Source organism: Pseudophryne corroboree, chromosome 11 (genome assembly GCF_028390025.1).
Source record: "Pseudophryne corroboree isolate aPseCor3 chromosome 11, aPseCor3.hap2, whole genome shotgun sequence".
Taxonomy (NCBI): domain Eukaryota; kingdom Metazoa; phylum Chordata; class Amphibia; order Anura; family Myobatrachidae; genus Pseudophryne; species Pseudophryne corroboree.
In genome coordinates this window covers 320,523,037-320,667,215 of record NC_086454.1, presented here as the reverse complement: position 1 = coordinate 320,667,215, position 144,179 = coordinate 320,523,037, and the positions used below count along the sequence as shown (strand labels likewise).

Genomic DNA, 144,179 nt, shown 5'->3' with positions numbered 1-144,179 from the left:
ACCGAGAATACGGTCGCATCTCAGATGACTCCCAACCTGAATTGGGCCCAATATACCATCATTTCCTTTGAAATATTTGCATGACTGCAGTCCTCCGCTGATGTGTAGACAATTATTGTGGTGGGCAGTATAAACAGACACAGCAAATTGTTATTGCACTACGCCTAAGTGGCTCCTAGTTATACAATACGATACAGTATATTTGACAAAGGTCAGACATATAAAACCTATACTTGTCTAGTATTTATATGATTGTGTTGTGGTTTATGCATGTGTTGTGGACCCATGTGTCATCCACATAGGGACTCCAAATATCAACAGCCCAACAGCAGGGCCGTAACTAGGGGGAGGCTAAGGGGGCATGTGCCCCGGGTGCAGGATTTGAGGGGGCGTCAAGGAGTTACAGAGGAGCAGGGGTTTTTTGGGGTTTTTTTTACCGGCAGTGCTGTGCTGCTCCAGTGAGACAGCAGACAGCTCCCGGGGCAATGTCTCTGACCAACCTGTCTGCCCACAGCTGGCACCGATGCTGTGCGGGTTAGCTCCAATTCCTGGGATCTCTACTATGCCGGCTTTAGGAGATGTAGTATAGTGATGTAGTGCAGTGTATAGGGGAATGTAGTGCGGTGATGAAGTGTTATGATATAGTGCAATGTATGGGAACACACAGAGGAGCTTGTAGTTTATCCACGCTGGCGGGGCATGTGACACATAGGGCAAATGAGGCACATAAGGGAATATTGGGGGTCATTCCGAGTTGTTCGCTCGTTAATTTTTTTCGTATTTTATTTATTTATTTATTTTATAAATTTTTTAGGTATTTTACTCACGGTTTTTTCTTCGGTCTGGTGTTTGTAATGTGATTGACAGGAAGTGGGTGTTTCTGGTAGAGATGAGCGGGTTCGGTTTCTTTGAATCCGAACCCGCACGAACTTCACTTTTTTTTTCACGGGTCCGAGCGACTCGGATCTTCCCGCCTTGCTCGGTTAACCCGAGCGCGCACGAACGTCATCATGACGCTGTCGGATTCTCGCGAGACTCGGATTCTATATAAGGAGCCGCGCGTCGCCGCCATTTTCACACGTGCATTGAGATTGATAGGGAGAGGACGTGGCTGGCGTCCTCTCCATTTAGATTAGATTTAGAAGAGAGAGAGAGAGAGAGAGATTGCTGTGATACTGTAGATTAGAAGAGAGTGCAGACAGAGTTTAGTGACTGACGACCACAGTGACCAGTGACCACCAGAGACAGTGCAGTTGTTTGTTTTATTTAATATATCCGTTCTCTGCCTGAAAAAAACGATACACAGTCACACAGTGACTCAGTCTGTGTGCACTGCTCAGCCCAGTGTGCTGCACATCAATGTATTGTATATAAAGCTTATAATTGTGGGGGAGACTGGGGAGCACTGCAGGTTGTTATAGCAGGAGCCAGGAGTACATGATAAATAATATTATATTAAAATTAAACAGTGCACACTTTTGCTGCAGGAGTGCCACTGCCAGTGTGACTAGTGGTGACCAGTGCCTGACCACCAGTATATTAGTAGTATTGTATACTATCTCTTTATCAACCAGTCTATATTAGCAGCAGACACAGTACAGTGCGGTAGTTCACGGCTGTGGCTACCGCTGTGTCGGCACTCGGCAGGCAGTCCGTCCATCCATAATTGTATTATAATATATACCACCTAACCGTGGTTTTTTTTTCATTCTTTATACCGTCGTCATACTAGTTGTTACGAGTATACTACTATCTCTTTATCAACCAGTGTACAGTGCGGTAGTTCACGGCTGTGGCTACCTCTGTGTCGGCACTCGGCAGGCAGTCCGTCCAACCATAATTGTATTATATACCACCTAACCGTGGTTTTTTTTTCATTCTTTATACCGTCGTCATACTAGTTGTTACGAGTATACTACTATCTCTTTATCAACCAGTGTACAGTGCGGTAGTTCACGGCTGTGGCTACCTCTGTGTCGGCACTCGGCAGGCAGTCCGTCCAACCATAATTGTATTATATACCACCTAACCGTGGTTTTTTTTTCATTCTTTATACCGTCGTCATACTAGTTGTTACGAGTATACTACTATCTCTTTATCAACCAGTGTACAGTGCGGTAGTTCACGGCTGTGGCTACCTCTGTGTCGGCACTCGGCAGGCAGTCCGTCCAACCATAATTGTATTATAATATATACCACCTAACCGTGGGTTTTTTTTCATTCTTTATACCGTCGTCATACTAGTTGTTACGAGTATACTACTATCTCTTTATCAACCAGTGTACAGTGCGGTAGTTCACGGCTGTGGCTACCTCTGTGTCGGCACTCGGCAGGCAGTCCGTCCATCCATAATTGTATTATAATATATACCACCTAACCGTGGTTTTTTTTTCATTCTTTATACCGTCGTCATACTAGTTGTTACGAGTATACTACTATCTCTTTATCAACCAGTGTACAGTGCGGTAGTTCACGGCTGTGGCTACCTCTGTGTCGGCACTCGGCAGGCAGTCCGTCCAACCATAATTGTATTATAATATATACCACCTAACCGTGGTTTTTTTTTCATTCTTTATACCGTCGTCATACTAGTTGTTACGAGTATACTACTATCTCTTTATCAACCAGTGTACAGTGCGGTAGTTCACGGCTGTGGCTACCTCTGTGTCGGCACTCGGCAGGCAGTCCGTCCATCCATAATTGTATTATATACCACCTAACCGTGGTTTTTTTATACCACCTAACCGTGGCAGTCCGTCCATAATTGTATACTAGTATCCAATCCATCCATCTCCATTGTTTACCTGAGGTGCCTTTTAGTTCTGCCTATAAAATATGGAGAACAAAAAAGTTGAGGTTCCAAAATTAGGGAAAGATCAAGATCCACTTCCACCTCGTGCTGAAGCTGCTGCCACTAGTCATGGCCGAGACGATGAAATGCCAGCAACGTCGTCTGCCAAGGCCGATGCCCAATGTCATAGTACAGAGCATGTCAAATCCAAAACACCAAATATCAGAAAAAAAAGGACTCCAAAACCTAAAATAAAATTGTCGGAGGAGAAGCGTAAACTTGCCAATATGCCATTTACCACACGGAGTGGCAAGGAACGGCTGAGGCCCTGGCCTATGTTCATGGCTAGTGGTTCAGCTTCACATGAGGATGGAAGCACTCAGCCTCTCGCTAGAAAACTGAAAAGACTCAAGCTGGCAAAAGCACCGCAAAGAACTGTGCGTTCTTTGAAATCCCAAATCCACAAGGAGAGTCCAATTGTGTCGTTTGCGATGCCTGACCTTCCCAACACTGGACGTGAAGAGCATGCGCCTTCCACTATTTGCATGCCCCCTGCAAGTGCTGGAAGGAGCACCCGCAGTCCAGTTCCTGATAGTCAGATTGAAGATGTCAGTGTTGAAGTACACCAGGATGAGGAGGATATGGGTGTTGCTGGCGCTGGGGAGGAAATTGACCAGGAGGATTCTGATGGTGAGGTGGTTTGTTTAAGTCAGGCACCCGGGGAGACACCTGTTGTCCGTGGGAGGAATATGGCCGTTGACATGCCAGGTGAAAATACCAAAAAAATCAGCTCTTCGGTGTGGAGGTATTTCACCAGAAATGCGGACAACAGGTGTCAAGCCGTGTGTTCCCTTTGTCAAGCTGTAATAAGTAGGGGTAAGGACGTTAACCACCTCGGAACATCCTCCCTTATACGTCACCTGCAGCGCATTCATAATAAGTCAGTGACAAGTTCAAAAACTTTGGGTGACAGCGGAAACAGTCCACTGACCAGTAAATCCCTTCCTCTTGTAACCAAGCTCACGCAAACCACCCCACCAACTCCCTCAGTGTCAATTTCCTCCTTCCCCAGGAATGCCAATAGTCCTGCAGGCCATGTCACTGGCAAGTCTGACGAGTCCTCTCCTGCCTGGGATTCCTCCGATGCATCCTTGCGTGTAACGCCTACTGCTGCTGGCGCTGCTGTTGTTGCCGCTGGGAGTCGATGGTCATCCCAGAGGGGAAGTCGTAAGCCCACTTGTACTACTTCCAGTAAGCAATTGACTGTTCAACAGTCCTTTGCGAGGAAGATGAAATATCACAGCAGTCATCCTACTGCAAAGCGGATAACTGAGTCCTTGACAACTATGTTGGTGTTAGACGTGCGTCCGGTATCCGCCGTTAGTTCACAGGGAACTAGACAATTTATTGAGGCAGTGTGCCCCCGTTACCAAATACCATCTAGGTTCCACTTCTCTAGGCAGGCGATACCGAGAATGTACACGGACGTCAGAAAAAGACTCACCAGTGTCCTAAAAAATGCAGTTGTACCCAATGTCCACTTAACCACGGACATGTGGACAAGTGGAGCAGGGCAGGGTCAGGACTATATGACTGTGACAGCCCACTGGGTAGATGTATGGACTCCCGCCGCAAGAACAGCAGCGGCGGCACCAGTAGCAGCATCTCGCAAACGCCAACTCTTTCCTAGGCAGGCTACGCTTTGTATCACCGCTTTCCAGAATACGCACACAGCTGAAAACCTCTTACGGCAACTGAGGAAGATCATCGCGGAATGGCTTACCCCAATTGGACTCTCCTGTGGATTTGTGGCATCGGACAACGCCAGCAATATTGTGTGTGCATTAAATATGGGCAAATTCCAGCACGTCCCATGTTTTGCACATACCTTGAATTTGGTGGTGCAGAATTTTTTTAAAAACGACAGGGGCGTGCAAGAGATGCTGTCGGTGGCCAGAAAAATTGCGGGACACTTTCGGCGTACAGGCACCACGTACAGAAGACTGGAGCACCACCAAAAACTACTGAACCTGCCCTGCCATCATCTGAAGCAAGAAGTGGTAACGAGGTGGAATTCAACCCTCTATATGCTTCAGAGGTTGGAGGAGCAGCAAAAGGCCATTCAAGCCTATACAATTGAGCACGATATAGGAGATGGAATGCACCTGTCTCAAGTGCAGTGGAGAATGATTTCAACGTTGTGCAAGGTTCTGATGCCCTTTGAACTTGCCACACGTGAAGTCAGTTCAGACACTGCCAGCCTGAGTCAGGTCATTCCCCTCATCAGGCTTTTGCAGAAGAAGCTGGAGGCATTGAAGAAGGAGCTAACACGGAGCGATTCCGCTAGGCATGTGGGACTTGTGGATGCAGCCCTTAATTCGCTTAACAAGGATTCACGGGTGGTCAATCTGTTGAAATCAGAGCACTACATTTTGGCCACCGTGCTCGATCCTAGATTTAAAGCCTACCTTGGATCTCTCTTTCCGGCAGACACAGGTCTGCTGGGGTTGAAAGACCTGCTGGTGACAAAATTGTCAAGTCAAGCGGAACGCGACCTGTCAACATCTCCTCCTTCACATTCTCCCGCAACTGGGGGTGCGAGGAAAAGGCTCAGAATTCCGAGCCCACCCGCTGGCGGTGATGCAGGGCAGTCTGGAGCGACTGCTGATGCTGACATCTGGTCCGGACTGAAGGACCTGACAACGATTACGGACATGTCGTCTACTGTCACTGCATATGATTCTCTCAACATTGATAGAATGGTGGAGGATTATATGAGTGACCGCATCCAAGTAGGCACGTCACACAGTCCGTACTTATACTGGCAGGAAAAAGAGGCAATTTGGAGGCCCTTGCACAAACTGGCTTTATTCTACCTAAGTTGCCCTCCCACAAGTGTGTACTCCGAAAGAGTGTTTAGTGCCGCCGCTCACCTTGTCAGCAATCGGCGTACGAGGTTACATCCAGAAAATGTGGAGAAGATGATGTTCATTAAAATGAATTATAATCAATTCCTCCGCGGAGACATTGACCAGCAGCAATTGCCTCCACAAAGTACACAGGGAGCTGAGATGGTGGATTCCAGTGGGGACGAATTGATAATCTGTGAGGAGGGGGATGTACACGGTGATATATCGGAGGGTGAAGATGAGGTGGACATCTTGCCTCTGTAGAGCCAGTTTGTGCAAGGAGAGATTAATTGCTTCTTTTTTGGGGGGGGTCCAAACCAACCCGTCATATCAGTCACAGTCGTGTGGCAGACCCTGTCACTGAAATGATGGGTTGGTTAAAGTGTGCATGTCCTGTTTTGTTTATACAACATAAGGGTGGGTGGGAGGGCCCAAGGATAATTCCATCTTGCACCTCTTTTTTCTTTTCTTTTTCTTTGCATCATGTGCTGATTGGGGAGGGTTTTTTGGAAGGGACATCCTGCGTGACACTGCAGTGCCACTCCTAGATGGGCCCGGTGTTTGTGTCGGCCACTAGGGTCGCTAATCTTACTCACACAGCTACCTCATTGCGCCTCTTTTTTTCTTTGCGTCATGTGCTGTTTGGGGAGGGTTTTTTGGAAGGGACATCCTGCGTGACACTGCAGTGCCACTCCTAGATGTGCCCGGTGTTTGTGTCGGCCACTAGGGTCGCTAATCTTACTCACACAGCTACCTCATTGCGCCTCTTTTTTTCTTTGCGTCATGTGCTGTTTGGGGAGGGTTTTTTGGAAGGGACATCCTGCGTGACACTGCAGTGCCACTCCTAGATGTGCCCGGTGTTTGTGTCGGCCACTAGGGTCGCTAATCTTACTCACACAGTCAGCTACCTCATTGCGCCTCTTTTTTTCTTTGCGTCATGTGCTGTTTGGGGAGGGTTTTTTGGAAGGGCCATCCTGCGTGACACTGCAGTGCCACTCCTAGATGGGCCCGGTGTTTGTGTCGGCCACTAGGGTCGCTAATCTTACTCACACAGCTACCTCATTGCGCCTCTTTTTTTCTTTGCGTCATGTGCTGTTTGGGGAGGGTTTTTTGGAAGGGACATCCTGCGTGACACTGCAGTGCCACTCCTAGATGGGCCCGGTGTTTGTGTCGGCCACTAGGGTCGCTTATCTTACTCACACAGCGACCTCGGTGCAAATTTTAGGACTAAAAATAATATTGTGAGGTGTGAGGTATTCAGAATAGACTGAAAATGAGTGTAAATTATGGTTTTTGAGGTTAATAATACTTTGGGATCAAAATGACCCCCAAATTCTATGATTTAAGCTGTTTTTTAGTGTTTTTGGAAAAAAACACCCGAATCCAAAACACACCCGAATCCGACAAAAATAATTCGGTGAGGTTTTGCCAAAACGCGTTCGAACCCAAAACACGGCTGCGGAACCGAACCCAAAACCAAAACACAAAACCCGAAAAATTTCAGGCGCTCATCTCTAGTTTCTGGGCGGAAACAGGCCGTTTTATGGGTGTGTGCGAAAAAACGCTACCGTTTCTGGGAAAAACGCGGGAGTGGCTGAAGAAACGGAGGAGTGTCTGGGCAAACGCTGGGTGTGTTTGTGACGTCAAACCAGGAACGACAAGCACTGAACTGATCGCAGATGCCGAGTAAGTGTGGAGCTACTCAGAAACTGCTAAGAGGTGTGTGGTCGCAATTTTAAAAATCTTTCGTTCGCAATTTTAAGAAGCTAAGATTCACTCCCAGTAGGCGGCGGCTTAGCGTGTGTAAAGCTGCTAAAAGCAGCTTGCGAGCGAACAACTCGGAATGAGGGCCATTGTCCAATAGTATTCCCTTTTTTCAAAATTTCTGATAATCTGATTCTTTAAAAACTTACAAGGTTTTTATTTTATTTATTTAATTATTTATTTATTTATTTATTCTTTCTTTCTGTTTCTTTTTTTTTTTGGGGGGGGGGGGGAGGGGGGATTACTACCTTTCCCCGGGTGGCGTAAATCCTAGTTTCGGCCCTGCCAACAGTGATTTGGGTCATGCAGCCCTTTGCACAGCACTGAGCATATACCCACACCGCCAAAATCCCCACCAACTATTAGGCAACAAATAGTTGGAAAACCACTAGTCAGAAATCAGAAGTGGCTGTTTATTTTGTAACAGACAAAAAAGATTCACACGCTGAGTCTTGAGGCTGAGACTCTTGAGGAAGCAGATGTTTGGTGAATTCATTATTTAATTCATCATTTTTATCTTCACAAACAGAAATGCAAAATACAAAGTTCATATCAGTACGCTGAGGAATGAATGGCAGTCCATTAAATTTAGTATAGTACACAAATCAGAGGCAGACAAATACAGTCTACAAGTTCCAGCACTGCAGGCTGGGATCTATACTACCACAACCACTGGAGAGCCTCTGAGAGTCTAAGGGGTAAATTTACTAAGGTGGGAGTTTTTTTTTAGAACTGGTGATGTTGCTCATAGCAACCAATCAGATTAAACTTAACATTTATCTTGCTGCTTCTAGAAGATAAGAGATAGAATCTGATTGGTTGCTGTGGGCAACTGCACCAGTTCTAAAAAAAACTCCCATCTTAGGAAATGTACCCCTAAGACAGGTACACATGTGTATTGTAATATTATGCAGCATGCCTGGAGCTTTGTACTACTTTATTGGTAAACTACATACAATGCAGCATAGACCTTCATTAATGTTTCTAAAAACACTGAAGAAAGTAGTGGCCTCAATGTGTATTAAGTACTTAAGCTGGGTATATACTAGAGCAATGTCGGCATGAAATGCCATTTCGTAACAACATTTTGCCTACATCGCTCAGCGTGTATGCATGATTGCACGCTCCCGCGGCCGCTAGCGATGGACGCTTGGTTCTATGGGAGTCATTCCGAGTTAATCGCACGTAGCAACTTTTTGCTGATCGTGCGATCAACTAGACGCTGCCTATGAGGAGTGTATTTTAGCATAGCAGGGCTGCGATCGCTTGTGCAGCCTTGCTATGCTAAAAATGTTATGTGTAAAACAAGACTAGCCCTGCAGTTACTTACCCTGTGCGATGAATCCAGCGACGAAGGTCCGGAACTGATGTCGGACATCAGCCCTTCAAACGCCTGGACACGCCTGCGTTTGGATCTCCACGGCCGGAAAACGGTGAGTTTACACCCCAGAACGCCTTCCTCCTGTCAATCTTCTTCAACGACGCACCTGCACAATGCGGCCGGCACGCATGCGCAGTTTCAACCCATTTGCACCGCTGCGATGAACTTCAGCGTCCGAACGGGTCGGAATGACCCCCTATGTGCTGCACATAAAATCAAGCGTTGTCGTTAGCATCCTGTATTATGCTAATGGAGGACAGAACATGTTTGCTCCGACCTTCATTAGCATCGCCCCAGTGTGTACACACAATCTAGGGCGTCGGAACAATTTCTCGTCGCTCTAGTGTGTACCCCACCTTTAGGGTGGGCCGTGGTTGATGACATTGTAATATTTATTGCTATTGTTTAACTCCGTGGAAACCACATAAATCAGAGATTTCAGTTTTTGGTAGTTGTCCTTTAAAATTAGTTTGGAATTGCTTACTGAACACTGCCATATTTTGTACGCAATGCTGAAAGATAGGTCATAATAATATTCATAATAGACAGCAATATACACTAAAGCCGAATTTTTTGTCAATTGCTTCATTTGTTTCTTTAACACTTTTTTTATTTTTTATTTGCTGACTGTTGCATATAATTATATGCCAATCAGCATATCATCCTCCTTCATCTGCACAATGGTGTGCGGTTACTTCTCAGCTAGCTTTTGCTTCATGAATAAACTCAGCAAAAAGTACAGTATCTATTTCAGTGTGTGTCTGGTGAGTTTCTGTTTCCTAGAAATCAGGGTCAGTTAGCAAGATTCGAAAGGCCTTTGGCAGTGGTTTCCAAACTTTTTTGAATCACGGCGCCCTAGAATATCAGAATTGTTTTCATGGCACCCCTAGGCCAAAAATTTCTTATTGAGAAATTTAGAAAGAAATATTACATTAAGTAGATCGCGTCTATATGTCATCCTTAGGGTCAGTTGTGTGGTGAGGGACATGCTTTGCTTCTGTTTGGCCACATATTTTATGACTGGCAGCCACCAGCACTGGTTTTGCCTATTATATTGACCATGAATAATTTGAATTGGTCCTGGACCACCAACCCAGGGCCCCCCTGCAAGTGTCCCGAGGCACCCCAGGGAGCCACGGCACACAGTTTGGGAACCTCTGGCCTATGGGATAATGCATACTTGCCTACATTGTATTTCTCCTCTCGGAAGAAGCCCGGGGGGGCGGGGCCGGACTGTGACATCACCAAGCCCCACCCCACATCAGAAAATGCCGCAATTCGCTGGTCCGCGGGAAGGGGGTGGGGCTAAAATGATGCGATTTGCGTCATTTTAACCCCGTCCCCAGCCGACGGTCCCGCGGATACGGGAGATTATCTCTCCATCCTGCTCGCATCACTAGGGTGCGAGCAGGATGCGGGAGACCTGCCCACTCTTCCGAGGGTGCGGGGGGCTACCCCAAAAAACGGGAGCCTCCCGCAGCTTCCGGGAGAGTAGGCAAGTACGTGATAATGTAATGTCTAATGGTGCCCATACACTTGTCAGATATCCGGTACAATCCTTCGATTTCGACCGCATCGGTGCAATAAATCGCAGGATTGTATGCACATTGAATGTGTCCCCCAATGCGATGCGCGGGCACCAGGGGTTAAAGTGAGCCGGAACGGGATGGAACTGCGTTCCGTCAGTTCCACTTGCAGACGGAACGCAGTTCCGCCTCTTCCGGCTCACCTAACCCGATGTGTGCCCGGCGATGCAGGGAGATGCCGGGCGCCCGCTGAGATTGTGTTACCAGCAGGCGCCGGCTCTCTCTCCACATCTCACTACTGAGCTCCTGCTTCCGGCTCCCGGCTCTGTCAGTGTGCGCTATGGGAGACGTTTTTCCCATAGTGCCAAGAAGCGGACGCCAGAAAGGACTGCATCAGTCGGACGCGGGAGCGGGGCTTGGTGAGTGAGTATTGTGTTTTGTTTTTTTCCTTAGTTTGAGTGTATCAGCAGCGCACCTACTGGGGGCAAAATACAAGGGGGAATTACTACTGGGGGTGAACTACAAGGGGGCATTACTACTGGGGGCAAACTACAAGGGGGCATTACTACTGGGGGCATTACTACTTGGGGCAAACTACAAGCGAGCATTATATCTGGGGGGCATTACTACTGGGGGGGGCATTACTACTGGGGGCTAACTACAAGGGGGCTAACTACTGGGGGGCATTACTAGTAGGGCATTACTACAGGGGGGCTATGCTACAGGGGGCTAACTACATGGGGGGTAAACTACAGGTGTTAAACTACTGGGGGCATTACTACTGGGATGCTAAACTACATGGGGCAAACTACAGGGAGGCTAAACTACTGGGGGTATAACTGCAGGGGCTATAACTACAGGGGCTAAACTACAGGGGGCATTACCACTGGGGGCTAAACTACATGGGGGCTAAACTACTGGGGGCATAACTGCAGGGGCTATAACTACAGGGGCTAAACTACAGGGGGCATTACCACTGGGGGCTAAACTACATGGGGGCTAAACTACTGGGGGCATAACTGCAGGGGCTATAACTACAAGGGCTAAACTACTGGGGGCTAAACTACATGGGGCAAACTACATGAGGGCTAAACTACTGGGGGCAGTACCACTGGGGGGGCTAAACTAAAGGGGGGGTAAACTACCGGGGTCATAACCGCAGGAGCATTACCACTGGGGGCTAAACTACTAAGCGGATATGTGCACGCACGGCAGAACAAGTGCACGCGCAGTGGGCATGTGTGTGCAGTTTGTACGTGATGTGTGTTCTGCAATATTTTTCGACTTTGACAGTCCACCCTTTGGCAGTCACCAATAACTGCCACTATCTAATCACTATCTAATCACTAAACAGAAAAATATCGATACAATATCTACAGACGATTGGATGGTCGGAGGAGAGTTGTAGGCGGAAAATGTATGACCTAGTGGGATAGTAAAAAGCATGTATGTATGAATCCATGTCTGAGGGGCATGTATCATCGTGCCGTATATGTTTTAGATAAGCTTCGAGGTATTGCGAAGTATACATTAAATCCTTCTTATCCCATATTAAGGGTCTGTAAGTGGGCCGACAAACACTACCGAGCTCTTTTCGGCTTCTTGTTCCAACAAATGGGGTGCACATTTAGTTGATGATACATGGAGGGGGTACATATGTGAGTGCTAATATATGTGGATATCACCTATCGACTATGTGTGTCATTAACTGAAGGTTGTAGAGATGTAGATAAGACACATATCTAAAATACATTCACATAACATTTACATAAACATTCTTGGGTAGGGCTGATGTCTTTTCCGGATGGGTGTATCTGGGCAGAGGGGGAGACAAAGGAAAAACGGGTGAAAGAAACAGGTAATGGAATTAATTTGCAATCCTTATCATAACACTGTCTCTATGGATGGGTCGTAAATTAAATCTGCTGCTATGACAATGCCCTCGCTCCTTAAACTCATCAAATTTGTGCCGTGCTTGCGCCGCATCAGAATTCAAACACACCTAAATATCAAGCCAATAATTATGACGACTCCCAGGATACGAAGGAGAAACTTCCCTACACTCATAATAACATTTTGAGCTCACTCTCCTAATCCTGAGAACCAATTTCGTGGGTTCAACCATGAGACCCAGCCGGTCAGCTCATTACCCACAGCGGTCAGGGTAAGGTTGTGTCTCCTCCGGAACTCCCACTTCAACTGCAAGATATCGGCCATCTTTTGATCGATTATCTCCGTGGGGTCGTCAGTGCTGTTCGTGATATATGTACAGCACTTCACACCATATTGAGTTGCCAAAGTGACACAGTAACCACCCGTCACGGCTGTGATATAATTAAGGACCATCCTGTGCTGGATCAGTTCCGTCTTGTAAGCTTGTAACTCCCTTCCCGTATACCTGAAGGTGTCGTCATACATCTCAGTGATATTATCTATCAAGTTCGCTAGCGCATGGATATACCTATAATTTATAATTCCTCTGGCAGTACGGGTGATGTCTAATGCAAGAAGGAATTGAATCCCGGTGGATTCGTGGATCAAATCAGAGGCTACGTGCTCTGTCCTCTCTATGAGGTGTCTCTTGACGATGTGTTCATAGTGAGTATGAGTATAAGGAGCCTGATCACTGCGGTGAACGTCTTTCATCTTATCATGGGTTATGGTCATGACCTCTGGCAACACACTTCCAACATAACACACTCACTCTGAGTTCGGGGCAAGCCACTTATACGCCTTCCTCCCACATATGAAATAGGCATCATCGGGGAGAACATAGGGGACAGAATATGACATTACCATATTACAAACTTTCCAAGTGAAAAACCCAATCCCTAGTTCTCCCATCTGCTCAGTACAAGTATCAGGCTGGATGATATGAGCACAGTACCCTGGTGATACTTCTCCAACCCACATGGTCTTGCTTCCTCGAGTATACCTATACCGGAAATACCTTCCACTGTTGGCTATTTGGCGTACAAGTTCAGAGTCTATGGGTATCCTATCAGCTCTGTGCGAAAAGGCCATTGTCTGGTTATTCCACGTCACTTCCCAATTTCCCGGTTTTCGGTAAATGGAAATATTGAAACATAACAAGGATCTATCTACATGATACTGGTGGAGCTTCAAACTAGGGGGCCTAGAAATATTGAATTTCTTGTCCACCGGTCTCCCACCCCGTAATTCGAGTACCTCATCTATTGCTAAAGGGTACGGTACTAATCCTGACTTGCTCTGACCTTGAGGTACTTGTGAGCACACCTAGCATTCTGTCTGGTTTAAGACCTTACCCACTAGTGAGTGGTAATCACTCAATGGATGACGGTCCATGTCGATATTAAGGCTGGACTGACATCTCTGGATGCACCCATCCTCGACTATGTTCTCACAATTCCTACAAATGCAATTTTCCTCAGACAATAACCCTTCACAGTGCCTCCAAGCTCCCTGACTACCAGAGCGCTTTCTGATACTCGCCTTTGCTCTAGTGATGTGTTGCTCTTGAGATTCTACAAATCCATCCTCGCCATCAGAACCATTTCTCGACCTCTCTGGGACCCTCACCGAAACAGACTGTCCTGGTCAACAACAGGATTAACAGGAAAACCCGGAACGCAGTCTCTTGGGGTAAGTCCATCTTGTTAAGGGAAGAGAAGGGAAACAAGAAGGGGGAGAAAGAGAAGGAGAGAAGGAGGGTAGTGGGGGATGGAGAAAAGAAAAAAAAACTGGTGCGACAACCGCCTCTGGTCTTGTTGTTCTCCGCGCTCCGGTGCCGTCTCAACAGTACTGCCTCTCAACCTTCCCGGAACAGACACTCCAGTGATACGATGTTCTCTACACTCTGCTCTTTGTCACGGGTTCCCTCCGGGTCAGCGACCTTCTTACAGTGGGACGAGTGGACCCAAGTCTCTCTTTCGGCAACCTTTAATGCTGTCGTGCTGGTTAGCAAGACTTGGTACGGTCCTTCCCACCTGTCAATGAGGCAACCTGAGCGTAGAAAATTTTGAATCATTACATAATCCCCAGGTTCAATGTCATGACAATTACTGTTCGGTAGGTCAGGGATCACCAGCTTTAAATTTCTATTTTGATTCCTCAGCTGCTGGCTCATCCTAACCAAATATTTTACAGTCACTTCGTTATTGCATTTCAGATCATCCTGGGGGTCTATCATTACATGAGGTTGTCAGCCAAAAAGAATCTCAAAGGGTGATAGGTTAAGGGGGGACCTGGGAGTGGTTCTGGTGCTGTACAATACAAGTGGCAAAGCTTCTGGCCACAGCAATCCAGTCTCAGCCATCACTTTGCTCAGCTTGTTCTTAATAGTGCTGTTCACTCTCTCCACCTTCGCACTCGTCTGTGGTCGGTACGGAGTATGCAGCTTGCTATTAATTCCCATCAGTTTGCACATTACCTGAAAGACTTCACCTGTAAAATGGGTACCCCTATCGCTTTCAATTATTCTAGGGATACCATATCTACACACAAATTCCTGCACAATTTTCTTTGCAGTGAACATAGCAGTATTTGTGGCAGCAGGGAACGCTTCTACCCAATTGGAAAATACATCAATACAGACTAACACATATTTTAAATTCCTACAGGGTGGTAACTGTATGAAATAAATTTGTATTACCTGAAAAGGGCCGTCTGTCGGAGGGATATGGGATGGTTCTGTTGGTATTGACTTTCCAATATTCTTCCTCAAGCAAGACATGTCATTGCTCTCTTACCCGCATGAGAAGAGAATTCTGGCGCACACCAGTAGGCTCTCACCAGCTTACACATACCCTCTTTACCCAGATGAGTCAGACCGTGTGCCCCTCAGCTAAACTTGGAAGATATGCTCTGGGGGCCACTGGCTTACCGTGTCCACCTGTCCAGAGTCCTGAGGACTCCTGGCCATACCCCTTTGACCTCCAGACCGCCTTTTCCTGGAGAGAACACAAATTTTGCATTTCAATTAAATTTTGTGTGTTGATTGTGTTGAATGTGATAAAGCTAATTATTTATCTTATTACATTCACTATAAAATGGGTAAGAGACTCAGTACGCAATTGGCGTATGGGGTACCGTAAGGGTACGCACTTAGCGTAGCAGACGCTTAGCCGTGGTCGATACGCACATGCGACACGCTCGCTCACAACTTAACGCGTGGTGTCGAGCACGCTATAGGCGGCCGACTACCGTAATGCTACGCTACTAGCGTAGCGTACGCTCGTGACCACGAGGAGAACACGAGCGGCGCAGACGCTCACGGGATGACACTCAGTAAACCTTGTATGCAACACAGTGAAAGATTGAGTTTGTACTGTAAACCTTGGTTTTGTAATGTGAGCAAAATGCAATGCTAATTAACCTCTATTGTATGAAAGCCTCTTGAGCGATTGAGACACTCTGAATACTCTCAGCAATGTAATAAACACACAATACCTTGCTAAGGTTCCAACACCTTTACTAACAATATCTAGCTATGTAAAAGGAATAAAACAGTTAACAGTTCATACACTACAGGCTAACATCAATATCTAAGCAGGCTAACTACACATAAATATACAATATCGTCACAATCTTATACAATAACAGAGAGAGAGAATATGGCAAATACAAACAGAGATTTAGAATGGTCACAGAGAATAACTTACACACACTGGGAACGATCGCTGCGCTGCTCTAGTACCAGCTCCGGGTTAGTCAAGATGAAAACCGTTTGTGGAGAGAAGACTGAGCTGGCCAGGCTGGCTGTCCTTATATACACTGCGTACAGTATACTACAAAGGGACCTACAATCTCATTGTTCATTGGACACAGGAATGTCTCCTCGCATCATAACAAAAGGTCATAGGTTAGTTTGAACAGGTGGGCTGTGACTATATCAAACTGCTCAGGTGGGAGGGAATCTGAGAATTCCCGCCGCATGGATAATGAACCGCAAATATAGTAAATGTCCAGAAACTACTAATAGACATAACTATACGCAGGAGCGATTAATCTTTACCTAACCAGCACCGGATTGTTTCTAATAAAATGTTCTTTAGTTAGGTACCAAACACCACTGCTCAAACCCTGTCTGACCCTTCATATCATGCAAAGAGGAATTTCTCTGTCCAGCGACCAGTTACATTAAACAAACTTACAGTCATTATTAAGGGGAACATTATCTATAAAACATACTATTTGGTTTTATTATTTAACGTTTGAGTCGCCCGCTAGACGCACACAAACTCTACCGTAAATGCACATACCACGCGCTCGAGCGCATGGCCGAGGAGGCGCCATCACGCAGCTGCGAGTATCCGCACGCACGGGAGAGAATGTGCACGTGCAGCGGGCAAGCGCATGAGGTGAATATATGGCAACGTGTAGCATGATATTTTTCCGACTTTGACAGTCCACCCTTTGGCAGTCATCAATAACTGCCACTTCCTAAAACAGTTCAAAAAGAAAAATATATGTCATAATGTAAATACAATTTTATGATTGGGTAAAGGGAGGAGAGGAGCAGGTGGGAAAAAGGTATGACCTAGTGAGATAGTAGAAGCATGTGTGTATGAATCCATGTTTGAGGGGTCATGTATTATCCTGCCGAACGTGTTTTAAATCAAGCTTCGAGGTATTGCGAAGTATACATTTGAATTCCTTCTTATCCCGTATTACGGGTCTGTGGATGGGCTGTCAAACTTTACCGAGCTCTTTTCGGCTTTTGGTTGCAACAAATGGGGGAGCACATTTAGTTGATGATACATGAATGGGGGGATATGTGAGTGCTGATATCTGTGTCTATATTCCCTATCGACTATGTGTGTCATTACCTGAAGGTTGTAGAAATGAAGATAAGAAGCCATTATTATAAATGCAGTCGTAAACTATGTGAGTTTAATATGCATTCGCCGATTGAGGTCTTGTCTGAAGTCTTCTCTTGATGTACATGTTGTCTGATGTCTCTCGGTGCTTTTGCTATAAATAACGAGCAAAAGTTGTTCCATTGTCCATAAAGTTACAGTCTCTAAAGTATTGGGCTATCGTAAAAGTTAAAGTCACTAGGGAAATTGGGGGCTTGTAGCATAGTTCATCAATGGTCTGTATAAAAGAGGTTGTCAAATTCTTCTTCCAAGCGGATGTCTTTGTACCTTGGAGGAAAACAAAGGAGAAACGGGTGAAAGAAACGGACCGTGGAATCACATTTTCATCACAACATTGTCTCTATCGTTGGGTCATAAATCAGGTTAGTTGTTGTTAGTACAGTGTCCTCGCTCCTTAGATTCATCACCCTGGTATTACTTTTACTCTTCGTTAAAACCCGAACGCATCTAAATATCAAGCCAACCAATATGACGACTCCCAGAATACACAAAAGAAATTTCCCTACATCCATAATAATACCTTGGGCCCATTCTCCTAAGCCTGAGAACCAATTTCGTGGGTTCAACCATGACACCCAACTGGTCAGCTCATTACCCACAGCAGCGAGTGCGAGATTGTGTTTCCTTCGAAACTCCCACTTTAATTGTAAAATGTCATCCATCTTTTGGTCTATGACCTCGGCTGGGTCCTCCGTGCTGTTTGCAATGTACGTGCAGCACTTTATTCCATATTGAGTTGCTAGGGTAACACAATACCCGCCTGTCACTGCTGTGAGGTAATTGAGAATCATCCTATGCTGAACCAGTTCTGTTTTGTAGGCTTGTAACTCTTTCCCAGTGTACCTGAATGTGTCGTCATACATTTCGGTGATATTGTCTAATAAATTTGCAAGCGCAGATATATATTTATAATTTATCACTCCTCTGGCGGTACGAGTGATATCTAACGCGAGTAGGAATTGAATCCCGGTGGATTCATGGATCAGATCAGAGGCTGAATGCTCTGTCCTCTCTATCAGGTGCCGTTTAACGACGTGCTCGTAATGAGTATAAGGAGCTTGGGCACTGCGGTGAATATCTTTCATTTTGTTATGGGTTACAGTCATTACTTCAGGCAGTACTTTTCCAATATAGCACAATCCCTCTGAGTTTGGGGCAAGCCACTTATACGCCTTCCTCCCGCATATGAAATATGCATCATCGGGGAGAACATATGGGACGGAGTATGACATTATCATGTTACAAATTTTCCATGTGAAATCTCCTAACCCTAATTCTCCCATCTGTTTAGTACACGTATCAGGTTGTACGATATGTGCACAGTATCCTGGTGATACTTCTCCAACTCGCATGGTCCTACCTCCTAGAGTGTACCTATACCGGAAATATTTTCCATGGTCGGCTATCTGGCGTATAAGTTCTGTGTCTATGGGCATTCTGTCGGGTCTGTATGAAAAGGTCATGGTTTGATTACTCCATGACACTTCCCAATTTCCCGGCTTTCGGGGATTGGAAATGTTAAAGCACACTAAGGACCTATCCACATGATATTGGTGGAGCTTCAAACTAGGAGGACTAGAGATATTAAACCTCTTGTCCACCGGCCTCCCACCACTTAGCTCAAGTACCTCTCCTACAGTTAAAGGGAATGGTACTAGTCCTGATTTGCTATGACCTTGAGGTACTTGAGAGCATACCCAACAGTCTGTCTGGTTTAACACTTTACCCACTAAGGAGTGATAGTCACTCAATGGATGCCGGTCCATGTGGACATTAAAACTGGACTGACATTTCTTTATGCAACCATCTTCAACTATATTGTCACAATGCCTACAGATGCAGTTCTCTTCAGCTAACAATCCTTCACAATTTCTTCTATTGTCAATGCTACCAGATCGTTTTCTGATACTCGCCTTTACTCGGAGATTATGTTGCTCTTGGAAATTTACGCCTGCATCCTGGTCATCAGAACCCATTCCCGATCCTTTCTCGACCTCCATGGTACTCTCACCGAAACAGACTGCTCTGGTCAACATCATGGTCAACAGGAAAATCCGGATCACAGTCTCTTGGGGCAAGTCCATCTTAGAGGAGTAAAAGGAGAAAAATAAGAAGGGGGAAAGGAAATAGGAGGGAGGTGGGAACTGGAGAAAATAACAAATGGGAAAAAGAAATCTGGCTCGACAAGTTTCCGGTCTTATTATTCTCAGCGCTCAGGTGTCGTCTCAATCCTCCCTGAACAGACACTCTAGTGATACAACCTCTACCGTCTGTTCTTTATCACGGGACCTCTCTGGGTCAGAGACCTTTTTACAATGAGACGAATGGACCCAAGTCTCTCTCTCGGCAACCTTCAATGCTGTTGTGCTGGTCAATAAGACTTGATATGGTCCTTCCCATCTGTCAATAAGGCAACCTGAGCGTAGAAAATTCCGTATCATTACATAATCCCCAGGTTCAATGTCATGACAATTACTGTCCGGCAGATCAGGAATCACCAACTTTAGATTATCATTCTGATTCCTCAATTGCTTACTCATCTTAACCAAGTACTTTACGGTTACTTCATTGTTACATTTCAAATCATCCTGGGGGTTAATCATAACATGGGGTTGTCGACCAAACAGAATTTCAAAAGGAGACAGATTAAGAGGGGACCTGGGAGTGGTTCTGATGCTGTATAATACGATTGGCAAAGCTTCAGGCCATAACAGTCCTGTTTCAGTCATTACCTTGCTCAATCTATTTTTAATAGTGCTGTTTACTCTTTCCACCTTCGCACTCGCCTGGGGGCGGTACGGAGTGTGCAGCTTACTATTAATTCCCATCAACTTACACATTGTTTGAAAGACTTCACCTGTAAAATGGGTACCCCTATCACTTTCAATGATTCTAGGGATACCATACCTACACACAAATTCCTGCACAATTTTCTTTGCAGTAAATACAGCGGTATTTGTGGCCGCGGGAAATGCTTCAACCCAATTTGAGAACACATCAATACAGACCAATACATATTTTAAATTTCTACAAGGTGGCAATTGTATGAAATCAATTTGTATTACCTGAAAAGGGCCATCTGTCGGAGGGATATGGGATGGCTCTGTCGGTATTGCCTTTCCGATATTCTTCCTCAAGCAGGTGAGACATGTCATCGCTCTTTTACCCGCATGGGAAGAAAATCCTGGGGCGCACCAATAAGCTCTTACCAACTTACACATTCCTTCTTTGCCTAGATGAGTCAGCCCATGTGCCGCTTCCGCTAGACTTGGAAGGTATGCTCGGGGTGCCACTGGCTTACCCTGTCCGTCTGTCCAGAGTCCTGAGGACTCCTGGCCATATCCTTTTGACCTCCAAACTGCCTTTTCTTGTGGTGAACACAAATTTTGCATTACACACAATTTCTGTGTGTTTACAGTATTAAATACCATCAGTCGTGTACTATCTGTTTGTATGGGGTTACTAGCTGCTGATTTAGCAGCTTCGTCTGCTCGGCTGTTACCAAGTGATACCGGGTCTTGGCTATATGTGTGAGCTTTACACTTGATAACAGCCACTCTGTCGGGTTCCTGTATCGCTGTTAGAAGTCTTTTGATGTGGGCTGCATGCGCTACGGGTGTGCCAGCTGCCGTCATGAAATTTCTGAGGCGCCATAGGGCCCCGAAATCATGGACTACTCCGAAGGCGTACCTAGAATCTGTGTAAATATTGGCTGATTTGCCCTTAGCCAGTTCACATGCTCTGGTTAGGGCAACCAGTTCAGCAACTTGTGCTGAGTGTGGTGGGCCTAGCGGTACCGCTTCTATGGTACCTTGGTCATCTACGACTGCGTATCCAGTACACAAGTCTCCCGAGTCCGTCTGTCTGTGACAACTACCGTCAGTGTAGAAAGTAAAATCTACATCTTCCAGTGAGTTGTCACTGATGTCAGGCCTTGCCGTGAAATTTTGGGTCAAATATTCCATACAATCATGCGTGTCATCCCCTGTATTAAATCCTCCTTCACCATCACTCTCATCCTCCACCCTTTGTGCCTGTCCAGGCACACCTGGGAGATACGTTGCAGGATTTAATGCGCTGCATCTCCTTATGGTGATGTTTACGGGGGCCATCAATGCCAATTCCCATCTTGTAAACCGCGCTGATGAGACGTGTCTGGTTTGGGCCGAATTCAGTAAGGCTGACACTGCATGTGGTGTATGAATTGTGAGGTTGTGTCCTAGCACTACATCTTCGCTCTTTGTGACTAGCAATGCTATTGCTGCAACGCTTCGCAAGCATGTGGGGAGGGATCGCGCTACCGTATCTAGCTGAGCGCTATATTAGGCTACCGGCCTGCTGGCATCACCATGCTTCTGGGTTAAGACACCTGCTGCGCAACCAGCACTCTCTGTTCCGTACAGCTCAAAGGGTTTCCCATAGTCAGGCATACCTAATGCCGGTGCCTGCGTTAGGCACTGTTTAAGTCTCTCAAATGCCATCTCAGACTCGTCTGTGTGCGAAATCCGATCAGGTTTGTTTGAGGAGACCATCTCCTGCAAAGGTAGGGCTAGTATGGAAAAACCTGGGATCCAGTTACGCCAATACCCACACATTCCTAAAAATGTTCTAATCTGTTGCTGGGTTTGTGGCAGGGTCATGTCACGAATTGCTTGAATTCTATCAGCGGTAAGGTGTCTCAGTCCTTGTGTTAGACAGTGTCCCAAATACTTCACACGGGTTTGGCATAATTGTAACTTGTCCTTGGAAACCTTGTGTCCTGTGTCTGAAAGATGAAACAGGAGTTGTTTCGTATCTCTCAGGGACGCTTCCAGTGAATATGAACACAGCAGTAAATCATCCACATACTGTATCAATATTGATCCACTCTCTGGTTGGAAAGACTGTAAACAATCATGCAGGGCCTGTGAGAAAATACTTGGACTGTCTATGAAACCTTGTGGTAATCGAGTCCAAGTGTACTGAACTCCTCTGTATGTGAATGCGAATAAGTATTGACTGTCAGGGTGCAGAGGTACCGAGAAGAAAGCGGAGCAGAGGTCAATCACAGTGAAAAATTTGGCAGTGGGAGGGATTTGCATAAGGATGACAGCTGGATTTGGCACTACGGGGAATTGACTCTCAACTATTTTGTTGATCCCTCTTAGATCCTGCACTAATCTGTAACCCCTCCCCCCACTCTTTTTAACAGGGAAGATGGGACTATTGGCAGTGCTGAACGTTCTTACCAGAATGCCCTGTTGTAGCAAGCGCTCTATTACACGGTAAACTCCTAACTCCACCTCTGGCTTCAGAGGGTATTGTGGGATTTTTGGAGCTATCCTACCATCTTTTACTTGCACAACTACTGGGGCTACGTTTGCCATCAATCCAGTGTCTTGTCCATCCTTGGTCCAAAGTGATTCCGGTATCTGGGAAATCATTTCCTCTACCTTGGACGGACACTTATTTACAACAACAGTGTGTGACATTAATCTTGTTGGGGAGTCTAGCATATCCTGCGCTTCCTGAGCGTGGTTTTCGGGTATGTCCAAGAACACACCTTCAGGAGTACAGTATATGACGCATCCCATTTTGCACAGTAAATCTCTCCCTAGGAGATTAGTCGGAGCCGATGCAGCCAGCAGAAAAGAATGCTTGGTATGCAAAGGCCCTATCGTAATCTCTGCAGGTTTGCTTAAAGGGTAGTGCTGTACTACCCCTGTTACTCCCATGGCTGGAATTGTTTTACCAGTGGTTCTCATGCCCACGGTCGAATTTATCACTGACTTGGCCGCCCCCGTATCTACAAGGAAATTTAGAGATTTACCAGCTACATCAATTGTGACCTCGGGTTCACTTCCAAGGCTCGCAATTAATTTCACTGGCTGCAGATTACAGGTGTGGGCCCGCCCCTATGGTGCGTGGTGACCTCCCTGCATTGCGCTGGCAGCTATTACCTGTGAAGGGGGTAAATGGGAACTATCAGTGACTTGCCAGTCTCTTTTTGGGGGATACCTTTTTGTTTCCCCTGCGTGTGGCTCATAACTCCGTCTCTGCGGTCCTTGATCCCAATTTCGTGTGTCATGTCGTTGTCTAGGGGGTTGATATGATTTTGGTGCATTCTTCGATCTACAGTCTCGTGCAAAATGTCCCTCCTTATGACAGTAATAACAAGTTACCACATTTGACTTACCCACAGGGGTCGGAGATTTATACAAAGGTGGCCTTGTGGTCAGGGCCTGTATACTTACGGCCATTAACTTATCACTTTGTGACTCCCTGTGTCTGGTGATATTCCGATCATGATCAATAGCGGCCTCTCTCAAAGTAGCCACCGACAGACCTCGCCAACATGGTTGGGTGGTCTGTACCCTCGTCCTCAATACTTCCTTTAAACCATCCATTAACACAGATACTGCTACTTCTCTATGATTCACATTTGTCTTAATGTCTTCTATGCCTGTATACTTAGCCATATCCTGTAGTGCCCGATGAAAATAATCAGCAGCTGTTTCTCCCTCTTTTTGTTTGATGGAGAAAAATTTGTTCCATTTGACAACAGCTGGAAAATACTCTTTTAACTGTAAATTTATTCTCTTTACATTATCTTGGTTGTACACGTCCGTAAGGGATACCTCTTCATCTAATTTACAGTCAGCTATAAATCTCGCTGAGTCGACATTGGAGGGTAAACATGCCCTCAGCAATATCTGCCAGTCTTTGTTATTGGGCTCCACAGTATTTCCTAGCTCTCTAATGTATTCCTGGCTTGCAACTAGATCTTTCCTAGGATCAGGGAATTCAGACACCATTGATCTTAATTCCATTCGGGAAAAGGGGCAGTGCATGGCGATGTGTCTGACAGGAGTGAGTCCTGAAGTGTCAGTTTTCCCATTTGGCACTGCAATTACCCTAACGGGATTAAGCTCAATAACGTCATTCTGAGTAGATTCTACAACATGTGGTGAAATGGTTTCAGCATAGTGTATGGTGCCGTACTTACCAGTTGATACGACCTCACCTGTCCCTCCACTAGGGGCCTTTGATACTGCTCTTACTGGTTGGGACGTGCCCACTGTTGTTTCTGCTATGGTGGCTGCTAGAGAGAGTGCTGATATTGTTGTTGGCTCATCCTCTTGGTCACAATCCTGGGGAAAGTTTAAAACAGGGTACAGCTTGCACGGGTTAATATTAGCATCAACAATCTTGGTTACATTATTCTTAACATTTATACAGTTACTAAGTGCATGTTTATCATTCACCAGTGTGCCAGTCTCTGTAACCACCTTCTCTCCCGTTATGTATGGTGGTGGTGGCGCGGTGGCTATCAGTTTTCTGATAGGGTTAGATCCAGCCGCTTGAGCCAATCCTCTTTGTATTTCACCTTCCTGTTGCCATAACTGTAAATAATCATAATGTTTGATCCGTCTCTTTGCAGATTTAATGAGACATATCCTTCTCCTTAGATTTTGTAACACCTCGGGACTAAAACTGCCTACCCGTGGGAACTTTTCCACATCATGCACAGTCATTCTTTCCCATTCATCGCACAAAACCTCTGTGTGTGAACCGTATTTCTCACACATGACATACCTTGCCGACCCGATTGGTCGGTTTACTAAGTCAACCCGAACCGAGGTTGATCGCCCCCTACCTGAACAACTGGCCCCCATCTTTGCAGGTGTTGCTTTCACTACCTCTGACCTTCAAATCAGGGTCTTCAGCGAACCCTTACAAAAACCAAGATGTCCGGGGTAGGCCGGCGGCGGAAGTTTACAGAGTACCTCCACTCACTCGCCCACGTCGACCAATACGCCCACACACTGCCCTAGCGCTGGCATACTAGACCTAGGGCCCCTACGACCTGAACCTCTATTTACTGGAACATGTGGGTGTGATCCGAAGAGCACTTAACCCTTCCCAGTAACTATTGGTTGTTAGAGAATTCCCGAGTGACCAGCGAACCTCCCTTAAAATAAAAAAAATTACACAAATCACGTTAGAATGTACAAATAGCGTTTATGACCCCTCTAGCGTACGCAAATGGTACTGGGTCAAGTTACTAACTAATGCACACAATTACGTGCGGTACAATCGTTCTGCACATAAGCAACTAATCTTATGTGCGGAGCGACCAGTGGAATCGAAAATTGTGGCTGCGAATTCCTTCAGCCAGAGCTTAATGGCCTATATGGGTACCGCACCAACCCTTCCTGGTGTTGTGCTCCTTTACTCTTTATCTATAGCGGACTTCTTAGTCTGCTGTACCTAGACCTCCTGGTCTGTCTGGACCTCCTGGTCTGTGCTACAGTAGACCTCCTGGTCTGCTATACTCTAATGCTCTTTTTTTAAATGTTTAACAAGGGATGCCTCCCAAGCCACCGTGCCGTCACTTACACGTATGTACCTCACGAGAACTCGATGATTTCCTGTGGACAACACCAAAATTTTAGAAACTTATATATATGTATACACACTCTTTCACCTCATATACTCTTTACTTTCGTTTCTGCGCAGAAATCCCTTTCATTCAGTATCGCAGGCTAATCCCGAGGAGTTGCAACTAGAGAAGGATCTATTAGCTTAAAATTTTGGACACTGAGATTGGTTTGCGCTATTATCGCGTTTGCCTCCTTATCGCCTAACTAAAACAATACTATCGTGTTATATGTATTATGTGGGCGTACCCAGACGCTCCGTTGCATAATATACGCTCCGTGCGTCAGCCCTTGCGTCGCGTACGCTAGTCCCGCCCTTTGTTAGAGACACATGTACGCAAGCCAGGTATATCCACAGAAATACAATTAACACATTTATATCAATGTAGATGATCTTTAACTGTAATCATTTACTGAACACCACACAGAACTTCCTTGTATCTTAGGCAAGCCGTGTGCGTGTTTTACAAATTATTCCTTAACGTATTAATATTACTTTTAACAACCAATAGCAACAAATCTTTCTCAGCACGTTATCAATTGTGAAATGGCAAACAGGAAGGTGAGGTGTGAAAATACACAAATGAAAAGAAATACAGGTGTGTGCGTGCGTGCGTGTGTGCGTACGCAAAACAGAAATAAACAGTTTTAAAAGACAATAGCGTACTGTTCTTACCTTCCGGTTCCGGATTCCACCAGCACTCCTACAGCGTAGCGAAACAGACGCTTATCTAGCCAGCACTACTGTATCCCGATACGAAGGGATACTGCCTTCCCGCCCTTGCTGACAGATAAAGTCTGTTTTCGCTGGTACGGATATGTGGAGGACGGACAAGCCGCCAATTGATAAAGCTAATTATTTATCTTATTACATTCACTATAAAATGGGTAAGAGACTCAGTACGCAATTGGCGTATGGGGTACCGTAAGGGTACGCACTTAGCGTAGCAGACGCTTAGCCGTGGTCGAGACGCACATGCGACACGCTCGCTCACAACTTAACGCGTGGTGTCGAGCACGCTATAGGCGGCCGACTACCGTAATGCTACGCTACTAGCGTAGCGTACGCTCGTGACCACGAGGAGAACACGAGCGGCGCAGGCGCTCACGGGATGACACTCAGTAAACCTTGTATGCAACACAGTGAAAGATTGAGTTTGTACTGTAAACCTTGGTTTTGTAATGTGAGCAAAATGCAATGCTAATTAACCTCTATTGTATGAAAGCCTCTTGAGCGATTGAGACACTCTGAATACTCTCAGCAATGTAATAAACACACAATACCTTGCTAAGGTTCCAACACCTTTACTAACAATATCTAGCTATGTAAAAGGAATAAAACAGTTAACAGTTCATACACTACAGGCTAACATCAATATCTAAGCAGGCTAACTACACATAAATATACAATATCGTCACAATCTTATACAATAACAGAGAGAGAGAATATGGCAAATACAAACAGAGATTTAGAATGGTCACAGAGAATAACTTACACACGCTGGGGAATGATCGCTGCGCTGCTCTGGTACCAGCTCCGGGTTAGTCAAGATGAAAACCGTTTGTGGAGAGAAGACTGAGCTGGCCAGGCTGGCTGTCCTTATATACACTGCGTACAGTATACTACAAAGGGACCTACAATCTCATTGTTCATTGGACACAGGAATGTCTCCTCGCATCATAACAAAAGGTCATAGGTTAGTTTGAACAGGTGGGCTGTGACTATATCAAACTGCTCAGGTGGGAGGGAATCTGAGAATTCCCGCCGCATGGATAATGAACCGCAAATATAGTAAATGTCCAGAAACTACTAATAGACATAACTATACGCAGGAGCGATTAATCTTTACCTAACCAGCACCGGATTGTTTCTAATAAAATGTTCTTTAGTTAGGTACCAAACACCACTGCTCAAACCCTGTCTGACCCTTCATATCATGCAAAGAGGAATTTCTCTGTCCAGCGACCAGTTACATTAAACAAACTTACAGTCATTATTAAGGGGAACATTATCTATAAAACATACTATTTGGTTTTATTATTTAACGTTTGAGTCGCCCGCTAGACGCACACAAACTCTACCGTAAATGCACATACCACGCGCTCGAGCGCATGGCCGAGGAGGCGCCATCACGCAGCTGCGAGTATCCGCACGCACGGGAGAGAATGTGCACGTGCAGCGGGCAAGCGCATGAGGTGAATATATGGCAACGTGTAGCATGATATTTTTCCGACTTTGACAAATGTCATCAGTGATGTGATGTTCGTTTGTATGGGGGTGCTGGCTGCTGATTTAGCAGCTTCGTCTGCCCGGCTGTTACCAAGTGAGATTGGGTCTTGGTTGTGCACTTGATAACAGCCACTCTGTCTGGTTCTTGTATCGCTGTTAGAAGCCTTTTTATGTGGGATGCATGCGCTACAGGTGTGCCAGCTGCCGTTATGAAATTTCTGAGGCACCATAGGGCCCCGAAATCATGCACTACTCCAAAGGCATACCTAGAATCTGTGTATATATTGGCTGACTTACCCTTGGCCAATTCACACGCTCTGGTTAGGGCGACCAGCTCAGCAACTTGTGCTGAGTGTGGTGGGCCCAGGGGTTCAGCTTCTATGATACCTCTGTCGTCTACAACTGCGTATCCAGTACACAAGTCTCCCGAGTCCGTCTGTCTGTGGCAACTACCATCAGTGTAAAAGGTAAAGTCTACGCCTTCCAGTGGGTTGTCACTGATGTCAGGTCTCGCAGTGAAAGTCTGATTCAGGTATTCCATACAATCATGCGTATCAGTATCTGTACTAAATCCTCCTTCACCATCATTCTCATCCTCCACCCTTTGTGCCTGTCCAGGCACACTTTGCAGATAAGTTGCAGGATTTAGTACGCTGCATCTCTTTATGGTGATGTTTACAGGGGCCATTAGTGCTAATTCCCACTTTGTAAACCGTGCCGATGAGACATGTCTGGTTTGGGCGGAGTTCAGTAAGGCTGATACTGCATGAGGTGTATGGATGGTCAGGTTGTGTCCTAACACTACGTCCTCGCTTTTACTCACTAGCAAAGCCATTGCTGCAACACTTCGCAAGCATGTGGGGAGAGACCGTGCTACGGTGTCCAACTGTGCACTGTAGTAAGCTACCGGCCTGCTGGCATCACCATGTCTCTGAGTTAAGACACCTGTCGCGCACCCTGCACTTTCTGTACCATATAATTCAAAAGGCTTCCCATAATCTGGCATACCTAATGCAGGTGCCTGTGATAGGCACTGTTTGAGTCTCTCAAAGGACAATTCGGACTCCTCTGTGTGCGAGATCCGATCTGGTTTGTTCGAGGAGACCATTTCTTGCAAAGGTAAAGCCAGTATGGAGAATCCTGGGATCCAGTTTCGGCAGTACCCACACATTCCAAGGAATGTGCGGATCTGTTGCTGGGTTTGTGGCAGGGTCATGTCGAGAATCGCCTGTATTCTATCAGTGGTGAGATGTAAAAGTCCTTGAGTCAAGCAATATCCCAAATATTTTACCCTGGTCTGGCACAGCTGCAACTTATCCTTTGAAACCTTGTGTCCCGTATTAGAAAGGTGAAACAGGAGCTGTTTCGTGTCTTTCAAGGACGATTCGAGTGAATCAGAACACAGCAATAAGTCATCGACATACTGTATTAATACTGACCCGCTCTCAGGTTGAAAGGATTGTAAACAGTCATGCAAAGCCTGGGAGAAAATACTTGGGCTGTCAATGAAACCTTGGGGGAGACGAGTCCAGGTGTACTGTACTCCCCTGTATGTAAATGCAAAGAGGTATTGGCTGTCAGGATGCAGAGGGACAGAAAAGAAGGTAGAACAGAGGCCAATGACAGTTAAAAATTTAGCAGTAAGGGGAATTTGCATGAGGATGACAGCTGGATTGGGCACTACGGGGAATTGGCTCTCAACTATCTTGTTTATCCCCCTTAGATCCTGCACTAGCCTGTAACCCCTCCCCCCACTCTTTTTCACAGGGAAGATGGGACTATTGGCAGTGCTGGACGTCCTGACTAGTATGCCCTGTTGTAGCAACTGCTCTATGACGGGGTACACTCCTAATTCTACCTCTGGCTTCAGAGGATACTGAGGGATTTTTGGAGCTATCCTACCGTCTTTTACTTGCACTACTACCGGAGCTACATTCGCCATCAATCCAGTGTCTTGTCCATCATTGGTCCAAAGGGAACCCGGTATTTGTGAGATAATTTCCTCTACCTTTGATAGACACTTGTCTATAACAGCAGAATGCGACATTAGCCTTTGAGGGGTGTCTAATATATCTTGCACTTCCTGAACGTGATTCTTAGGTATATCCAAGAATACACCCTCAGGAGTACGGTATATGACACACCGCATTTTACACAATAAATCTCTTCCAATCAGGTTAGTGGGAGCCGCTACAGCGAGCAAAAAAGAATGCTTGGTTTGCAAGGGCCCTATCGTAATCTCTGCAGGTCTACTCAAAGCGTAGTGTTGCACTATTCCTGTTACTCCCATTGCCGAAATTGTTTTACCCATGGTTTTCATACCTACAGTTGAATTTAACACTGACCTGGCCGCCCCTGTGTCTACAAGAAAAGGTAATGGTACACCAGCTACATCAACCTTGACCTCAGGTTCACTACCAAGGCTAGCAATCAACTTCACTGGCTGCAGACTACAGGTGTGGCCCAACCCCTATTGTGTGGCGAGACCCTCCCGCAGCGCGTTGTCAGCTACGATATGTAGGGGAGGTAGCTGAGAATTTCCGGAGGTCTGCCCATCTCTCCTTGGGGGGTACCTCCTTGTTTCCCCTGCATGTGGCTCGTAACTTCTCCTATGTGGTCCCTGATCCCAATTATGTGAGTAGTAGTGTGGTTCGTATTCTCTGTCTAGGGTTCTATCTTGGTTATGCGCTCTACCAATCCTACAGTCTTTGCAAAATGCCCTTCCTTCCTACAAATGTAGCATGTTCTAGGTCTGTCCCAAACAACAGGGGTCCGGGTTTTCGGCTGATGGGGTTTTGCCGTTAGGGCCTGTATACTTACCGTCATCAGTTTTTCCCCCTGTGACTCCCTGTGTTTAATGATGTTCCTATCATGCTCGACAGCGGACTCTCTCAATGCAGCCACTGAGATACCTCTCCAGTTTGGTAGAGAGGTCTGTACCCTTGTTCTGAGTGCCTCCTTCAACCCGTCCATTAATACTGAAACAGCTACCTCCCTATGATGTACATTGTCTCTAATGTCCTCGATCCCAGTGTATCTAGTCATTTCCTGCAGTGCTCGATGGAAATATTCGGATGCCGTTTCACCTTCCTTTTGTCTTATGGAAAAGATTTTATTCCATTTGACAACAGTAGGGAAATATATTCCTAATTGCAGATTGATTTGTCGTACCTTCTCCTGAGTGTACTCATCAGTGATAGGTACTTCTTCGTCTAAATTGCAATCAGTTATGAACTTCGCGGGGTCAATATTGGAGGGTAAACATACCCGTAGCACTGTTCGCCAGTCTTTGTTTGTAGGTTCGGTGGCGTTACATAACTCTTTAATGAACCTCTGGCATGCGACTAGATCCCATCTGGGATCGGGAAATTCTGACATAATTGACCTCAATTCTGTCCGGGACCAGGGACAATGCATGGCAATGTTCCTGATGGGAGTGACTCCCTGAGCGTCAGTCTTCCCATTGGGTACTGCAACCACCCTGACAGGATTTAATTCAATTACATCATTCTGGTTTGATTCTACAATGTGGGGTGCTATGGTTTCTGCATAATGTACGGTACCGTACTTACCTGTGGACACGACCTCACTTATCCTTCCGCTAGGGGGCCTGACTACTGCTCTTGTTGGTTGGGCCGTGCCCACCTGAGTGTCTTGTATGGTGGCTGCTAGAGAGAGTGCCGATATCGTGCTGGGCTCATCTTCTTGTTCGCAGTCCTGGGGAAAATGTAAAATGGGGTACAACAGGCAAGGGTTAGGGTTAGTACATTTTGCAATTACACTCTTATTCTGTACCAATGTATCATTGCCTGTAGCCATTTTCTCCCCAACAATATATGGTGGTGGTGCCGTCGCCATTGTTTTCCCGCTAGGTTTGGAACCTGCTGCGCAAGCTAATTCCTTTTGCATATCCCCCTCCTGTTGCCATAAATTTAAACAGTCTGTATGTTTAATCCTTTGTTTCTTGGATTTTATCAGACATATCCTTAACCTTAAGTTCTGTAATACCTCTGGTTCAAAGCTGCCCAATCTAGGGAATGGTACCCTATCATTGTTGGTCATACATATCCACTCATTGCATAAACCTTCTGTGTGTGAACCATATTTTTCACACATGATAAACCTTGCTGAGCCTTTTGGCCACAATTCTGCCTCAACCCTGTCTAAACGTCTCTTACTTGAGCAACTGGCTCCCATATTTGTGGGTCTCTTCTAATACCTTTAAAAAATTCCCACAAACACCAAGATACTCAATATAAGTAGACGGTGAAAGTATACCTGAGCGCCTTCCACTCGCTCGCGCCCACGCTGGCCAATACAACGATACACTGTTGATAGCGGATCGCAATGTACCCAACTTAGGGCTCCTATCAGACTTTACACCGTAATTTCTTTTGGTGGAAGTTCTGTTTGGAATATTTTCCTGAGAGAGGCAGTGAAAATTTCCTTTTCGGTATCTTCCAACTGGAATTGTTTGTAGGGTAAAAAACAGAAAAATTAGATAACTATCCTTCACCCTTTCCAGTGAAGCCCACCAGGGAGATTTCCCGAAGTTATCAAAGAAAAACTCCTTTGTCTATACAATCACATCTGCGTATGCTCTTCCACAGCAAATGTGACACAATAATATCACGTTGCGCTATGCAGAACAAACGGACATGTGATTCAATAGCACAGCCTATAGATACTAGTAATCTATATGCCCTACGATTGTTGTAGACCACCTAGTAGACCACCTAGAGTTGTATGGGATACCACTCAGTCCACCAAGACCACCTAGCCCACTTTTTTAATAACGCAGGGTTAGCGAACCCTACGCCACCGGGTCTCTACTAACCCAGTGTGTACACCTAGACCACCTAGCAGTCCACCTAGTCCACCTTTCTTGGGTTCAGTTTCCACTCACTCCTGCACTCGCTCACTCAAATACACTTTATTTTTCTGTACAGAAAATTATCATTCAGACAAGCAGCTTTACTCCCAGAGGCAATACAGTAAATAAGGGTTTTATACTAAACTTTTGGAAACTGGGCAATCTTGTGTTATTGTAGCGTGGCTACTATCCCACCTTTAAACTATACGAACTATCGTGTGGTTTTATTATGCGCACACAACGCTACGCAAGCTTGCGTAATTACGCAACCGTGCGTACCTTTATGCCACGTGTGCGGCCTTGCGCTACGTGCACGTTTTGTGTATGCTGTCCTCACGTTCCGTACCACGTGTACCAATGTGCGGACGCAATAAAACAACTCACACAATTTCTATAAATGTGAGCAATATTAACTATAATCGCTCACTTAACACGCCACACAGTTTCTTTTCTGTATAAACCTTTATAACTAGGCCAGACTGCGTTTGTGTTTTAAACTTACTTCCTTAATATTTATATTATGAATTTAGTAATCTGAATGTTATGGCAACAATGTGGGAGAGTATGCACAGAGTATGGGTGTACGCTTTTGTTGTGTACGCATTTGGCGCCAAAAAATAAACTCACAGATTTTAAATAGCTTTTTTCCTGCTTACCTTACGAGTTCTTACCAGCATCCCTACAAACCATACAGAGCAGACACTATCTAATCAGCAATTAAGTAGGGTTTTCAGTGTATCCACCGACCAAGAAAAGGATACGTAGGATCCTTGTCCACCCTTATGTTGATAGATTATGTCTGCTTGTGACCTGTTAAGCAGTAAAAATGTGGAAAATCGGACGATGCCCCCAATTGATAATGCTGATTATCTTTACAGGAATAAAAGCTATACCTTAAACACACCGTAAATACACTTTAAACCTTTAGCCGCTGTGGCCGCTATACTTAATTCACACTCTACGCACCTTTTACGCTATTAGCGTACAGAGTCCTGTACAGTGTACGGACTTTGCGTACACACGCCGCGCTGACGGTACAAAGTACTCACAGCGCGCACACACCCAGAGATACACTTTAAACCTTCTACAGCAATTCAATGCAATAATAATAATACACTTTAAACCTTAGCAGGGCAATGAGGACATAACACCAATTGTGATTTTACCGCTGGGTTCCGACACCACAGTGGATTATTTCTGAAAGGGGGTTTACAATGCAAATTATACACTACAATACAAGACAATATATAACAGAATAATGGCTACAGGTCAATGTACATACGTGAGTATATTCGCGTGCGCTTCCCGGTCCGGTCCTCCGTCATCAAATAGATAACGTTGTGAGTCTTGTGACTGGCCAGGCTGCAGCAGGCTTTATTTATACAAGTCTTCCAAAAGCAATACAATGGATACTGTAATCCCTTTTTCCATTGGACACAGGAATGCACTTTTACAGTACAGGAGAGGTCATAGGTTGATTTGAAAAGGTAGGCGACGTCTTTCTCAACTGCTCTTGTGGGTGGTCTCCTCTGGATTCCCGCCGCATACATAATATACAGTGAATACAGTTTATATCTATATTCTGCTTCTGCACATAACTATCCGCAGGAACATGTGATCTTCCGCAGACCAACACCGGAATGTTACCCTTAAAATACCCTACAGCTGGATACCAAATATCACCTTATAACCTTAGTCTGTCCCCTCTTATCCTGTAAAGGTGAATCCCTTTGTTCTGCAACCATTTAAACAGCTATAACTTTCTGATGTGGTGCAAGGAGACTATGTGTACATTGTGCACTATTTGGATTAAATATGTAATGTGTTTTGATGGCTCTCCATGCGTACACAAATTCTGCCGTAAATACCCATACCACGCGCCGATGCGCAGGACCGCGGGAGCGACCATGCACAAATTGCGGATATGTGCACGCACGGCAGAACAAGTGCACGCGCAGTGGGCATGTGTGTGTAGTTTGTACGTGATGTGTGTTCTGCAATATTTTTCGACTTTGACAATATATAAGAGAGAGTGAGGGTAATTCTGAGTTAATCACAGCAGGAACTTTGTTAGCAGTTGGGCAAAACCATGTGCACTGCAGGGGGGGCAGATGTAACATGTGCAGAGAGAGTTAGATTTGGGTGGGTTATTTTGTTTCTGTGCAGGGTAAATACTGGCTGCTTTATCTTTACACTGCAATTTATTGAACACACCCCACCCATATCTAACTCTCTCTGCACATGTTATATCTGCCTCCCCTGCAGTGCACATGGTTTTGCCCAACTGCTAACAAAATTGCTGCTGCAATCAACTCGGAATGACCACCTGTATGAGAGGTATTGTGATTCAGTGTGTATGAGAGTGTGAGTCAGAATGTGAGATAGGGAATGTAGGTGTGTGTGTGTGTGTGTGTGTGTGTGTGTGTGTGTGTGTGTGTGTGTGTGTGTGTGTGTGTGTGTGTGTGTGTGTGAGAGGGAGTGCGAGTGGGTGGGTATGATAGTGTGAGTCAGTGTGTATGAGAGTGTGAGTCAATATGTGAGATAGGGAATGTAAGTGTGTGTGTGTGTGTATGAGAGGGAGTGTATGTGTGTATGTATAAGAGAAAGCATGAGAGGGAGTGTGAGTGGGTGGGTATGAGAGTGTGAGTCAGTGTGTATGACAGTGTGAGTCAGTATGTGATATAGGGAATGTAAGTGTGTGTGTATATAAGAGAGAGTATGAGAGGGACTGTGTGTATATATAAGATAGAGTATGAGAGGGACTGTGTGTATATATAAGATAGAGTATGAGAGGGAGTGTGTGAATATATGAGAGAGTATGAGAGGGAGTGTGTGTATATATGAGAGAGTATGAGAGGGAGTGTGAGTGGGTGGGTATGAGAGTGTGAGTCAGTGTGTATGACAGTGTAAGTCAGTATGTGATATAGGAAATGTAAGTGTGTGTGTATATAAGAGAGAGTATGAGAGGGACTGTGTGTATATATAAGATAGACTATGAGAGGGAGTGTGTGAATATATGAGAGAGTATGAGAGGGAGTGTGTGAATATATGAGAGAGTATGAGAGGGAGTGTGTGTATATATGAGAGGGAGTGTGAGTGGGTGGGTATGAGAGCGTGAGAGTGTAATTTGTTTTTATTCAACTTAAATTAATTATTTTATGTCATTGTAATGATAAGCAAACACTCAGTGTATGTACTATACAATCTCCAGTCACAGTGTTTCAATGCTGGGGGGCACAGAGTTCTGTAGGTGCGAGGAGTATGGGTCATTAGGTCGACAAGACTTAGGTCAACAGTCATTGGGTCGACATGCATCAGGGCGACAGGGTCACTAGGTCGACATGTACTAGGTCTGCAGGTAAAAAGGTCAACATGAGGTTTTTTACTTTTTTTGGGTGTCGTTTTCTTCATGAAGTGACGGGGAACCCCAATTAGTGCACCGTGTCCCTTCGTATGGCTCGCCAGGCTAGGTGCCTCGCTCTGCTACCGCTGCGCTCGGCACAGGTTACTACTCCCAATCGTAGTCCACGTGGATCGTAAAGTATGAAAAAGTGAAAAAAAAATTGAAAAACTCATGTCAATCTTTTCCATGTGACCTAATGCATGTCGACCAATAGTGGTCGACCTAATAACTGTGGACCTAAGTCTTGTCGACCTAATGACCGTATCCCGGTGCGAGGACCAGTAAGTGGTGCCAAGTAAAGTATGACAATGCTGGCTGACAAAAGTAGGTGTCACAAAGCACCTTGTAATGGGCTTTATCACCAGCCTGAAACAATGGGGGTCATTCCGAGTTGTTCGCTCGCTAGCAGATTTTAGCTGCATTGCACACGCTAGGCCGCCGCCCTCTGGGCGTGTGTCTTAGCTTAGCAGAATTGCGAATGAAAGATTAGCAGAATTGCTACTAAATAATTCTTTGCAGTTTCTGAGTAGCTCGAGACTTACTCCTAGATTGTGATCAGCTCAGCCCATTTCGTTCCTGGTTTGACGTCACAAACACGCCCTGCGTACGGCCAGCCACTCCCCCGTTTCTACAGCCACTCCCGCGTTTTATGCTGGCACGCCTGTGTTTTTCCGCACACTCCCAGAAAACGGTCAGTTTCCGCCCATTAATACCCACTTCCTGTCAATCACACTCAGATCACTTCAACGATGAAAATTCTTCGTTCGGACATGAGTAAATCTACTAAGTTTTGTGCTAAAATACTTAGCGCATGCGCACTGCGTACAATGCGCATGCGCATTTTTGCCTTAATCGCTCCGTTGCGAAAATCGGCAACGAGCGATCAACTCGGAATGACCCCCAATGTCTTACTGCACTTTCCCTTATCATAGATTTTTTTACCTTTTATACTGGTTTTATGGCCCAGAAGTGACGTGTAGTAGCAGGAAAACAGAGGTATGAAGAGCAATGTACCACTATGCAAGAGGTGTTGAACCTCCCATGACATCTGCTAAATGGAATTAGCAGATTAGAAAGAGGTGGGCATTTTCCTAAAACTGGACAGCCTCCTTCTGGATTACCAGATGTTTTACCATTGTTGGCTAGTGTCTGTGTCACATTCTGTAGCTGTGTTGTAGATATATCAGAGTAGTCTGTGACCCGCTTACAGGTCAGAGAATGGTTTAGGGTATCTTGCAGATGCTGTGCCAGCCAGCAGGGAACCATGGGGTTACCTCAGGGCCTGTTATTACTGCTTGGAGAGAAACCGCTTCAAAGCAATTCTTTTATAATCCATATTTCAGAGGACTGTTGTACATTTTCGTCATCAATGCAATGAGCTACTTCAAAGTTCTTACCTCTAACTACTAGAGATGAGCAGGTACAGTTATCTGAGAACCGAATCCTACTGAACATCACGTCCCGAGCCCGGATCTGAGTCCGACTCGGGACTTCCCGCCAGACTCGGAAACCAGAACGAGGCAAAACGTCATCATCCCTCTGTCGGATTCTCGCGGGTTTTGGATTCCATATAAGGAGCCGCGCATCGCCACCATTTTCACTCCAGTCCTGGAGAGTGTAGCGAGAGGACGTGTCTCCTCAGTGTCTGTGCGGGAAAGTGGTGTGGCGCGAGGGGTGGCGACCTGCTCTTATGTGTCATCCCAGTGCTGTGTTGTGCTGCATCAGTGGTGGTGTCCTGTGCTGCCATGGGTGGTCATTCCGAGTTGATCGCTCGCTAGCAGTTTTTAGCAGCCGTGCAAACGCTATGCCGCCGCCCACTGGGAGTGTATTTTAGCTTAGCAGAAGTGCGAACGAAAGGATCGCAGAGCGCCTACAAAATATTTTTGTGCAGTTTCAGAGTAGCTCAATACCTACTCAGCGCTTGCGATCACTTCAGACTATTCAGTTCCTGTTTTGACGTCACGAACACGCCCTGCGTTCACCCAGCCACGCCTGCATTTTTCCTGGCACGCCTGCGTTTTTTCGACCACTCCCTGAAAACGGTAAGTTGACACCCAGAAACGCCCTCTTCCTGTCAATCACTCTGCGGCCAGCAGTGCGACTGAAATGCTTCGCTAGACCTTGTGTGAAACTACATAGTTCTTTGTAATAGTACAATGCGCGTGCGCATTGCGCTGCATACGCAGAAGTGCCTTTTTTTGCCTGATCGCTGCGCAGCGAACTAAAGCAGCTAGCGAACAACTCTGAATGACCCCCATAAGTCCAAGGTTGTGTCCTGTGCTGCCATAAGTCCAGTGCTGCTGCTGTATAAGTCCAGTGCAGTGGTGCTGTGTTGTGCTGCATCAGTCCAGTGGTGGTGTCCTGTGCTACCATAAGTCCAGTGAAGGTGTCCTGTGCTGCCATAAGTCCAGTGCTGCTGCCGTATAATGCCAGGGGTACTGCCTTATAAGTCCAGTGGTACTGCCATATAAGTCCAGTCCAGTGGTGCAGCCGTATAAATTCAGGGGTACTGCCGTATAAGTCCAGTGGTACTGCCGTATAAGTCCAGTCCAGTGGTGCAGCCGTATAAGTCCAGTGGTAATGCCGTATAAGTCTAGTCCAGTGGTGCAGCCATATAAATTCAGGTTTACTACCGTATAAGTTCAGGGGTACTGCCGTATAAGTCCAGGGGTACTGCCGTATAAGTCCAGTCCAGTGGTGCAGCCTTATAAGTTCTGGGGTACTGCCATATAAGTCCACCAATATTGTGCGTGTATTACATCTGGGCAAATTCCAGCACGTCCCATGTTTTGCACATACAATTAATTTGGTGGTGCAGAATTTTTTGAAAAATGACAGGGGCATGCAGGAGATGCTCTCGGTGGCCCGAAAAATTGTGGGCCACTTTCGACATTCAGCTACTACGTGACACTCCTAGATAGGCCAGGTGTTTGTGCCGCACACTTTGGTCGCTTAGCAAAGTCATCCAGCTACCTCATTGTACCTCTTTTTCTTCTTTGCATGATGTGCTGTTTGGGGCCTTGTTTTTAAAAGTTCCATCCTGTCTGCTACTGCAGTCCCACTCCTAGATAGGCCAGGTGTTTGTGCCGCACACTTGTGTTGCTTAGCTTAACCATCCAGCTACCTCATTGCACCTCTTTTTCTTCTTTACATGATGTGCTGTTTGGGGCCTACTTTTTTAAATCTGCCATCCTGTCTGATATTGCAGTGCCACTCCTAGATGGGCCAGGTGTTTGTGCCGCCCATTTGTGTCGCTTAGCAAAGTCATCCAGCTACCTCGGTGCAACATTTTGGCCTAAAAACAATATTGTGAGGTGTTCAGAATAGACTGGAAATGAGTGGAAATTAATGTTATTGAGTTTAATAATGCCGCTGGATCAAAATTACCCCCAAATTCTGTGATAAATCATCCAGATCTAAAACCCAAACCCGAAAGGGTGGTTTTGGCAAAACTAGTGATGTGCACCGGAAATTTTTCGGGTTTTGTGTTTTGGTTTTGGATTCGGTTCCGCGGCCGTGTTTTGGATTCGGACGCGTTTTGACAAAACCTCCCAGAAAATTTTTTGTCGGATTCGGGTGTATTTTGGATTCGGGTGTTTTTTTTACAAAAAACCCTCAAAAACAGTTTCAATCATAGAATTTGGGGGTCATTTTGATCCCATAGTGTTATTAACCCCAATAACCATAATTTCCACTCATTTCCAGTCTATTCTGAACACCTCACACCTCACAATATTATTTTTAGTCCCAAAATTTGCACCGAGGTCGCTGGATGACTAAGCTAAGCGACCCAAGTGGCCGACACAAACACCTGGCCCATCTAGGAGTGGCACTGCAGTGTCAGACAGGATGGCACTTTAAAAAATAGTCCCCAAACAGCACATGATGCAAAAAAAAAATGAAAGAAAAAAGAGGTGCAAGATGGAATTGTCCTTGGGCCCTCCCACCCACCCTTATGTTGTATAAACAGGACATGCACACTTTAACAAACCCATCATTTCAGCGACAGGGTCTGCCACACGACTGTGACTGAAATGACTGGTTGGTTTGGGCCCCCACCAAAAAAGAAGCAATCAATCTCTCCTTGCACAAACTGGCTCTACAGAGGCAAGATGTCCACCTCCTCCTCATCGTCCGATTCCATACCCCTTTCACTGTGTACATCCCCCTCCTCACAGATTATTAATTCGTCCCCACTGGAATCCACCATCTCAGGTCCCTGTGTACTTTCTGGAGGCAATTGCTGGTGAATGTCTCCATGGAGTAATTGATTATAATTCATTTTGATGAACATAATCTTCTCCACATTTTCTGGAAGTAACCTCGTACGCCGATTGCTGACAAGGTGAGCGGCTGCACTAAACACTCTTTCGGAGTACACACTGGAGGGGGGGGCAACTTAGGTAAAATAAAGCCAGTTTGTGCAAGGGCCTCCAAATTGCCTCTTTTTCCTGCCAGTATACGTACGGACTGTCGTACGTGCCTACTTGGATGCGGTCACTTATATAATCCTCCACCATTCTTTCAATGGTGACAGAATCATATGCAGTGACAGTAGACGACATGTCAGTAATCGTTGGCAGGTCCTTCAGTCCGGACCAGATGTCAGCACTCGCTCCAGACTGCCCTGCATCACCGCCAGCGGGTGGGCTCGGAATTCTTAGCCTTTTCCTCGCAGCCCCAGTTGCGGGAGAATGTGAAGGAGGAGCTTTTGACGGGTCACGTTCTGCTTGACTTGACAATTTTCTCACCAGCAAGTCTTTGAACCTCTGCCGGAAAGAGAGATACAACGTAGGTTTTAAATCTAGGATCGAGCACAGTGGCCAAAATGTAGTGCTCTGATTTCAACAGATTGACCACCCGTGAATCCTGGTTAAGCGAATTAAGGGCTCCATCCACAAGTCCCACATGCCTAGCGGAATCGCTCTGTTTTAGCTCCTCCTTCAATGTCTCCAGCTTCTTCTGCAAAAGCCTGATGAGGAGAATGACCTGACTCAGGCTGGCAGTGTCTGAACTGACTTCACGTGTGGCAAGTTCAAAGGGTTGCAGAACCTTGCACAACGTTGAAATCATTCTCCACTGCGCTTGAGTCAGGTGCATTCCCCCTCCTTTGCCTATATCGTAGGTAGCTGTATAGGCTTGAATGGCCTTTTGCTGCTCCTCCATCCTCTGAAGCATATAGAGGGTTGAATTCCACCTCGTTACCACCTCTTGCTTCAGATGATGGCGGGGCAGGTTCAGGAGTGTTTGCTGGTGCTCCAGTCTTCGGCACGCAGTGGCTGAATGCCGAAAGTGGCCCGCAATTCTTCGGGCCACCGACAGCATCTCTTGCACACCCCTGTCGTTTTTTAAATAATTCTGCACCACCAAATTCAATGTATGTGCAAAACATGGGACGTGCTGGAATTTGCCCACATGTAATGCACGCACAATATTGGTGGCGTTGTTCGATGTCACAAATCCCCAGGAGAGTCCAATTGGGGTAAGCCATTCTGCGATGATGTTCCTCAGTTTCCGTAAGAGGTTGTCAGCTGTGTGCCTCTTATGGAAAGCAGTGATACAAAGCGTAGCCTGCCTAGGAACGAGTTGGCATTTGCAAGATGCTGCTACTGGTGCCGCCGCTGCTGTTCTTGCTGCGGGAGGCAATACATCTACCCAGTGGGCTGTCACAGTCATATAGTCCTGAGTCTGCCCTGCTCCACTTGTCCACATGTCCGTGGTTAAGTGGACATTGGGTACAACTGCATTTTTTAGGACACTGGTGACTCTTTTTCAGAGGTCTGTGTACATTCTCGGTATCGCCTGCCTAGAGAAGTGGAACCTAGATGGTATTTGGTACCGGGGACACACTAACTCAATAAATTCTCTAATTCCCTGTGAATTAACGGTGGATACCGGACACACGTTTAACACCACCACAGCTGCCAAGGCCTGAGTTATCTGCTTTTCAACAGGATGACTGCTGTGATATTTCATCTTCCTCGCAAAGGACTGTTGGACAGTCAATTGCTTACTGGAAGTAGTACAAGTGGTCTTCCGACTTCCCCTCTGGGATGACGATCGACTCCCAGCAGCAACAACAGCAGCGCCAGCAGCAGTAGGCGTTACACTCAAGGATGCATCGGAGGAATCCCAGGCAGGAGATGACTCGTCAGACTTGCCAGTGACATGGCCTGCAGGACTATTGGCTTTCCTGTCTAAGGAGGAAATTGACACTGAGGGAGTTGGTGGTGTGGTTTGCAGGAGCTTGGTTACAAGAGGAAGGGATTTAGTTGTCAGTGGACTGCTTCCGCTGTCACCCAAAGTTTTTGAACTTGTCAATGACTTCTGATGAATGCGCTCCAGGTGACGTATAAGGGAGGATGTTTCTAGGTGGTTAACGTCCTTACCCCTACTTATTACAGCTTGACAAAGGCAACACACGGCTTGACACCTGTTGTCCGCATTTCTGTTAAAATAATTCTACACCGAAGAGGTGATTTTTTTTGTAATTTGACCAGGCATGTCAACGGCCATATTCGTCCCACGGACAACAGGAGTCTCCCCGGATGCCTGACTTAAACAAACCACCTCACCATCAGAATCCTCCTTGTCAATTTCCTCCTCAGCGCCAGCAACACCCATATCCTTATCCTGGTGTACTTCAACAGTGACATCTTCAATTTGACTATCAGGAACTGGACTGCGGGTGCTCCTTCCAGCACTTGCAGGGGGCGTGCAAATGGTGGAAGGCGCCACCTCTTCCCGTCCAGTGTTCGGAAGGTCAGGCATCGCAACCGACACAATTGGACTCTCCTTGGGAATTTGTGATTTAGAAGAACGCACAGTACTTTGCTGTGCTTTTGCCAGCTTAAGTCTTTTCATTTTTCTAGCGAGAGGATGAGTGCTTCCATCCTCATGTGAATCTGAACCACTAGCCATGAACATAGGACAGGGCCTCAGCCGTTCCTTGCCATTACGTGTCGTAAATGGCATATTGGCAAGTTTACGCTTCTCATCAGACGCTTTTAATTTTGATTTTTGGGTCATTTTACTGAACGTTTGTTTTTTGAATTTTACATGCTCTCTACTATAACATTGGGCATCAGCCTTGGCAAACGACGTTGATGGCATTTCATCGTCTCGGCCATCTTGATCTTTCCCTATTTTACCCTCCACATTTTTGTTCTCCATTTTTTAATGTGTGGAATTATATGCCAGTAATATATATCAATAGCAATGGCCTACTGTACCGTACTGCTATATATATACTGGTGGTCAGCAAAATTCTGCACTGTCCTCCTACTATATATATTGCGCACAACTAAAATGCAGCACAGGTATGGATGGATAGTATACTTGACGACACAGAGGTAGGTAGAGCAGTGGACTACTGTACCAGACTGCTATATATATATATACTGGTGGTCAGCAAAATTCTGCACTGTCCTCCTACTATATATACTGCGCACAACTAAAATGCAGCACAGGTATGGATGGATAGTATACTTGACGACACAGAGGTAGGTAGAGCAGTGGACTACTGTACCGTACTGCTATATATATATATATATATATATACTGGTGGTCAGCAAAATTCTGCACTGTCCCCCTACTATATATACTGCACACAACTAAAATGCAGCACAGGTATGGATGGATAGTATACTTGACGACACAGAGGTAGGTAGAGCAGTGGACTACTGTACCGTACTGCTATATATTATATACTGGTGGTCAGCAAAATTCTGCACTGTCCTCCTACTATATATACTGTGCACAACTAAAATGCACCACAGGATTGGATGGATAGTATACTTGACGACACAGAGGTAGGTAGAGCAGTGGACTACTGTACCGTACTGCTATATAATACTGGTGGTCACTGGTCAGCAAAATTCTGCACTGTCCTACTATATACTACAATGCAGCACAGATATGGAGCGTTTTTCAGGCAGAGAACGTAGATATTTTCAGCACACTGAGCACAGATATTTGCAGCACACTGAGCACAAATATTTGCAGCACACTGAGCACAGATATTTGCAGCACACTGAGCACAGATATTTGCAGCACACTGAGCACAGATATTTGCAGCACACTGAACACAGAAACGGAGAGAACGCTGCACGTCCTCTCGCTATCATCTCCAATGCACAAGTGAAAATGGCGGCGACGCGCGGCTCCTTATATAGAATAGGAATCTCGCGAGAATACGACAGCGGAATGATGACGTTCGGGCGCGCTCGGGTTAACCGAGCAAGGCGGGAAGATCCGAGTCTTCCTCGGAACCGTGTAAAATAGGTGAAGTTCAGGGGGGTTCGGATCTCGAGGAACCGAACCCGCTCATCACTAGGCAAAACCAATCCAGATCCAAAACACGAGCGAGGATCCAGATCTAAAACCAAAACACAAAACACGAAAAAGTGCCCGCCGCACATCTCTAATAATTACCAATAAAGAAGAAAAGAAAAATTACATAACTTCATAAGGAATTTATAATGCAATGATGTCTCATATGTATCTGTGTAAAAAATCTACTCTGTTTATTATGTGCATTATTATATGTCTATGATGTTTCAGAATACTACATGAGTTTTCAGATCTGTTTTTATTTTGTTTATATCAGCCACCAAGAAAGGGTTAGCTTTGTACACTAACGATCATCACAGAGTGTATTATGGGAGGGAGCACACACTACATACAGCACAGTACAGGGAGGGAGCACACACTACATACAGCACAGTACAGGGAGGGGGAGCACACACTACATACAGCACAGTACAGGGAGGGAGCACACACTACATACAGCACAGTACAGGGAGGGAGCACACACTACATACAGCACAGTACAGGGAGGGAGCACACACTACATACAGCACAGTACAGGGAGGGAGCACACACTACATACAGCACAGTACAGGGAGGGAGCACACACTACATACAGCACAGTACAGGGAGGGAGCACACACTGCATACAGCACAGTACAGGGAGGGAGCACACACTACATACAGCACAGTACAGGGAGGGAAGACACACTACACACAGCACAGTACAGGGAGGTAGCACACACTACATACAGCACAGTACAGGGAGGGAGCACACACTACATACAGCACAGTACAGGGAGGGAGCACACACTACATACAGCACAGGGAGGTAGCACACACTACATACAGCACAGTACAGGGAGGGAGCACACACTACATACAGCACAGTACAGGGAGGGAGCACACACTACATACAGCACAGTACAGGGAGGGAACACACACTACATACAGCACAGTACAGGTAGGGAACACACACTACATACAGCACAGTATAGGGAGGGAGCACACACTACATACAGCACAGTACAGGGAGAGGGAGCACACACTACATACAGCACAGTACAGGGAGGGAACACACACTACACACAGCACAGTACAGGGAGGGAACACACACTACATACAGCACAGTACAGGGAGGGAGCACACACTACATACAGCACAGTACAGGGAGGGAGCACACACTATATACAGCACAGTACAGGGAGGGAACACACACTACATACAGCACAGTACAGGGAGGGAGCACACACTACATACAGCACAGTACAGGGAGGGAGCACACACTACATACAGCACAGTACAGGGAGGGAACACACACTACATACAGCACAGTACAGGGAGGGAACACACACTACATACAGCACAGTACAGGGAGGGAACACACACTACATACAGCACAGTACAGGGAGGGAACACACACTACATACAGCACAGTACAGGGAGGGAGCACACACTACATACAGCACAGTACAGGGAGGGAGCACACACTACATACAGCACAGTACAGGGAGGGAACACACACTACATACAGCACAGTACAGGGAGGGAACACACACTACATACAGCACAGTACAGGGAGTGAACACACACTACATACAGCACAGTACAGGGAGGGAACACACACTACATACAGCACAGTACAGGGAGGGAACACACACTACATACAGCACAGTACAGGGAGGGAGCACACACTACATACAGCACAGTACAGGGAGGGAACACACACTACATACAGCACAGTACAGGGAGGGAGCACACATTACATACAGCACAGTACAGGGAGGGAGCACACACTGCATACAGCACAGTACAGGGGACAGGGAGGGAGCACACATTACATACAGCACAGTACAGGGTGGGAGCACACACTACATACAGCACAGTACAGGGAGGGGGAGCACACACTACATACAGCACAGTACAGGGTGGGAGCACACACTACATACAGCACAGTACAGGGAGGCAGCACACACTGCATACAGCACAGTACAGGGAGGGAACACACACTACATACAGCACAGTACAGGGAGGGAACACACACTACATACAGCACAGTACAGGGAGGGGGAGCACACACTACATACAGCACAGTACAGGGAGGGAGCACACACTACATACAGCACAGTACAGGGAGGGGGAGCACACACTACATACAGCACAGTACAGGGAGGGAGCACACACTACATACAGCACAGTACAGGGAGGGGGAGCACACACTACATACAGCACAGTACAGGGAGGGAGCACACACTACATACAGCACAGTACAGGGAGGGAGCACACACTACATACAGCACAGTACAGGGAGGGAACACACACTACATACAGCACAGTACAGGGAGTGAACACACACTACATACAGCACAGTACAGGGAGGGAACACACACTACATACAGCACAGTACAGGGAGGGGGAGCACACACTACATACAGCACAGTACAGGGAGGGAGCACACACTACATACAGCACAGTACAGGGAGGGGGAGCACACACTACATACAGCACAGTACAGGGAGGGAGCACACACTACATACAGCACAGTACAGGGAGGGGGAGCACACACTACATACAGCACAGTACAGGGAGGGAGCACACACTACATACAGCACAGTACAGGGAGGGAGCACACACTACATACAGCACAGTACAGGGAGGGAACACACACTACATACAGCACAGTACAGGGAGGGAACACACACTACGAACAGCACAGTACAGGGAGGGAATACACACTACATACAGCACAGTACAGGGAGGGAGCACACACTACATACAGCACAGTACAGGGAGGGGGAGCACACACTACATACAGCACAGTACAGGGAGGGAGCACACACTACATACAGCACAGTACAGGGAGGGAGCACACACTACATACAGCACAGTACAGGGAGGGGGAGCACACACTTCATACAACACAGTACAGGGAGGGGGAGCACACACTGCATACAGCACAGTAAAGGGAGGGAGCACACACTACATACAGCACAGTACAGGGAGGGGGAGCACACACTACATACAGCACAGTACAGGGAGGGGAAGCACACACTACATACAGCACAGTACAGGGAGGAAGCACACACTACATACAGCACAGTACAGGGAGGGAACACACACTACACACAGCACAGTACAGGGAGGGAGCACACACTACATACAGCACAGTACAGGGAGGGGGAGCACACACTACATACAGCACAGTACAGGGAGGGAGCACACACTACATACAGCACAGTACAGGGAGGGAACACACACTACATACAGCACAGTACAGGGAGGGAACACACACTACATACAGCACAGTACAGGGAGGGAACACACACTACATACAGCACAGTACAGGGAGGGAACACACACTACATACAGCACAGTACAGGGAGGGAACACACACTACATACAGCACAGTACAGGGAGGGAACACACACTACATACAGCACAGTACAGGGAGGGAGCACACACTACATACAGCACAGTACAGGGAGGGAGCACACACTACATACAGCACAGTACAGGGAGGGAGCACACACTACATACAGCACAGTACAGGGAGGGAGCACACACTACATACAGCACAGTACAGGGAGGGAGCACACACTACATACAGCACAGTACAGGGAGGGGGAGCACACACTACATACAGCACAGTACAGGGAGGGAGCACACACTACATACATCACAGTACAGGGAGGGGGAGCACACACTACATACAACACAGTACAGGGAGGGGGAGCACACACTGCATACAGCACAGTATAGGGAGGGAGCACACACTACATACAGCACAGTACAGGGAGGGGGAGCACACACTACATACAGCACAGTACAGGGAGGGGGAGCACACACTACATACAGCACAGTACAGGGAGGAAGCACACACTACATACAGCACAGTACAGGGAGGGGGCGCACACACTACATACAGCACAGTACAGGGAGGGAGCACACACTACATACAGCACAGTACAGGGAGGGGGAGCACACACTACATACAGCACAGTACAGGGAGGGAGCACACACTACATACAGCACAGTACAGGGAGGGAACACACACTACATACAGCACAGTACAGGGAGGGAGCAGGGCCGGTTCGAATGCCCTCGGCGCCCCGGGCAGGGAATGGGGGCGTGGCTTACTACAGGGGGCGTGGCCAGTCACGCCCCCTGTACAGCAGAAGCGCCGCTTAAATGCTGAGCGGTGCGCGATGACGTCATCGCGCACCGCACAGCAAAAGGTCCTCTCCGCGAAGGGAAACTAGACGCGTAGTGTCTAGTTCCTTTCGCGGAGAGGACCTTTGCTGTGCGGTGCGTGATGACGTCATCGCGCACCGCTCAGTAATGGTCCTCTTTGCGAAGGGAAACTAGACGCTACGCGTCTAGTTCCCTTCACGGGACCAGAGCCGCAGGAGCCGGGGGGACACAGCGGGCAGCGGAGGGCACAGCAGTGGCGGATCTTGCCATGGTGCGGCGCCCTCCGGATGGCGCCAGCGCCCTCCGGAAGGCGGCGCCCCGGGCAAAAGTACTGCTTGCCCGTGGCAAGATCCGCTACTGGGAGGGAGCACACATTTCATACAGCACAGTACAGGGAGGGAGCACACACTGCATACAGCACAGTACAGGGAGGGAACACACACTACATACAGCACAGTACAGGGAGGGGGAGCAAACACTACATACAGCACAGTACAGGGAGGGAGCACACACTACATACAGCACAGTACAGGGAGGGGGAGCACACACTACATACAGCACAGTACAGGGAGGGAGCACACACTACATACAGCACAGTACAGGGAGGGGGAGCACACACTACATACAGCACAGTACAGGGAGGGAGCACACACTACATACAGCATAGTACAGGGAGGGGAGCACACACTACATACAGCACAGTACAGGGAGGGAGCACACACTGCATACAGCACAGTACAGAGAGGGAACACACACTACATACAGCACAGTACAGGGAGGGTACACACACTACATACAGCACAGTACAGGGAGGGGGAGCACACACTACATACAGCACAGTACAGGGAGGGAGCACACACTACATACAGCACAGTACAGGGAGGGGGCGCACACACTACATACAGCACAGTACAGGGAGGGAGCACACACTACATACAGCACAGTACAGGGAGGGGGAGCACACACTACATACAGCACAGTACAGGGAGGGAGCACACACTACATACAGCACAGTACAGGGAGGGGGAGCACACACTACATACAGCACAGTACAGGGAGGGAGCACACACTACATACAGCACAGTACAGGGAGGGGGAGCACACACTACATACAGCACAGTACAGGGAGGGAGCACACACTACATACAGCACAGTACAGGGAGGGGGAGCACACACTACATACAGCACAGTACAGGGAGGGAGCACACACTACATACAGCACAGTACAGGGAGGGAGCACACACTACATACAGCACAGTACAGGGAGGGAACACACACTACATACAGCACAGTACAGGGAGGGAACACACACTACGAACAGCACAGTACAGGGAGGGAATACACACTACATACAGCACAGTACAGGGAGGGAGCACACACTACATACAGCACAGTACAGGGAGGGAGCACACACTACATACAGCACAGTACAGGGAGGGAACACACACTACATACAGCACAGTACAGGTAGGGAACACACACTACATACAGCACAGTACAGGGAGGGAGCACACACTACATACAGCACAGTACAGGGAGGGGGAGCACACACTACATACAGCACAGTACAGGGAGGGAGCACACACTACATACAGCACAGTACAGGGAGGGGGAGCACACACTACATACAGCACAGTACAGGGAGGGAGCACACACTACATACAGCATAGTACAGGGAGGGGAGCACACACTACATACAGCACAGTACAGGGAGGGAGCACACACTGCATACAGCACAGTACAGAGAGGGAACACACACTACATACAGCACAGTACAGGGAGGGTACACACACTACATACAGCACAGTACAGGGAGGGGGAGCACACACTACATACAGCACAGTACAGGGAGGGAGCACACACTACATACAGCACAGTACAGGGAGGGGGCGCACACACTACATACAGCACAGTACAGGGAGGGAGCACACACTACATACAGCACAGTACAGGGAGGGGGAGCACACACTACATACAGCACAGTACAGGGAGGGAGCACACACTACATACAGCACAGTACAGGGAGGGGGAGCACACACTACATACAGCACAGTACAGGGAGGGAGCACACACTACATACAGCACAGTACAGGGAGGGGGAGCACACACTACATACAGCACAGTACAGGGAGGGAGCACACACTACATACAGCACAGTACAGGGAGGGGGAGCACACACTACATACAGCACAGTACAGGGAGGGAGCACACACTACATACAGCACAGTACAGGGAGGGAGCACACACTACATACAGCACAGTACAGGGAGGGAACACACACTACATACAGCACAGTACAGGGAGGGAACACACACTACGAACAGCACAGTACAGGGAGGGAATACACACTACATACAGCACAGTACAGGGAGGGAGCACACACTACATACAGCACAGTACAGGGAGGGGGAGCACACACTACATACAGCACAGTACAGGGAGGGAGCACACACTACATACAGCACAGTACAGGGAGGGAGCACACACTACATACAGCACAGTACAGGGAGGGGGAGCACACACTACATACAACACAGTACAGGGAGGGGGAGCACACACTGCATACAGCACAGTAAAGGGAGGGAGCACACACTACATACAGCACAGTACAGGGAGGGGGAGCACACACTACATACAGCACAGTACAGGGAGGGGGAGCACACACTACATACAGCACAGTACAGGGAGGAAGCACACACTACATACAGCACAGTACAGGGAGGGAACACACACTACACACAGCACAGTACAGGGAGGGAGCACACACTACATACAGCACAGTACAGGGAGGGGAGCACACACTACATACAGCACAGTACAGGGAGGGAGCACACACTACATACAGCACAGTACAGGGAGGGAACACACACTACATACAGCACAGTACAGGGAGGGAACACACACTACATACAGCACAGTACAGGGAGGGAACACACACTACATACAGCACAGTACAGGGAGGGAACACACACTACATACAGCACAATACAGGGAGGGAACACACACTACATACAGCACAGTACAGGGAGGGAACACACACTACATACAGCACAGTACAGGGAGGGAGCACACACTACATACAGCACAGTACAGGGAGGGAGCACACACTACATACAGCACAGTACAGGGAGGGAGCACACACTACATACAGCACAGTACAGGGAGGGAGCACACACTACATACAGCACAGTACAGGGAGGGAGCACACACTACATACAGCACAGTACAGGGAGGGGGAGCACACACTACATACAGCACAGTACAGGGAGGGAGCACACACTACATACATCACAGTACAGGGAGGGGGAGCACACACTACATACAACACAGTACAGGGAGGGGGAGCACACACTGCATACAGCACAGTATAGGGAGGGAGCACACACTACATACAGCACAGTACAGGGAGGGGGAGCACACACTACATACAGCACAGTACAGGGAGGGGGAGCACACACTACATACAGCACAGTACAGGGAGGAAGCACACACTACATACAGCACAGTACAGGGAGGGAACACACACTACACACAGCACAGTACAGGGAGGGAGCACACACTACATACAGCACAGTACAGGGAGGGAGCACACACTACATACAGCACAGTACAGGGAGGGAACACACACTACATACAGCACAGTACAGGGAGGGAACACACACTACATACAGCACAGTACAGGGAGGGGAGCACACACTACATACAGCACAGTACAGGGAGGGAACACACACTACATACAGCACAGTACAGGGAGGGAACACACACTACATACAGCACAGTACAGGGAGGGAACACACACTACATACAGCACAGTACAGGGAGGGAACACACACTACATATAGCACAGTACAGGGAGGGAGCACACACTACATACAGCACAGTACAGGGAGGGAGCACACACTACATACAGCACAGTACAGGGAGGGAACACACACTACATACAGCACAGTACAGGGAGGGATTACACACTACATACAGTACAGGGAGGGAACACACACTACATACAGCACAGTACAGGGAGGGAGCACACACTACATACAGCACAGTACAGGGAGGGAGCACACACTACATACAGCACAGTACAGGGAGGGAACACACACTACATACAGCACAGTACAGGGAGGGAGCAGGGCCGGTTCGAATGCCCTCGGCGCCCCGGGCAGGGAATGGGGGCGTGGCTTACTACAGGGGGCGTGGCCAGTCACGCCCCCTGTACAGCAGAAGCGCCGCTTAAATGCTGAGCGGTGCGCGATGACGTCATCGCGCACCGCACAGCAAAAGGTCCTCTCCGCGAAGGGAAACTAGACGCGTAGTGTCTAGTTCCTTTCGCGGAGAGGACCTTTGCTGTGCGGTGCGTGATGACGTCATCGCGCACCGCTCAGTAATGGTCCTCTTTGCGAAGGGAAACTAGACGCTACGCGTCTAGTTCCCTTCACGGGACCAGAGCCGCAGGAGCCGGGGGGACACAGCGGGCAGCGGAGGGCACAGCAGTGGCGGATCTTGCCATGGTGCGGCGCCCTCCGGATGGCGCCAGCGCCCTCCGGAAGGCGGCGCCCCGGGCAAAAGTACTGCTTGCCCGTGGCAAGATCCGCTACTGGGAGGGAGCACACATTTCATACAGCACAGTACAGGGAGGGAGCACACACTGCATACAGCACAGTACAGGGAGGGAACACACACTACATACAGCACAGTACAGGGAGGGGGAGCACACACTACATACAGCACAGTACAGGGAGGGAGCACACACTACATACAGCACAGTACAGGGAGGGGGAGCACACACTACATACAGCACAGTACAGGGAGGGAGCACACACTACATACAGCACAGTACAGGGAGGGGGAGCACACACTACATACAGCACAGTACAGGGAGGGAGCACACACTACATACAGCATAGTACAGGGAGGGGAGCACACACTACATACAGCACAGTACAGGGAGGGAGCACACACTGCATACAGCACAGTACAGAGAGGGAACACACACTACATACAGCACAGTACAGGGAGGGTACACACACTACATACAGCACAGTACAGGGAGGGGGAGCACACACTACATACAGCACAGTACAGGGAGGGAGCACACACTACATACAGCACAGTACAGGGAGGGGGAGCACACACTACATACAGCACAGTACAGGGAGGGAGCACACACTATATACAGCACAGTACAGGGAGGGGGAGCACACACTACATACAGCACAGTACAGGGAGGGAGCACACACTACATACAGCACAGTACAGGGAGGGGGAGCACACACTACATACAGCACAGTACAGGGAGGGAGCACACACTACATACAGCACAGTACAGGGAGGGAACACACACTACATACAGCACAGTACAGGGAGGGAACACACACTACATACAGCACAGTACAGGGAGGGAGCACACACTACATACAGCACAGTACAGGGAGGGAGCACACACTACATACAGCACAGTACAGGGAGGGAACACACACTACATACAGCACAGTACAGGGAGGGAACACACACTACATACAGCACAGTACAGGGAGGGAGCACACACTACATACAGCACAGTACAGGGAGGGAGCACACACTACATACAGCACAGTACAGGGAGGGAACACACACTACATACAGCACAGTACAGGGAGGGAGCACACACTACATACAGCACAGTACAGGGAGGGAGCACACTCTACATACAGCACAGTACAGGGAGGGAGCACACACTACATACAGCACAGTACAGGGAGGGAGCACACACTACATACAGCACAGTACAGGGAGGGAGCACACACTACATACAGCACAGTACAGGGAGGGAACACACACTACATACAGCACAGTACAGGGAGGGAACACACACTACATACAGCACAGTACAGAGAGGGATCACACACACTACATACAGCACAGTACAGGGAGGGAGCACACACTACATACAGCACAGTACAGGGAGGGAGCACACACTACATACAGCACAGTACAGGGAGGGAGCACACACTACATACAGCACAGTACAGGGAGGGGGAGCACACACTACATACAGCACAGTACAGGGAGGGAGCACACACTACATACAGCACAGTACAGGGAGGGAGCACACACTACATACAGCACAGTAGAGGGAGGGAGCACACACTACATACAGCACAGTACAGGGAGGGAGCACACACTACATACAGCACAGTACAGGGAGGGAGCACACACTGCATACAGCACAGTACAGGGAGGGAGCACACACTACATACAGCACAGTACAGGGAGGGAGCACACACTACATACAGCACAGTACAGGGAGGGAACACACACTACATACAGCACAGTACAGGGAGGGGGAGCACACACTACATACAGCACAGTACAGGGTGGGAGCACACACTACATACAGCACAGTACAGGGAGGGGGAGCACACACTACATACAGTACAGGGAGGGGGAGCACACACTACATACAGTACAGTACAGGGAGGGAGCACACACTACATACAGCACAGTATAGGGAGGGGAAGCACACACTACATACAGCACAGTACAGGGAGGGGGAGCACACACTACATACAGCACAGTACAGGGAGGGGGAGCACACACTACATACAGTACAGGGAGGAAGCACACACTACATACAGCACAGTACAGTGAGGGAGCACCAGTGGTGCAAGTGTGTGGGTACGGCGTACCCTTAAGAATTTAGTCGTGGGTACGCCGTACCCACACCGACAGGCCACCGCACCTCGCCCCTCCCTCCCTCCGCTGCTCACCGCCGCTTCCCGACGTTCACCGCCGCTGATGTGAGGGGAGGAGAGCGCAGCCTGCGCCTCTCCTGCCCCTCAGTGTCTTCGTTTAATTCAGCGCCGCCCGTGAGCCAATCAGAGCTCGCGGACCGGCAGCCAAGGCTGCCGGACCACAAGCTTTGATTGGCTCACGGATCGGCGCTGAATTGAACAGCCGCACCCGCCAGACACTGAGGACGCCTCCCCTCACACACAAGACAGCAGCGGTGAGCAGGGGAGCGCATACCTGGCACTGGGGGCATGTATATCTGGCAATGGGGGCATGTATACCTGGCACTGGGGGCATATCTGTCAAAGGGGGTACATGTGTATCTGGCACTGCGGGCATACCTGGCACTGGGGGCATACCTGGCACTGGGGGCATGTATACCTGGCACTGGGGGCATATCTGGCAAAGGGGGGACATGTGTATCTGGCACTGGGAGCATATCTGGCAATGGGGGCATGTATACCTGGCACTGAGGGCATATCTGGCACTGGGGGCATATCTGGCAAAGGGGGGACATGTGTATCTGGCACTGGGGGCAAATCTGGCACTGGGGGCATATCTGGCAAAGGGGGGACATGTGTATCTGGCACTGGGGACATGTGGCACTGCGGGGACATATGTATCTGGCACTGGGGGCATATGTGGCACTGCGGAAATATGTGTATCTGGCACTGGGGAGCATGTATATCTAGCACTGGGGGCATATCTGGCAATGGGGGGCATGTATATCTGGCACTGGGGGCATATCTGACACTGAGGGCATATCTGGCACTGGGGGCATATCTGGCACTGGGGGCATATCTGGCAAAGGGGGGACATGTGTATCTGGCACTGGGGCATATCTGACACTGAGGGCATATCTGGCACTGGGAGGACATGTGTATCTGGCACTGGGGGGACATGTGTATCTGGCACTGGGGGCATTTCTGTATCTGGCACTGGGGGCATATCTGGCACTGGGGGGACATGTGTATCTGGCACTGGGGGCATTTCTGTATCTGGCACTGGGGGCATATCTGGCACTGTGGGTGCATTTCTGTATCTGGCACTGGGGGGCAATGTATATCTGACACAGTGGGGGCATTTTTGTATCTGGCACTGTGGGGCAATGTGTATCTGGCACTGTGAAGCAATGTGTATCTGGCACTCTGGGGGCATTTGTGTATCTGGCACAGTGAAGCAATGTATATCTGGCACTGTGGGGCAATGTATATCTGGCACTGTGGGGCAATGTGTATCTGGCACTGTGAAGCAATGTGTATCTGGCACTGTGAAGCAATGTGTATCTGGCACTGTGAAGCAATGTGTATCTGGCACTCTGGGGGCATTTGTGTATCTGGCACAGTGAAGTAATGTATATCTGGCACTGTGGGGCAATGTATATCTGGCACTGTGGGGCAATGTGTATCTGGCACTGTGAAGCAATGTGTATCTGGCACTCTGGGGGCATTTGTGTATCTGGCACAGTGAAGCAATGTATATCGGCACAGTGGGGCAATGTATATCTGGAACTGTGGGGCAATGTATATCTGGCACTGTGTAGCAATGTGTATCTGGCCAGAGCCGGCCCTAACCAATATGATGCCCTAGGCAAGATTTTGGCTGGTGCCCCCTAGCACCACCGCTGGTTCCGCCTCTGACCTTGTACCCCCTATATTTTAAATAGGAACAGTTTGCACATTTGGCGCACAGCCCAAAAAGGGGTGTGTTTTTGCTGGCAAGGGGCATGGCCACGCAATAACCCCAATTCCAATTACGTCACACAGTACTGCAACTTTAATCACATATGATCATGCAAAAGTGTCCATAATTCATATTACATCCCACAGTAGTATCACTTTACCTTATAAACGTTACTCCTCACAGTAGAGCCCCTTATTCACATTACATCACACTGAATTGCTCCTTATTCACATTACACCACACCCTATTGCTCTTTATTCACATTAGACGATACAGTAGTGCCCTTTCAATACGCAACGCCACATAGTAGAGCACCTTATACGCATAATGCCACACATTAGTAATGCATTTACACACATTCCACACAGTAATGCTCCTTACACATGAGACACCTTATTAATGTCCTTATAAACATAATGCACCTTACACATTATGACAACTTTTATTAATGCCCTTTTACACATAATGTCCCTTACACATATGCCGCACATTATTAATGCCCTTATACACATAATGACACACATAGTGCCCCCTACACATTTGCTGCACATTATTAGTGCCCCTATACACATAATGACACACATACAGTAGTTCCCTGTTACACATATGCCGCACATTATTAATGCCCTTATACACATAATGACACACATAGTGCCCCTTACACATATGTTGCATATTATTAATGCATTTTTACATGACACACATAATGCTCCTTACACATATTCCGAACACTACTGCACAACCAACCCACTCACATGCACACAGCACTCACACTGCCACTAACACTGTGACCTCTGCCTCTGCTTGGATACAGATGTGTCCTCATAAATATTGCCTCAATGCTAACGTCGGGCACCTTTTTTTATGAAAATGCATCTTATTTGCATTGCTATGTGGCTAGGATGCACAAGCAGCTTCTGCTTATTTAAATGATATGCAGCATGCCTATATACTGTGTGCGACTGCGGCTGTATCTGCATACGAAATGCTACACACAGAATATAGGCATGCCGCATATCATTTTAATCAGCAGAAGCTGCTGATGCCCCTAGCCATATCAAATGCCCTAGGCAATTGCCTAGTTTGCCTATACCTATGGCCGGCTCTGTATCTGGCACTGTGGGGCAATGTATATCTGGCACTGTGGGGCAATGTATATCTGGCACTGTGGGGCAATGTATATCTGGCACTGTGGGGCAACTTGTATCTGGCACTAGTGGGGTCATATGTGTATCTGCACCTCCCCCCGTATGTGTATCACGCCCCCATTTTCATTGGCCACGCCCCATGTGGCATTTGACCACACCCATTTTTTACCACGCGCACACAGTACCCGTAAGACATTTTTTCTACTTGCACCACTGGGGAGCACACACTACATACAGCACAGTACACGGAGGGGGAGCACACACTACATACAGTACAGGGAGGAAGCACACACTACATACAGCACAGTACAGGGAGGGAACACACACTACATACAGCACAGTACAGGGAGGGGGAGCACACACTACATACAGTACAGGGAGGAAGCACACACTACATACAGCACAGTACAGGGAGGCAGCACACACTACATACAGCACAGTACACGGAGGAAGCACACACTACATACAGCACAGTACAGGGAGGGAGCACACACTACATACAGCACAGTACAGGGAGGGAGCACACACTACATACAGCACAGTACAGGGAGGGAGCACACACTACATACAGCACAGTACAGGGAGGGAGCACACACTACATACAGCACAGTACACGGAGGAAGCACACACTACATACAGCACAGTACAGGGAGGGAGCACACACTACATACAGCACAGTGCAGGGAGGGAGCACACACTACATACAGCACAGTACACGGAGGAAGCACACTCAAGTAGTGAAGCACAGACACGGGACCAGTGCAGCGGAATCTGTCTCAGTGGCCAATCCGCACCTGATTACATACATAGCCACCACATAATTACATGAATAGCACCACGTTACACGTATAGCACCGCATTACATGTATAGCACCGCACTACACAAATAGCACCACATAACACGAATAGCTCCTAATTACATGTATAGCACCGCACTACACGTATAGCACCGCATTATGGGGTTCATTCCGAGTTGTTCACTAGCTGCTTTCGTTCGCTGCGCAGCGATCAGGCAAAAAAAACCTGCACTTCTGCGCATGCGTATGCGGCGCAATGCGCATGCGTATGCGGCGCAATGCGCACGCACGACGTACTATTACAAAGAACGATGTAGTTTCACACAAGGTCTAGCAAAGCATTTCAGTCGCACTGCTGGCTGCAGAGTGATTGACAGGAAGTGGGCGTTTCTGGGTGTCAACTGACCATTTTCAGGGAGTGTTCGAAAAAACGCAGGCGTGCCAGGAAAAACGCAGGTGTGGCTGGGCGAACGCAGGTCGTGTTCGTGACGTCAAAACAGGAACTGAATAGTCTGAAGTGATCGCAAGCGCTGAGTAGGTCTGGAGCTACTCTGACACTGCACAAAAATATTTTGTAGCCGCTCTGCGATCCCTTCGTTCGCACTTCTGCCAAGCTAAAATACACTCCCAGTGGGAGGCGGCATAGCGTTTGCACGGCTGCTAAAAACTGCTAGCGAGCGAACAACTCGGAATGACCACCTATATGAATAGCACCACATTACATGTATAGCACCTTACTACACAAATAGCACCACATTACATACATAGCCACCACATTACATAAATAGGTCCATCATCATGGTCAGACATTGGTCAGCTACAGGGCTGAAGGACTTTGCATAAGAGATTGTCCCAGGGCTGGCTGTGAGTGCTGCCTGATCAGCTGGCATCCTGAGAATAAGGTACATCCTTCTCCTGTCCAGTCCCCAAACCATACACTGTGACCCTAGCCCTTACACCAAAAAATAAGAATTTACTCACCGGTAATTCTATTTCTCGTAGTCCGTAGTGGATGCTGGGTACTCCGTAAGGACTGTGGGGTATAGATGGGCTCCGCAGGAGACTGGGCACTCTTAAAAGAAAGATTAGGTACTATATCTGGTGTGCACTGGCTCCTCCCTCTATGCCCCTCCTCCAGACCTCAGTTAGGGAAACTGTGCCCGGAAGAGCTGACATTACTAGGAAAGGATTTGGAATCCAGGGTAAGACTCATACCAGCCACACCAATCACACCGTACAACTCGTGATAACTATACCCAGTTAACAGTATGAACAATAACTGAGCCTCTCTCAACAGATGGCTCATACAATAACCCTTTAGTTAAGCAAAAACTATATACATGTTTTGCAGAGAGTCCGCACTTGGGACGGGCTCCCAGCATCCACTACGGACTACGAGAAATAGAATTACCGGTGAGTAAATTCTTATTTTCTCTGACGTCCTAGTGGATGCTGGGTACTCCGTAAGGACCATGGGGATTATACCAAAGCTCCCAAAAGGGCGGGAGAGTGCGGATGACTCTGCAGCACCGAATGAGCAAACTCAAGGTCCTCCTCAGCCAGGGTATCAAACTTGTAGAATTTTGCAAAAGTGTTTGAACCCGACCAAGTAGCAGCTCGGCAAAGATGTAAAGCCGAGACCCCTTGGGCAGCCGCCCAAGAAAAGCCCACCTTCCTCGTGGAATGGGCTTTTACTAATTTAGGATGCGGCAGTCCAGCCGCAGAATGTGCAAGCTGAATCGTGCTACAGATCCAACGAGCAATAGTCTGCTTTGAAGCAGGAGCACCCAGCTTGTTGGGTGCATGCAGGATAAATAGCAAGTCAGTTTCTCTGACTCTAGCCGTCCTGAAAACATAAAGTTTCAGGGCCCGGACTACGTCCAGCAACTTGGAATCCTCCAGGTCCCTAGTAGCCGCAGGCACCACAATAGGTTGGTTCAAATGAAACGATGATACCACCTTAGGGAGAAATTGGGGACGAGTCCTCCATTCTGCCCTTTCCATATGGAAGATCAGATATGGGCTTTTACATGACAAAGCCGCCAATTCTGACACACGCCTAGTCCAAGCTAAGGCCAAAAGCATGACCACTTTCCACGTGAGATATTTTAGCTCCACGGTCTTAAGTGGCTCAAACCAGTGGGATTTTAGGAATCCAACACACGTTAAGATCCCAAGGTGCCACTGGAGGCACAAAAGGGGCTGAATATGCAGCACCCCTGTAACAACGTCCGAACTTCAGGCAGTGAAGCCAGTTCTTTTTGAGAGAAAAAGGGATAGGGCCGAAATCTTGGCCTTTATGGATCCTAATTTTAGGCCCATAGTCACTCCTGACTGTAGGAAGTGCAGGAATTGACCCCCTGGAATTCCTCTGTAGGGCCTTCCCGGCCACACACCAAGCAACCTATTTTCGCCATATACAGTGAAAAAGTCTTGCTGTCACGTCTTTCCTAGCCTTTATCAGCGTAGGAATAACTGCATCCGGAATGCCCTTTTCCGCTAGGATCCGGCGTTCAAGCGCCATGCCGTCCAACGCAGCCGCGGTAAGTCTTGGATCAGACAGGGTCCCTGTTGCAACATGTCCTGACTGAGTGGCAGAGGCCATGGGTCCTCTGAGAGCATTTCTTTCAGTTACGGGTACCGAGTCCTTCTTGGCCAATCCGGAGCAAAGAATATTGTTCACACTCCTCCGTTTATTACAATTCTCAGCCCTTGGGTCTGAGAGGAAGAGGAGGGAATATATAGACCGACTGGAACACCCACAGTGTTACTAGTGCGACCACAGCTATCGCCTGAGAGTCCCTTGACACAGCGTAAAACCTTTTTTATCTTTTTATTGAGGTGGGACGCCATGTAGTCCACCTGAGGCAGTTTCCATCAATTTGCAAAACTGCGTGAAGACTTCCTGATGAAGTCACCACTTTCCCGGGTGGAGGTCGTGTCCACTCCCGGAATGAACACTGCTGACAGTGCGCTTACTTGATTCTCCGCCCAGCGAAGAATTCTGGTGGCTTCTACCCTCGCCACCCTGCTCCTTGTGCCGCCCTGGCGGTTTACATGAGCCCCTGCGGTCTGACTGGATCAGAACCGGTTGGTTCGCGAAGCAGGAACTCCGCTTGACTTAGGGCGTTGTATATGGCCCTTAGTTCCAGGATATTGATGTGAAGGCAAGTCTGTTGGCTTGACCACAAACCTTGGAATTTTCTTCCCTGTGTAACTGCCCCCCACCCTCGGAGGCTTGCATCCGTGGTCACCAGGACCCAGTCCTGAATGCCGAATCTGCGGCCCTCGAGAAGGTGAGCACTCCGCAGCCACCACAGGAGAGACACCCTGGCCCTGGGGGATAGGGTGATTAACCGATGCATCTGAAGATGTGATCCGGACCTTTTACTTGTCCAGTAAGTTCCATTTTCCTTGCATGGAACCAGCCGAAGGGGATGGCCTCGTATGATGCCATCATCCTTCCCAGGACTCGAGTGCAGTGATGCACTGACACCTGTTTTGGTTTTCAATGGATTCCTGACCAGTGTCATGAGCTCCTGAGCTCTCTCTATCGGGAGATAAACCCTCTTCTGGTCTGTGTCTAGGATCATGCCTAGGCGAGGCAGATGAGCTGTAGGAACCAACTGCGACTTCGGAATATATAGAATCCAGTCGTGTTGCCGTTTCACTTCCAGAGAAGGTGATACGCTGTTCAGCAACTGCTCTCTTGATCTCGCTTTTATGAGGAGATCATCCAAGTATGTGATAATAGTGACACCTTGCTTCCGCAGGAGCACCATCATATCCGCCATTACCTTGGTGAAATTGGTAATGACAATCCCGTACCGCAATTCTGAGGTACGCCTGATGAGGTGGATAAATGGGGACACAAAGGTATGCATCCCTTATGTCCCGATTCATTTCAGGCTTGCAATGACCGCTCTTAGCGATTCCATCTTGAACCTGAACCGTTTCAGGTATATGTTCAGGGATTTTAATACAATATGGGTCTAACCGAACCGTCTGGTTTCGGGATTATAACATGGTCGAATAATAACACCCTCTTGTTGAAGGAGGGGACCCTTGACCACCACCTGTTGAAGATACAATTTACGAATTGCAGTTAACACTGGCTCCCTCTCTTGGGGGGAAGCCCGCCGGGTCCTCGGTGAGGGGGCATCTTCTCACAGTCCAGCCTGTATCCCTGCGATACAATTTCTATTGCCCAGGGATCTAACAGGGAGTGAACCCACTTGTGGCTGAACTTACGAAGGCGTGTCCCCACCGGGCCTAGCTCCGCCTGTGGAGCCCCAGCGACATGCGGTGGATTTTTGTAGAGGCCGGGGAGGACTTCTGTTCCTGGGGACTAGCTGTGTTGTACAGCTTCTTTCCTCTGCCCCCGGCTCTGACAAGAAAGGACGCACCTCCGACTTTCTTGTTTCTTTATTCGAAAAGCTGCATTTAATAATGTCGTGCTTTCCTAGGCTGTGCAGGAATATAAGGCAAAATATCAGAATTACCAGCTATAGCTGTGGAGACCAGGCCCGAGAACCTTTCTCCACACAATCCTCAGCCTTCCATATGCCTCTTAAGTCGGCATCATCTGTCCAATGTATATTCTACAGGACACGTCAAGCAGAAATCGACATAGATTTTTTCTCTAGGACCCAGTATACTCATGTCCCTTTGGGCATGCTTCATAATTATATATCTATCACTTAAGACAGCATCTTAAAATATTTATATGCATACTAGGGTCTCAATCTCTGCTGATAAGGTACCTGTCCACGCTGCCACAGCGCTATAAACCCATGCCGACACAATCGCCGGTCTGGGTAGTATACTAGAATGTGCACACTATCTGCAGGATCCCTGAGAATAGCTAGTGCAAACAGGACACCCAAGGGGAAGATTCTCAACACATCCTGGCCCTAGTGGGGAAAGGATACAGCCTGAGAATTCTCTTGTGGGAAGCTGCCGTCTCTTGGCCCTCATTCCGAGTTGATCGCTCGCAAGGCGAATTTAGCAGAGTTGCTCACGCTAAGCCTACGCCTACTGGGAGTGTATCTTAGCTTCTTAAAATTGCGACCGATGTATTCGCAATATTGCGATTACAAACTACTTAGCAGTTTCAGAGTAGCTTCAGACTTACTCGCCATCTGCGATCAGTTCAGTGCTTGTCGTTCCTGGTTTGACGTCATAAACACACCCAGCGTTCGCCCAGACACTCCCCCGTTTCTCAAGCCACTCCTGCGTTTTTTCCGGAAACGGTAGCGTTTTTATCCACACGCCCCTAAAACGCCGTGTTTCCGCCCAGTAACACCCATTTCCTGTCAATCACACTACGATCGCCGGAGCGAAGAAAAAGACGTGAGTAAAAATACTATCTTCATTGTAAAATTACTTGGCGCAGTCGCAGTGCGAATATTGCGCATGCGTACTAAGCGGAATTTCACTGCGATGCGATGAAAATTACCGAGCGAACGACTCGGAATGAGGGCCCTTGTCTGGAGATTCCCGCTCTTTTTCCTCATGAGAGGAGGGAAATTTACCTCAGCATTCTTCCCCTTAACATGTGTACTCACGTGTCAGGGACAGATTGTCACAACTGAGGGCCTGAGCTGACGGAAGGCAGCCTCAGTTGTAGGGGCTGAGATGTACCGGAACCTGGGAGGTTGTATCAGACCCCTGGACATGTAAGTAACATGAAGAGAAACCGCCCGAAGGCGTGACCACGACAACTTGAGTAAAAGTCAATGATATTTATTTATGACAAACTCCATGCATCACAGTAGCAGTAAAAAGTAACATAAAAATCAGCAGAGAAATAATAATACAGTTCCTGGGTACTACAGGGTGGCAGGGGCCACAGAGCTCTGGTGGTATGAGACAGTTCTTATTATCTGCAAGTTGGAAAGTCCTTACCAGGCTCAACTGTAGCAATGAGGAAAGCCCAGGGTCGTACCAGCTGGTGTTCCAGGGAAAGCTGGACTGCTGTAGATAAAATGCTGCTGTGGGTACTGGTTAGAATCAGACAGGTGTTGGCACGGAGTGGATACTGGCTGGAACCAGTTAAATAATAAATAAAGCTTGAGAGCGATGCAATGTAGATGAAATGTAGAATTTGAGAGCGGAGAAATAATAATACCGGTGGAGAGTGGTAAACTGCAGAAAGGACACCGGCCCTTTAAGAGAAGCTGTACACTGCTGGAAGCTGAGCTGGAAGCAGGTGATGTTGTAGCTGGAAACAGGTGAGTCCAGTATGGATCGGAGAGTCAGGCTACACCGCAGATGGAATGCTGGTGCGGGTCTCTATAGCAGAAGTCTGGAGACAGGAGCTGGAACCTGGAAGACATTCACAGAAGAGAGACAAACTGGAACTAGGTTTGACAACCAAAGCACTGACGCCTTCCTTGCTCAGGCACAGCATATTTATACCTGCAGCAAGGAAGGGGTTGTCTAGGCAATTATGCAAATTAATAATACTGACAACGGATTGGTAGGAATGATCAGCTGACAGAATCCAAGATGGCTGCGCCCATGCAGACACTTGGAGGGAAGTTTGGATTGTAATCCATGTGGTCTGGAAAACAGTAATGGCGGCGCCGGCCACCGGAGACAGGAGACGCCAGGCTGACAGATGCACATCCAACCACGCGGACACAGCGGAGGCCGCGGCTGACGTAATCGCCACTCTGAATGCAGAAGCTCAGGGACGGCGGCGGAGGCCGCGGGAGACGCCATGCCAGATGTATAAGGCGTTACTGTGACTGCGTCCAGAGAGACAGGCGAGGATGCGGGAATGTGCACATCAGGATGACAGATGGGATCCGGTCCTGGAGCGCTGAGCCAGCCTTAGGAGGCATCTGATAGGTAAGAAATGGCGTCCAGATACCCGGATCGTGACAGCACCCCCCCCTTTAGGAGTGGCCCCAGGACACTTCTTTGGCTTTTGAGGAAACTTGGAATGGAATCTCCGGACCAAGGCAGGAGCATGGACATCAGAAGCATTGGTCCATGAACGTTCCTCAGGGCCATAACCCTTCCAGTCAATAAGATACTGAAGTTGACCGTAACGGTGACGTGAGTCCAGGATCTTGGCTACTTCATACTCAACGCCTCGTTGAGTTTGGACTTTCGGAGTTGGAGGAAGTGAGGAATGAAACCGATTCAAGATTAGCGGTTTCAACAGGGAAACATGGAATGTCCTGGGTATCTTTAAGAAGGGAGGCAACTGGAGTCTGTAAGCAACAGGATTGATGACTTGATCAATTTTAAAAGGACCGATGTAGCGAGGTGCAAACTTCATACTGGGAACTCTTAACCTCAAATTCTTCGTGGATAACCATACCCGATCACCCACCTTGAGAGCAGGAACTGCTCGACGCTTCTTATCCGCAAACTTCTTGTACCTGAACGATGCCTTGAGCAGAGCTGATCGTACGCTCTTCCAGATATTGGCAAACTGATGCAAGGTGATATCCACTGCGGGAACAGAAGTTGCTGGAAGCGGTTGGAACTCAGGGACTTTAGGGTGGAATCCAAAGTTGGTGAAGAATGGTGTTGAAGAAGATGAAGAATGATACTGGTTGTTATGACAGAACTCGGCCCAGGGAAGTAATTGAACCCAGTCATCTTGAGAGGAGGACACATAGATGCGGAGGAAGGACTCCAAGTCCTGATTCACCCTCTCAGTTTGACCATTGGTCTGAGGATGGTAAGCCGTGGAAAACTTTAGCTTGACTTGGAGGGCTTGACATAAACTTCACCAGAATTTGGCTGTGAATTGAACTCCTCGATCTGAGATAATTTCTTCTGGAAGACCGTGGAGTCGAAAGATCTCTTGTATGAATACTTGAGCCAACTTGGAAGCTGACGGAAGACCGGTGAGAGGAATGAAGTGTGCCATCTTGGTGAACCGGTCAACTACCACCCAGATGGTATTAAACTTGTTGCACATGGGCAAATCTGTAATAAAATCCATCGACAAATGGGTCCATGGACGACGGGGAACAGATAGTGGAACCAGTTGCCCCGCAGGCGACTGGCGGGATACTTTATGTTGAGCACACTTTGGGCAAGATGCAATAAACTCCAAAACGTCCTTTTTCAGAGTTGGCCACCAATAGGACCTAGAGATAAACTCCAGGGTTTTTTGGATACCTGTATGTCCGGCAAAGTGGGAAGCATGGGCCCAATGCATGAGCTTCTTCCTTAGTGTCGGCTTCACAAAACTTTTCCCTGATGGGGGCGTAGAGTCCATCCCTACCGTGGAGAATGCCAACGGATTTATAATAGGATGCTTGTCTGAAGACTCTGACTCATTTTCTTGCTCCCATGAGCGGGAAAGGGCATCGGCCTTGCGATTCTGAGAGCCCGGACAGAACTGGAGTTTAAAGTCGAACCTGGAAAAGAAAAGTGCCCATCTGGCCTGACGAGGGTTGAGACATTGTGCGCCTTTCAGATATAGAAGGTTCTTGTGGTCTGTAAGGATGGTGATTGAATGAGAAGCTCCCTCCAACAGATATCTCCACTCCTCTAGAGCGAGCTTGATGGCTAGCAACTCCTGGTCGCCAATGGCATAGTTGCGCTCAGCTGGGGAGAACTTCCGTGAGAAGAAACTGCAAGGATGTAAATGGCCATCTTTAGCCCTCTGAGATAACACCGCTCCTACTCCAACGGAGGAGGCATCCACCTCTAGGATGAAAGGAGAGTCGATGTCAGGCTGTTTCAGGACAGGCGCAGAGATGAACCTCTGTTTTAAAAGATGAAAAGCTTGCATGGCTTCTTCAGACCACTTGGACGGGTTAGCACCCTTCTTGGTGAAAGCAGTAATAGGCGCCACAATGGTGGAAAAGTCTCGTATAAACTTTCGGTAATAATTGGCGAACCCCAAGAACCTCTGGACCCCTTTGAGGGTTAAGGGTACCGGCCAATTCTGGATTGCTTGTAGTTTCTCAGGTTCCATCTCTAGTCCGGAACCGGACACAATGTACCCTAGAAACGGAATGGACTTGACTTCAAAGACGCATTTCTCTAATTTGCAATAGAGATGATTGACACGGAGACGGGACAGAACCTCCTTTACCCAAAAACGATGTTCCTCTAAATTGTTGGCAAAAATGAGGATATCATCTAGATAGACCACGACATGACGGTATAGAATGTCTCTGAAGATCTCATTGATGAAATGCTGGAAGACAGCTGGAGCATTGCTCAATCCGAAGGGCATGACGAGGTACTCATAATGTCCGTCACGGGTGTTAAATGCGGTCTTCCACTCGTCACCCTCACGGATCCGGATGAGATTGTATGCACCTCTCAAGTCCAGCTTTGTAAAGATGGTAGCTCCGCTAACTCTGTCAAAGAGCTCAGTAATCAGGGGTAAAGGATAGCGGTTCTTGATGGTAATGTCGTTCAAACCTCTGTAGTCGATGCACGGCCGCAGACCACCATCTTTCTTTTTTACAAAAAAGAAGCCTGCGCCGGCTGGAGAAGAAGAAGGTCGAATGAACCCCTTTGCTAGGTTCTCTTTAATGTATTCCTCCATAGAATGCGTCTCGGGCAGAGACAACGGATAAGTTCGGCCTCGAGGTGGAACCTTCCCTGGAACGAGATCAATCGGGCAGTCCCATTCTCTATGAGGAGGAAGGATATCAGCAGAAGCTTTACTGAACACATCCGTGAAATCTTGATATGGAGGAGGTGGAACATCAGACGACCTGGGGGAGGAAGAACAGACAGGCAACACTTTAAACAAACATGTCTCAGCACAGGAGGGACCCCATGCCAGGATTTGCGTAGTCGTCCAATCAATTGTAGGATTGTGAAGACGGAGCCATGGAAGGCCCAGGACCACAGGATGTGTGGCTCTTGGAATCACTAACAGTGAAATAAGTTCGGAATGAAGAACTCCCACTCTCAGACGAACTGGTAGAGTCATTAGAGCAATAACTGTATAAAAAATTTTACTGCCATCCACGGCAGTTAAGGAAAAGGAGGAAGGAAGTCTCTCGGTGGGTAGGGACCACCGTTTAACATAGGCTTCGGTAATAAAGTTCCCAGCTGCTCCGGAATCCAGGAGGGCAATGACGTTTTGATAACGTTGAGCAACTTGAAGCGAGACTGGGAGATTACAATCTTGAGGAGATGGAGAGGAGATCATTACTCCTAGCCGGCCCTCTCCTTGGCGAGCTAGGATTTGGAGTTTTCCCGGATGTTTGGGACAGGCATTAATAGTGTGAGACGGAGCTGCACAATACAGACAGAGAGACTCAGAGAGACGTCTTCGGCGCTCAGCAGGAGTTAAACGGGAACGGCCAATTTGCATGGGCTCATCTTTAGTTGGTGACAGTTGGCGAGGAGGAGGAGCAGAAGATTTTGGAGCAGATGATCTTCCACGCTCAGTTGCTCTCTCTCTGAAACGTAAATCAACTTTCGTGCAGAGTGAGATTAGCTCATCCAACTTAGAGGGCAAGTCTCTGGTAGCTAACTCATCTTTAATACGCTCAGATAAGCCATGCCAGAATGCAGCATACAGGGCCTCGTCGTTCCATGCCAGTTCGGATGCCAGGATCTGGAACTGTATAAGATATTGTCCTACAGTACGTGATCCCTGGCGTAAACGGAGAATCTCAGACTAAGCTGAAGTTACCCGGCCTGGCTCGTCGAAGATGCGCCTGAATGTTGACACGAATGCAGTGTAGGAAGATAGCAGGGTGTCGGACCTCTCCCATAACGGTGATGCCCAATCAAGGGCTGAGCCACTGAGAAGAGAGATAATGTAGGCAATTTTTGTACGGTCACTGGGGAAATTGCCAGGTTGTAGCTCAAACTGAATCTCACACTGGTTGAGAAATCCCCTGCAGAATCTTGGAGATCCGTCAAATTTTGCTGGCGTTGGAAGATGAAGACGTGGAGCAGAAATGGGTAAGGTGGGTGGGGTTATAGTTGGAGTCACTGTGGTTGACGCCCCAGATGCGCCTGATCCACGGAGAGTTGTCTGAATCCCATCCAGCCGAGTAGAGAGATCCTGGAGACAGCGGATGATGTGGCCCTGTGCAGCCTCCTGATGTTCAAGTCGGGCTGCCAGTTCTTGCATCGGCCTGGCCGCTTGATCCTGGTCTCCGGCTGGATTCATTTGGTCAGTGCTTACTGTCACAACTGAGGGCCTGAGCTGACGGAAGGCAGCCTCAGTTGTAGGGGCTGAGATGTACCGGAACCTGGGAGGTTGTATCAGACCCCTGGACATGTAAGTAACATGAAGAGAAACCGCCCGAAGGCGTGACCACGACAACTTGAGTAAAAGTCAATGATATTTATTTATGACAAACTCCATGCATCACAGTAGCAGTAAAAAGTAACATAAAAATCAGCAGAGAAATAATAATACAGTTCCTGGGTACTACAGGGTGGCAGGGGCCACAGAGCTCTGGTGGTATGAGACAGTTCTTATTATCTGCAAGTTGGAAAGTCCTTACCAGGCTCAACTGTAGCAATGAGGAAAGCCCAGGGTCGTACCAGCTGGTGTTCCAGGGAAAGCTGGACTGCTGTAGATAAAATGCTGCTGTGGGTACTGGTTAGAACCAGACAGGTGTTGGCACGGAGTGGATACTGGCTGGAACCAGTTAAATAATAAATAAAGCTTGAGAGCGATGCAATGTAGATGAAATGTAGAATTTGAGAGCGGAGAAATAATAATACCGGTGGAGAGTGGTAAACTGCAGAAAGGACACCGGCCCTTTAAGAGAAGCTGTACACTGCTGGAAGCTGAGCTGGAAGCAGGTGATGTTGTAGCTGGAAACAGGTGAGTCCAGTATGGATCGGAGAGTCAGGCTACACCGCAGATGGAATGCTGGTGCGGGTCTCTATAGCAGAAGTCTGGAGACAGGAGCTGGAACCTGGAAGACATTCACAGAAGAGAGACAAACTGGAACTAGGTTTGACAACCAAAGCACTGACGCCTTCCTTGCTCAGGCACAGCATATTTATACCTGCAGCAAGGAAGGGGTTGGCTAGGCAATTATGCAAATTAATAATACTGACAACGGATTGGTAGGAATGATCAGCTGACAGAATCCAAGATGGCTGCGCCCATGCAGACACTTGGAGGGAAGTTTGGATTGTAATCCATGTGGTCTGGAAAACAGTAATGGCGGCGCCGGCCACCGGAGACAGGAGACGCCAGGCTGACAGATGCACATCCAACCACGCGGACACAGCGGAGGCCGCGGCTGACGTAATCGCCACTCTGAATGCAGAAGCTCAGGGACGGCGGCGGAGGCCGCGGGAGACGCCATGCCAGATGTATAAGGCGTTACTGTGACTGCGTCCAGAGAGACAGGCGAGGATGCGGGAATGTGCACATCAGGATGACAGATGGGATCCGGTCCTGGAGCGCTGAGCCAGCCTTAGGAGGCATCTGATAGGTAAGAAATGGCGTCCAGATACCCGGATCGTGACACAGATGAGTCATCAGTGATATGCAAATCATCTTTTATTCCAATAATCATATATTGAATATCTTTTAGCCCTCTTGGCTGTAACTTTGCATTATCGTAGTCGACAGTGGAGTTAAACTCCGTGTCGATACTTTGTTATTTTGGATAGTGAACATAGAGAGACTCTGAAGGACTCTGTGACATAGGGACAGACCAGGGTGGATTTCCTTTCTGTTCCCTAACCTTTTGTGCAATAATTTTACCTCAGCACTTACACATATCCAAACAGGTATCGGCGTTGTCGACGGAGACACCCTCCCACACACATATCAGCTCTATCACCTCCTTAGAGGAGCCTTTTACCTCAGACATGTCGACACACGCGTACCGACACACCACACACACAGGGGATGCTCTATTTGAAGACAGTTCCCCCACCAGGCCCTTTGGAGAGACAGAGAGAGAGTATGCCAGCACACACCACAGCGCTATATAATACAGGGATGTACACTATACTGAGTGATTTTTCCCCTATAGCAGCTTATATACACAGTTTTGCGCCTAAATTTATGTGCCCCCCCTCTCTTTTTTACCCTTTGTGTACCAGGATACTGCAGGGGAGAGCCTGGGGAGCTTCCTTCCAGCTGAGCTGTGAAGAAAAAATGGCGCCGGTGTGCTGAGGAAGAAGGCCCGGCCCCCTCAGCGGCGGGCTTCTGTCCTTTTATGTACTTTAATGGCGGGGGTTAATTCACATATACAGTTTATCAGACTGTATTATGTGCTTTTCGCCAAGTAAGGTAATCTAATTGCTGCCCAGGGCGCCCCCCCCCAGCGCCCTGCACCCATCAGTGACCGGAGTGTGTGGTGTGCTAAGGGAGCAATGGCGCACAGCTGCAGTGCTGTGCGCTACCTTAATGAAGACCGGAGTCTTCAGCCGCCGATTTTCAACTTCTCTTCGTTCTTCTGGCTCTGCAAGGGGGACGGCGGCGCGGCTCCGGGACCGGACGACCGAGGACTGGGCCTGTGTTCGATCCCTCTGGAGCTAATGGTGTCCAGTAGCCTTAGAAGCCCAAGCTAGCTGCAAGCAGGTAGGTTCGCTTCTCTCCCCTCAGTCCCACGTAGCAGTGAGTCTGTTGCCAGCAGATCTCACTGAAAATAAAAAACCTAACAAATACTTTCTTTTCTAGGAAGCTCAGGAGAGCCCCTAGGGTGCATCCAGCTCTGGCCGGGCACAGATACTAACTGAGGTCTGGAGGAGGGGCATAGAGGGAGGAGCCAGTGCACACCAGATATAGTACCTAATCTTTCTTTTAAGAGTGCCCAGTCTCCTGCGGAGCCCGTCTATACCCCATGGTCCTTACGGAGTACCCAGCATTCACTAGGACGTCAGAGAAATAATGTAATCAAAAATAACCCCTCTGCCGGGTCCCCTTCAGTGCTCAGTCGCCGCTCTGGCCAGTTCAGTGAGAGTTAAGGTGGCGGCGGGTGTAGTGAACCCGGCTCCGACCATCGCTGTGCTGCTGCTCCCGGGCTCGTTGAAGAGACCTTTGTCAGGGGCCAGGCAGAGGATGCTGCTGGGCTGGTTACATTTTTCCAGGTCCCCTGTTGGTAGAACAGCTTCACCACTTTTCACAGCTAGCGGCACCAGGAAGTGCCCGCTAGCCTAACTTCCGGATTGCGTTCCAATGAACCGCAAGTACTGGAAGCAGTGTGAGCCAGCCCAGCCTGAGTGTGAATCGGCCTGGCTGAGGGGGGGATGGGACCGGCCCTTCGGAATCTGTCATGTTGTCCTGGTGGGCCTGCATGCTAGGCTATTTTAGCAGGGCGCCGCACCCTGCCCGATTTTTTAAGGGCAAAATTCGCCCTGCCCTTTCTGCAGCACCCAGCTAAAACAGCCGGCTGCTTCCTGCCCTCCCAGCGTGTAAAGATGCCGTGCGCATGCGCACGGCATCCATTCACGCTACTGGAGAGTGTTTGGGGGAAGCCCAGCACCTCCGTATGTGCTGGGCACGACCCCAACAGTGACGCCGCTGGCCGCCCACGCCCCCTGTAGTAACATCTGTGGGGCCGCACCGCCCACTTCCGTGAGGTTAGATAGCCACGCCCCCTATTTTCATGACCACACCCCCTTTGTGGACGCGCGCGCCGCTCACATATTCCCCCGCAGTCCGGCTCCCTGCCCTCCAAAATTTCTATAAGGAATACTATATACTTGTATACTGCCTGTTCCTTTTCTTCCTTGCTAATAGCTACCTATACATACTGTTGAATAAATTCTTACTATTCACAAGAAAGTTGGGGGTTGGCAATTTAGTACTTGTAGTACTCAAGCTTTACGAATGAAGTCAAAGGTCCACGCATTATTGTAGGTAAATGTAGGAAATGCCAATTGTACAGGATACTGTCTTTGTAAAAATATAAAGGAAGACCCCCTATTTTATTTTAATGTCAACTCATATCAATATTATAACATGGGGTGTGCTACCACACATAGCACATGACAAATAGTAATATACATGCAACACAGAAGAAAAACGATTTGTCTTGGTGTGGTGCACCACACCAAGACAAATCTTTTTTTCTTTTGTGTTCCAAGCATTATTGTATAATTCACAAGTATGCCCTAATATTTTACATTGGTTTTACCTTAATAAATAAAAGAATCTGAAATAAGAATTACAAAATGTCATTTTATTTAAGCAATATTCAAATAAATAAAAAGAAATGAGCCATCATCTGTAACAAATATATATATTTTTGCATCAAATAATAGGGCCACAATGAAAATATATTTATAAAGTAAGGATGCTCTGAATCCAATATAGAATTTTACTGTTGTTGAATTTAAATCCTACTACATACTACAATTTAGCAGGATAAAATATTTGCTTAAATGTTATCTGCTGACATCAAATGCCCATATAGAATTATTTGAAAATTAGGATTTGGTCAGAATCTTGCCAAACATCCATAGGATTCAGACAAGTTCCGAACTGGGGGGGAAATTCCAGGTTGATCGCAGCAGGAATTTTGTTAGCAGTTGGGCAAAACCATGTGCACTGCAGGGGAGGCAGATATAACATGTGCAGAGAGAGTTAGATTTGGGTGTGGTGTGTTCAATCTGCAATCTAATTTGCAGTGTAAAAATAAAGCAGCCAGTATTTACCCTGCACAGAAACAAAATAACCCACCCAAATCTAAGTCTTTCTGCACGTTATATCTGCCCCCCCACCCCCACCCCCAGCAGTGCACATGGTTTTGCCCAACTGCTAAAAAAATTCCTGCTGCGATCAACTTGGAATTACCCCCTGAATCCAAGATTTGGCACATCCTTAGTATAAACAGAAATTGAGATCAAACAATTCACGCTTGCTAGAGAGTCATTTGATTTATGTGATCTACAACACATTTCACTTTGTTTCAGCAATAGTTAAAAGCTCAATATTCCAACCAAGCACTTCATTTATCTGTTAAATACAGCAAATAATGTCTGATGTAGAATCACAGAATCCACCTTCAGTAGTTTAACATCATAGTATAGAAATATCACCCAAAACATACAAAACACATTTATTAGTTACATATGTAATAACTGAGGTGTACACATTTCATGTCATGTCTGAGGGTCAGTTATGAACTGTCAGTGTCTCACAATCAAGAGAAACGGTGAATTCTAAATTTGTGTATTACTGTAAATATGCAAAATAGATTTAGACACAGAACCGTAGGCTACAGGTTTATTGTGCAGATTGCGGTCTGTATTGCGGTGAGAGGGCTTGTGTCTCACAACTGCCCACATTCTGGTAAGATCAAGCTCACTCCAAGGGAGAAGAAAACAAGGCCTGCACAGCTGCAACTGGAGAAACAGATGTCTGGGTTTTCCAGCTCACCCAGAGACAGCAGGAAGTCAGGTGCAGGAAAAGGGTTTAAAAATAACATTTGCCCACAATGCATTGCACTGATGCCTGTTAGAGACCAGTGAGTGGGGCTCAGTTTATAGTGCCAGGGACTGTGGACAGGAGAGTATGGCATGTGTAGCTGCAAGCCACTGCAGCAGAGTGACTTTTCAGCACGGGAAGTGCTAGGAACTTTTATGTTCATCTGTTTGTTTTTCTGTATGTACCTGTGTGACTAGGCCCAAGCCTGTGTATGCTGTGCTACAAGTGTCATGCCAGTAAAGACACTGTGGTTGTAACCAGAGAACCTGCCTGCGAGTCCTTATTTACAGTACCCGTGTTACAGTATGTATTACACACCACACACGTGACTTAGAGATTTATATAGATACCGTTCTCAGTTGGTCTACAGGAACCAGAGCCCCCAGAGAATTGACCAAGGCTGGTGGGTCAGTATCACACTCATGAGATTCAGTCGTCTGCAGCATGCAGAGTCAGCGTTCACTGGCGAGTCCCACCTCACGGTCCAGCAGCAGCCGCTGGTGCACCGTCGCTTGCTTGCAGCATAGGCTGGGCAGTACCAGACAGGAGCCGTCCTGTCCCCTATTGCAGGTGTTTGCAAAGCTCCAGCGACAGAGACCATTAGCTCTGCAGCAACACATGCAGGTGCCCCTTGAGGGCTTGGAGTCTGGAGGCAGGCGTCTCCATTGCCTCTGGTTGTTATGCCCCTGATACAAATGACTAATTTTACTGGCTTGCAAATCTCATCAACTTGTAGTAAATTCATTGCTCTATCTTCCTGATTCCTTTCAGTATTGTTTAGTCACATTTTTAAATTATCAGGCAGTTTCATTTATGTTGTTGCTCTCTGCACGCAAGCACGGTTGTATCCAGGATGCAGCTTTATGTGGTAGTGTTCCAGGGCAACAAAAAAAACAACTCAGCCTGTCAATGTAAATGAAAAAATAATAAAACTGAAACACAGAAAAGGAATTCAGTAAGATAAAACGAATACGTTCCAAAAAAGTTGCAGGAGGGTGCAAGCAAACCAATAAATTCAAACTAATAAGTTTGGGGTAATGAAATTACCTGCTAGAGCGATTAGAGAGAGCTGGAACTTAGGCTATAAGTACTGCCCTGAGAAAAAGTAGCTTTATAAGTCTGTCCTATTTGTGGATAATTAGTGGACGAATGCCTGATAACAGAGGACAATAACTTGTGCTCAGGTACACAGCAACTCATCTCAAGATCTGTGAATGTATAAAAAACAACACACACACAGATTTGTGAATGTAATGTACTATTTTTGATGGACTGAGCTGTAAAAAAAATGGGGCTTTTGCTGCTGGACAAGGTCATTTATAGGGAAAATGCAGCTCGTCAGGATGCTCCGCCTGGGACAATTTAATAAACTGGACAGATAAATGGGATCCTTCAGTCTGTTACCGGATACTTATTACGTACAGGAAATCTATTATACAGTTACAGTCAGAAAGGGGATCTTGGTAAGGGATGCATACGGTTTGTCAACCCTTATGCTTTGGACAGTCAAAAGCATATTAGCTGTGTCGGCATTATAACGTTAAACGTGACAGTAAAGTCATCATGCCAATACGGGTAACATGCATTAAATAACATTACTATGAAGTCGACATTCACCTGTCAATATCACTTTGTTGACATTTCAATTGTTGGCAGCGTAAGTGTTGTCAATTTAACTACATCCCCTTGGTAGCACTCTCCAGATATAACGGGGAAGAAGGAGACTTGAAAAGACCAGAATCAGAAACCTCACAAAATATTTCTCTACAGAAAAATAAAATAATACCCCTTTACCTCCAAAACCCCACTATACAAAGTAGTTTTATAAAGAAACTATAAAAATAAACATTTATTTCTGGAATGTACAAATGATCACGCTTAGTCCGGGTTCAGACGGTGATCTGCGGTGTCTCTCTGTAGAATGCCCGCTGGTGCGTTGTGCAGGGTTCCGGGAGGAGGCGCTGGACTGGGTCCATCTGGGGGTCTGGCAGTAAATGCAGGCTAGCTGTGTTGTAATTCTTCACTGAGTTATCTATTAGTTGTTTCAGGCCAAGCTGTTCAATCTAGAGAGAGTAGAGAGTAGAGTTTGACGTCACGCACAAAATAGATGGGGTAAGGTGTTGGGGGGTTGTGGAAGAACTGGGAATGTTAGGCTCAGACATTACCCTTATCTGTATGCTGCACATTTACACGGGTGGTCTTAAGGTTGCCGACTGTCGCGATCCCGGCGCACAGTATACCGGTGCCGGAATCCCGACAGCCGGCATACCGACAGTTTTTCTCTCTCATGGGGGTCCATGACCTCCCTGGAGGGAGAATAAATAGTGTGGCGCCCGTAGCGCGCCACCGTGCCCGCAAGGGGCTCATTTGCGCTCGCCACGCTGTCGGTATGCCGGCGGTCGGGCTTCCGGCGCCGGTATGCTGGTCGCCGGGAGCCCGGCTGCCGGTATAACATACCACACCCCATTTACACATCTGATGTTTAGGACCTAACGGTGCGAATTACACCTCAATAATGATACATGAAATGTATGTGGAAATAGTAATCTACCCCTTACCATATGCAGACTTCAATAACCACATAAAAGTACAAGGCCGCAGACTGAGTGTCTATACAGGTCACAGAACTCTAAGGCAACTTGGAATATACCTAGATTTTACAATTGGGGGAGATGTTTCCATGTAAAACAAAGCAGTATGCCCATATGCTGTGATTCTGATATCCAGGTGCATTTTACTTCACTGACAGTATTCATCCGTGAAGCAACACAGTCACACAAAGTCATATGATGCCAGTGACATCACTACTAAAAACTTAACAGCAGGGCCGGCTCAAGGTCTTTTTGCGACCCGGGCGGCCATAGGGGGCGTGGCTTCATACAGGGGGCGTGGTCAGTTACGCCCCCTGTACAGTAGTAGCGCCGCTGAGATGATGTGCGGTGCGCGATGACGTCATCGCGCACCGCACAGCAAAGGTCCTCTCCACGAAGGAAAACTAGACGCTCCCTTCGTGGAGAGGACCTTTGCTGTGCGGTGCGCGATGACGACAACGCGCACTGCACATCATTACAGAAAAGGTTATTCTCCACGAAGGGAAACTAGACGCGTAGCGTCTAGTTTCCCTTCACAGTGGGCAGCCGCGTCTAGTTTCCCTTCACAGCGGACAGCGGCAGCGGGGGCACAGCAGCAGCGGATCTTGCCGTGGTGCGGCACCCTCCGGATGGCGCCGGCGCCCTCCGGAAGGCGGCGCCCCGGGCAAAAGTCCTGCTTGCCCGTGGCAAGATCCGCTACTGCTTAACAGTAGTACCTAAAGTAGAAATGCAGCAAAAAAAGGCAAACAAGGTATTAGCATGCAATAAGCTGGGAATTGATGCAAGGGATGAGAGTGTTATATTCCCACCATATAAATCACTAGTGAGGCCACATCTTGAATACTGTGTACAATTATGGGCACCATACTACGAAAAGGATATCCTGGAACTAGGTTCAGAGACAAGCGACCAAATCGATAAAGAGGATGGAGACTCTAAAATACGAGGAAAGGCTTGCCAGGCTAGGCATGTTTACATTGGAAAAAAGGAGATTAAAAGGGGACATGATTAACATTTACAAATATATAAGGGCTCAATACACAAAGCTAGTGGGGGATTTGTTTTTGGTAAGATCATCAAAAAGTACACGGCACGTGGACACCTGCTTAGGTTGGAAGAGAGGAGATTTCGCACAAAGAGACGGAAAGATTTCTTCACAGTAAGGACAATACGTGTATGGAATTCCCTGCCTGAGAGAGTAGTGATGGTGGACTCAGTCACTACTTTTAAAAATGGGCTTGATAAATTCCTAATGGATAAGGATATAGAGGGTTATGGTGGGTAAATCATGTACTATAGTAATAAAAAAAACTGAGTGTTTTAGTTTGCGGCTAAACACTCACCACAGATAAAAATAGTTCTGTGTAGGAGACCACTAACAGGTTGAACTCGATGGCCAAATTGTCCTTTTTCAACCTCAGAAACTATGGCCCTCATTCCGAGTTGTTCGCTCGTTAGTTTTTTTCGCAACGGAGCGATTAGTCGCAAACTGCGCATGCGCAATGTTCGCAGTGCGCCTGCGCCAAGTAAATTTGCAAAAAAGTTTGGTATTTTACTCACGGTTTAACGAAGAAATTTCATCGTTCTGGTGATCGTAGTGTGATTGACAGGAAGTGGGTGTTTCTGGGCGGAAACTGGCCGTTTTATGGGTGTGCGCGAAAAAACGCTGCCGTTTCTGTGAAAAACGCGGGACTGTCTGAAGAAACGGGGGAGTGTCTGGGCGAACGCTGGGGGTGTTTGTGACGTCAAACCAGGAACGAAACTGACTGAACTGATCGCAGTGGCAGAGTAAGTCTCGAGCTACTCAGAAACTGCTAAGAAATTTATATTCGCAATTCTGCTAATCTTTCGTTCGCAATTCTGCAAAGCTAAGATTCACTCCCAGTAAGCAGCTAGCGAGCGAACAACTTGGAATGAGGGCCTATGTCACTAAATATGTTACTATGTTACTCTCCGAATACAGTGACATCCCTACTAACAAACTATAACAATATAATTTTAGCAGCTTTCTTACTTACATGGACACACTATACACACACAGACACACGCACATACATATTACACACACACACACACACACACACACACATACACTTTTAGAACTGTTGTATATATGTACTTGTAAATAGAATTAGTTGCTAAAGCTGAAAAATGGAATTTGTATTTCATCAATATACAGTACATATATAGTATAAGGATATTAGAGATTGGAGACCGTGGAGTATATTTACCAATGTTAATCGATTTGTACTTGATAAAAATCGATCTAAATTGGTGTTGTGGTGAGGGGCTAAAACACACATTAAATGCATATTATTTTTATTGATTTACATGCCAAAGGAGAACAAACGAAGTACAAAAAATAGTCCCAATGGCATGGCCCAGCCAGTGGTAGTTCTAAAGGTGGACAAGCAGGGCCGTCGCTTGGGACTCTGTAGCCTGAGGGGCACAGCCGCAGAACAGCCATTACCGGGACTGTAAATATGACGTGCCAAGTTTTATTTTTTGTGAGAAAGGCACAGCTCTGCGTCTCATGGGCCACGCGCGTTGGTATGGTAACGAGCAAGAACATGCAGTGAGGTAAATGGCTCAGGAGACACTAGCTAGTATCAGAGCCAGATTTACATGCAATACATGAGTCCGAGGGATTATGTGGGCATTATACACAGGTATATACTGCTGTAGATTTGGTGAGGTTTGATCAGAAATTAGCGTAAAAGGTAGGGAGGCGAGGCACTGTTTCACCTGTCATAGACTTTATACTCCAAAGTTCTGATTATAAAAATTATTATAATAATACAATGAAGATATTTTTTATGATTTTTGTATTTTTCACTTACTTTATATAGTCAGAACTCTGGTGTATACTTTAGTATGACAGGAAAGGCTCTGCCTCTCCCCACCACACGCCACTGGTAAAGAGGGATAGAGGAGAGTGTCATAGAGATCCTTCCCAACCTGTAAACAAAGAGCCGCTGCCGTTGGGAGAAGGGTGCCGGGGTAACCTGCTCCGAACTAAAGTCTAGGAGCGTGCAGCCCTAAGTCTGCCCAACCTGAAGGGACAGAGCTGCTACTGCTTAAAGCGCTACAGACCACAGCTTAGGAGTGAGCACCAAAGTGGGACTGCATCCTGAGAAACGGAGAGCCTCACAATTTTAAGTAACCATCTGCCAGCCGGCATACAGTATATAAATTAAGCTGCGCTGCCAGAGTGCGACCTGGACACAGAAGTCAGAGGTTAGATCTCATACCCATTTGTTTTCACTTTTCCTGCACTAGTGCTACTTGGGGTTTCCATTAAGGGCCAGTGCCCTTTCCACACACTTATCGTTGTCTCTTGCCCAAAGGAAACTTTGGCCCTGAGCTCCGCAAAGTCTAGAACCGGCCCTTTGCCCAGCAATAAGTGACACACAGTGATAACAGGATACAGAAACTGAGGTAGATACAGTAAGACTGAATAATGTTATAAACAGATCAAAACATAAATGAATATGCAGGTCATCTAGCGAGAATAGCAAGCACAAGTAGTACAGAAAAGATGCAAAAATATAAGGAGGAGGTAACTGGGAAGTAGGACGGCAGGAGAGTCAGCCAGCCTGAGAGGTGAAGCAAATGGTATTATAACTATAAAGAAACAGTGAAGTCCATGACTCTCTCGGTCCCGGTCTTGGTGGGTGATTGCCAGACAGCAGGTCTTAAAAAAAGGAAAGAGCTAGAGGTTGGACGGTCAGGAGAGCATCAAGTGAAGAGAAGGATAATGTGACTTGTAAGAGGCAGATTCCTTAAATTCAAGCCATCTGAACCAAGTGTCCAGAAAAGTCTCATAGTCATCAGACAAAGTAAGAAATAGGTCATCCATATTCATGTAAAAGTCAGTCTTAAAAAGCTAGTCTGAAATTGTTGGATGAGAAGAAGAATGCCAACATACAGGAATATCTGCTTTGGTGGCATTATTCAGATGTTTCAAAAGAGAACTTTTATTGCTCACAATGGGCAACGAGGATAGGTGGGAAAACCAGAAGGTGGGGTCAGCCGGTACTGCCTCTCAAAAAATTTCAGCTGAGAGCTTAAGCACTGCATCACATTAGGGTCAGAGTACAGGACAATCCCACCAAATGTGTAGCTGAGAACTGAAGAGGAACATCTTCAGCAAATGTTGGAAACACCTATATGCATTTTGCTTAGGACATGTGGGCAACCATAACTACACATAATTGACTTGTACGCTGTCTCTACAACACAGGTACTCAGAGAAGAAACGTGCGCCAATCTAAAGATTTTGACCCAGCTGTCAACTCCATGCTCTCTGCTCAATTCGTACTCCCATGTGCGGGAGAAACTCAGTGAAAGGACATCCGAGGAGAACCTGATATGGTTGAGATATGGCATGCTCAGGTGTACAAAATAAACATTCAAAAGGCGAGAACTCCCTGAAGGAAGACTCCTCAAGATGATTGGTGTATAGAGAGTGTCAGACCTGTAGATAGCGCCATTCTTCCGTGAGGGCAAGTCTAGTAAAGGAGCAGATTTTCCCAGCTCCCATCAGCTGCCTGATTCGAATAAAAATTTTGCAGCTGCCTAGTTTCAAAATGTCCAATTGTCTAGGCCAGAAGGAAAAGAACGGTTCAATAAATAAAAGGAAAGGCACGTTTGAGGCCCTTGACAGCCACAGCCTCCATAGTTAAGTTCAGAAACACCATTTACTAACATTTATAAATGAATATAAAAAATCGTCTGTTAAATCGACCATTGGTAAATATACAGGGATTCGGCGGTCGGGAAATCGGCGGTCATGTGTCCAACACCGGATTCCCGGTACCACTCAGGAGACCGGCGCCGGAACACTGACAGCCGACATCCCGGAGGTATCAGGGATCGGTTTAGGGTTAGGCACTGGGTGGGGGTTTAGTCCTAGTTTAATTGTCGGGATACCTCTGTCGGTCATGTGACCACCTGCATCCCACCCACCGGTATTTCATACTGAACCCAGTATACCCATTATTCAAATCACATCTGATTGTATGTAAAAAAAAGTTGTGCACATAACTATTAATATTATTATTTTTATATAAGTGCTGGATTACTGCACAGTGTGACATTTTTAGTGGATTATTACAGAAGCAGCATTTTAATCACCATAGCGGTTGCCTTGGGCTCCAATGTATAGGGGATGACTAAATCAGTGAATGAGGGACACAATGTCACTACCCCTTTTACACTCGCATGAAAATCCCGGGATTTTGCATGTGAACGCGCATCTTCCCGGGATTTTTCTCAGTGTGAAAGGGTACAGGGACAATTTCCCGGGACGAGCATCCCGGGATTTCAACCCAGGTCTCGACCTGGGTTAAACCCGGGACCGTCCCGGGAAGCTGGGTAGTGTGAAAGGGCCCATCCCGGGATTCACTTCCCGGGACTGTTAAAAGGCCTCGGATTGGAGTTTTCTTGGGCTCAGAAAAGAAGATGTCATCTTTCAGAGCCCAAGGCAATTTCTAATGACATACATATGCATTTGCAGGGATATCCCGGGATCAGTGTAAATGGGGCTGTCCCGGGTCGATCCCAGGTCTTAGTGCAGTGTGAAAGGGGTCAGTCCCGGGAATGCATCCCGGGACGCATCCCGGGAGTGACCCGGCTGTGTGAGTGTAAAAGGGGGACTTGTACTTTGCTTTCAAAACCCCAAACAGTGAGCGACCAGCTGCTGCCCCTACCCGTATGTGATGTCTGGGGAAGCAGCGCTATGATGTCACAGCCAATCGATACACCCCCAGACTAAGGAGCAGAAAATGCCCAGCGGTAACGGCCACAACCAAAATTACGGTTACTGTGTTTCACCGACTCCTTAGCGCCAGTTCAGTTGTGCGCGATGTCCGTGATGGGCTGCTCAGGAACAGCACATTGCTGAAATCACCAGTGCAAGTTTTGACTCGCACCCCATAGTGATAGGCAGGATATCTTGTAATATATTGCCTGCTGTTATAGGCAAATATGGGCGGAGTCAAACATCACGCAGAGCTACACTGGATCCTTGGGGTACATCACGCCATGGTAATAAATAAGCTCTGCTGCAGGCATATAGTTTGCAAGGCATACCCTTGTGGTAAAATACATATGCCCGCATCATGCCCTGCCTATGTGGAAGGTGGGATCTCTTCCCTATCGATACACGGACTAGTGAGCAGCCCCAGGCTGCATGTGGTCAGGTCACCTGACATCTTCTCACCTGCACAATGATCAGCTTTAGGTGCACCGGGGTCCCATCCGGAAACTCTTCTCCGAAGCATAACGTCACTTTGCTGTCTGGGAGTCTCAGCTGGTTGGAGTAACAATGTTGGAATTCTGGAAAGATAATAGAAGAGAATATAAATGCCTGCTTTTACACGCTGCTTCTTGGCCACTGGGTGGTCCAGATCCCCCTATCTTTATGTTGTTGTATTAGATGGGACTGGGGCTTAAACCAGTATGTTACCTATGGCCGCATGGCGTCTTAGGGGTTAATTCAGACCTGTTCGCACGCTAGGGTTTTTTTTGCAGTCCTGCGATCGTATAGTCATCGCCCATAAGGGAGTGTATTTTAGCTGTGCAAGTGTGCGAAGGCATGTGTAGCAGAGCTGTACAAACAGATTCTGTGCTGTCTCTGAGTAGCCCAGGACTTACCCAGCCGCTGCGATCACTTCAGCCTGTCCGGGACCGGAATTGACATCAGGAACCCTCCCTGCAAACGCTTGGACACGCCTGCGTTTTTCCAACCACTCCCACAAAACGGCCAGTTGCCACCCACAAACGGCTTCTTCCTTACAATCTCCTTGCGAACGCCCGTGCAAACGGATCCTTCGCACAAACCCATCGCTGAGCGGCGAGACGCTTTGTACCCGTGCGATGCGCCTGTGCATTGCGTTGCATACGCAGTTTAGACTTGATCGCCCGCTGTACGAAAATGCAGCCTAGCGATCAGGTCTGAATTAGGCCTTTAATCCGACTCTGCTGAGGAGACGCCACTGTGAGGGCACAGTCCAAAATGTCATAACTTTGGCGGCTGGGTAGTGGAGCTGGTTACTTCGAGGCGGCATTTAAATACAGGGGGGCAGATGTATTAACCTGGAGAAGGCATAAGGAAGTGATAAACCAGTGATATGTGCAAGGTGATAACGGCACCAGCCAATCAGCTCCTAATTGTTAATTTACATATTGGAGCTGATTGGCTGGTGCGTTTATCACCTTGCACATATCACTGGTTTATCACTTCCTTATGCCTTCTCCAGGTTAATACATCTGCCCCAGGGTGCTTTCTGTAATTAATGTTATAGCGATAGAATTGAATGTTTTTATCTCTGGGTGACTCATTTTGAATTCCTGTGTCTGCAGTTCCACTGTATGAAATCTGGAAGAGCCAAGTATTACTTTATATTATTATATCTCTTGCTGCATTCACTGTTATGGCCGTTTAGGAAGCAGATATCCAGTGAGCAGGTCACACATGGCAATGTATCAGCAGTGATAATGAGCAGCTGACCCAGTAGTGGAGGGTGCAAGGACTCCAGACAAGGCTTATTGGGGGTCATTCCCAGTTGATCGCTAGCTGCTTTCGGTCGCTGCGCAGCGACCAGGCAAAAAATCGGCACTTCTGCGTATGCGGCGCAATGCGCACGCGCATCGTACTATTACAACGAACAATGTAGTTTCACACAAGGGGGTAAATTTACTAAGATTCGTATTTTCCCGTTTCAGGTCAAAGTTCAATCACGAATGACATCGAAAGTGTAAAACTGCAACTTTTTGAATTTATTACGATGGATTTACTAAGCTGTCGTATTCGGGTTTTTCTTTTCTTCCGATGTCGATGTCATTCGTGTTTTTTTTGTGTTTTTTACGGCAGTGATTAGCAAAACACTGCCGACTTTTTTACAATTAATCTCGGCCGGATCTGTGTGATCCGTGCTGGGGTTCTATTTTTTTTTTTTTTTTATTAAACACTGTAAAATTTTAAAAAAAAATTGCGTGGGGTCCCCCCTCCTAAGCATAACCAGCCTCGGGCTCTTTGAGCCGATCCTGGTTGCCGAAATATGGGAAAAAAATTGACAGGGGTTCCCCCATATTTAAGCAACCAGCATCGGGCTCTGCGCCTGGTCCTGGTTCCAAAAATACGGGGGACAAAAAGAGTAGGGGTCCCCCGTATTTTTAAAACCAGCACCGGGCTCCACTAGCTGGACAGATAATGCCACAGCCGGGGGTCACTTTTATATAGTGCCCTGCGGCCGTGGCATCAAAAATCCAACTAGTCACCCCTGGCCGGGGTACCCTGGGGGAGTGGGGACCCCTTCAATCAAGGGGTCCCCCCCCAGCCACCCAAGGGCCAGGGGTGAAGCCCGAGGCTGTCCCCCCCATCCAATGGGCTGCGGATGGGGGGGCTGATAGCCTTTGTTGTAAAAGAAAAGATATTGTTTTTAGTAGCAGTACTACAAGTCCCAGCAAGCCTCCCCCGCATGCTGGTACTTGGAGAACCACAAGTACCAGCATGCGGCGGAAAAACGGGCCCGCTGGTACCTGTAGTACTACTACTAAAAAAATACCCAAAAAAACACAAGACACACACACCGTGAAAGTATAATTTTATTACATACATACACACATACATACATACTTACCTTATGTTCCCACGCAGGTCGGTCCTCTTCTCCAGTAGAATCCAAGGGGTACCTGTTGAAGAAATTATACTCACGAGATCCAGGGGTCCAGGCTCCTCGGGAAATCCAGGGGTAATCCACGTACTTGAAAAAAATAACAAAACGGTGTCCCGACCACGAACTGAAAGGGGACCCATGTTTGCACATGGGTCACCTTTCCACGAATGCCAGAAACCCACTCTGACTTCTGTCTAAGTGGGTTTCTTCAGCCAATCAGGGAGCGCCACGTTGTAGCACTCTCCTGATCAGCTGTGTGCTCCTGTCCTCACTGACAGGCAGCACACGGCAGTGTTACAATGTAGCGCCTATGCGCTCCATTGTAACCAATGCTGGGAACTTTCTTGCTCAGCGGTGACGTCACTTTAGGTCAACCGCAGGGCAGAAAGTTCCCAGCATTGGTTACAATGTAGCGCATAGGCGCTACATTGTAACACTGCCATGTGCTGCCTGTCAGTGAGGACAGGAGCACACAGCTGATCAGGAGAGTGCTACAACGTGGCGCTCCCTGATTGGCTGAAGAAACCCACTTAGACAGAAGTCAGAGTGGGTTTCTGGCATTCGTGGAAAGGTGACCCATGTGCAAACATGGGTCCCCTTTCAGTTCGTGGTCGGGACACCGTTTTGTTATTTTTTTCAAGTACGTGGCTTACCCCTGGATTTCCCGAGGAGCCTGGACCCCTGGATCTCGTGAGTATAATTTCTTCAACAGGTACCCCTTGGATTCTACTGGAGAAGAGGACCGACCTGCGTGGGAACTTAAGGTAAGTATGTATGTATGTGTGTATGTATGTAATAAAATTATACTTTCACGGTGTGTGTGTCTTGTCTTTTTTTGGGTATTTTTTTAGTAGTAGTACTACAGGTACCAGCGGGCCAGTTATTCCGCCGCATGCTGGTACTTGTGGTTCTCCAAGTACCAGCATGCGGGGGAGGCTTGCTGGGACTTGTAGTACTGCTACTAAAAACAATATCTTTTCTTTTACAACAAAGGCTATCAGCCCCCCCATCCGCAGCCCATTGGATGGGGGGGGACAGCCTCGGGCTTCACCCCTGGCCCTTGGGTGGCTGGGGGGGGGACCCCTTGATTGAAGGGGTCCCCACTCCCCCAGGGTACCCCGGCCAGGAGTGACTAGTTGGATTTTTGATGCCACGGCCGCAGGGCACTATATAAAAGTGACCCCCGGCTGTGGCATTATCTGTCCAGCTAGTGGAGCCCGGTGCTGGTTTTAAAAATACGGGGGACCCCTACTCTTTTTGTCCCCCGTATTTTTGGGACCAGGACCAGGCGCAGAGCCCGATGCTGGTTGCTTAAATATGGGGGAACCCCTGTCATTTTTTCCCCCATATTTTTGCAACCAGGATCGGCTCAAAGAGCCCGAGGCTGGTTATGCTTAGGAGGGGGGACCCCACGCAATTTTTTTTGACAAAATAAGCACTTTCCCACCCCTTCCCACTGATATACATGCACGGATCTCATGGATCCGTGCATGCCTATCTAATCACGGGAAAAAAAATAAGGTCTGTTTTTTTTTAGCACTTTTTTACGAGTTGTAATTTTTCACGGCAGTGTTTGTTTTTTTTTTGCTTTGCACTTCTTAGTAAATGACCGAGATTCATACTTAAACAGCCGCGTTTTGACCGATGGTGTATTCATTCGTAATTTTTTACTTGGACTTGCAAAAAATTACGAATGCCCTCATCTCTGCCGTGATTAGTGTTTAGTAAATTACCGAGATGACACTTTGATGAAAAAACGGCATCTCGGTCAAAATCGGGAGCTTAGTAAATTTCCCCCAAGGTCTAGCAAAGCATTTCAGTCGCACTGGTGGCCGCAGAGTGATTGACATGAAGTGGGCGTTTCTGGGTGTCAACTGACCGTTTTCAGGGAGTGTTCGGAGAAATGCAGACGTGCCTGGAAAAATGCAGGTGTGGCTGGACGAACGCAGGGCGTGTTCGTGACGTCAAAACAGGAACTGAACAGTCTGAAGTGATCGCAAGCGCTGAGTAGGTCTGGAGCTACTCTGAAACTGCACAACATTTTTTTGTAGCCGCTCTGCGATCCTTTCGTTCGCACTTCTGCTAAGCTAAAATACACTCCCAGTGGGAGGCGGCATAGCGTTTGCACGGCTGCTAAAAACTGCTAGCGAGCGAGCAACTCGGAATGACCTCCATAATCATCTGAACTAAGAAAAGTGGATTATTATTGGGCAGCTTGGTAAAGACGCTATCATTCACCCCACTGTGTATGACTAATTAATGCTCATCACACAGTCACAGCGTATGCCTTTTAACTGTGCCCCACTAGTCTGGCCGTGCACATTAATTGTTGATACTACTAACTATCAATTGTGAAACCTGACAGGACGGGGAGAGGCGGGGGGGGGGGGATAATGTTACTTACAGAAACAGTTACTAACTACAGTATATATGTGTAATTTAGGCTATGTGTATTGCATAAATGTACAGCACCCAATATTGCTAGTAGATTCTGTTTAAATGACCAATCTTAAATACAGAACCAGAACCTGGGTAGATTTACCAAAACTTCTAAAACAGACACTTGGTGGTGTTTCCTGTAGCAACCAGATCATATAATTTTCTAGAATGCAATAGAGAAATGATACCAAGAATCTGATGGGCAACATCTCCGCCTGTTTTAGAAGCTTTGGAAAGTCTACCCCAGAGAACCTGAATTCCAGCTGAACGTAGAGATGCCATTTTTGGGGGTCATTACGACCCGATCGCTCGTTGCAGTTTGTCGCAGCGCAATGATCGTGTCGGAACTGCACATGCGCCGGCGCCGCAGTGCACCGGCGCATGGCAGCTGTCGTTGCCTAGCGATCGCTTCTGAGGCAGAGGCGGTCGCTGGGCGGGAGGGGGCGGGACGGCGGCGTTAAGCCGCTGTTTAGGGGAAGCGGTCCGGTCAATGCAGGCGTGGCCGGACCGTTGGGGGGGGGGGGGGGGCGGGCCGCGGTGGCTGCGTGACGTCACACGCAGCCTCTGCGGGCCGGGGAGCAACGAGTAGCTCCCGGCCAGCAAGCTAAAGCTGCGCTGGTCGGGAGCTACTCTTGAAGTGCACTTCTGCGGGGGGGGGGGGGGGGGGGCGGAACTGACATGCGGGGCGGGATAGCCCTGTGCTGGGCGTCCCCCCACATGTCAGTGTGAATGATCGCAGCTGTGCTAAATTTAGCACAGCTGCGATCAACTCGGAATGACCCCCTTTGTGCATGAGCAGAGATACATATGTACGTGTGTGACTCCACATCTGGATTTTAAGTCACATGCATGTTCACAGTGGTGTCAGAAGGCAGGTGTCCCCCTCGGAAGGGGTGACACCGAAGTGCCAGCTCTTCGTCAGTGACAGGAGCCGAGTGCTGCAGTGAGATAATCTCCTGCAGCACTCAGCTCCTGTCACAAATAAGAGCCGGCACACACACAGTCCAGTCTCCCGGGGACAGCCAGCATCTTCGGGGGAAGCTGGACATGCCCCCGGAGCGAAGGAGGAAAAAACAGTGAGGCCACGCCCCCTTTTAAATTAGACCACACCCCTTTTCAGGTGCGCGCCGACCTGAGCAGGGGGGGGGGGTAATAGTACAGAGTGCGCTCCGGGTGTCACCACACCCAGTGACGCCTCTGCATGTTCACATACATGCATCCTTAAATCTAGAGCATGGATGCATGTGGAGCAATCCTCGTCATTGCTATACAGTTATTGTTCACACATGTCCTGTGACAAATTATATTTAATGAAACCTTGAGACCAATGCGTCAAAGAATGGGGGTTTACTGTTACTCCAACTCCAGCCAAATCTGCATCCATCTCCTCACATACTGGGAGCCCCCCCCCAGCAAAGGACAAGGCCGCCCAGCATGTGTCACTTACATGCCAGACAGACACTCATTTCCTCTCTGCTATTGTCTGATTGCTTTAGTTGCAGACGTCAGTGCACATGTCAGGTAATAAAATAAATATATATGTATATACTGTACTAAGGACAATATGTATCAAAACTTGCAGAGAGATAAAGTGGAGAGAGAAAAAGTACCAATCAGCTCATAACTGTAACTTTACAGAGGGGTCTATTCATGAAGCAGTGAAGCAGTGAGCCAGTGGAGAAGTTGCCCATGGCAACCAATCAGTGTTGAGGTAACATTTATAAAATGCATTACATGAAATTATACGTAGCAGCTGATTGGTTGCCATGGGCATCTTCTCAACTGGCTCACATCTCCACACTTCACTGCTTCATGAATAAAAAATGTCAGGAGCTGATTGGTTGGTACTCTATGGGCGGAATTCAATTGTTTCTTTAGCCAAAATATCTTAAATGAGCGCCCGATGTTTCTTTTCAAATGTTTTAGATGCCCCGTCATTATCTCGCCTTATTAGACCGGGTTTAGCCGTGTAAAGCAGCTGAACCCGACTATACTAATGGGCCTAACGCGAAAAGTGGCGTGCGGTCGCCCCAAAAAGGAAACTTTTTGGTCATGTCAGCTCACCACCGGCAGCTTTTTATGTCCAATGGAGCAACAATTAAATTGGGCACCCAGGATTTATAGCTGCTGCGCGAAACAATTGACTTCCACCCTATTTCCTTCAAGCTTTGATAAATAATGATATAACCCTGAGGGGAAGATGTACTAAGCAGTGATAAAAGTAGAGAAGTGAGCCAGTGGAGAAGTTGCCCATGGCAACCAATCAGCTGCTCTGTATACTTTTATAGTGTGCAAATTATAAATGTTATGTCAATGCTGATTGGTTGCCATGGGCAACTTCTCCACTGGCTCACTTCTCCACTTTTATCACTGCATAGTACATTTCCCCCTGAATCTTTAGATTGCAAGCTCTCCTGAGCACGGTTTTCTTCCATATTGTGCTTTTCCTTCCCTCACTTACACCATCATCGCCTCACTGCCCACAATCGCAACAAACCTTTGGGTTCGACCGTCCTGCTGCTGAGTTGGGTCTTATGACTACTGATGCCGCAATGCAGCATTGCCTCTTGCAGTGTAAGTCATGTTTTGTTTTTTTGTGGTGGAAGGGTATGTGCTCCATGTACGCTACAAGGTGCTGCGGACCCCTTGTGGCACCATATAAATAAAGGATAATAAAAATGATCCCTGTTCAATATTCCAGGTAGAAACTGACATAACTATAGATATGATAGGACTCGTACACCAGCATACCTCCCAACTGTCCCGAATTTCGCGGGACAGTCCCGTTTTTTGGGGACTGTCCCGCTGTCCCACCTGCGGGCCGCAGTGTCCCGCTTTGGGGGGGCAGTTGGGAGGCTCTGTCTCTCGTTGCCCTGCTTAGCAGAGCAGCGGTGAATAGACACTGTGCGCATGCGCACAGCGTCTATTCACAGGTGACAGAGGGAGAGGGGGCATGCCAGCAGCTCAGAGAGTGCTGGGCATGCCCCTTCAGTGACGAAAACGGGGTGTGTGGCTCGTGGTACTCCTGTGAAGCCACGCCCCCTTTATTCAAGCCATGCCCCCTTTCAAAAATCGTCCAGATGTCCCTCTTCCCCTGCAGGCAATATTGGGAGGTATGCACCAGTACACCCTCAACTTAATAGAACTTGTATGTTAGTTACGAACTCATTTTCCCCAATGCCATATATATACCTTGTCATGTTCAGCCATCAATTATATGTATTACTGGCAAACATAGAGATGAGTGACAGATAACAGCAACACTTCCTGCAGTACATGTACTGTACTATGTGCACATTCCCTAGAGGCACCAGCTGCCTGAATGTATATTCTCTAGGTGCGACTCTGCATATTAGTACTCAGACCTAACCTATTATTCTGTTTTACCGGGATTCCTCTAGGGCAGCCCGGACAGTTAAAGCAGGTTCCAACTCATATTACCCTCCCTAGTCTATAATAACTCATTTTTTTACCCCTCTATGCTAGCCGATTGCCCCCATCAACACAGTTTAAACAAAGCTTCCATGTATTCTCTTTCTATACTCAAACACTCTCAGACCCGCAAACCAACACTGCCTTATGACTGGGTCTTACAGCCCCGCTAGGCACATTTTGCCATTGTAATCTGGCTGGTGCATTATAGAATATGTGTCACTTCCCCTCATGTATCACTCTTATTCTATTCTACTTCTGAAAAGCTGCTCTTTCAGCAGAGTCAGCTTTTTGGAAGAGTGAGACTTTTCACCTACTGCCCTGGCCAGGGGCACTTCAAGGGAGGAGGAGGCCCATCTGCAGGATCCATCTGGGTCCCCTCCTCTCAGCACCGTAGACTCTGGGCACTCGCGGGCCCTAGCGCTGCCCCATAGTCTAGTGCGCATGCTCAGGTCTCCGGGAAAATGGCGTGGTGGCCCTTTTCCCATAGATTTTCTTACTGTACATGCGCAAAATGCTGGGAAAACGGCTGCTGCGCCATTTTCCTGGTGATTCTTGCAGCGCTGCTGCTGCCGACACAGGACTCCTTAGGGTAAGTATTGAAAAAAATGGGTGCAGCACACTGCACCCATTATAAATACACCACTGGTTCTGGTCTTCCGATACTTTTTCGCAGCCATGCATCCACCATTAACATCAGGTACTGTACATGCACTAGCAGTGCCGGCTGAGCTCTCAGTCACACAGGCCCCAAACCCAGATCCGGCTGTAATTACAAAAATCTGGGCAGTTATCGGGGAGCTTGGTGCAGGGACTGCCAGCTGCCGGGGTCACGGATCGGAGGCTCAGTAGCTCTGCATTGGGGCACATGGAGGCAGAGCGAAGAGCCGGATGCAGGGAGTACACAGCAGGGAGGTATCTAAAAAGATCTCTCCTGCTAAAGCTGCCGTGTAAATGGCGGCTCGTGAACCAGTCGGGGGCTTTATGCCATCTCAGGATGGCGTACAGTAACACAAGCTACAAGAAAGATTGCTTTTTCAGAACTTGATGAATGACTTAATTTCTATGTCCCCATACTAAAATAGGGAGACGGAGGAAAGTATCAGGGAAGAATTGTAACCGGGAGATATCAGTGAGTGATACCTATGCGTTACAGGAATGATGAGCAGGTCTGTATCTTAAAAGTTATAACATGATGAAGAGATCCCTTAGTGAAATCCAGATCATTTCTCTATTCTTGTTTCTTTTCCTTTTTTTTTTTTAAATATTGTTTGTAGTGCATTTATTGCTATTATATATAGCAGTATATAACTTTGTATCTAATAGCGATTATATTTATTACAAATATATTGTTTTGCAAATATTGGGGGTATAAGTAACGCAGTGTGCTGCCAAGAAATACCCAAGGGAAGAATACTGACATATTGGTGGTCATTCCAAGTTGATCGCACGTAGCAACTTTTTTCTGCTTGTGCGATCAACTTGACGCCGCCTATGGGGGAGTGTACTTTAGCATAGCAGGGCTGCGATCGCTTGTGCAGCCCAAAAGTTTCCTGCAAAACAAGACCAGGGTCAGACTTACTTACCCTGTGCGACGGATCCAGCGACGAAGGTCCCGGGATTGACGTCAGGCATCCGCCCTCCAAATGCCTGGACACGCCTGCGTTTGCCTCAACACGCCTGGAAAACGGTGAGTAGACGCCCCAGAATGCCTCCCCGTCGTCAATCTTCTAGCGATCGCCGCTGCGATCACTTTCAGCACTGCTGGCGTCGCTGCCCGGCGACAACCGTCGCCAGGCAATGACGTGCGTGCGCACTGCGGCCGCCGCGCACCCGCAGTCCCGACCTGTTCGCACCACAGCGAAGAACCGCTGCGTGCAAACGGGTCGGAATGACCCCCACTGTCCCCTCAATAATGTTGTTATCAGCACATTATGTTGCATCACCATAGGAATTAAATGCACCATAAACAGGTTCCTACCTCTTATATATTGATTGGTATCGAATATCTTCACGATCTCATCCCTCTCCAGCTTGACAGATCGGTCTTTGTACTGCATGCAGTTGCCACTCCAGAACACTCTTCCTTGGCACAGCCTCTTGATGAAAATCCCCTGTCTGTTGCTGGACAAGAGGACCCCTCTCTCCAGGTGGCCAAACAGTTTCTTAGTGATCTGTCGCTGGCGCTCGCTGGCGATGTACTCAGCTGATGGGAAGCGGATGTTCTCTAAACTCTCTGTCACATGATTCTTCTCTCCGGTAATGGGCTGGTTTACGGAGAGGCGGCACCCTTCTACCCGCGACGTGGTGACTTGGCTGACTGCTTTCCCACTGTAGTAAAACTGAAGGATCATCTGAGAAAACGCTGTGGATGCAGAGGAGATAAATCCCAGTCAGTGATTCTGCGTGTGACAGAACATACAGGTTTTACACCATACTCGCCGCATGTAACGGTTATCTGAGGATCTGGCACTTACTGTAACATAAGGTTCAACTTGTCACTACAGTTATTTGGAACGATGAAAATAATAATAATGGTAATATTTAGATAGCACTTTTCTCCCAGTAGGACTCAAAGGGGTCAATTCAATTATGTGGGAGTTGTCTGCTGTAAGTTGCCATTTTCATGTAAAATTTGCAAAGTTAAGTAATTTTGCAATCCAGTCCCAAACTTGCAACGATGCAGGCAGAGTAAACTCGCAGGTATTGGTTTGCTACCCCCTGAGGGTGTGCAAGGAAGGGAAAATCTTTATTTTACGGTACAAATGTTAAGACTTCCTTTAGAACCCCTTGGACCCCCCACCTACCTACCTACCTACCTAATTAGGCTTTAGCGAGGCTTCAATTAGCTTAATTAGGCCAATAATTACATGTAATTTTTGAGGTTATTTAAAAAAGTAAATGGCCTCAAATTACCCCCAAATCCAACTTTTTTATTAGATTTATATCCCAAATTTAATGAAGGCATTTAAGTCAGGCTCCCAAAAAATTATTTGGATTATTTCTTTAAAAAAAAAATTTACTTTAAAATGACCGCAAATTTCCCCAAATGTACCTTAACTTTTTTTGCATTTTCATTTAATTCCTTTGTAAAAAAAACAAACAAAATGTGGAAGCTTTTTACATTCTTTTTTTCTTTCTTTAAATAAACGCAAAAATCAGCCATTTAACACCTTTTAGAGGCATTCGGTATTTTACCTTTTGACCACTAACATCTATATAATTCTGCTAATAAATTGTCACATTTTGCGGTCCAAGAAAGTCCTCCCACTTTTTCATGTACTTCTTCCACATTGCATATTGTAGAAAATTGTCACACCTTTGCTGTGAGTACCTCGAGTAGGCATTTTTAATTGGATTGGAGAATTCTCGGGTGCACACACTCGTGCGAAGTCTGCCAGTTTCATGAAACAAACTCGCAGACTCGCACCTAAGTGGGCTGATCCCAAAGTGCTTTACATTTCCATTTAAAAAATACAAGATACAAATTAAATATAAACTTTACAGAAAAGAGAGATAAGCATTTTGAGTTGTATTTTCTTTAGGAGTATTAATGAAATAAATCCAAGTTGGGTAAGGGACCTCTTACGTCACCAGGGGGAGGAGCCATGGGCGAACAGGGTACCCGAAATGTACCCTCGCGGGCTCGCTTCGCTCGCCACGGGGTTACTAAAGGTAGTAGTTGGTGGTGTGGATAGTAGAAGAACTATCCCAGTGGCCTAACTCCTCCCCCTGGTGATGTGGCTCCTCCCCCTGACATCATAGGTCCTTTAGGCCTCTTGATTCTAGCATCTACCTAAAGTGGAGGGGTCTCATCCTGTGCAAGGAAGCATGTTCCATAGAGCTGTAACCACAAAGCTTGACCCACCAGTGAATGGAGGGTGATTCTAGGTACTGTTAGTACGCATGGTTACACAGTTACAAAAACTGAGGATTAAAAGTGAATTGTAGAACCTACTGGATAACTGTTTTGGCTGCCTCTGCCGGGACACAAGGGCTGAACCCGCAAATGTCACCTGTCACCAACTTACAAGAAGTAGCTCACAAAAATGTGTTTCCCTTTAATTACTCTTACAAGTTACACATTATGTAAGTGGAATTAATGAAGCTATGTTTCTATTCTGGCCATTAAGTAAAACACAAAACATATCTTTCTCAGAGCCATCTAAACGTATGGGCACACTGGGCATCTGCCCAGCGTCCCACAATTTTAGGGGCCTTTGAGTAGGAGAGGGTGGTGGTCCTGCAGCCAGACAGTGAACGGCTATCAGCATTCTGATTGGTGTATGGCTGGAGCAATCCACCAATCTGTGTGCTGACAGCCATTCACTGTATGAATTGAGACATTGGTGGTCATTCCGAGTTGTTCGCTCGCTAGCTGCTTTTAGCAACATTGCAAACGCTAGGCCGCCGCCCTCTGGGAGTGTATCTTAGCTTAGCAGAATAGCGAACTGAAGATTAGCAGAATTGCTACTAAATAATTCCTTGCAGTTTCTGAGTAGCTCCAGGCCTACTCCTAGATTGCGATCACCTCATTCCGTTTAGTTCCTGGTCTGACGTCACAAACACGCCCTGCGTTCGGCCAGCCACTCCCCCGTTTCTCCAGCCATTCCTGCGTTTTTACCTGGAACGCCTGCGTTTTTAGTACACTCCCTGAAAACGTCCAGTTTCCGCCCAGAAACACCCACTTCCTGTCAATCACACTACGATCACTCAGGCGATGAAAAAACGTTGCTCGAGCTTGTGCAAATCTCCAAAGTTTTGTGTTAAATTACTGAACGCATGCGCGTTCGCATTTTCCACCTAATCGCTCCATTGCGAAAAACGGCAACGAGAGAACAACTCGGAATGACCACCATTATATCAATGAGTAATTGTTACAACTTAGTAACATTCATTCTAGCAGGCTTTTCATTGTATTTTATCTGTTTGATGCTGCTGTGCTATTTATTACTACGGCTCTATCATTATTTGTTATGAAATAAAATAGTTTTAATCTAAACTAATACCATTGTAACTCTTATATCTAATTGCATGGTTAATAATAATTTTATTGTGTGTCTCTAGCGTTGCTGCTATATATTTTTTCTTTTCATATTTACTTTTTAAACCATTAGCAGCTGAGGCATAGATGTTAATACATCTTTTACACAATTTAACTGGTTGGTAATTATACCTTTTTGTTCTGGGCGGCGCCTGGGTATAAGTGTGTTTGATTCACTGAATGAAAGGGGATCCGGTCTGAAGATCGACACTGTCTAGGTCGACAATGTTTAGGTCGACCACTATTGGTCGACAATCACTAGGTCGACATGGTTTCTAGGTCGACATGTTCTAGGTCGACAGGTCAAAAGGTCGACATGACTTTTAAAAAAAACATTCCTTTTTTACATTTTTCATACTTAACAATCCACGTGGACTATGATTGGAACGGTAATCTGTGCCGAGCGAAGCGGTAGCGGAGCGAGGCACCTTGCCCGAAGCATGGCGAGCGAAGCGAGCCATGCAAGGGGACACGGTGCACTAATTGGACTTCCCGGTCACTGTACGGAGAAAATGACACCAAAAAAAAACATGAAAAACTCATGTCGACCTTTTGAACTATCGACCTAGACCATGGCGACCTAGAACCCCTGTCGACTTTCCAACCCTGTCGACCTATAATGGTCGACTCAAACATTGTCGACCTAGAAACTGTCAATGCAATAATCCACACCCGTATGAAAGCATGTAGAGAGGGGCAAGTTATGGTTTGTTTTGTGTATGGGTGTGTAGGTGCCCCAGTGCTGTTAATATGGCCATGGTCTGATCTTTTCACACCAAAACATTATTCCTCAGTATATTTGTCTGCAATAATGGGGAGCTGCCATATAACTTCCTAAGCTGCTGCAATATGAACCACGTCGTCCTTAGTGGCGTGAATGCGATACACACCCATATAATACTCGACTTGCTGGTCTGTCTAAAGACAATCTAAACACAGTACAGCTCGGTCATGAAAGTAACTCTCTCTACATATTTCTTTGTTTTTCACCTTTAAGCCTCACTTACTATGTGGGTATGTTTCCTTCAGCAGCGCTCCATTGATCAGTGACTGATCTGAGGGACCGTTTCTTCCCTCACAGAATAACAGGTGTTTCCTCAGAATGACTTAATGTCATCGGGGCATTCCATACTCACACTGACATTCTCAGGGGCATTATTGTGAACACAGTGGGGTTTTTATTTTTTGTACTTTTAAAATATAGCTTTGTGCCACCTGCGAGCAATGAAACTCCGGTGTCTGGAGATCCCCCTAGTTTGTAGCTAAATTAGCCACCAATTTGGACTTTCTGCGACATAAAGAAAAAGATGTCTTAATACGTTTGGCTATTGTCTCCGTTAAGTAGTAAAAATAAAGCTACCAACTGCAGCGGTCCCAAACTTTTTGGAATCACTGAGCCCTAGAGAATCAGAATTTTTTTCCCAGCACACCTAGTCCAAAAGTTACTTAAGAGAAATTCTGAAAAAAAATATCAAAGTAAGTACATTGTTTTTAGAAGCCATCCTTAGGCTGAGTGGCGAGGAACAGGATTCGCTTCTGAATGCCCAGTGGCGTCAGAAGGCGGGTGCGGGGGGTGACACCAAAGTGCCAGCTCTACTGCAGTGGCAGGAGCCGAATGCTGCAGTGTAATAATCCTCTGCAGCACTCTGCTCCTGTCACAGATAAGGAGCCGGCACTGCACGCTGCACAGTCTCCGGGGGCAGCCAGCATCTCCTGAGAAGGTGGACACGCCCCCGGAGTGAAGGAGAAGAGGAGATCTGTGAGGCCAAGCCCCTTTAAATTATGCCACACACCCTTTTCGGCCGCCCGCGGATCCGGCAGGGTGAGGGGGGGTAGTAATGCAGAGTGCACACCAGGTGTCACCTCTGTGTGTGCTCACATATTAATATGATTGGCAGCTACAAGCACTGGTTTCGCCTATCACATGGACCAATAATAATTGAAATTGGTCCTGGACCACCAATCCAGGGCACCCCTGCATGGCCACACCTCTTTGGGGGGGGTGTTTAGCACATAAGAAGCACGCTCTCACAGGAGCATGACATGCCTCCCAGCTAGGGCAGTAGAAAGCCTGTCTGGGCCCAGGTACTTTTCAGGGGGCGTGGTCTAATCACAGGAGGCGTGGCCATGCACCCTTAGAAAAAAATACAGATTTTTTTTTTATTTTAAACACTTCCCTGGCCGCGCTGCAGCCCAGCATACAGCAGTGAGTGTGCTGGGCTGAAAAGAAAAGCTGCAGCTGCTGCATCCAGGTAAAAGGGGTGGTGGGGGGGGTAGAACTGGGCCCCCACTGGGCCTCTCCATCAGACCTGGGCCCTGGTAATTTGTACCCTCCCCCCCCCCCCCCCCTTCTCTCGGCGCCACTGCCTATCCTCCAACCTCTGCCAGGTAATTTACATAATAATACCATCTGGTGCCCCTAATCCTCTCCCAGCAGGTATCTTCCCCGACCTTTATATTCTGCCTCCACTTCTAGCACTATTAGAGTACATGTTGAGGCTCCGTGTGTCCTTGGCTGGCTGCTTATCATGGTCCACATGACTTCCAGTAATGAGCTGTAATAATAAAGTGCCTTTCACTTTCCTGTCTTATCATCCCACAGCCTCACTTACCAGAAACCTTCTGTCATAAATGCAGATAAGAGAGTTTATACTCCTTCAGCAAATTAATTCTTAAATTAATTCATTGACAGGTTCACCCCTGGGACAGTGTCAGAGATAGTCCAGACTACTGCAAGAGAATAATTAATATCTATACACAGACCGTAATGATATAAGCTCTGTGGTAGCAGGCTCATTGTCCAATGTGGCCACACACATAGGGGTCTATTCATGAAGCAGTGAAAAGTGTGGAGAAGTGAGCCTGTGGAGAAGTTTCCCACGGCAACCAATCAGTGCTTGCGTAACATTTATAAAGTGCCTTCTAAAAAAAATTACGGAGCAGCTGATTGGGCAACTTCTCCACAGGCTCACTTCTCCACACTTTTCACTGATTCATGAATAGACCCCATAGTGATCAGATTGGATGAGATTCAGCGATTTGACTAGTATATGACGGGTGCATATTCCTGCAGTCAGAAGGGGGGGGGGGGGGGGGGGTACATATGTGGGATGTATTCATCCAGTGTGATGATCTGATTGGATAATTATTATAGGGCATCTCTTTCATTTCCATGTCATACATGTGATATTGCAGTGGGTGTGGATGGGGTGAAGGTTACTAGGAGGCGTTATACATTATTGGCTCACAGTCACCTCTATGCTTTGTATTGTATTGCTGTGCTCGTTTGCAGTGCAATAAGTGAAACTATTCCAGAAATTCTCAGTAATCCGAGCCTCTGGCCACACTACTCCAGATCAAATTTACTTAAATATAAGGCTATTACCCAAACTACACCAACCATACATCTTTTGTCTTATATCAAAGTATCTCACAGCTCAACCCATCCACTCCGCACCATACTTGTCGACTTGTTCATTACGGAAGCACTTTGGGGGGTGGGGCTGGGTGTCCATTAGGCCCCACCCCTGTCACAATAAATACTGTGAATCATAGGTCCTCAAGGAAGGAATTTGCATTTAAAAATAAAACACAAGATACAAAATAAGCTTAACAGATCCTAACACACTCACACATCCCACTGGCCCTCAGCCAAGATTGCTCTATGACTGGATAATACAGCACTCCAAGATCCTCTGCAATCTGGCTGGACCATTATGCTATATGTAGCCCTGTGTATCAATGCTTATTCTCCTATAGAGTTTAATACCCCTTTTCCACTAGCTCAAAAAACACGGGTTTTTTGCTAGTGGAAACGACTCCCTCTGCAAAAACCCGGATCAAGTGATTCGGGAATCCTACCCGGGTAGCTTACCGGGTTGAACACGAGTTCAACCCGGTAAGCTGTGCAGTGTAAACGGAAGCCGCGTCGATGCGACACAGCTCCCGTTCACAGTGTATGGAAGGGCGGTGCTGGGAGATCATGTGATCTCCCAGCGCTGCCCCTGCCGCGTCACCAGCAGCGTCCCCAACCCGGCAATATGCCTGGTTGGAGAGTGCAGTGGGAAAGGGGGCTCTGATGTGGGTCGCAGCCGAGTAGCACCCAAGTCAGGCTCCCGGCTGCAACCCACATCACTAGTGGAAAAGGGGTATAAGACTGCAAGCAGGTGCCTCTTACCTCTCTGGGGCAGATGTATTAAGCCTGGAGAAGTGATAAAGCAGTGATATGTGCAAGGTGATAATGCTCAAGCCAATCAGCTCCTAACTGTCAATTTACATATTGGAGCTGATTGGCTGGTGCATTATCACCTAGCACTTATCACTGCTTATCACTTCTCCACGTTTAATACATCTGCCCCGCTGTTTGTTATTACCCAATCTCATCTTATTACTATTATGTTCCCAACTGTAAAACACAACGGAATATGATGGTACTACGTATATAAGTAATGGCAATAATCCCAGCAACACTGGAATGCAGGCCAGGAGTACTAACACTTGAGCAAAAGTTTTGAATTTTAATTTTGGAAAAAAGAAATAATAAAAATTCAGAAAATTCAGAATACTACCAGATTGTACAATAAAGTGAAAAACTTTCACAATAGAAGATCACTGAACCTGTACAAGCGCTATGAAATATTAAAAGGCAGCTCCCCAGTGTTTGAGGAAAAGGAGGGAATATAAGTATTCTTGCAGTAAAGCAATCTACTGCGCTCTATGGGCCTATTTCAGCATGGGTTGTATATGTGCGATACGATAAAACGCACACCTACAACCTTTTCCTCTAGCACGTCCACCCCACATGTCGGGCTCCCCCCATCCCTCCACCCCCCTGCAAACGTGTGAGCACATCGCAAGACAGCCTCCTACACAAGAAGGCAGTCGGCAGGCAGCCATCTTTTCGGTTGTGACGTTGCGCAGCCCCCCCCACCCCACAGACGGTCCGGACACACCTCCGCTGACCGGCCCGCGCCCCCCCCCCCCCCCAGATGGTGCGTCGACACCTACAAAACAGTGCTTCGATGTCCCGTTCCTGCCCCCCCCCCCCCCCCCCAGGACTTAGCTTGCAGTCACGTGTGATCTCAAGCTGAGCCCTCGCGTATGCGCACAGACCGATTTTTGCACTTCAGCGTAGCACGCTGAATTGGGCCCTATATGCAATTGCGGTCGCACCGAGGAATTAATTGCAAAATGAGTGACAGGAAGATAGCATTTGGGGTTGGCAACGGGGAGTGGCCGGCCAAAGGCAGACGTGCCATGGCCGTTCAGACGCCCTTTTCTGGGCGTGCATGATTTAGCAGTTGAATTCTTACTTGCTACTGCAACGCCCTCTGCATCCCCAGAGAGAAGCTCAGCCGGCGCGTCTTCAGCGGCGCTCAGAGTCTACGACATGTTCAGATTTGCCACAATGGTACCGATGTATCAACTGGGCGCTCCAATGCTCGGGTTAGCTTCTGCCCATATTAGCATATAATTGCAATAGCGTACGGCAAAAGATAGCAGCAGCAGCAAAAACAACTGCACCTGGTTCAGGCCCAACGGGTGCACGCGGAGGGAGATGTCAAACAGGACTAAAACAATCTTTCCTCTAAATATTTTTTTATTATTGAATATCTAAAATATGAAGGTGCCTACTATATAAAAGCATAATGTCAGAATATCTGTAAAAGCAAAATGAAGAGAGTTGTACAAAATAATTGGGGACAAATAAATAATTGGGGGGCAGTAATCTTAAATCTGGAGAAGTTGCATAGGAAATAGAGACTATGGGGGTCATTCCGAGTTGATTGCTCGCTAGCTACTTTTAACAGCCGTGCAAACGCATAGTCGCCGCCCACGGGGGAGTGTATTTTCGCTTTGCAAGTGTGCGAACGCGTGTGCAGCCGAGCGGGACGAAAAAGTTTTTTGCAGTTTCTGAGTAGCTCTGGACTTACTCAGCCGCTGCGATCACATCAGCCTGTCTGGTCCCGGAATTGACATCAGACGCCCGCCCTGCAAACGCTTGGACACGCCTGCGTTTTTCCAAACACTCCCAGAAAAGGGTCAGTTGCCACCCACAAACGCCCTCTTCCTGTCAATCTCCTTGCGATCGGCTGTGCGAATGTTTCTTCGTTAAATCCATCGCCCAGCACCGATCCGCTTTGTACCCGTACGACGCGCCTGTGCATTGCGGTGCATACGCATGCGCAGTAGTAACCTGTTCGCTGCGCTGTGAAAAACAGCAGCGAGTGATCAACTCGGAATGACCCCCTATATGATAGTTTAGTCTGTCTTACCGTGCGGAACTTGCTCACTCATGTACGTGGTGTACCCGTCCATTGCGTGCGATCCTGACGGAGAAAAGAAGCCATCAGCACAAAAGTTATGTGTCCTTAATAAGCTCTTCCCCGTCTATACTGTTATTCAGGAATGTTCCTGGCTGGGTCGGGAAGATTCTAAGGAAACTCTGATTTCCACCCTCAGTACTAATAATTGAGTGAAGCGTTTAAACATCGCTGACTCAACGCTGCAGAGTGACTGTTAGGAAAAATCACTCAAAAATGGTAAGACTATAAAAATAAATCAAATTTAAAGCTTAGGGCTGCCAAACACAGCAGCCCTCTGACCGTGGTCCGGACTCCTGCCGCACCAAACAAAAAAATGAGTTGACTGAGTCGGTGGGCGGGATTATATGGATGAGCCCAGTGCATCCTGGGAGGCCACAAAGCTCGTGATCGATTTGGTGCCAATCCGCTGACGCTCCAGCATATCCCAATGTTATCCTGTGGATAACCTGTGGACCCAGCCGGAGAAATTATGCATTTGTAACATGCAAGCCATTGGGCCCTTCCCTTTATCTGTATGAAACACACAAATGGCCCTAACTGCAGTAAAAAGCCTGGAGTGAGGAACTCTTGGCTGAGTGACCAAACTAAAAGTTTACAGTGACACATTGATAGTACCAAGACTGTTCCTAGCGAGCAGAAGTTACATAGCAGGGACGTAACTCCCAAAGGAAACGGAGACGCCTGCCTCCGGGCTCCAAGCCCTGAAGGTGCACCTGCATGTACAGCAGTACCTGTGTGGTTCACAGCGGGATCCAAGTGGTGCGCCGAAGAGGTACTCTGCTCTGTCCCAGGTGCCCTGTGAACACCGGCAATAGGGGGCAGGATGGCTCCTGTCTGGTACTGCTCAGAGTCTGCTGGAGCCCTGCCAGTTCACTGCGAGCTCCGGGCCCTGTAGGTTAGCCCAGAGCGCTATCTATATCATTTTGTAAGTCGTGTGTGTTTATGGGTGGTATTCAGTATACCGGTTGTCGGGATCCCGGCACACAGTATACCGGCGCCGTAATCCCAACAACCGGCATACCGACACCATCTTACTCATAGTGCAATCAGCGGGGCTTACTCTGAGTGCACTCAGTGGGCAGGATGTAATGCCGCCTGAGTTTGTCGGCCATGTGAGATGCTGGCCGAACTCGGACTGTTTTTTGAAGCGAGTTCGGCCAGTATCCCGCCAAGTGGCCAACATTACATCCCGCCCAGTGTGTTATAACTCAGACTGTTTCCTCAGCAGGTGTTACTCAGAGTACACACAGCACCTGTAAGTGTTACTCAGAGTGCAATCAGCATGGGTTACTCAGAGTACACTCAGCACCTGTGTTACTCAGAGAGCAATCAGCATGGGTTACTCAGAGTATACTCAACAACTGTAAATGTTACTCAGAGTGCAATCAGCATGGGTTACTCAGAGTACACTCAGCACCTGTGTTACTCAGAGTGCAATCAGCATGGGTTACTCAGAGTACACTCAGCACCTGTGTTACTCAGAGTGCAATCAGCATGGGTTACTCAGAGTATACTCAACAACTGTAAATGTTACTCAGAGTGCAATCAGCATGGGTTACTCAGAGTATACTCAACAACTGTAAGTGTTACTCAGAGTGCAATCGGTTACTCAGAGTACACTCAGCACCTGTATGTGTTACTCAGAGTGCAGTCACCTGTATTAGGAGGATAGAACCACCAATCTTGCAGAAGAGGCTTCTGACATGCATCCTTTGCTGGGGATGGACTGCGCTTAATTATAGCCAAATAATCTTCTGTAGATGTCTGAAAGGAGAGACCATAGTGGGTAAAAGGAGATAGTGCATCCATTTTGCAGATTAAACTACCCTGTAGTACTACTGTATATATGTCCCTAGCACCTGAGGGCTCATCGGATGAGATCACCCGGGTTCTGTACTTATACAACAGCACCACAGTAATTTGCAGGACTGATTTTATAGCCAAGCCGTAATAACTAACTACTCCCCATGTAAGACATACAGAATAGCATTTAAATCTAAATTGACTTTTTTTTATATTTCATTATAACATGGTTATTGATCAAGGACAGTTTCATTCCTAGATGTCTGCAGAATTTGCTGACAGTATTGTTTCAGTTTTTACAGTCTCGTCCTGCTCACCTCCATTTCCGAGGAACTGCAGTCCCTCTCCGTCATCTCGTTCAGACAGCTGCCCACCAACTTGCCTTCAGACACAAAGCAGCAAATTACTTACACAGAAATGGAACCAGTATATGAGCACTGCTGGGATATAGAGCCTATTACATTCCAGCTGGTATATTATATTATTATTATATGCTGGAATCCCTTAGATGAGATTTAAGCTCCACGACAGTCAGAGACGTACTGCCTCACACTTATAGAGACTGCACTGATCGGTGAGACTACATATACAACAACTGACCCCATCACTTGTATATAGAGCATTTTTTATTTTATAGGGTAACGAGACGCCCGGCTGGGGCAGAATAGGACTACTACTTCTTTATATATAGATTTTTTTACTTTAGGCATGAGAGTATGAGAAGGTGGGGTGTACAGTTCCTACTTTAGGGTGTCTTTGTCACGTACACTATACTGCCCTGCCGCGGTACTCACACTTTTGTTCTTCCTCTGGGACAATCCTGTAGACCTTGTAGGGTTCGGATATATCCAGCTGGGATCTGTCTGTTACCTCCTCAAAGTCCGGGCTCTTGTTTAACGCACAGCGCAGTCTGGTCTTCCATGTCGCCGGCTCCGCTCTGTCGCCTTCTTTGAACTTCCCTTTAAATAGCGCCCAGGCCTATAAGGTCAAAGAAAGCGGGGCCTGTAGATGGGATGCATGGAGGACAAGCAAGTGCTCCGTAGGTACACTATACTGTCTTTGTGACAGACCCCCCCCCCCCCTTCGCAATCTTACTCACAATTAGAAATGACATAGCAGAAGACCTACTGTACCTTTGTATACGTGTGTACAATATTTTATAGGGACACAACCACATAGCATTCATGTACCAACCCTATCTACTTCAGAGTTTAGCAATTAGTAGATGGTAAAGGAGTTTTTTTAGTACATCAGTTAAAGATAATATAGAAACAAAGATTTTGACGTCAGCTAAGAACAGTATATGGCCCATCCAGTCTGCCCCCTAGGGTATTAGGTTTAGGGTATTAGGGATAGTTTACTGGATTGGGTTATGGTATTATAGATAGGGTATTTGGGTCATTTTAGCAGTTTTGGTTAGGGGTTAGGGTATTGGCGTTAATCTGGGACTTGGGGGTTAGGGTTTTAGGGATAGGATTAGGGTTGGTTTATGAGTTTGGGTTAAGGCAGAGGTTCCCAAACTGTGTGCCGTGGCTCCCTGGGGTGCCTCGGGACACTTGCAGGGGTGCCCTGGGTTGGTGGTCCAGGACCAATTCAAATTATTCCTGGTCAATATAATAGGCAAAACCAGTGCTGGTGGCTGCCAGTCATAAAATATGTGGCCAAACAGAAGCAAATCTTGTCCCTCACCACACAACTGACCCTAAGGATGACATATAAACGCAATCTACTTAATGTAATATTTCTTTCGAAATTTCTCAATAAGAAATTTTTGGCCTAGGGGTGCCGTGAAAAAAATTCTGATATTCTAGGGCGCCGTGATTCAAAAAAGTTTGGAAACCACTGGGTTAAAGTGTTTAAATTAAGGTACAAGGATTTGGATAAAAGGGTTATGTGGCCGGGTCCTCAGTCCCGATGCTGGCTCCCCTTACGTGGTGGCACTGAAGAAGTTAACCTCCGTGCTATGGCACCATATCCAAACATACCCAAGTTCAGAGGATCAGGTGTATGGGTCTTAACGGCAGGGAAGGAGACAAGAGAACCTCATAATGATCTAGCGGAGGGGGAAGCATGGTAACAATATAGGAAAGTTCCTTCCCTTTTAATCAGCAGAGTTGGTGAGTACAGATTGTTTCTCAATTGATTGTTTAAACATCAGGGTCAGCACTACAGTGGGGACAGGCAGCACGAGGGTGACATCCGTACTGGATTCAGGTCCGTGTGGAACCCTAACTTTATGTACACACCTGAATGATTTTACTCATAATCCAACAAACGTTAACATTTTTTTTTAGTGATGAAACAATCATGAGAACATCCAATTTCTAGTGTACACACTACTGGTTTATCAGTCTGATCTGAATGATTTAGGTTTCTATGTATTATCTGTCCTGCAGCTCTTCACAAAGTTTAATGAATGTATTTATGGGCAGACAAATCGGACAGATGATTGGAAAGAGCGCACTCTGGGAAATCGAATGATCAGCCTGATTGTTACATAATGTGTACCTAGCTTAACTCAATATGATGCAACTCCTATTAGGCAGCTGTCAGTAAAGGGTCCTACACAGTGGTCGATATATTTGAAAGATATGAACAATGTCGTTCATAAATGAACGATAAATCATTCATATCTTTCAGTGTGGATGCTTTACGATGAACAATGCGCGTGCCCACGATCGTTCATCATTCAATGATCATCGTTTAAACATGCTAGTCCATTTGGACGATATAGATGTCTGTACTCTCATATCGTCCAAATTGGCCTTCGATATCGTCCAGTGTGTAGGCTTTAAATCATTGTCGGGGGGAAAAATCGACCATCGATAATATCAGTGGTTGATAATATTGTCAACATTGCCCAGTGTGTAGGGCCCTTAAGAGGTGGGCAGGTGGGTGGAAACATTTGTTTTCAGGTATTCAGCCACCGTTATCACAAGTAATCTCTGTGCACACTATACTAAGCTTGTCCTTTACGCATCGTTGTTGTGGGTTTTTTATTTTATTTGTGTTACTATCCTGGTATTTAGGGAGCAGTGGTGTAAAAACTATCAGAGTATAAGTCGCACACACAGAAATCCTGCCCCGACACAGACTATTTGAATGTAATGTTTATTTAACCAGCAATAGGGAAGTAGCTGAATTTGTTCCTTGTTAGTACCGTTCACCGTACAAGCACAGTATGCAAACAACACCAGCTAGCTATTCTGCCTTCCCATTCTATTATAACTGATAAACCTAAAATGCGAGTATAATAGAGCTAATAACATTCACAAATATGTACAGAGAATAATAACGCACGTTCAGTCAACCCAGCAAATTTAAATAGAGGGGCAGATAATCTTATCACTCGTTATGAATGATAAATAATGCTTCAGCCAATCAGATCCTAACGGTCATGTGTTTGATAAATGACAGGATTGGCTGGAACACCATTTATCATTCGTAACGAGTGATAAGAATATCTCTTGCTGTTAAATGTGCCCCACAGGTTTTTACTTATCACACTTTCTTACTTGTGTATTACAGGTTGAGTATCCCTTATCCAAAATGCTTGGGACCAGAAGTATTTTGGATATGGGATTTTTCCGTATTTTGGAATAATGGCATACCATAATGAGATATCATGGTGATGGGACCTAAATCTAAGCACAGAATGCATGTATGTTTCATATACACCTTATACACACAGCCTGAAGGTCATTTTAGCCAATATTTTTTATAACTTTGTGCATTAAACAAAGTGTGTATACATTCACACAATTCATTTATGTTTCATATACACCTTATACACACAGCCTAAAGGTAATTTAATACAATATTTTGAATAACTTTGTGTATTAAACAAAGTTTGTGTACATTGAGCCATCAAAAAACAAAGGTTTCACTATCTCAGTCTCACTCAAAAAAGTCCGTATTTCGGAATATTCCGTATTTCGGAATATTTGGATATGGGATACTCAACCTGTATATATATTTGTGAACTACATTAGTAGCTCTTGTACATATATCTAAAATGTATTTAAACTATAGTGGCCATTTAAAACATTTGGAGGAAGTGGTTTATTTATTTTTTGGATTGCTGAGACAACAGTGGCTATAGCCTGTGCCGGGAACAGGTAAGACTGTCAAGCTCTCCATCCATTGTTACATTAAGCAATCATTCATAAGCTGTTTGGATCTAAATAACCTTGGTTACATACTGGGCAAATTACCGTACAACTCAGCAATGACCACAATCTTTCATTTGTCACTTTTAGGCGCTATGAAAGGTTGTGTAAGTACAATATCTGACACTTTGCCAAAGTAATAATAGCTTTACAGCTTAATAGTTTCCTTTTGATTATATATAATGTATGAAATGGCTACAAACGTTGCTATAAAAGCCTATACCTGCAGTATGTGTTTGTCAATCTGACTAGGAGGGTCCTGGTATGAATGGTCGACCATGTTAAAGTCGATATTCATTAGGTCGACCACTATTGGTCGACACAGACATGGTTGACATGGACTAACTGTCGACACGTGAAAATGGTCGACATGGGACAGGTCGACACATGAAAAGGTCAACATGGATTTTTTTTTTACTGTTTGTGGTGTAATTTTTTCCGTAACAGGACCAGGAACCCCAATTAGTGTACCGCGTTCCCTTGCGTGGCTCGCTTCGCTCGCCATGCTGTGGGCAAGGTGCCTCGCTCCGCTACTGCTGCGCTCGGCACAGGTTACCGTTCCCAATCGTAGTCTACGTGGATGGTAAAGCATGAAAAAGTAAAAAAAAAAAATCTATTTTTTTTTAAAAGCAATGTCGACCTTTTCACGTGTCGACATGTCACATGTCAACCATTTCCATGTGTCGACCATTTGTCCATATCGACCATGTTAGTGTCGACCAATAGTGGTCGATCTAATGACTGTTGACTTTAACATGGTCGACCATCCAAACAGATGCCGACTAGGAGGTTGCCGGATCCCTTTAACATCCTTTTTTCCACATTGAAGATACAAAACTGGTCGGTAGGAAAATGTTATTTGCAGAAAAGTTATAGAATAACTCATGCTGTCTCACTACCAGACGTTTGTAGATCAGTGGAGAGGTGTTCCAGTTGTAGTGCCTTTATAACATGCCCAAAGACCTGCAAACAGGACCTGAAAGAAACACTTCATGATCCCTGAGGAAAATGGGTTGTAGAGAAAGCTGGTAAGGAGCCCCTGCATGTACAGCAGCACCTGTGTGGTTCACAGCAGGATCAAGGTGGGACCGCTGCTCTTCCAACAGCTACGCAGCCCTCCCCCTGATGCCGCAAAGTTAATCGGCTCTGTCCCAGGAGCCCTGCTAACATTTGCAATAGGGGAAAGGACAGCTCCTGCCTGGTACCACTCAGCCCGCGCTGCAGCAAGTGATGGTGTACCCGCTGCTGCGGCTGGATTATAAGACGGAACCCACCAATAAGCGCTGATTCTGCATGCTGCAACTTGCCTCCGGGTGACTGGGATGAACTTACGCCTCTGCTGATACATATGGTTTAGGCTAGGCTTACCATCCCATCCCTTTAAACTGGGAAGCTCATGGATATACAGGTTCTGTGGCTGATTAAAACCAGGTGAAATGCAGGCTTGATGTCGGCAGCCACATAACCTGTGTAAGTCATAGGTGTCCCAGTTTAAATGGATAGTATGGTAAGCCTAGTTTAGGCAGCTTTAAGGATCCAGGGAATTTATCAAATGGCAAATGCCTGAATTAGGCAACTTCTGCTGTAGATCACAGAGGGGGATCAGTACTAAATCCCGCTGGACGGGATCCCGGCGGTCGAAATACCGACGCCGGAATCCCAACCACACAATCCCGACAGGGGTGGCGAGCGGAACTCAGCCCCTTGCGGTCTCGTTGCGCTCGCCACGCTCAACACACTAATTTATTCTCCCTCTATGGGTGTCGTGGACACCCACGGAGGGAGAATATGTCGGGATTGTGCCGGTCGGGATTCCGGCGTCGGTATTTCGACCGCCGGGATTCCGGCTGGTGGGATCTTGACCGCATCCCCACAGAGGGTCTGGGGCAACTTACCAAGCTTCACTTCTTCAGCAAATGCTTTTTCAGACGACATAAGTTGTCCAAACCCTATCGGGAAAGCTTTGCCAGGGTGGGGACCTTGTGGCGCCTTATAAATAAATGCTTATAATAATAATAATAATAATAAATAGTCAAAGCTATAATGCTTAATAATAATACAATCCTTCTCAACTGCTGCTTTAGTACAGACAGCTAGCAACAGGTGCCCACTGCCCATATCAGGAACACATACTGATCCTGCCAATCACACTGCCCGAGAGTGTTAGGGGCCCCACAGTGGATATTTAGGGGTCCTGCTTTTGCCAATAACAGTTCTACTGCCAGATGCTCGTTTCTAGCCTAAATGTATCCTATGAAAGTGATCGAAAGATGGATACACGGACAGATAGCCATAAATGTTATTATGACCATTATTGGACGTTATGGAATATTTTGGAAAGATTTTTCACTCCATTCATAAAAAGATATGAAGATGTTTTGAGAACATATTAAATCACAGGGTTGCAATCATTTGGGGAGGCATTATTTAATTAAGCAACTCCAGATATTTGTTTAGTCAAAAGAAAAATCGCATTAAAAGAATTCCATCCGTCGAGCACTACTGCACTTTTACTTACCTTGAATATAGAGGCATCTACTGCCTGGTTGTAGTCCTGTTTCCCAGCGTGTTTCCATGGGATACGAAACAGACTTTTCTCATCATTTTCCCACACAAGTCCGGGGTACAGTGAGCTATCGATTTGCTCGATCAGCCATTGCCGCAGGCGTCTGCCGCCGTTACGGTCACACATCTAGAAAAAGAGAACACTATTACTTATTAGGATTTCATGTAGAATGGGATTCTAATTATTCATGATCATCATAGTTATATATCACTTTTCTCCTAATTTTACTTAAAGTGCTTTATGTTTTCATATATTAAAAAAAAAAAAATAGAAAATAAACTTAAAAAATGCAATCTACAGAAAAGAGAGCTAAATATTTGGGTAATAATTATTTATTTTAGAAACTACAGGGACATTAATGAAGCAAGTGAATAACATGAAAGTCTTGAGTCTGCTTTGAAGGCTCTAGACCAGTGGTTCTCAAACTCGGTCCTCAGGACCCCACACGGTTCACGTTTTCCATGTCACCCAGCAGCTGGACTGTGTATCACCAACTGTCACATTTTAAAAATCTACAGGTGACCTGCAAAACATGAACCGTGTGGGGTCCTGAGGACCGAGTTTGAGAACCTGTGCTCTAGACTGAAGTCTACTCGTACTGTGCAAGGGAGCGAGTTTCAAAGAGTCTGAGCCACAATAGCTAACAGCTCGAGCCCCCAGAAGAAGGGTGGGAGAGTGTAGGCACTGCTAATAGTCCTTCATCTGCGGATGAAAGCTGCTTCAGGTACTTTGGACCCTGTTATATGAATGTAAAGGTGCCTATACACCTAGGTGGTCATTCCGAGTTGATCACTAGCTGCAGTTGTTCGCAGCGCAGCGATCAGGATAAAAAACGGCTGTTCTGCGCATGTGGCGCAATGCGCACGCGCGTCGTACGAGCAAGACGAACGATGTAATTTTGCACAGGGTCTAGCGATGCATTTCATTTGCACTGGTGGCCGCAGTGTGATTGACATGAAGTGGGCGTTTCTGGGTGTCAACTGACCGTTTTCAGGGAGTGTTCGTAAAAATGCAGGCGTGCCAGGAAAAACGCAGGCGTGGCTGGGCGAACGCTGGGCGGGTTTGTGACATCAAAACAGGAACTGAACAGTCTGAAGTGATCGCAAGCGCTGAGTAGGTTTTGAGCTACTCTGAAACTGCACAAAAAAAAACTTTGTAGCCGCTCTGCGATCCTTTCGTCGCACTTCTGCTAAGCTACAATACACTCCCAGTGGGCGGCAGCATAGCGTTTGCACGGCTGCTAAAAACTGCTAGCGAGCGATCAACTTGGAATGACCACCCTAAACCTAAAGATTTATCTTCCAATCTGGCTGGTTGGAACAAAAATCTGGTAATGGATGGGAGCAAATGACAGTTGGCCATTTGAAATGGTCAACTGTCATTTGCTCCCATCCATGTCATTTGCTCCCATCCATTACCAGATTTTCATTCCAAACAGCTAGACTGAAAGATAAATCTTTAGGTGTATGTGCACCTTTAGTCAATAAGCCAATCCTGGAATAGACTCTATCTCACAGGTAGCCAATGATGGGAGTTGAGAATGGGTGTTATGTTTATTAATTACTATTATTATTATTATTATTATTATCATCGTTGCTATTATTATTATTCAGTATTATAAAATAGAGTCATACTTGTCAATTCTCCTGGAATGTCCATGAGATTCCTGAAATAGTGGGTGATCTATGGGATTTCCAAGAGAGTCTGGTACTTTCCCTGAATCAGGGCCAGACAGATAAACAGAACCCAGTAACTCTCATCACCTCCCGCTCATCTCCCAGAGGGGAGCTCTGAATAGTCAGCGACTATGAAAGAAACATCAGTGGATCCTACGTTCTAACCACTCTTCAGGTCACCTTGGTGTAGTAATGTTTTACTTCAACATGTTGGGGTTCATATATGACAACTGCCCCTCTGAATGGACAGTCCCAGGTTTGATAGATTTGTCCTAAGAAATATCCCTATTTATCAACAGTTTCTTTTACTGTGTACCCTGGATGCAGAGTCAATTTGTGTTCTGACAATGTGGGCTTTGAGTCTGATTCAGTGGTGGTCGCCAATCATGTTACTGCTGCATCTTATTTATTATCAGTTATTTATATAGCGCACACGTATTCCGCAGCGCTTTACATTCACATCAGTCCCTGCCCCAATGGAACTTACAGTCTATATTCCCTACCACATGTACAGGCGGGATGCAGTCAGTTTACCTCCAATCAAAATCCCGACGTTCAAAATCCCGACACCAATTGACCGATGGTCAAAATCCCGACAAGGTCAAAATCCCGACATGGACAAAATACCGACATTTAAAATACCTACAAGGTCAAAATACCGACATGTAAAATGCCGACAGGTCAAAATACCGACATGAGTTTTTCATGATTTTTTTCATTGAAACCAACTTGTTCATACTTTACCATCCCAGTGGACCTGGAGGGGGAATATAATAGTGTGCCGAGCGCAGCGAGGCACCGTGCCCGAAGCATGGCGAGCGCAGCGAGCCATGAGAGGGGACGCGGTACACTTTATATGGTGTCCATGTTGACTTATGTCGACATACACACACTAAAAACAACCAAAAACACATGTCGGTATTTTGACCTGTCGGCATTTTATATGTCGGTATTTTGACCTTGTCGGTATTTTAAATGTCGGTATTTTGTCCATGTCGGGATTTTGACCTTGTCGGGATTTTGACCATCGGTCAATTGGTGTCGGGATTTTGATTGGAGGTATTTCATACCGATCCCGTACAGGCGCACACATTCACACTAGGGTTAATTTTGTTAAGGGCCAGTTAAACTACCAGTATATATTTTGGGGGATTGTAGGAGAAAACCGGAGCACCCAGAGGAAACCCACACAAGTACGGGGAGAACACACAAACTCCACACAGTTAGGGCCATGGTGGGAATTGAACCCTTGACTGCAGTGCCGTGAGGCAGTAATGCTAACCATTGCATCATCCGTGCTGTCCATCTTCTAAAGCAGCATATCTGAGACTATATGAAAATGCTGCAGCCGCTGGGATTTGTATTAAGATGCTGGCTTCTCACGTCCACTGCTTGTACAAAGAATGTCCGCCGCAAGTTTGCAGCTTGCTCAGACTTGCAGCAGAAACGGATGCATCACGCCTGTGTTTTAGTAGACAGCCCCCCCCCCATTTCCATCCACATATGGTCACTGTCAGTCAGTCACTCTGCATCCTAAACATTACCCAACTGCCCCAACATCAGCATTGCATCCACCTGTGAATAAGGCTCTTTGTTACCTGTCGTTAAGCAGGTGTAGTAGAATACAGATACGTGACTTTATAGCCGACGGCAGGAAACGTGTGATTGGGAATCTAGTACAGGCTGTATACAGACATCAGTACAACTGACAGGTATAGGTATACCAGTAGCGTCACCAGATAGCAGAGTACTCGGATTCTGAGTTAGATGCAGCCGCACCTGTGCCTGAGTCTTTTGGCGGTTGCCCGTCTGTCACTTTATGCAAATGCCACCAAAAGGCTCTTCCCTGGTGTATAGCCGTGCATCCAAATATGCAAGGACTGAGGCGCTTGAATACCACAGTCGCACCATTGAAACTTGCCGTATGACAGGTGCAGATTCCCCATCTGAATATGGCCTCCTGAGATTACCCATCTCGTGCACGCCTCAACTGCAACTCCGACTCTATGCGCACACTATCTGGACACATGTGCAGCGAGGCTTAGCCGCATGGGCAGGGGATAGAAATCGCTCCACTGCATCTGACTGAGAATCAGGTGCACTTTGTGTTTCCATGCTGGTCCTCTCGCTGAGGTTTTACTACACTCAGTACTATATAAAATGACTCTGAGGGAAAGTTCATGTTACAGCGTCAGAGTGAAATTGACCTTTGAAACAAGAGAAGTCTGACAGCAATATTCTTATTTTCATTTTCAGTGCCGTATAAGAGGGGGATGTTTGTATAGTCCTCCACACCAATTATAAACCACTCCACATCAAAAAAAAAAAAAAAACCATAAGAGCAGGATAGATGGGCCTGTGGGTTATTTTCCACCCATCAACTATTTTGTTTCTTCTGATCTCTTCACAGTCCCTTTGACACGTTGCAGCAAGTTTACCTACTATCGTCACACAAAGCATTTGGACGTTGACACTTTCCATGTTAGACTCAAGAACAGTGATCGCTTTAATAACTCCCATCACTGGAACCAAATATAACAATGTTTCACGGAAAGCCTAAAGTACTTTCTCTCAGGGTCGGACTGGCCCACAGGGGTACAGGGGAAACCACCGGAGGGCCCCACTGCCTGAGGGCCCACTCCTTCCTCTTGGGATCAGGTTCCAGACTGTGCACTTGTATTATACATGATAGATATGTTGCATTACACTGCACTAAACTATTGTGCATTTCAAGTCTCTGTGGAGGCTGGCCACACCCCCTTTGTAGGCTGGTCACACCCCTAAATCACTGCATCCCCCCGGTGGGCCCTTCACACCCCAGTCCGACACTGGTTTCTCCACCTTCTGATAATGCATTTACTTCCATTTCTACTAAACGCCTTGTGCACATCAGGCAGATTGTCCTGGGATATGACACAGCTTCACTTCACTGTGGTATGTGCATTGGACATAACAATCTCTAGGCAGCGGCTATGTGTCGTATCCATGTGCAACGGAAATAAGCAGCTCTGCCCAGATGAGAGTAGAACAGGAAGGAAGCTATGAAAAAAGTAATTATATTTAGCATGACAACATGTAAAAGGCAATAACTGAATGTGCTGTCACGCTGTATAAATAGATTTATAAAGAATAACATGAATATTAACATAACTGGACTCTGCCTTATCAAACTGCACCCATCTCCTTGCTCTGTACATTCAGACATTCTAGGTAGTAGTAATAATAATATATAGCAGAGGGCAGTAGCGGATCTTGCCACGGGCAAGCAGGACTTTTGCCCGGGGCGCCGCCTTCCGGAGGGCGCTGGCGCCATCTGGAGGGCGCCGCACCGTGGCAAGATCCGCCACTGCTGCCCGCTGTGTCCCCCGTCCACTGCCCGCTGCCGTCCCCCTCCTGTGAAGGGAACTAGATGCTATGCGTCTAGTTTCCCTTCGTGGAGAGTAACTTTGCTGAGCGGTGCGCGATGACGTCATCGCGCACCACACAGCAAAGGTCCTCTCCACGAAGGGAACTAGACGCATAGCATCTAGTTTCCCTTCGTGGAGAGGACCTTTTGCTGTGCGGTGCGCGATGACGTCATCGCGCACCGCTCAGCATTCAAGCGGCGCTAGCAATGTACAGGGGGCGTAACTGACCACGCCACCTGTAGTAGGTCACGCCCCTTTTCCTGCCCGGGGCGCAGAGCGCCCTTGAACCGGCCCTGGCAGAGGGCAACCTATAAATGCACTGGGATGTATTTCTATGATATCACTGAGGCTCCTAATGAATTGAGAGGCCCCACTTCCATTAATAGTAACACCACCCCAATACGGGTGCATACACTGGCTGTAAATAACAGGAAAACCTTAGGGTGAGTCCATCACACACTAAAACCAGGAATACCATCACTTCCCAAACTGTATGTTAGAATCTTATTATGGCTCATTATATTTCTCATATGTCAGTGATAGGGAATATCCGATCTGTACAGATGGAATACTTATATATGTATCTATCTCAATATCCCTTTCCTTTCTCTTCAGTCCTGAAACGTCTAGACCAGTGGTTTCCAAACTTTTTTGAATCACGGCACCCTAGAATATCAGAATTTTTTTCACGGAACCCCTAGGCCAAAAATTTCTTATTGAGAAATTTAGAAAGAAATATTACATTAAGTAGATCGCGTTTATATGTCATCCTTAGGGTCAGTTGTGTGGTGAGGGACAAGATTTGCTTCTGTTTGGCCACATACTTTATGACTGGCAGCCACCAGCACTGGTTTTGCCTATTATATTGACCATGAATAATTTGAATTGGTCCTGGACCACCAACCCAGGGCACCCCTGCAAGTGTCCCGAGGCACCCCAGGGAGCCACGGCACACAGTTTGGGAACCTCTGGGCTAGACTATTATATTAATAGAGACTGGTGTGGAATGAGCAGTTATTATATAGCGCCAGCATATTCCATAGAGTTTCGCAATATGTGACAAGCACAGAACAGTAAACCAAGACTATTAACAGTCAGACAAAGCAGTAAGAGGGTGCTGCCCACACACTTTATAGCTGGGATATCCATAATTCTTGCTCATTCCAAGACAACAATACTAAAACTGGTGACATTATCTTCCTGCTAGATAACACGATCCACAGTACTTTGGGTTTTTAGATGAGAGGTATGCATACTGTGGCTCTCCAGTGGAACCAGAAGACCCAGCAGGCTCTGTCTCGACACTTTCATGCCCACTGGTTTAGAATATTGCTTGGGACCGGTCTATTTCCATTCTGTTTCGTGATCATCTAAATACAGATTATCACACATTTGTATCATATCATGAAACTGTTCTTCAGGCTTGGACAACTTGCAGCTCACTAGATTGACCTGCTGGGACTTGTAGTTGTACACCAGTTACTGAGCCATAGACATCCTGCCTCCAATACTGCAAAAATATCACTTTGGTTAAGCTTAGTCAGGTGAAGACCCCAAACAACATTAAGGGAATAAACAGATGCAAAAAGTATAAAAATTGCAGAATGTATCTCAAAGCTGTAGATAGGATTGTGCAACTATCACAGCACAAATGTTTATCACCTTTATGTACATTATAAATCTGTTTCATAATATAACAATCCCCTACCGATAACTACATATATATTCTGTTGGTCCTCAAACTCTTTATTTAAACTAATATATACTAACGAATAGTTATTTATTTTTATTTTTCTCTCCCTGTTAAATGGAAAAGACACAGGGGGTAATTCCAAGTTGATCGCAGCAGGAAATTTTTTAGCAGTTGGGCAAAACCATGTGCACTGCAGGGGAGGCAGATATAACATGTTCAGACAGAGTTAGATTTGGGTGGGTTATTTTATTTCTGTGCAGGGTAAATACTGGCTGCTTGATTTTTACACTGCAAATTAGATTGCAGATTGAACACACCACACCCAAATCTAACTCTCTCTGCACATGTTACATCTGCCTCCCCTGCAGTGCACATGGTTTTGCTGCTAACAAATTTCCTGCTGCGATCAACTTGGAATTACCCCCACAGAACACGTAAGTCTACATATCAATGGATAGATTTATGTAAAGTACAATTCGGGATAAAATTGAGAACATTACAATACTTTCCATGTAGTAATAATATTACACTACAGGAGGATGGAGGAGCAACAGTGACACCTGAACGTTTCTGCCAGAAGCAAAACACCATTTTTTTAATGGAACTATTCTTCAAGCTTAAGCAACCTGTGTCTCACTAGATAGACCTGCTGGGACTTGTAGTTCCACACAAGCTACATACCACCTAACACTGACATAGTCACCCAATAATTAAATGAACCAGCAGCAAGAGCCAGGGTCCATGTGGGTACTGCAGCAGTGATGATATAATCTGTATCTTTCTGTCTGATACATTGTAACAGATACAGTTATAGTTATACAGAGAGTCAGTGATAGATGTACAGAGTTGTACAGTGATTTAGATAGATAGATAGATAGATAGATAGATAGATAGATAGATAGATAGATAGATAGATATCACTGTACATACAGTGATATATACAGATATACAGTGATAGGTGTACAGACACACATAGTGATATATACAGAGATACAGTGATAGATGTACAGAGACTCATAGTGATATATACAGAGATACAGTGATAGATGTACAGAGACACATAGTGATATATACAGAGATACAGTGATAGATGTACAGAGACTCATAGTGATATATACAGATATACAGTAATAGATGTACAGAGACACAGTGATATATACAGAGATACAGTGATAAATGTACAGACACATAGTGATATATACAGAGATACAGTGATAAATGTACAGAGACACATAGTGATATATACAGAGATACATTGATAGATGTACAGAGGCACATAGTGATATATACAGAGATACAGTGATAGATGTACAGAGGCACATAGTGATATATACAGAGCTACAGTGATAAATGTACAGAGGCACATAGTGATATATACAGAGCTACAGTGATAAATGTACAGAGACACATAGTGATATATACAGAGATACATTGATAGATGTACAGAGGCACATAGTGATATATACAGAGATACAGTGATAGATGTACATGGGCACATAGTGATATATACAGAGATACAGTGATAGATGTACAGACACATAGTGATATATACAGAGATACAGTGATAGATGTACAGAGACACATAGTGATATATTCAGAGATACAGTGATAGATGTACAGAGGCACATAGTGATATATACAGAGATACAGTGATAGATGTACAGAGGCACATAGTGATATATTCAGAGATACAGTGATAGATGTACAGAGGCACATAGTGATATATACAGAGCTACAGTGATAGATGTACAGAGGCACATAGTGATATATTCAGAGATACAGTGATAGATGTACAGACACATCACAGTGATATGTACAGAGATGCAGTGATACACTACAGTGATGCAGACACAGTGATACATAGTAACAGTGACACTGTATATACAGGGATAGAGACTCCAGGCTGCCCTGTAGTGAATGTAGTGTAGTGCAATGTGCATTATTACCTCCGTCACTGCTGTCCTCTATCCTGCACGCTGAATGGAGACCTCTGACACCCAACTACCATGTAATACAGTCAGAGCCCGCCCACCCCTTGACTCCCACAACCTAATGGGCGGAGTTACCCGCGGGTGGGCGGGACTACAGCGCAGCTCCTTTCTTTTAAGTGCAGGCTTTTCCGAGAAACGCGGGGCGAACGCGGCCGGGCTGCTCCTCTCCCTCCCACGGTTACCCCGAGCCGGAGCCTAAGTTCCCAGAGAAGGAAACCGTAATATATGTGTTTACAGGAAAGCCAAAGGTGTCCAGTTATCATCAGGTGAAAGCCCTACATCTCCTGTCTGGTGACAGAGGCCGGAATATGGTGTCACAGCACAGCATGGTTTACAGATCATATAATGGACTTTACGCAGCAGCAGCCTATGGTATCATAGCACAGCATAGTTTTACAGTGTGCAGCCTATGGAATCATGGCACAGCATGGTTTTACAGTGCAGCCTATGGTATCATGGCACAGCATGGTTTTACAGTGCAGCCTATGGTATCATGGCACAGCATGGTTTTACAGTGCAGCCTATGGTATCATGGCACAGCATGGTTTTACAGTGCAGCCTATGGTATCATAGCACAGCATGGTCTACAGATCATATAATGGACTTTACACAGCAGCAGCAGCCTATGGTATCATAGTACAGCATGGTTTTACAGTGCAGCCTATGGTATCATAGCACAGCATGGTTTTATAGTGCAGCCTATGGTATCATGGCACAGCGTGGTTTTACAGTGCAGCCTATGGTATCATAGCACAGCATGGTTTTACAGTGCAGTCTATGGTATCATAGCACAGCATGGTTTACAGATCATATAATGGACTTTATGCAGCAGCTTATGGTATAGCACAGCATGGTTTACAGATCATATAATGGACTTTATGCAGCAGCTTATGGTGTCACAGCACAGCATGGTTTACAGATCATATAATGGACTTTACGCAGCAGCAGCCTATGGTATCATAGCACAGCATGGTTTTACAGTGCAGCCTATGGTATCATAGCACAGCATGGTTTTATAGTGCAGCCTATGGTATCATGGCACAGCATGGTTTTATAGTGCAGCCTATGGTATCATGGCACAGCATGGTTTTACAGTGCAGCCTATGGTATCATGACACAGCATGGTTTTACAGTGCAGCCTATGGTATCATAGCACAGCATGGTTTTATAGTGCAGCCTATGGTATCATGGCACAGCATGGTTTTATAGTGCAGCCTATGGTATCATGGCACAGCATGGTTTTACAGTGCAGCCTATGGTATCATGACACAGCATGGTTTTACAGTGCAGCCTATGGTATCAACACAGCATGGTTTTACAGTGCAGTCTATGGTATCAGCACAGCATGGTTTACAGATCATATAATGGACTTTATGCAGCAACTTATGGTATCATAGCACAGCATGGTTTACAGATCATATAATGGACTTTATGCAGCAGCTTATGGTGTCACAGCACAGCATGGTTTACAGATCATATAATGGACTTTACGCAGCAGCAGCCTATGGTATCATAGCACAGCATGGTTTTACAGTGCAGCCTATGCAGTGGTGGGATTCAGCCGGTTCGCACTGGTTCCATAGAACCGATACCTAATATTAGGTACAGTTCTGAGAACCGTTTGCTAATGAGCACTGCCAGGGCTATATTTGCACCGGAAGCCCTCTATCCTAGCCTGAGCTGCCGCCCGCACACCAGCCCGCCAGCACAGACCGGTGACCGCAACAGGGCCGAGCGTCATTGTTTGTGTACCACTGCAGAGTTCCTCTGCGCCCGGCCCTGTCCTGCTGACTCCTCCTCTCCCTGGAGTCCTGACATGCGCAGTAAGCATGTCCAGACGCTGAGAGAGGGTGGACCGGGCGCGGAGGAACTCTGCAGTGCTACACAGACACTAGGCCCTGTTGCGGTCTGTGCGGGGGGGCGGGTGTGCGGATGGCAGCTCAGCTTAAGCAGGGGTGACAGAGGGCTCCACCACTGGTTCCGGAATGCCCGTTCCTATGAGGCACCATTTTCAGGAGCGGAGCGGTCACTCGCCTATCACCACCCACCACCAGCGTGCAGCTGCATCGAGGAATCAAGTGCAGGACCTGTCCTGTGGTAAGGGCGACTGGCTGGGGGTATGTATGTAGTCCCTCTTTTCATCTACTTTTGTGTACCTCTTTTATTGTTCTTATTTGAGTATTAAATACGTGAATTATTAAACTACCTTTAGGTATGTCTTTTGGTATACTTAAAATGGTCATTAGGACATAGAACCGGTTGTTAATTTATTTGAATCCCACCACTGAGCCTATGGTATCATAGCACAGCATGGTCTACAGATCATATAATGGACTTTATGCAGCAGCTTATGGTGTCACAGCACAGCATGGTTTACAGATCATATAATGGACTTTACGCAGCAGCAGCCTATGGTATCAGCACAGCATGGTTTTACAGTGCAGCCTATGGTATCATAGCACAGCATGGTTTTATAGTGCAGCCTATGGTATCATGGCACAGCATGGTTCTATAGTGCAGCCTATGGTATCATGGCACAGCATGGTTCTATAGTGCAGCCTATGGTATCATGGCACAGCATGGTTTTACAGTGCAGCCTATGGTATCATGACACAGCATGGTTTTACAGTGCAGCCTATGGTATCATAGCACAGCATGGTTTTACAGTGCAGTCTATGGTATCAGCACAGCATGGTTTACAGATCATATAATGGACTTTATGCAGCAGCTTATGGTATCATAGCACAGCATGGTTTACAGATCATATAATGGACTTTATGCAGCAGCTTATGGTGTCACAGCACAGCATGGTTTACAGATCATATAATGGACTTTACGCAGCAGCAGCAGCCTATGGTATCATAGCACAGCATGGTTTTACAGTGCAGCCTATGGTATCATGGCACAGCATGGTTTTACAGTGCAGCCTATGGTATCATGGCACAGCATGGTTTTACAGTGCAGCCTATGGTATCATGGCACAGCATGGTTTTACAGTGCAGCCTATGGTATCATGGCACAGCATGGTTTTACAGTGCAGCCTATGGTATCATGGCACAGCATGGTTTTACAGTGCAGCCTATGGTATCATGGCACAGCATGGTTTTACAGTGCAGCCTATGGTATCATAGCACAGCATGGTCTACAGATCATATAATGGACTTTACACAGCAGCAGCAGCCTATGGTATCAGTACAGCATGGTTTTACAGTGCAGCCTATGGTATAGCACAGCATGGTTTTATAGTGCAGCCTATGGTATCATGGCACAGCATGGTTTTACAGTGCAGCCTATGGTATCATGGCACAGCATGGTTTTACAGTGCAGCCTATGGTATCATGATACAGCATGGTTTTACAGTGCAGCCTATGGTATCATAGCACAGCATGGTTTTACAGTGCAGTCTATGGTATCATAGCACAGCATGGTTTACAGATCATATAATGGACTTTATGCAGCAGCTTATGGTATCATAGCACAGCATGGTTTACAGATCATATAATGGACTTTATGCAGCAGCTTATGGTATCATAGCACAGCATGGTTTTACAGTGCAGCCTATGGTATCATAGCACAGCATGGTTTTACAGTGCAGCCTATGGTTTCACATAATTGTTTTTCATAGCAGCCTATATTATTACAGCACAGCATGGTTACTATACTGGGCAGCGTACAGTATCAGAGTAACACATGGTTTTACAGATCATATACAGGACATTAAAAGTAGGCTAAGACATCACAGGACGGGTTGCAGGTATATGACCGCCGCTCACAATACCAGCTCCTAATTCCTGCTCACAATCCCGATGGCCGGTACGCCGACCGACAGGGACTATTCCCACTCGTTGTCCACGACTATGGTGGCCAATCCCGGGATTTAGGGCCAAAAACGTCCGGGATTGGAAGCTTCAATCCCGGGGATTGAGGGATCAGCGTTGAGCGTCCACAGGATGATCAGACGCTGCCCGGCTTCCTTCTTCCGGCTCCCCAGCGCAGCGTGAGAGGTCACGCTGCGCCGTCACACGCCACCAGGAGAGAGCGGAGGATGTTTCCCACCCGCCCATCCCCGGTATATGGTGAGTTATGTGTGCGGGGCGGGGCAAGGGGGTGGCCACATAGCTAAAAGCCAATCCCGGGAATCCTGGGATTGGCCATTTTTCAATCCCGATCCCCCGTGATTGAAAAAATGGCCCAGGATTGGCTTCCGTATCCACGACACCCGTAGAGTGAGAATAGAACATGTGGCGAGCGGGCCAATTAAAAATAAAAGTACTAGTTAAACAGAAATACCTGGAACCGTGTTATTTGCTAAGAATCAGTTCTGCTGCACTAACAAGCCGCTTTATAAAGATACTATATGCTACAACAGCACTGTGAGGAATATATCTTTAAAGGCATTTTAATACCATACATATGCAGCCTCTGTGATTAATCGGTTATATATATGTATGTATGTATGTATGTGTGTGTGTGTGAATATACCAAGTAAAAGGAATATTTTTTATAGAACAAGTCCTGTGTTGTTTATATTGTGGAATGATCAAAGCACCTGATTATAATTAGGAGTATAAGAGTGGTTGTGGGGGGAACCGCAAAGGTTGGAAAAATGTAGTGCATATATGATAATCATCGTCTGAAAAAAACTGATTAATATTAATGAAATTGCTTCATAGTTAGGTAACCATACATCCAGGGACTTGTTATTGTCTGTAAGGTGTATATTGGGTGACCATCAGTGGTGTTTATCATAGCCTTGGGCTATATACTGTCTATTTTAATATATAAATTCGCACTTACTGGCAACATTGGAACTAATTAATAGGATATCATAAAAAATTGTCATGATCTTAGCAGATTTGTATAATATATACCAGTCTGTCTGAAATTGAGTGCTCCCCAACAAGAGTCTACTGTTTTCTGCTCTTTTTGTGTTTACTATAATTAGGAGAATACAAGCGCAGTGGAACATTTTTGAATAAACAAACACTAAAGGTGGGTACACACTGGTCGACTTATTGCGGGTCCGTCGGCCAGTGTGTACGGGCGATATGTCTGTGAACTCCGTCGATATATTGGCGCATCACTGTGTGTGTGCCGGCGACCAGCCGGCCGCCCGCCCGTACACATGCTGCGGCAGCCAGCGGTGATTGACGCCCGCCCGCCCAGTTCATGACGTCAGTCCCCGACAGATCGGGCAATGGCCCTCATTTCGAGTTGTTCGCTCGCTAGCCGCTTTTCGCAGCAGTGCACACGCTAAGCCGCCGCCCTCTGGGAGTGAATCTTAGCTTAGAAGAATTGCGTACGAAGTTTTCGCAATATTGCGAAAAGATTTTTCTGTGCAGTTTCTGAATAGCTCGAGACTTACTCTTCCAGTGCGATCAGTTCAGTGCTTGTCGTTCCTGGTTTGACGTCACAAACACACCCAGCGTTCGCCCAGACACTCCCCCGTTTCTTCAGCCACTCCCGCGTTTTTCCCAGAAACGGCAGCGTTTTTTCAAACACTCCCATAAAACGGCCAGTTTCCGCCCAGAAACACCCACTTCCTGTCAATCACACTCCTATCACCAGAACGAAGAAAAAACCTCGTAATGCCGTGAGTAAAATACCAAACTTCTTAGCAAATTTACTTGGCGCAGTCGCAGTGCGAACATTGTGCATGTGCAATTAGCGGAAAATCGCTGCGATGCGAAGAAAATTACCGAGCGAACAACTCGGAATGAGGGCCAATGTGTACGCACAGCACACTGCCCAATCCGTACATAGATATATCTGCAGATATCTATCAGTGTGTACCCACCTTAACAACAGAAGAACAACATTAATTTCAGCACACATTATTGCGGATAATAATTCTCACGTTCCATCCTAATGCTGACCATACACTAGGACGATATATTGTACGAATACACGATTTGGACGCCTCGTACGATGCATCGTGTGCACATCGTACATTATTTGGCTGCCATTACGATGTGATGCGTGGTCCCGCGGGTCGAACGTCGCATCCTCTGATCATATGTGCAGCCCACATTATTTGTCGCAGTCATATGCACAAAGGTGGTCATTCCGAGTTGATCGCTCGCTAGCAGTTTTTTGCAGCCGTGCAAACGCTATGCCGCCTCCCACTGTTAGTGTATTTTAGCTTAGCAGAAGTGCGAACGAAAGGATCGCAGAGCGGCGGCAAACTTTTTTTGTGCAGTTTTAGAGTAGCTCAATACCTACTCAGCACTTGCGATCACTTCAGACTGTTCAGTTCCTGTTTTGACATCACGAACACGCCCTGCGTTCGGCCAGCCACGCCTGCATTTTTCTTGGCACGCCTGCGTTTTTACGAACACTCCCTGAAAACAGTCAGTTGACACCCAGAAACGCCCTCTTCCTGTCAATCACTCTGCGGCCAGCAGTGCGACTGAAAAGCTTCGGACTACATAATTCATTGCAGTAGTACGACGCGCGTGCGCATTGCGCCGCATATGCATGTGCAGAAGTTCCTTTTTTTGCCTCATCGCTGCAGTGCGAACGAATGCAGCTAGCGATCAACTCGGAATGACCACCAAAGTACCATGTTTTAATGCACATACAATGCATCGTTTGATCTTCGTAATTTTGAGGGATATTTCCCTGGTTTTCTTTTTTTTTAATCGATCGTTTAACGACCCGTTGTTAGCACATCGTGTGTCATAAAACACCAAATCGTGAGGCCAGGACTGCCGAGGAGTTCAAGGGAAATCGTGACACGACTGGTCGTCCTGATGTATGGCCAGCATTAGTAGTTGATCTGTGTCTCAAGCATTTATGCTATAATACTATAATGTGTTATTGATTATTTTCTATGTCCACATCTGTTGTCAGCAGCATTAGGGTGTATAGAACACACTGCCTTATACCCCTTTCACACTGACATAGCTGTGTCGCACCTGGGAATATGTACAAGGGTGCTTCCCAGGTGCGACCCGGCATGAGACCCCTTTCAGACTTGCGGCCCGACCCGGCATATTGCTGGGTTGGTGACGTCGCCGGTGGCGCTTGGAGATCATTATCTCCAAGCTCCGCCTCCTCCTATGCAGAGAACGGGTGCCGGGTCGCCTTGACCCGGCTTACCCGTTCACACTGCACAGCATCCCTGGACGATTCCGGATTCAACCCAGGTCAAGACCTGGGATGAAATGCCGGAATGCTCGTCCCGGGATATTCTTTCAGTACCCTTTCCAACTGAGCAAATTCCCGGATTTATGCGCGTTCATGTGCAGTAACCCGGGAAATATTTGTCAGTATGAAACGGGTATTATTAGTACACTAGTCTGATCTCTGTCTGTTATATCCCGTTATTAATTTCGCTTTCCAGGACTCCCTCACTGGAATGTTACCAGCGTCATTCTCCTAACACCCCTATGATGTCATCACTGTCACAAAACCACAGACAATCAGAAACTTTTTTTTTTTTTTGTGGGTTTTCAATACACTTTCAAAATTTGCAGGTGACTGATATAACTGATTTAATCTCCATCTCATTGTGTTTCCTATTGCTTATTGTTACCGCAGCTTTCTCTTTTCCACTGGTTTCCAGCTTGCTTCAGAATTAAAGGGGGTAATTCAGATCTGATTGCAGCAGCAAATTTATTAGCTAATGGGCAAAACCATGGGGGTCATTCCGAGTTGTTCGCTCGTTATTTTTCTTCGCATCGCAGCGATTTTCCGCTAACTGCGCATGCGCAATGTTCGCACTGCGACTGCGCCAAGTAAATTTGCTATGCAGTTAGGTATTTTACTCACGGCATTACGAGGTTTTTTCTTCGTTCTGGTGATCGTAATGTGATTGACAGGAAGTGGGTGTTTCTGGGCGGAAACAGGCCGTTTTATGGGTGTGTGCGGAAAAACGCTGCAGTTTCTGGGAAAAACGCGGGAGCGGCTGGAGAAACGGAGGAGTGTCTGGGCGAACGCTGGGTGTGTTTGTGACGTCAAACCAGGAACGAAACTGACTGAACTGATCGCAGATGGCGAGTAAGTCTGGAGCTACTCAGAAACTGCTAAGAAGTGTCTATTCGCAATTCTGCTAATCTTTCGTTCGCAATTTTGATAAGCTAAGATTCACTCCCAGTAGGCGGCGGCTTAGCGTGTGCAAAGCTGCTAAAAGCAGCTTGCGAGCGAACAACTCGGAATGACCCCCCATGTGCAGTGCAGGTGTGGCAGATGTAACAGAGGTGCAGAGAGAGTTAGATTTGGGTGGGTTATTTTGTTTCTGTGCAGGGTAAATACTGGCTGCTTTATTTTTGCACTGCAAATTATATTTCAGTTTGAGCACACCACACCCAAATCTAATCTCTCTCTGCACATGTTACATCTGCCCCTCCTGCAGTGCACATGGTTTTGCCCATTAGCTAACAAATATGTCGATCAGATCTGGATTAGGCCCAAAGGGGGTGATTCAGACCTGATCGCACGCTAGCATTTTTTGCAGCGCTGCTATCAGGTCAGAACTGCGCATGTGTATGCACCGCAATGCGCAGGCGTGTTTCACGGGTACAAAGCGGATCGATGCTGTTCGATGGGTTTTACGAAGAATCCATTCGCACAGCCGATCGCAAGGAGATTGACAGGAAGAAGGTGTTTGTGGGAGGCAACTGACCGTTTTCAGGTAGTGGTTGGAAAAATGCAGACGTGTCCAAACGTTTGCAGGGTGGGTGCCTGACGTCAATTCCAGCCCCGGACAGGCTGATGTGATCGCAGCGGCTGAGTAAGTCCTGGGCTACTCAGAAACTGCAAAAGATCTTTTTGTACCGCTCGGCTGCACATGCGTTCGCACACTTGCACAGCTAAAATACACTCCCCTGTAGGCGGCGACTATCTGATCGTAGCGCTGCAAAAAACTTTCTAGCGAGTGATCAGGTCTGAATTAGGCTCAAAGTCATATACAACAACCAGTTCCCGTATGCACCCATAGGGTTAGGTAGATAAATAAATCTGCATGTATTAGGAAAACACAGAACGGCTCTGATATATGTTTCTATTTACATGTAAAGATTGGTCCTTTGCACTAATATTGGACAATGCATTAAATAATGCTCAGATAATTTAATGCTATAGAGACAATGGGGCCTGATTCAGAGATGTATGCAGTGCTGAAGCTGGACATAGTGGAGCCATTGTTTTGCTACTGCGCATGTGTCTAAGCCGCACTGTGCATGCATCCGATTGCGTCCGTACAGGGTTGCAGATCTCAGGTGCACGCAGAGGGAAGTGTATTGTGGGTGTGGTATTGAAAGTCGAAGTCGACAGTAACTAGGTCGACAATGTCTAGGTCGACCACTATTGGTCGACAGTAACTAGGTCGACAGGGTGTCTAGGTCGACCGGGTCTTTAGGTCGACATGTTCTATGTCGACAGATCAAAAGGTCGACATGAGTTTTTAATGTTATTTTGGTGTCGTTTTCTTCGTAGAGTGACCGGGAACCCCAATTAGTGCACCGCGTCCCCTCGCATGGCTCGCTTCACTCGCCATGCTTCGGGCATGGTGCCTTCGCTCCCCTAGGCACAGATTACCGTTCCAATCGTAGTCCACGTGGATATCGTTAATTATGAAAAGGTTAAAAAAAAGAAAAAAAAAATGTGAAAAACTCATGTCGACCTTTTGACCTGTCGACCTAGAACATGTTGACCTAAAGACCCTGTCGACCTAGACACCCTGTCGACCTAGTTACTGTCGACCAATAGTGGTCGACCAAGACATCGTCGACCTAGTTACTGTCGACTTTCAGTCCGGATCCCGTGTATTGTATATGTAGTGGGCATTCCTGGGCAGTGACTGGGAGGCCTTAGCGCATGCACTAAGATAGCCCATCTTATGCGCGTGTTATTAAAGTGTTGCGGTCGTGTCTTCAAAAATGGTTACACAGACGCACCGCTGCTCACACAGGAGGCCATGCATGCGCAGGGAATCTGCCCCTGCTGCCATAATGCTGGTGCAAGTTCCAATGGTGCGACAGATGGTGGCACCTAAGGACACACCGATTGGTATTACAGCGCTGACAGTGGGCATCTCAGTCCTGGCACAGCCGGGCGCAGGGATGGGCACAAGGGAAGGACTTTATATCAGCATTTGTGTAAAGTCACAGACGTCTGACCACCAATAGACGCAGCTTCAGGCACGTCTGCATCTACTTCTACATTAGGCCAAATGTCTATTCTTTATCACTCCATTAAATCTGTTTTAAATTCTGAGAGTTATAGTTATTTATAGTGCAATATATGCCAAGCTGACCAGCTCGCACCAAATTCTTCTCCATCTGTATAATACTGTACTTACTCAAGGAAACAGAAATGCAATTCTAAATTAACAAGGTTATTCATATGGGATCTATTCAATTTGGCGGCTGTCGGGATCCCCTCGTTCAGGACACTGACGCCAGAATCCCGAAAGCCGACAATGGCGCCAGCCGGAATCCCGGCAAAACAGGACTATTCTCCATTCATGGGTGTCCACGACACCCATAGAGTGGGAATAGAACCTGTGGCGAGCACAGAGAGCTTCCGAGCCCGCAAGGGGACTCCTTGCTCTCGCCCCACTGCTGGCATTCTCATACCCTCCAGCTGCACCTTTTTGGCAGGGTACAGTTCCTTTTTTTTATGGTCTGTACTGATTTCTGGCTCTCCAAACTTCCATTGAAAGTATAGGAAAAGGGGCGTCCCCTTTACCTGTGGCCACGCCCCTTTTCCTCATATGTGCCGATTGTCATGTTTAAAATGTTGGAGGGTATGTGTTCTGGCGGGGTGGGATGCCGCTGTTGGGATATGGACAGCCAGCGTCCCGCCCGCTGGTAAACCATACTGATTCCATTTATATTACTCAGATGAACAGTGTGATCTACATTATTGCTAAAGGTCAGTGTGGGTGATAATTCTTGTGCATTTGTGTTCACAACCTTATGACCCCTCGATTATGATTTAAAGGTTGTGGTGAGTACTAATGTGATATCGCCATAAAGTGGGTTCGTACCTGAAGGTCTGTCGTTTTCGTGGTCGGCCGTATCCACTCTTCAACGATGTCGAGGCCAGCGACTATTCTTGTACATCACCTGTAAGGCTGGGACAGAAGGACCAGGAGGACCCGGGAAGGACAACCCAAACACACTATACCCAAGGACCACTACACATGGAGACGGTGACAACCATTTATTGCATTGAAGATATAAGTCACCGCTATAACTCAATTCTCAATAAACGTAGTTGCATAGGTTGAACATCACTACAATATCCTGCTTCTTTCCCTGTCTATAACAGTGGGGGTCATTCCGAGTTGTTCGCTCGCAAGCTGCTTTTAGCAGCTTTGCACACGCTAAGCCGCCGCCTACTGGGAGTGAATCTTAGCTTATCCAAATTGCGAACGAAAGATTCGCAATATTGCGAAAAGACTTCTCTGTGCAGTTTCTGAGTAGCTCGAGACTTACTCTGCCAGTGCGATCAGTTCAGTGCTTGTCGTTCCTGGTTTGACGTCACAAACACACCCAGCGTTCGCCCAGACACTGCTCCGTTTCTCCAGCCACTCCCGCGTTTTTCCCAGAAACGGTAGCGTTTTTTCACACACTCCCATAAAACGGCCAGTTTCCGCCCAGAAACACCCACTTCCTGTCAATCACATTACGATCACCAGAACGAAGAAAAAACCTCGTAATGCCGTGAGTAAAATACCTAACTGCATAGCAAATTTACTTGGCGCAGTCGCACTGCGGACATTGCGCATGCGCATTAGCGACTAATCGCTCCGTTGCGGGAAAAAAATAACGAGCGAACAACTCGGAATGACCCCCAGTGTTCACAGTTTAGATATCTCAAAAGCATAACTACAGCTGGATCAAACAATTGTATACATTACATGTACGAACAATCATTTGGTATGTAATAATAGCTTAGAGCAAGGAATGTCCTGACAGTAATTCTGTTGCACTTCTTAAACTATCCATAGGATGGCGCTACACGCCGGGCACTAATGTTCAGTTCCTGCGCCCAGTGGGCGACTGTGGTCAGTGTCCCTTTAGCAGAGTACTTGCACCCTGACAGAGGACTCCTGGGAAGCCGTCAGTGGACGCAAGCAGGGCCGAAACTAGGGGGGGGCTAGGGGTCACGCGCCCCGGGCGCTGGGCTGTAGGGGGCGCTAATGAGCCCAGTTCTGGTGCAGCGATTTCTTCCACTGGCTCCCCGACAGCAAGTGACCTGCTGTCAGGTGCCAGCAGCACTAGAGGCTCCCAGCGCTTCCTGGATGCGGACCACGAACACATCGCGCGTGTGACGTCATGACGTCGCGCGTGCACAGGACGTCACGCGCGCACACGGCTACAGAGACGATGGAGGTGGAGGCGGGAGTCTGGCAGCCGCACACTGTCAAACCGTACCAGAAAAGAAGGTGCGTACTGGCAGAGCACAGTGGCAGCACTGGGGCTAACAGGCCAAGCCCCTGGCAACAATACATAACAGAGCACTGATAGAGGAGGAGGGGGGAGCCTATTAAATATATAGTATATACACTGTGAGTGACTGACTCCTCAATGTAAATTTTGGGAAACCAGTATCCCAAATTTTTATATATATATATATATATATATATATGTGTGTCTGTATATTATGTATATATAAATATATGTATCCGCACTCAGGGTCTTTTGAAGTGTTACAAGTATAGTATCAGGTGTCACATCAAACAAGCAATGTTCCGGGGCCCGTAGCCTCTCCTTAGCCCCTTTGGGCTACGGCCCCGTAACATTGGCTTATTTGATGTGACACCTGACAATATACACATATGTATATGTATATATACAGTATATATATATATATATATATTGATAAAGCTAAATATTTATCTTATATAAAACCCTTTATGAGGTCTAAGAACAATGTACGCTATTTACGTATGAAGTACCGTAAGGGTACGCTCGTTGCGTAACAATCGCTTAGCCGTGGTCGAGACGCTCAAGCGTCACGTTCGCTCATGGCCAAGAGATCACAGGCAGGCACGCTATTGGCTGCTGACTAACGTAATGGTTCACTATAGCGTAACGGGCGCTGTATCGGGAGCGGGCTGCTCGAGCGATACAGACGCTCACGAGAATACGCTGTTGGTATCGGCACACTTATAGGTGAGCGACTACCGTAATGCTACGCTATCAGCGTAGCGGACGCTCGAGATCACGAGGAGATCACGAGCGGTGCAGACGCTCACAATGTTAAACCTTTATATCTAAACCATAAACAATGTAATATGCTGTAAAACCTTAGTGTAGAGATAGGGTGTAGATGCAACACAGTGTAACCTTATTAACTTGAAAGCTGTTTGAGCGTCACCGACGCTCTGAGAATACTTAACACTATAAGAAATACACAGATACCGTGCTTAGGGTCCAACGCCTAATATATATATTATGAATGTTATACTTGCAAAAGAATTAATACAATACAAGTCATACACTACAATATAACATAGACTACCTAACCAGATAACTACACAGGAAATATAATACAATACTATTACGTTTAAGAGACTACGAGAGAAAGAGGAGAAGAGAGAGAGAGAGAGATATGGCCCATAACCACAAGAAAGACAATATGATTGCGGAGAAAACTTACGCACAAAGGAAACGATCGCATGCGCCTCTGGACATCCAGCTCCCGATTTTCAGCAATGATAACCGTTGAAGAGTGAGTGCTGGATGTGATCGGCTTGTCTATTTATGCCCCACACACAATACAATTCAATGGTCCCTACAATCTCATTGTTCATTGGACACAGGAATTCCTCCTCGCATTATAACAAAAGGTCATAGGTTGATTCATACAGGTGGGCCGTGACTATTTCCAACAGCTCAGGTGGGAGGGAAACTGGGTTTCCCGCCGCATGGATAAGTAAGTGCAAATACAGTAAATGTTCATAAACTTCTTATGTCCATAACTATTCGCACGAGCGATTAATCCGCTTCAAACCAACACCGGAATATTGCTAATTAAAAACTCTTCCGATGGATACTAAACACCACTGTATTACTCCTGTCTGACCCTTCGTATCAAACAAAGGGGGATTTCTCTGTTCATGAACATTCTACATTAACCAAACTTTCAGAATCTATCAAAGGGACCATGATCTACAAAATACATTATATAGTGAAAATATGTAACGATTGAGTCGCACGCTACGAACACATGAACTCTACCGTAAATGCACATACCGCGCGCCCGCGGGTGCCCGCAACAGCGAGTATGCGCACGCACGGGAGAGCGCACGCATGCGCAGCGCAGACCTGTGTGAGGTGCAAATATGGCAGTGTGCATCGTGATATTTTTCTGACTTTTGACAGTCCACCCTTTGGCAGTCAACAATAACTGCCACTTCCTAAAACATTTCAAAAAGAGAAAAATATATGTCAGGGGTTAATACATTTACATGGTTGGGTAGGGGAGGAGAGGAGAAGGTAGGAAAAGGGTATGACCTAGTGAGATAGCAGAAGCATGTGTGTATGAATCCGTGCTTGGGGGTCATGTATCATCGTGCCGTACATGTTTTAAATCAAGCTTCGAGGTATTGCGAAGTATACATTTGAATTCCTTCTTATCCCGTGGTACGGGTCTGTGGATGGGCTGTCAAACTTTACCGAGCTCTTTTCGGATTTTGGTTGCAACAAAATGGGGAGCACATTTTAGTTGATGATACATGAATGGGGGAATATGTGATTGCTGATATTTGTGCCTGTATTCCCTATACTATGTGTGTGCTTTACCTGAAGGTTGTAGAGATGAAGAAAAGACATAATTACGGTAAATGCGGTGGTATTCTATGTCAGGTAAATGAACATTTGTCGGTTGAAGTCTTGTTCGGTGTCTGTTGAATGCAGTCTTCTTTGTGCTTTTGCCCATAAGGTGCGAGCAAAAGCTTTGTCAATGTCCATAGATTTACAAAAGTGTTGGGCTAGCGTAATTTTAAAATTTCTAGGGAAACTGGGGATCTATGGCAAAGTTCATCAAAAATCTGTGTATCAGGTTGTCAAAACTTCTTCTTTAATCCATCCGTTGTCTGTATATCGGCTCATCAAATTCCTCGTCCAAGTGGGTCTTTTTACCTTGGAGAAAAACGGAAACACAGGTGAAAGAAACGGACCGTATAATCGCATTTTCATTACATCATTGTTTCTACCGTCGGGTCATAAATCAAATCCATGGGAATTACAGTTTCCTCACTCCTTAAACTCATCACCCTGGTACTTCGTTTACACTTCGTTAAAGCCTGACCGCATCTAAATATCAAGCCAATCGTTATGATAACACCTAAGATACATAGGAGAAACTTCCCTACATCCATTATGATTCCTTGAGCCCATTCTCCTAAACCGGAGAACCAATTTCGCGGGTTCAACCATGACACCCAACCAGTCAGCTCATTACTCACAGCAGCAAGGGTGAGATTGTGTCTCCTGCGAAATTCCCACTTCAGTTGGAGAATATCGTCCATCTTTTGGTCTATGACCTCGACCGGGTCCTCGGTACTATTTGTAATACATGTGCAACATTTCACGCCGTACTGCGTTGCCAGTGTGACACAATATCCGCCTGTTACTGCCGTGAGATAATTGAGAATCATTCTATGCTGAACTAGTTCTGTTTTATAAGCTTGAAGTTCTCTTCCAGTATACCTAAACGTGTCATCATACATTTCTGTGATATTGTCTAACAAATTTGCGAGTGCAGATATGTATTTATAATTCAACACTCCTCTGGCGGTGCGAGTGATGTCTAACGCGATTAGAAACTGAATCCCGGTGGATTCATGGATCATGTCAGAGGCCGGATGCTCTGTTCTTTCTATCAGGTGCCGTTTAACTACGTGCTCGTAATGGGTGTGAGTATAAGGAGCTTGGGCAACACCGTGTATATCTTTCATTTTGGCATGTGATACAGTCATTACTTCAGGCAGTACTTTTCCAATATAACACAATCCTTCAGAGTTTGGGGCAAGCCACTTATACGCCTTCCTCCCGCATATGAAATATGCATCATCGGGGAGAACATATGGGACGGAGTAGGACATAACCATATTACACATCTTCCATGTGAAATCTCCTAACCCTAATTCTCCCATCTGTCTAGTACACGTATCAGCTTGTACGATATGTGCACAGTATCCTGGTGATACCTCTCCAACTCTCGTAATCCTACTTCCTAGGGTATACCTATATCGGAAAGATTTTCCTCTACTGGCTATGTGGCGTATAAGCTCTGTATCTGTCGGCATTCTATCTGCTCTATATGAAAAGGTCATGGTTTGGTTACTCCATGACACTTCCCAATTTCCCGGCTTTCGGGGATTGGAAATGTTAAAACATATTAGGGATCTATCCACATGATATTGGTGGAGCTTCAAACTAGGAGGACTAGAGATATTAAACCTCCTGTCCACCGGCCTCCCACCACTTAGCTCAAGTACCTCCCCTATCGTTAAAGGAAATGGTACTAGTCCTGATTTGCTATGACCTTGAGGTACTTGAGAGCATACCCAACAATCTGTTTGATTTAACACACTACCCACTAAGGAGTGATAGTCACTCAAGGGATGCCGGTCCATGTGGATATTAAAACTGGATTGGCATTTCTTGATGCACCCATCCTCAACTACGTTGTCACAGAGCCTACAGATACAGTTTTCTTCAGCTAACAATCCTTCACAATTCCTTCTATGGTCAATGCTATCGGATCGTTTTCTGATACTCGCCTTTGCTTGTTGATTATGTTGTTCTCGGAAAACTACGCCTCCATCTCTGTCATCAGAACCCATTCCAGAACCTCTCTCGACCTCCATGGTACTCTCGCCGGAACAGACTGCTCTGGTCAACATCATGGTCAACAGGAAAATCCGGATCACAGTCTCTTGGGGCAAGTCCATCTTATAGGAGGAAACGAAGAAGAATGAGAAGGGGGAAAAATAATTTGAGGGAGGGGGGATGGGAAGTGGAGAAAAACAATAAAAGGGAACAGGGAATCGACAACTGCTTTTGATCTTGTGATTTTCAATGCTCAGGTGCCGCCTCAGTCCTCCTGGAACAGACACTCCAGTGATACAACTTCCTCTACCGTCTGTTCCTTATCACGGGACCTCTCTGGATCAGCAACCTTCTTACAGTGGGACGAATGAACCCAAGTCTCTCTCTCGGCAACCTTCAGTGCTGTAGTGCTAGTCAATAAGACTTGGTATGGTCCTTCCCATCTGTCAATAAGGCAACCTGAGCGTAGAAAATTCCGTATCATTACATAATCCCCAGGTTCAATGTCATGACAATTACTATCTGGTAAATCAGGAATTACTAACTTCAAATTATCATTTTGATTCCTTAGCTGTTTACTCATATTAACCAGGTACTTTACAGTCACTTCATTGTTACACTTCAAATCATCCTGAGGGTTAATCATAACATGCGGTTGTCGACCAAACAAGATTTCAAAGGGAGACAGATTAAGAGGGGACCTGGGAGTGGTTCTGATGCTGTACAGTACAATGGGTAAAGCTTCTGGCCATGTCAATCCTGTTTCTGCCATAACTTTGCTCAGTTTATTTTTAATAGTGCTGTTCACTCTTTCTACCTTCGCACTCGCCTGTGGACGGTATGGAGTGTGCAGCTTGCTATCAATTCCCATCAACTTACACATTCCTTGAAAGACATCACCTGTAAAATGGGTACCCCTATCACTTTCAATTATTCTAGGGATACCATATCTACATACAAATTCCTGCACAATTTTCTTAGCAGTAAACATAGCGGTATTTGTAGCCGCAGGAAATGCTTCGACCCAATTTGAGAACACATCTATACAAACAAGTACATATTTCAAATTTCGACAAGGGGGTAATTGAATGAAGTCAATCTGTATTACCTGGAAAGGGCCGCCTGCAGGTGGGATATGGGATGGTTCTGTTGGTATTGCCTTTCCGATGTTCTTTCTCAAACAGGTAAGGCATGACATTGCTCTCTTACCTGCATGAGATGAAAATCCTGGGGCGCACCAATATGCTCTTACCAATTTGCACATTCCTTCCTTGCCCAGATGAGTCAGCCCGTGAGCTGCCTCAGCTAAACATGGAAGATATGCTCTGGGGGCCACCGGTTTACCTTGTCCATCTGTCCAGAGTCCTGAGGACTCCTGGCCATATCCCTTTGCCTTCCAGACTGCCTTTTCCTGTGTGGAACACAAATTTTGCATCTCACACAACTTCTGTGTGTTGATGGTATTAAATACCATCAGTTGTGTGGTGTCAGTCTGTCTGGGGGTACCAGCTGCTAACTTAGCTGCTTCGTCTGCTCGGCTGTTACCAAGTGATACTGGGTCCTGGCTATATGTGTGTGCTTTACACTTGATAACAGCCACTCTGTCGGGTTCCTGTATCGCTGTTAGAAGCCTTTTGATGTGAGCTGCATGCGCTACCGGTGTACCAGCTGCTGTCATGAAATTTCTGAGGCGCCATAGGGCTCCGAAATCATGGACTACCCCGAATGCGTATCTAGAATCGGTGTAGATATTGGCTGATTTGCCCTTAGCCAATTCACATGCTCTGGTTAGGGCGACCAGTTCAGCAACCTGGGCTGAGTGAGGTGGGCCTAGCGGTTCCGCTTCTATGGTGCCTTGGTCATCTACGACTGCGTATCCGGTACACAAGTCTCCCGAGTCTGACTGTCTGTGACAACTACCGTCTGTGTAGAAAGTTAGATCTACATCTTCCAGTGGATTGTCACTGATGTCAGGCCTTGCGGTAAAATTTTGGGTAAAATATTCTATACAATCATGTGTGTCCTCCTTTGTGTTAAATTCTCCTTCCCCACCACTCTCATCCTCCACCCTTTGTGCCTGTCCAGGCACACCTGGGAGATATGTTGCAGGGTTTAATGCACTGCATCTCCTTATGGTGATGTTTACGGGGGCCATTAGTGCCAATTCCCATTTTGTAAACCGCGCTGATGAGACGTGCCTGGTTTGGGCAGAATTTAGCAAGGCTGACACTGCATGTGGTGTATGAATTGTGAGGTTGTGACCTAGCACTACATCTTCGCTTTTCATTACTAGCAATGCTATCGCAGCAACGCTTCGCAAGCATGTGGGGAGGGATCGCGCTACCGTGTCTAGCTGAGCGCTGTAGTATGCTACTGGCCTGCTGGCATCACCGTGCTTTTGGGTTAAGACGCCTGCCGCGCAACCAGCACTTTCTGTTCCGTACAGCTCAAAGGGTTTCCCATAGTCTGGCATACCTAATGCTGGTGCCTGCGTTAGGCACTGTTTAAGTCTCTCAAATGCCATCTCGGACTCGTCTGTATGCGAAATCCGATCAGGTTTGTTTGAGGAGACCATCTCCTGCAAAGGTAACGCTAGAATGGAAAACCCTGGGATCCAGTTACGGCAATACCCACACATTCCTAAAAATGTTCTGATCTGTTGCTGGGTTTGTGGCAGAGTCATGTCTCTAATTGCTTGAATTCTATCAGCGGTCAGGTGTCTCAGTCCTTGTGTTAGACAGTGTCCCAAATATTTTACCTTAGTTTGGCATAATTGCAACTTGTCTTTGGAAACCTTGTGTCCTGTGTCTGAAAGATGAAACAGGAGCTGTTTCGTATCCTTCAGGGATGCTTCCAATGAATCAGAACACAGTAGTAGATCATCCACGTACTGTATTAATACTGATCCACTCTCTGGTTGGAAAGACTGTAAACAATCATGCAAAGCCTGGGAAAAGATACTTGGACTGTCTATGAAACCTTGTGGTAATCGAGTCCATGTGTATTGGACTCCTCTGTATGTGAATGCAAACAAATATTGACTGTCAGGGTGCAGAGGTACCGAAAAGAAAGCGGAGCAGAGGTCAATAACAGTGAAAAATTTCGCAGTGGGAGGGATTTGCATAAGGATGACAGCTGGATTTGGCACTACGGGGAACTGACTCTCAACTATTTTGTTAATCCCCCTTAGATCCTGCACTAGCCGGTAACCCCTCCCCCCACTCTTTTTAACAGGGAAGATGGGACTATTGGCAGTGCTGGACGTTCTTACCAGAATGCCCTGTTGTAGCAAGCGCTCTATTACGGGATACACTCCTAACACCACCTCTGGCTTCAGAGGGTACTGTGGGATTTTTGGATCTATCCTACTATCTTTTACTTGTACAACTACCGGAGCTACGTTTGCCATTAATCCAGTGTCCTGTCCATCTTTAGTCCAAAGTGACTCTGGTATCTGGGATGTCATTTCCTCTACTTGGGATGGAGTCCTATTTGTCATAATGGTATGTGACATTAATTTTGACGGGGAGTCTAACATGTCTCGCACTTCCTGAGCGTGATTCTCAGGTATGTCCAAGAATACACCTTCAGGAGTGCAATAAATGATGCACCCCATTTTGCACAATAAGTCTCTTCCCAGGAGATTAGTCGGTGCCGATGCAGCCAGCAAAAAGGAATGCTTGGTATGTAACGGCCCTACTGTAATCTCGGCTGGTTTGCTAACAGGGTAGTGCTGGACTACTCCTGTTACTCCTATGGCTGGAATTGTCTTACCAGTGGTTCTCATGCCCACTGTCGAATTTATCACTGATTTGGCCGCCCCTGTGTCTACAAGAAAGTTTAATGATTTACCAGCTACATTGATTGCGATTTCAGGTTCACTCCCAAGACTTGCAATCAATTTTACTGGCTGCAGATTACAGGTATGGCCACACCCCTATTGGGTATGGTGACCTCCCTGAATCCCGCTGGCAGCAACTGCTTGTGAAGGGGTTAAATGGGAACTACCAGTGGCTTGCCATTCTCTGTTCGGGGGGTATCTTTTTGTTTCCCCTGTATGTGGCTCATAACTCCGTCTCTGCGGACCCTGCTCCCAATGTCGTGTGTCGTGTCGTTGTCTAGGGGGTTGATATGAGTTTTGTGAATTTTTCACTCTACAGTCTCGTGCCATGTGTCCCTGTCTATGACAAGAAAAACAAGTTACCACATTTGACTTACCCACAGGGTTTGGTGATTTATACAAAGGCTGCCTTGTGGTCAGGGCCTGTATACTTACGGCCATTAACTTATCACCTTGTGACTCCCTGTGTCGGGTGATATTCCGGTCGTGATCAATAGCAGCCTCTCTCAAAGTAGCCACCGACAGACCTCGCCAACATGGTTGCGTGGTCTGCACTCTTGTCTTTAATGTCTCTTTTAAACCATCCATTAGTACAGATACTGCTACTTCTCGATGGTTTATGTTTGTTTTAATGTCCTCTATACCTGTGTACTTTGCCATTTCTAGTAATGCCCTGTGAAAATATTCTGCAGCAGTTTCTGACTCTTTCTGTCTAATGGAGAAAATCTTGTTCCACTTAACTACCGCTGGGAAATACTCCTTCAACTGTAAACTTATTCTTTTTACGTTATCTTTGTTGTACACATCTGTAAGAGGTACATCCTGATCTAATCCACAGTCAGCTAAAAATTGAGCTGCGTCGACATTTGAGGGTAAACATGCCCTCAGCAATACCTGCCAGTCTTTGTTATTGGGCTCTAAAGTGTTTCCTAGGTCTCTGATGTATTTCTGGCTGGCAACTAAGTCTTTCCTAGGGTCAGGGAACTCAGACACTATGGTTCTTAATTCCATTCGGGAAAATGGGCTGTACATGGCAATGTTCCTAACAGGAGTGATTCCTGTCGTGTCAGTTTTCCCATTTGGCACTGCTATTACCCTAACAGGATTAAGTCTACTAACATCACTCTGTGTAGGTTCTACAGCCTGTGGTGAAATGGTTTCAGCATAGTGTATGGTGCCGTACTTACCTGTAGATACGACCTCACCTATCCCTCCGCTAGGGGCTTTTGTTACTAATCTCGTGGGTGGAGCCGTGCCTACTGTTGTCTCTGCTATGGTGGCTGCTAGAAAGAGCGCCGATATTGTTGCCGATTCGTCTTCTTGATCACACTCCTGGGGAAAGTTCAAAACAGGGTACAACTTGCACGGGTTAATACTTGCATTGGTTAACTTATTAACATTTACACAGTTGCTAAGTGTTTGTTTGTTACACCCTAATGCGTCATTCTCCGCAACCAATTTCTCTCCCGATATGTATGGTGGCGGCGGGGCTGTCGCTATCAATTTCTTGATAGGATTAGATCCCGCCGCCAGAGCCAATCCTCTCTGTATTTCACCTTCCTGTTGCCATAACTGCAAATAATCATAATGTTGGATTCGTCTCTTTGATGATTTAATGAGACATATCCTCCTCCTTAAATTTTGCAACACTTCTGGGCTAAAGCTACCTACTCTTGGGAATTTCTCCCCGTCATGCACTGTCATTCTCTCCCATTCATCACATAAAACCTCTGTATGTGAACCATATTTTTCACACATTACGTACCTTGCCGACCCGACTGGTCGGTTTACTGAATCAACCCGAACCGAGGTTGATCGCCCCCTTCCTGAACAATTGGCCCCCATAACTTGCAGGCGTTGCTTTCACCACCTCTGACCTTATTTCAGGGTCTTCAGCGAACCCTTACAAAAACCAAAATGTTCACGATAGGCTGGCGGTGGCGGTTTACCGAGTACCCCACTCACTCGCCCACGCCGACCAATACGACCCACACACTGCCTTAGTGCTGGCGTACTCGACCCAGGGCCCCTATGAACCTCTATTTACTGGAACATGCGAGGGATATCCGCAGAACACTTACTCTTTCCAGTAACTATTGGTTGTTGGACAATTCCTGAGTGACCAGCGAACTTCCCTTTAAAAAAAATAAAAAATTACACAAATCACATCAGAGTGTACAAATAGTTTTACGACCGGGTTTGTACACAAATGGTACTGGTCAGATTAACTAATGTACACAATTACGTGCGGTACAATCGTTCAGCACATAAGCAACTAATCTTATGTGCTGGGCGACCAGTGGAATCGAAAATTTC

At 46.7% G+C, this 144,179-nt stretch overlaps 1 protein-coding gene across 1 annotated transcript; it reads right to left on the bottom strand.

Annotated features, from left to right (window-relative positions):
* Window positions 1–74,149: 74,149 nt before the first annotated feature.
* IRF8 (interferon regulatory factor 8) lies at window positions 74,150–121,238 on the bottom strand. The gene is made up of 9 exons (XM_063945688.1): window positions 121,185–121,238; window positions 112,415–112,588; window positions 106,522–106,705; window positions 106,045–106,109; window positions 105,580–105,688; window positions 103,874–103,927; window positions 94,536–94,919; window positions 84,226–84,341; window positions 74,150–77,474 (listed from the first exon to the last, which is right to left on the bottom strand). The coding sequence occupies exons 2-9, from the start codon at window positions 112,586–112,588 to the stop codon at window positions 77,301–77,303; spliced, it is 1,260 nt and encodes a 419-aa protein (XP_063801758.1). The 5' UTR covers window positions 121,185–121,238; the 3' UTR covers window positions 74,150–77,300.
* Between the last annotated feature and the right edge of the window lie 22,941 nt (window positions 121,239–144,179).

Excerpts from the sequence above, each read along its gene's own strand:
- IRF8 (XM_063945688.1), bottom strand. The coding sequence starts at position 112,588 with ATGTGTGACCGTAACGGCGGCAGACGCCTGCGGCAATGGCTGATCGAG. Across the intron at positions 105,689-106,044 it reads GCAGTTCCTCGGAAATGGAG|ACATCTACAGAAGATTATTT; the intron begins GTGAGCAGGACG and ends CTCTCCTTTCAG. Across the intron at positions 94,920-103,873 it reads GAGTGAGCAAGTTCCGCACG|CGTTTTCTCAGATGATCCTT; the intron begins GTAAGACAGACT and ends CTGCATCCACAG.